Genomic DNA, 112,047 nt, shown 5'->3' with positions numbered 1-112,047 from the left:
ATTCATCCATCAATACATTTTCTATGCTGCTTATCCTCACTGATGTCGCGGGGGTAGGCTGGGGGATGACTTCTGCCGAGAGGCGGGGTACACCCTGGACTGGTGGCCAGCTAATCGCAGGGTACATATAGACAAACACACACTCACTTCATACCTATGGACAATTTGGAGTCGCCAATTAACCTAATATTCATGCTTTGGGAAAGTGGGAGGAAACTGGAAGACCTTCGCACAGGGTGAACATGCAAACATCATACCAATAGTAAAATATGGTGGTGGTAGTGTGATGGTCTGGGGCTGTTTTACTGCTTCAGGACCTGGAAGACTTGCTGCGATAAATGGAACCATGAATTCTGCTGTCTACCAAAAAATCCTGAAGGAGAATGTCCGGTCTGTTGATGACCTCAGCTGAAACCAACTTGGGTTCTGCAGCAGGACAATGATCCAAAACACCTCTGAATGGCTGAAAAAAAAACAAAATAGACGAATATATGAATAAATATTTCTTTGGATTAGAGGTGACAATGCAAATTAATGCAATATTTAATAATATATTTCATTAAGAATTCAATGATATGATTTTTAAATGCACACAGTTGCTTCAAGTGTGCATGATCCAGCAGTCTAACAGGAAGTGACCTTGAAGAGGATCCAAACAATCCACTGGATCATCTTCAGCTGCTTTAGTGACCATAAAAGTGTCAGTATGATGGCGGACGGCATGCAGGTAAACAGACGTGTTTATGTCAAAGGCAAAACATGCCAGGAATGCGGCGTGGTCGTGACTCAGTGCCCTGAACAACAGACACAGAGAAAGTTCCAGAAAAAGCCCAGCAGCAGGTGGCCTCTAATAAAAGAAGCTCCTTGACCCGCACATGTTGTCAGGCCCAGCACACACAAACACAGGAGCCTCACTTCTCTGTAGGTGGCCCGTACGACGAGGGGCGACCGCTGCATTCCGCCGGTGATGGCCGTCTCCACTACGCTCACGGGCATTTTTTATGTGGGTCGCAACCCGAGCCCGGCCTGTTGCACCACGCCATCATTGTCCTACTTCATGATGGAGAGGAGGCGCGCTCACCTGAGAACATCCACAATGGTAGGATTCAGAACCCTGACGCACTGATGCACGGTGCTTCAGTGATGTGCACGATAGAATCCCGATGTTGCGTGTTTCTGTGTTGTTGTGTTCTCCTGGCAAGTGTAAGTGTGTTTTAGTCAAAATTACAAAGTGTACTGTATGTGTACAAAGCGTACACTTGAACTGAGCATAAACCTTTGATAGGAGGCGGAGATGATGGTCCAAACGAGGGAGTTGGGTCCACACATCTCTCATGTTGTGGTTCTTGGCATCAAGTCCCAAAACCCCCACATGCACAGCATCATAGCTGATGTGAACCCAGGTGGTTTCCATAAGTGACTTTGGGTCAGACTCTCCAAGCGGTACTGGAACATATCTCACATCAATGTTTGTGACTTTCCTCAGAGATGGATGCTCCAGCACGGCAGCCATGCATTTAGACCACACACAGTCATCTGGAAGAAGTTGCCTGCCTTCCTTCCTTGGATCTTCTCATGTTGGTTTGCTGCCGAACATTCTCGTGGTTCTGACACCGGTTCTGCCAAGGTGAGATTTGGCAGAACTTGAATGGATTGGATGTTTTCAAAGTGGTTCTACTCCAACTACACATGTAATAAGTCCACCATGAGGCTGGCATCTGATCATCTGATGGCAGGATGTTGCTGTGTGAAAGTGCACGGCAATATGCCACTCTATGGCTTCTGTGTGAAAGGCACAGAAAAATAAAGCCCTAGGTTGTTGGGCCTTGGTGGAGGTCATTCTTGTCCAGAGTGAGACCAGTTCTCACCACCCCTCAAATGGCTTTGTTGGACACCTACCACCCTCACTAGTTGCCATCGTGGCTACGTAGTGGAAGGGGAGGGACAAACTGGAGTGCGAATAAATATTGCGATGCACTAACATCACTACACTGTCAAAATTCCCTCAGAATCGTAGTATGCTGTGTACATAGTATAATTACTGAAGTGTACTCATGGTAGTATTTCATATGAGATACAGCTAAGTCGATAGTGATGAGATCAGGAATGTGATGGACTGAGGAAGCAAATGATCTCGTGATAAACGAGGGGGTCAATGGAGGGTTCAGGTCCCCTGGATGTTATGACCTCTAATTACAGGTTAGCTTTTGAAACCGGTGCTCTGCGTCACAGCCAGCTAGCATGCTAGCAAAGCCACATCGCTGCATTTTGAGAAGAGGTCAGTAGCGGTCTGTGCAGGCCCTCCTGAGATCCCATTTCCTCCACATCCTTCATCGTGTGTTTGTGCAGCTGATATTCCCTCGCTTGCAAATACATCATCCTGCCGAGTGGAAAGCTGCAAAATTCAAATGATGTCACGCCATCGTCGCGCTGGCACGAAGGCCTTAATTATGTCCTTCGGGAGGCTGATGAAGTGTTCAGTGTCACCAAAAGATTTATAACTAAAGAGACCAGTGCTGTGTGTCAAATGGAATGTTTCCGTCAGTACACTTCAATAAGTACACTACAGTATGTACACTGCGTACTTAATTCTTGAGGGTGCAAATTTTGTGTAGTGCTGTCCAAAATCTATTACTTTTGTCGCCGACTGCAATATTTTCCCTCTTCTTCTTCTCTTCTTATAATTGTGAATTGCAACCACTCAAGTTAGTGCCTCCCATTTTGCTACATAACCAAGATGGTGATGATTGAGGATGGTTAGGTTACCATTTTACTGGATGTTCGTCAATTGAGACACAGCCCAGTACTCCAAGTGCGACTGAAGTTACTCCTGCTGCTTCTATTCTCCTTTTAAGTGCACGGACGGAAAACAGAAGCAATCCTTCATCCCGCCGCTCCTGTGCTCCTCCTTACACCTTCAAGACTGTTAGACCCTCCAGCAGGGGGTCACTGTTGTGTCAACAACCCACCGGGGTGGGTGTCAGCCGGTCGGTCAGACTGGGCATGAGGCATCCTACTGGGGGTCGCGACCCGGACACGTGTCGAGGCTCAGAGTTGTCCCACACCACTTAGAGCAACAATGGCTGACTAGTCAAGACGGTTAATCGCAGGGTTCATTTACAATCTAGAGCAGGGATCTCAAACACGCGGCCCGCGGGCCAAATGTGGCCCGCAGGACACTAGTTTGAGGCCCCCGCCTTGATATGAAAGTTTAATGTTAGTGCGGCCTGCGCAAGTTTGATATGGATGCTGTATGGTATCATGTACTCAGAAAAAATTATTACGTTTGATTAATGTTCATTTTAAAGGTTAAATAACTGTTAATAGTTATCCTCCCTATCCGTGTGGAAGTGGTAAGTTTTTGGCTATTTAAGTTTAAAGGAAATAACTTGAAGGCTACCGTTTAGGTCACTAGCACTCTAGTTTGTGAGTTAGCATGTGTCTCAAGACCCTGCAGTTGCGCAATATGTTGTAAATAAAAAGAGTATAAATGTATGTATTATTATTATTATTATTATATTTATTTATTACTCATTGATTGATTTTCTTTATTCTTGATTTGTTTATTTATATTTCATCTTATTTTGTGTAGAAAAATAAAAAGTAAGATATTTGAGAACAGTGGAATGTTTTATCAGAGCTATTCTTGTAGAAAATTGGAACCAAAGCAAAGTTTTTTAATGTTTTTTTGTTTTTATTAAATGCATTTTTTTTTTTTAAAACCTGATGCAGCCCAGTCTCACCCATACCCGCGCTCCAGTGGCCCCCAAGTAAATTGAGTTTGAGACCCCTGATCTAGAGCGTGTTTTTATTGGCGGCACATTCTAAAAATACAATTAGCAAACAAGAAAGAGTAATACTAACGGCCCCTTTACCACGCAACTCAGGGCTTCCTTTTGTCATTGGGTGTCACTGTGACTAATTCAGGATGTGGACAAAACATAGATAGCTTCAACATAGCATGCTACGATGAATATCTGCCCTTGTAAAGTGGAGTTATTAACATTTTGTACATTTGCATAGGCTAAAATGTTTCACATTTTGTCAGCGCCCATCATCCAGCATCCATATTTTTTATTTGAGCTCATTTGATCAAAGCCCAAGAAGGGAAAACCTCCTATTTGATAGCGAACATAGGCCCTTCAGACTGTTTTGCCATCAAATGTGGTGACAATAGTTATATAGTTAATAGTTTTTGTCATACATACGGCATGCTACTAAGTGAGTTTTAGGAGTTTGTGTGCAAGACCCCTGAAATATCAATTTATTCTGACACGATTGAAAACTTTGGTGAGTTTTCATGCACCCCGGACCCTTTGATTTTCTTAGTTTTGGATGAAGTATGCTAATAATCAGATGTACTTGTAGTTTGCTGTGGTCCAAAACTAGAGTCAACAACTTTCCGGACATTTCTACTGTTTCTTGTATCGCATCTGTTTGGATTGGCAGTTCTTTTTTGAGAGAGGCCACCTCGATGCCCCCGTGGCCTCATCATGAGACGGGCCTTTCAAGCGGGGCGGGTGGGGTCACGCTCCAGCAACGCTGCCCATAGAAGGAGCCTCCTGAGGATTTTAGGCTTGTAGCAACAATCAGGAGAGGACTTGAAAAGATTTTGCTGGACTTTGAGTGGAGTCCATCTTGATGAGATGATGAGATGCTTTTTGATGTCAAAAGAAGCTGGGACAGATGTTGTCTCAGTCTGTTTGTCCTGACATGACTAATATTTCATTTCACAGAGGAACATTCCATCCAGCACGTAGACCAACTGTACCCTACATCATAATCATCATGTAGGTTTCAAATGACAACAAAGCTACGTCATGGTGGTGCCTCACTGACCGCCGCATGCAGTGGTCCATCTTGTCTTTGACTCTATGGACGACTATGTTGCACTCCCCTGGACAAACACAACACAGCTTTGTTACCATGGTTACCATACCTAGAAACCCCAGTAAAGAAATCGGTAAAGCAGTTTTATGTTCTGTATTTTTTGTACCAAAATGAACCAAGTTGAAAAAAGTTGGGAGTATTTACACGTCAAATGTTCAAAGAGAAAATGTTCAAAGTAAGACGTACTGGTTAAAAAGACAATGTGGCAAGGATTACTACTACTCCTACTACTATTACTACTACAAATATTGATGGTATAGCTACCAAGGGTAAATAACCAGCCAAATGTCTGTGTTTTTTCTTTTATGTGTCATATATTGTATATATTTTTATATTGTTTACAAAATCAAGGAATACGTTATTGGTCTTTGGAACAAATATGGTTTGATTGAGAGCTTTTATAGTTTCGTGTGTGTTATTCCGCTTATAATCACGATCAACAAATTAAAGGCAATATCATCCATCCTGAAAACTTTGCTGTAAAAAGTTAGTTTCGCCCAACCCCACCGGCGACTAGAACAGGACGCCACGCATGCGCATATCTGTACGTCTGCACACACCTGCGCGGTTCCGCGAGCACGAGCGCCTTGCAGCAGCGCCTGCGCGGCCACGAGGACCGCGCGGCCACAGGATAGAAGTGTGCGCACACTCGAGCCGAGGAGCGTGCGTGCATCAGTGCGTCCATGATCGGCGGGACTGGCAAAGTCAGCACAGGTAAGAACGACTAGAACGTTCTAAGGTTCTTTTTACGTCACAGGGTAAAGTTGTGCGGGTGTACCTAATGAAGTGGCCTGCATGACGTGATAGCGTCAAACAGATTGACTTAAATGTTACACACTTGATTATTTTGAAGGGTTAAATGTTGCATTGTATTTCTCAAGACAACTCCAGCATGCAGCCTTGTATGCTATAGACATACACGTCATTTATTGTTCCCCTCTATCTAAAGTTGGAAAGACTGTCATGGAGAGGAAGTTGGGTGAAAAATGGGACGCTTATAATGTTTTTTTTATAATTTTTAATTTTATTCACATGACTTAAGGAACAACAATTGCCAAAATGACACAATAAGTTGATTATGTTGGCCAAAAGGGAAATTAAATAGCTTAAAAGATGTGTTCTAGCTGGAAGATGTGTGGGTACCGTGCATCAATTATCCGTTAAAAGGCAATGTTGCATGTTGAAAATCCATCAATTGGTCACTACTCAGTAGTGGGTGTGTAACGTTATGTCATAATCACAGTTCGGTATATGATTTTTCCACTATGTTTGACCTATAAATATTGTTAGAATGTTGTATTGTCATGTTAAACGATGGCAAAATTTCAGATAATGAAGTTTGCGCATTTGGAAGTGAGCCCTTAAAGAAGTTGAGCTTTTTAGAACACGAGTTTTGTGACGTCAATGGGATCCAGACTTCCTTATATGGGCTGCAGATTTCCTGCACTCAGTAAATGTCCTTGGGAGCACTTGGGAGTTTGACCGTGTGTGGATGAATTAAATTTAAATAATTAGACGGTTTGGGCCAGAAGCAGGAAATCCATGAAAATGCTGCACAAACAGGTACAGAATGTGGACGATCTAGAAAACTTTCTGTGCATGTTATTGTGTGTAGCTGCTCTATACAAGTCCACAACTCAATAAAAAGGGCTAAAAATGAGCATAACCCTTTACGTTGACAGTTCAGTTCATTTTTGGTATGGTAAGGGAACAACAACATGAGTTGAAAAACTAACCATTGCTGGCATTACTTATTTTTATATTTGGTGATATTATGACAGTTTGTTGACATGGATTTCCTCCATTGGTGCATATTTTTATTTTTCTGTTTTCATTTGATATTTAATGCTCTTTTGGAAGGAATTTACATTTTGCACTGTTGTATCTTAAGGAGGTTCTAAGTAAGCAATGTATTGCAAAGAAGCATTAAAGTGAAATAGGCTCTTCATCAGCTGATCCAAAGTTTAAGACCACAGCCTTTAAAATGTTGGCAAAAATTTGGACTCAATGTCATTTTCTGTCAGGCATTCACACTGTCATGATCTCTTGATGGCAAAGGCAGAAAAAGCTTTCAGTCCTTGAACACGGTCAGATTGTTGTAACTCTCGCAATGCATCATTGCTGCTGAGGTTGGACGCAGTAAAGCAGTCATCTGAAACCTCTTCAAAGATCCTGACGGTCATGGAAAAGAAAGTCAAGTGGTAGACCCAATAAAATGTCACATGCCCTGAGCCGGAGGATCTGATTGGTGTGGAATTTGAACTTTTCTCTGATGAGAAAAAAATGTCACCTTGACGGTCCTGATGGCTCCCATTGGAGATCCCACCTGAGGAGGGGGCTCCATCAAAATCTGGGGGACTTTGTCCTTCAATGGAGCTTCAGGTTGTGCAGGGCTATCAAGCGGGAGATGGCTACATATGTGGAGATGTTGCGGACGTTCATGACTGAAGGCCTTCATCTGTGTGGAGAACTTCTTCCAGAGGAATAACTTCACTCTTTTGGACCATCCCGTGTGTTCGCCTGATCTAAATCCAATTGAGAACATTTGGGAATGGATGCAAAGGAAATTTCCAGTCAGTGGATACCCTCCATGAAGCCATCTTCACCACCTGGAGCACCTCCTGGAAACAGTGGCAGCAAGCATGACCATATGGTGATGAATAATAACGGTGCAGCTACTCATTACCGAGTCCTTTTTCGAAAATTTGATTCCGATTTTAGGGGGTGTTCAGGTCATTTTGGGATGTGAACTTAAACTTTGGATGAGCTGATGAACAGCCTATTTTGATTTAATGGTTTGATTTAATTTGCAATACATTTCTTACTTACTTTACTTTTACTTAAGCTTACTTTGCACTGAACAGGAAGTCAGTTGTAATTCTGTGCAACTAGATAGCAGTTATGTTGCTGTCCTGCTTAGCAATAATGATGATTTGTTACACTCCTACGACTTGGCGACAACTAGCAGAGGGCGCAATACACTTTGGACTAATTTGCTGCCAAAATGGGCATTTGGACAAAAAAAAAAGAACAATGTCATGTCATGAATGAATACTATGAATACTTGCTAATACCGGCGACTTGCTATGCTGAGGAATGCTTGAAAATGTCTGCTGCTGGTGAAAGAAGCACTCTGCCCTTGTCATTTTTTCTTTTAGATGGACAATCGTGTTGGATTCAGAAGGCGTCACACAGTCAGCATCACCTGACGCACTGGAAGGTGAGCAATGTCACAGTGGCAGCAATATGAAGCTAAACTATCCTTCAAATGGATGTTTGCAGTACTATATGAAAGCATCCGTACACACATGCAAACTAAAAAGAGCTTCCTGGGGTCAGTTTCCGCACTGCAGAGGAGCTCATTTCAACAGTCATGCTAAAATATTAACCAATCCCGTACGGCCGCAAAGTGTCAGGTGACAATTAAGTAAAGGCACAGGAGGCCGCCGCAGGAGGCGGCACTTTCCACAATGTATAGTATGTCATGCTAAACATCAGCAAACTCTATATGAAGAGTTACGCTGAACAGCCAGATAAATGCTCATCACGCTTGGTAATATATACCAAACTACAACATTTAAACAACATAAAAGATAACATTGATGAACAAAAAATAAACGTATTGGCCGCTAAGCAAGAGGAGACACCGCACCTTCCGGATGTGGGATACCGGGGCCTAACCCTGGAGTCAGGTCCCGCAGGGGAGGAGGGGGAACCTATACAGGTTTAAAAAACTATTTGAAAGTTTTCCCATAATGCATTGCATCTGAGCAAAGCATTCATTTAAGCTATTTTAAACTCATATTGGTACTTGTTTGTATATTTCTCAGTTATAGCTTTTGAGTGTTAAGTTGTTGTGTGATGAGATTAGTGTTCTTTGTCAGACTGTTACTGCTAAAATCGGCACCAGTACTAGTATGGAACCAAGTTTCATTACCCATCTTTACACATGCAGTCATCTATTGGCCACGTCTGATATTTTTTGTGCGCAGAAAAGCGGTCACATTTATTTAGATCACATTCAATGTAGCATGTTAATAACAGTACTTGAGATGTCAAGATGGGCTGAAAATGGCAAGCGTTTTGCCAGTTTTTATGATGAAATGAGAGTTGGGTATGTTAGTACTAGGGTGTGTTCACACTTGTGATCTGGTTCCAAAGCAGAAAACTTTGATGCTGGACTTATCAGTCATCTGTTGGGTTACACTGGCTTGTTGTATTTAGAAGTCTTTTGTGGGGAAATGATTTAAACGCACCACGGTCTCTTGTGGTCAGGTGATGCTGTGGCTCATGGCAGCGTTGCTGGCGCTGGTGGAGGACGTGTTGTCAGAGGAGGACAGTCCAGAGACCCATCTGGACCTGCAGCGTGTCCTCAGGCATCCCTCCTGGCCTCCTACACAAAACCCTGAAGAGGATGTTGACCCTCTTTGGCCAGAAGTCTTAGGTAGGCTTCCACCTTCTCTCCTTAGTACACGTGTACTTGTGCACACGTGTGTTGTCAACGGTGCCCCGAGGGTCCCTCCATCCTGATGCTAAGCTAACAGCTACAATGTGCTGCATGAAAGTAGTATCTTGTCACTGCTGAGTGACAAATATAGTCTGTGGAAGTCGGCCCGGACACTTTCAAGGCCGAGCGTGGCCTTGGTCACTGGAGCCAGGGTAAAAATAATTAATCCTGTCACGCCATCCATCCAGAGAGCTGATTGACTCGTTTGCTAGGAAATATGGTCAAACCTCGTTTTTGACAATAAAATCAAATAAAATTATTTCACATGTAAAATAAAAAATATTTTCTACTAAATGTACTTTTTGTTAATATTTTTGGACGTCTGAACAGATTCATTGGATTTACATGAAGAACGAATTAATAACGAAAACCAAGTACCACTGTAGAAGCACTAGTCCTCCTCAATGGCCTATGATGAAGCAGTTTAATAAGCATAAAATGTAGGACATTATAAATAAATACTGCTGTTCATTAACATGACGAACTTACCATTAAAGCAGTACATATGTGTGCTATTGATGATGATAATGACATCCAATACAACAGCTACTTTATATATGACTTATATAATCTATCATGTCAATCATGGGTCACATTAGGGCTGCACAAAAAAGTCGCAAAAAATTGGCAGAGCCCTCGATAACATGGCTATGTTAGACAAACGTAAAAAAACAATAAAATAATTTCAATTTCTCGTAATGTTTGTTGTTGTACAGTCACAGTTATTTGAAAGTTCTGCCGTTGAACCGTAACGTGAAATATTTGTGTGTAACTACAGTCACTGCTGTGTTGTGTGCATGTGTGTGTGTGCGTGTGTGTGTGTGTGTGTGTGTGGCGTGTCTCAACGTGGCTGAATTACCCGAGTGAGGAGTTCTTTGCCCGGGGAACATTTCTATGCATTTCTCCCTCATGATTACAAGTGTTCCTGTGGTAAACACGGAGGCATGAACTGACAAGCACCTCGGCCAGCGTTCTGCAATTGTAATTATCGTTCCCGTGGGGAACGCCGCACGACTTGAAGAGAAAGTGCAGGGCAGAGTCAGTTGTAGGTCCGGAAGCTGAAGTCTGTCAACAAGATGATGCAGTCCAATAATAAACAAATTGTTAAATGAATCGCTCTTAACCTTTTCAACCCCGAGTACCCGCCTGCCGGAGGCAAAGGGACTCTTGCTATATGTTATATTAATAAGAATGGATAATCATCATCACTATACCCAAGTTATACACATTATACTCTATTTTCCGGCCTATAAGCTTGTCCTAGAGTGCTACTCCTGTAGCACTGAAAATTACAATGAAAACATCAACAAAGAAGGAATGTCAGTTCTTGGTCTCTGATTTTATAAAATAAATTTCCCCCCCAAAATCCGACTTATAGACCAGTGCGACTTATGTTTGTTTTTCTTCTTCATTGTACATTTTGGGCAGGAGCGACTTATACTCAGGAGCGACTTCTAGTCCGGAAAATATGGTACAAATATACACGTCATACATACAGTCTAGCTATACTTGTCATGTTGTCAGTACACTGAGTGAGTCTAATTGTACTAATCAGATAACATCCTTCCATGTTACCATGCAATTAGCAAGCTAACAAAATGGCAACACAAATCACATTTTTATCGTTTTATGCACATAAAACAATTATAAATGAGATGAACATTTAAGGTTACGTTTATCTTCACAGTGTGAAGATAAAGTGTTCCCAAGACACCATGTGGCAGCCAAATCAACCCCGGCCATTTTCTTGTTTTGCCATGAGTTATTTCTTGAATTCATGAGTGTTTCTCACCTTCTTTAATGCTGGCACTTGCAATGTTATTTGTTCATTTGAGAAACAGTAATGAACTGAAGAATGAACTTGGCAAAAACAGGAAAGCGGTGGTGGTTGATCTCGCTGCCACACAGTCTTTGGGAACAGCCATCAAGAATCAGGTCTTCAATGAAGGTAGAAGTAACCTTAAATGTTCATTTATCCTTTTCATCAATCATTTGTATGTATTTTGAATTTTTTTCTACATGTCAAACTATAATTGTAAAACTATAAATACATGTTTTATGTTCATATTTTTGGCTTTCCGACATGAACTTGCTATACAACTAATTCTGTCTTCATTTTCCTGTATTTGGAAGAAGAATAGCCTCTGGCATTGGCGAAGGAACAGAAATGAAACATAATCCATGCAGTGATGAGGTATTTAGGAAAGAATTACCTGAAATCAATAAGTAGGTCAGGATACAACTTGTCTTTATGGTTTGTGTTGTAGTGGCACCTCAAGTTGAAGTCTTTCATTGTCAGTAATGTCAATAAATAAGTACACAGTTTCCCATCCTGCCTTAAAAAAAATAATTCTATCAACTTATCATGCTCATCTTGTCTTTATAAAGCAACATTTCAGCGTCTCATACCAGGCGCCCCTGCTGGTGAGAGACAGTAATTGCAATCATTTTCAGCTTTTATTTTTGAACATTTTTCTAATTGAATTGAGCCACCAGTTGCCCATGCCTGCCATACTTTGCTGTGTGCATGCCATCCATCAAAGAACGTGTGTTGTATGTTCTAGAAGAATGGACGCTGCTGGAGGAAGAGGATGTCCCGCATCAGAGCAGGTGGCGGCGTTCACATCATGACACAGACGTGAGCAGAGCTTCCAGGAGGAAGCGTAAGAGGACCAAGAGCAGCGGCGACTGCCGCGTGGAGAAGAGGCAAATGCGAGTGCGCGACCTCGGCCTGGGCTACGACTCGGACGAGATCATCCTCTTCAAGTACTGTGTGGGCTCGTGTCACGGCACCCGCAGGAACTACGACCTGGCACTCAGGGCCCTGGTGGCCCAGGGGAGCGTCTCGGGGCGCAAGGTCAGCAGCCAACCGTGCTGCCGACCCACGCGCTACGAGACTGTGTCCTTCATGGATGCCCACACCATGTGGCAGACCATCAAGTGGCTCTCTGCGGCCAACTGCAGCTGTGTGGGCTGACGAGGCAGTAGACGCTTCTACAGTGTTGTGTTTGGTGACGGTGTCCATGGAAGGAATGTTTTAATTAGGAGCGACTTCCTACAGTGAATGAGCTGAGGATGGAACCAGCAACCTTTACCACCCGAGAAAGCAGAGTGCGGGACTCACAAAGGCTGCTTCAAGAGTTGCAAGCTGAGGCACACTTGAGCTCTTCTCGGAAGCTGGCGAGGGTTTCCTTGTTGCTCCTGGAGGGAGGCCAGATACCTCCATAAAGCAGCCATGGCACCATGAGGATTGTCTGCTGCCAGCCTGGATTTAGAACAGCTTGCTTGAACTGTAAGATCCTCAGGCAAGGGGACATCCTAAGCAGGTCTTCAGCCAATATTTCTTTGAAGGATGCCCCCCCCCCCCCCACACACACTTTATTGCTGAGGTTGTGATGCTTTCACATGTTTGGTTGGCATGGCAACCATAGATGCTTCACACCCACCTTATCTGGAACTTTACCGGCCTGCATGTTTGCTCCACAGACATTATGTCCAAGTTAGCCTTCTGACTTCACACAGTATGGACAAAAGTATTGGGACAGCTAGAGGTCACTGATGTTGTACTTGTTCTCCAGTTCTTCCACAGCAAACTCCTCCACACATGCCTTTAGGGACCTCGCTTTTATGCACTGGGAACAGGAAAGCCTGAGCCAGCCAAAAGGACCGTGGCACTCAAGGTTGTTTGACCGCATTCCCGACCAAATGCTTTGGCATGCAAACACATTTCCTTCCGTGTGGATTTAGGATGGTCTTCGTAAGACCAAATGTTGCTCTCATCATGTGACACAAGTCTACCTTGCTTCCGGGGCAGCTCCACAACACCGTGTGGCTTCAATACACACAAACACACACCATGATGACCTCCATGTACGTAAAGTACATGCCACAGTAGCTGCATCGTCCTTGTTTACATCTCTGTCAACAGTGTGTTGTGGGATGCCATTACAAATATAGATGTGAGCCAAGCGTCGTTCACAGTGACGGCTTTTCAACACGTACTTTAATTTTAGATGCACAGAGACATGATACCATTAACAAGCATTTCGTCTTTTCAAACAAAGCACTCTTTGACTGTGTTTAAGTCTTGTTTGATCCAACCATGACTTGGACTTGTGATAATATATCCAGTATATAGATGCATGAATGCAGGAATGGTTATCATGTATGTATTCTTGGTAAGAGTAAAAACGTGTATGTTCAATATCAGGCTATGAATATTCGAGTGTATGTCTTAGTGGTGGTCACATAACGCCACAAGAATAGGTTTTACCTTGTTACTATTTTTGTTACTGAAAAAGCTCACAGAAAAAGTTTGACTTAGTAAAGTTACAAAACCTCAGGAATATTATCTGAATGTCACATTTTAGTTTGTTTCACAATGTTCTCCTTTTTTTATTTTTGCCTCCATTAAAGTGAATTGCATTTCTCTCATAACACTACGATCCTATTAAACACCAAAACAGTTTAGGCTGAAAGAACGTTAAGTAACATTTAAGGAAACATAGCCATCATCCAAAAGGTGAAAATTTGTGCTTAAGGTGGCTGTTAACATTGATTCATCAACACCATTTTCTCCTCCTTTCATAAAAAGTCTTAAAGGGAAGGTGACATGTAAAGTGCTGCTTTGAGATGCTCTGCATCATGTTGCCTTACTGTACATAGATATAAGATATTTATTGTTTAAATTATTCTATTTATTCTTCATTCTCATTAAACATCATCTGAGGATATTTATGAGTAATAAAGATCACTTTTATAAAATGCAGAACAAGGCCAAAGTCAGTTTTTCTTCTCACATTGACAGTCATTTCCTAAAATCCTTATGTGAATTGTTATCTTAATGGACTGTGATGCTCGCTTTAATGATCATGTGTAGACATGCATAAAGTTGTAGTTTATGGACTGTTAAGTTGACACAGGAATGCAATTAGTGGTGAGGCAGTCACTCACATTGGTAAAGGAATAATAAAAGGGAGGGAGTAAGTAAGTAAGTGAGTAATCTGAGTTAGATGATGATTATGAGTTAGATGTTTAATCTGCAAATATTATTGTCATGGACAGAGTTATTTCATCTATGATGCATTCTAACCACTGTTTTTGTACACAGTAAAATATTGTACAATTGTTATGGCCTTCGTGTTTGTATTTCTACAATGTGTCTGAATTGAGACACTGCCATCCTGTTTCTTTTTTGTAGTAATTAAAAACACTATTCAACAGATGTCTCTTCCGTGCGCTCAATTACTGTTTTTTGTCCTTAATATCACACAGTAAATGTAAAGGACAATATCGCCATCTAGGGGACAGTCTAGCTAAAAACCAAGCAGCTTTGCCTGATGTCTCATTTAAAAATGCAAACAGGTTAAGAATGAGACTACAATTCTATTCAACAATTCTAAAAGTCAATGTAATATATATATATATATATATATATATATATATATATATATATATATATATATATATATGTGTGTGTGTGTGTGTGTGTGTGTGTGTATGCATAATTAATCCCGGTCAATACACACGCGATTAGTGTGGCTGATTAACAGTAGAAAGTGCTTAGTTTGTTTCTACTTCCTGGTTCACTGACGTCAAACGTTACGATTGGGCGAACGGTTCCATTTCGATATAAAGGAGGGGAAGGTTCTTGGCTATACCATTCATACCACCACAAATGTAACAAATAAATAGAATATGTATTGAAGGTCGCGATTAAAATGAAGCTGATATATACATAATGAAAACGCGTCATATGTTGTTTCACCGGAATCTGGCGCAAAAATACAGTACGTACACGTTAATCAGCAAATCAAAAAGAGGTGTTTTCCCTTTCCGGTTGCCGTAGTTTAGCACTTTAGCGCGCAGTTTGACGGTGCGATGGTAACAACCGCTACACGTTAATTTATATTTACTTCGGTTACTCATTCAAAGCTTCTAAAGTGACGTCAAAGTTCATAACGGTACCTTTGGTGTGTTAAACACCGCACTGGTGTATTGTGTACGCGATGCTACATGATACTAGCGGGCTAACGTAGAAGCAAACAACAGCTTCGAGGCACCGGCAGACATGGTGAGCTAGCAAAATAAACTTGACCTATTATTTACCTTTATGGTGCTCCGGACGAGGCATTGTTTGTAACCTTTGCATTGTGGAAACACAGAGAAGGAGTTTGGCTCCGAGTCAGGTCGCCAAACGGAAGCAAACGGAGGATGATGATGATGAAGAGTGGACGTGCATAGCGGTGAGTTAGCGTCTATTTATCATTTTTTAAATCGCTATTATTATTTGAGCTCTCTTCAATTGTTTATTAACGGCATTATTTCACGAATAAATAATCAGTGTACTTAATAATGATGCCTCTTTTGCACCATTAATTATTACAATTTCTTGCAAATCGTTTTTGACAGTATATGAAGGAATATGGTTATACATTCTTATGTTGTTTTTATAAAAATTTAACATCACAATCTACTGAAGCCTGTTTAAGTACTATTTGCTGTGTGTGTATTTTATTTCAACATTAGTACCCAAGTATCATTCACAGAGTACCTATTATGTTACCATTGATAGGAGAAAAGAAGCAAAAGTGAGCAAACAATGCGAGAAAGTCACATATCTCCATTCAGGAAGCCGCTGACGCAGCTGAATTCTCGGCCTGAGTGTGCAGACGCCGACAAGCACGTGAGCGCATAAACGGCTATGGTTAACTTGACTGGAGGTTGTGAGTCTAAATGTCACAAATGTCTCCCGCAGGAGGAATTCATTCGCAGGATCCTCTCCAAGCCGTTTAAAGTTCCGATCCACAATTACACTGGTAAGCTTCGTCTCCTCATCTTCTGGTCCGAAACACCTTCAGCTGATTCTCAACGTCTTCTTCCACAGGCTCGCTGGGAATCCGAGCACTCGGACTAAAGCGTGCAGGCGTGAGGCGAGCCCTTCATGATCCGTTTGCAGAGGACGCCTTGGTTCTGTTTGAGCCCCAGTCGCTCAGCGCCCATGAGCAGCTCAAAGCAGACAAGTAGGTTGACGACATAAGTTGGAACTTGGAACATAAACGTTAGTTAGTTAGAATTAGCAACTAAGTCATCCACAATTTCTTTCTTCCCTGTAGTTGTCTTGTATATTGGATGATGCTTTCCAAGGAAGGGAGAGATGGGGCTTATTGGGATTTATTATAACTGTCCATGTCAGGAGTAGATCCTTTCACATGTTCAAAGATACCTCATTCATTGTTCACGATGGCGTTTGAGAAGCTGGATGCAGCCTAAGTTGACTGCCGTTTCACCACTTTTTGAGCATTTCACCATGTCAAAGTCCTCTTTTCAGCCTAACTTTCCTTTTCATTGACGAGTTGACACGAAGACGATTCTGCATCGCGCTCAGAAGACAAAATGGAGGAAAAAAGTTACTCAAAAGAACGAAAGCGATGCTGTGATTCCTCATTATATGAATGGATGATTAGGCATTTAGTTAGTTTCTTTTTTTTTGTTTAATTTTGCCGCGGTCCATTAAAAAGCAATCCATACACCGCAAATGACCCCCAGCCCGCACTTCATCACAATCTTAGGGAATGTCTTGTTTTTTGTCTTATACAGTAGCTTTAGCTTGTTTATGAAGCTTTCCTTTCTTTTGTGCAGGGACAAACTTCCCGTCCACGTTGTTGTGGATCCCATCTTAGGCAAGGTGCTCAGACCCCATCAGAGAGAGGTAAATGCCTGGTGTTCCATTTTACAAGGCCAAGGCAGGAATCCAGGAACTCTATAATAAGTCCTATCACATCCAGGGGGTGAAGTTCCTGTGGGACTGTGTGACGGGCAGACGCATTCCGGGCTCGTACGGCTGCATCATGGCTGACGAGATGGGCCTGGGCAAGACCTTGCAGTGTATTACTCTCGTGTGGACGCTGCTTCGCCAAAGTGCAGACGCCAAGCCAGAGATAGACAAGGCCATCGTGGTGTCGCCGTCTAGTCTGGTTCGCAACTGGTTCAATGAGGTGGCAAAGTGGCTGGGAGGACGCGTGGCGCCGGTGGCAATAGACGGAGGCTCCAAGAACGACATTGACGGGAAACTTGGTAATTGCCTGTATGGATTTGCTGCATTCACAGGATGCAAGGGGTGCTTTAGCAAAGGTGAAGTGCTCACTAATAACAGTTGAGAGATGTAAGCCTTCTGTGTGCTTCTAGGAAAAGTTGCATCCTCTACTTTTTACTGTTGATGGAAAGTTGGCTTGACAAGCTACAGTGGTTGTCCCTTATCCCTGTGTCTACTTTTGTGCCTTCTAGTGAACTTCATCTCCCAGCGTGGTCTCAGAGTACCAACCCCCATACTCATCATCTCATATGAGACGTTTCGGCTGCATGCAGAGGTTCTGCACAAAGGCCAAGTTGGTCTCATCATCTGCGACGAGGTAGTTGTGCAGTTTGACCAAGTGTTCAGCACAACACACAGTCATGCTTGCATGTGTTTTTGACTCACTGCAGGGCCATCGCCTCAAGAATTCTGACAACCAGACGTACCAAGCTCTCAACGCCATGAGAGCCCAAAGGAGAGTGCTGATATCAGGCACACCCATCCAGAACGACCTGCTGGAGTACTTCAGCCTGGTCCACTTTGTTAACGCTGGCATCCTTGGTAAGCAGCCTTTTGTGGCTGTCCAACAGAACAGCATTAGAACCTCCCAGGGGGAACACGATCCTTTGGGATTTGGAAAAATAGAAATAGAAGTAGTCTGTTCCAGAATCAAACTTTCTCCATGGTAAAACTTTTGCAGTCTGCACAAGAAGTGCTTTAAAGGGGACCTATTATGCTCTTCCCACTTTTCTGACTTTGGGTAAGTAACCGATCTAAGCGGAGTGGGCATGCCCGGAGGCGGGCCGTGGGGGGAATAAATTAAAACAGACCGTTTTGGCATGAAGCACAAATCAAAGGATATACTACAGCTGGAATAGATGCAGATTCTAGAAGAAAAGTTTTCTGTGCTGATTATTGTGTGTAGCTTCTCTATAGAGACCACAACTCAATACAAGGGCCGAAAATTTTGCATAATAGGCCCCCTTTAAGTCACATTTTAACATTCCATGATAACAGGCACCGCTCAGGAGTTCAAGAAGCGCTTTGAAATTCCCATCCTGAAGGGTCGGGACGCTGACGCCAGCGATAAAGACAGACAAACAGGAGAGGACAAGCTCAAGGAGCTGATCAGCATCGTCAACAGGTAGCTTCCTTTGTGAAGGGAAAATCTCAACATCATGTCGAATTAACCACCTGCTGCATCTCCTCAGGTGTTTAATCAGGAGAACGTCTGACATCCTGTCCAAGTATCTGCCTGTCAAGATAGAACAGGTGGTCTGTTGCAGGTAGGCTGGACTTGTGTTGAGTCAGTGTATCCAAACGTGTGGCGTGTACTAAAGACATGATGACTTTCCCCGCAGACTGACCCCTCTGCAGACAGAGCTCTACAAGCGCTTCCTGAGGCAGGCCAAGCCTGTCGAAGCCCTACAAGGAGGCAAGATCAGCGTCTCCTCGCTGTCGTCCATCACCTCGCTCAAGAAACTCTGCAATCGTAAGACGTCTGATCTTGAAAATCTAAAATACATATAGAGACACGCCAGCTATCTATTCACATACTTTTCCAGGAATTTCACTTTTTCTGTGACAGAATGCCTATTGAAAATGAATGGACAGGTCCCACATTTTTCACATTTCTCTACCAGTTCAAATCTTAAAAACATTCAGCTCATTTGGGACATTCAGACTAACGGTATTCCACATCCCCAAAATTCTGTATTTTCCATAACATGCAATCCTTCTGATCTTAAGAATTCTGACCACTTACACATTTCTCAAATGCTCCAAACCACACAAACATCAAAACATTTAGGCTATTTTCCATATTCCAAAAAATCCCAGTTTTCCAGGACTTGCACATTTTTTGGACATAACCATCTGATTGAAATGAATGACATTTTTCCACATTTGTTAACACAGTTCCAGCGTCAGTGCATTCATTTTCTCACATTCCAAAATAAAAAAAAATCACATTTACCATAATTCCACAATTTCCACAACAGAATTCCCATTGGAAATTATTGGACAATTTTCTCAATTGTAAGAAACCGTTCCAAGATGATAACGTTCAGCTCATTCAGGTCTTGACAATTGTAAGTATTTCCACATTTCTTAAATGATTTAAACAATTTCAGCATCAAAACATTCAGTTTCCTCATTCCAAAAAACCCCAAGATTCCTGGGAACAATTTCCATAAATATTAAAAACATATTCTCACATTTGTCAACCCATTCTAGCAAAACATCCTAGCCATTCCAGCTATTTTCCACTTTTCACATGATTCCACATTTTTGTACAGTATTTAAGTTCAGCTTGACCTCTTTCCTTCTTCGGTTGTTGTGGGAATTGGCATGCAATGGGCTTGTTTTCTACATGTGATAATGTTGTTTTCTACATTTCTACAAATGCTATTTGTGTGTCAGACCCTGCTCTCATCTATGACAAGTGCCTGGAGGGTGAGGAAGGTTTTGAAGGTGCTCTGGATCTTTTCCCGCCCGGTTACTCCATTAAATGTGTGGAGCCTCAGCTGTCAGGTAAGAAAGCAAAAAGCTATGAAGTCGTTGTTTGAGGGAGATGCAGTGTTCAGCCTGCCTGCTTTGCTCCAGGGAAAATGCTAGTCCTGGACTACATTCTTGCCATGACCAGGACGACCACCAGCGACAAAGTGGTTCTCGTCTCCAACTACACTCAAACACTGGACATCTTTGAGAAGCTGTGCCATTCTAGAAGGTGCCATTTTGGGAGGGACCCATCATGTCTTTGGCCCTGAGGTAGGATTGCTACTTCATCCGCCCTGCTGCTGTCTCGCAGGTACCCGTATGTCCGACTGGACGGCACCATGTCAATCAAGAAACGGGCCAAGATTGTGGAGCGATTCAACAGTCCGTCAGTAAGTTCAAAGCTGCGTGAAGCGCCAACGAGAGACCCCGAGTGCAAGTTGAATCCATCTGTATCTTCTAGAACCCAGAATTCATCTTCATGCTGAGTAGCAAGGCAGGAGGCTGTGGCCTGAATCTAATCGGCGCCAACCGCTTGGTGATGTTCGATCCCGACTGGAATCCGGCCAACGACGAGCAGGCCATGGCACGGGTGTGGCGAGACGGCCAGAAGAAGACGTGCTACATCTACAGGCTGCTGTCTGTGAGTAGCACACGTCTCACATTTGCTACAGTCACCACGCTCATGCCACGCTTATGCTCATGCCTGACCACAGACAGGCACCATCGAAGAGAAGATCTTGCAGAGGCAGGCCCACAAGAAAGCCCTGAGCAGCTGTGTGGTGGACGAGGAGCAGGATGTGGAGCGCCACTTCTCGTTGGGCGAACTGCGTGAACTCTTTGCACTTAATGAGGAGACCGCCAGCGACACACACGACAAGTAAGGATCACATGTTTTGCAGAACTTTACTTTAGAGACCCAAAGCCGTTTTGGAATACATAAAAGGAATTATTATGTATAATTTGATTCTGAAGATCAAACACCTAAACAAAACCGTAGCTTTGCAGTACTCCAATGGTATTTCAACTCACCACGTCTTCCCTCTGTGTATGGCTCCATTAGATTTCGCTGTCGCCGCTGCGTCAACGGCATCCAAGTCCGTGCCCCTCCAGCTGAGTCCGACTGCACCAGCGACCTCTCCCAGTGGAACCACTGTTTTGACAAGAAGGGCCTGAGAGACCAAGTGTTGAAGGCTTCCTGGGATGCAGCTATCTCCTTCGTCTTCCACCAGCGCTCCCACGAGGACCAGAGGGGTGTCCTGTGACTGCCTGTGTACAGACATATTTATTCATTGAAGAGTGTTTTAGTTTTTATCAAAACTGAAGAATAAAGTCCATATTTGTTTGAGGAAGCGGGGTATACTTTGTATTGGAGTGAGATATAGACAGATAAGTACAGTTGTTATAACAGATAAAAGAAATGGGAATTCGGAATCCAGACCTGATGTAGTTTTTGAGATTAGCAAAAGAAATGTATCTAGTATGGGTGCCAGCACATTTAGGAGTGGATGGTAATGAGTTGGGAGATATATATGCAAGGAAAGAACATATACCATTCAAAAAGAGTAAATCACGCAAGAATTAAGGACCAGCAGGAACTGGAGAGAATAAGACATCACAACAGAATGAGAGAATGACACTCTGGGCTTAACAGTACACTTAAAATGGCAGAAAAGTATGAAACAGGATTGTGTAACTATTGCAATGTATCAGAAAGTATCAGTCATGTCTCAATAGATTGCACACCGTACCAACAGAAGAGAAGTGCGTTGGAGGCAGGGGTGTCACTAGATTCTGAGGATAGGGGGGGCTTAACCCCCTGGAGATGCACATGATATGAATGAATGTAGTAGACGTTCAAAAAAAAACAAATAACGAACGAGAACTAGGATATAACACTCCCACTTTTGGACAGATTTAGTAGAGATACTGAACTGTTTTAGGCCACCATTAAATTTACACAAGTACACACAATCTACACTGCGAAATCTACACTACTACTTATAGTAGTAGTGGTACTAGTAGTAGGCTAGTATTAGCTTGCTTATTGGCTTGCTTATTAGCCTGCTTTTGCCCTATTATATAAAATTTGTCAGAGATTTTTTTTGTAAAAATCTTTTTTTTTTAATCTATTAAAAATATCAAATTATTTAGGGGTGGTATCAAGAACGTTTTAGGCAAATAGGCCTAATGACTCCACTGGTTGGAGGATACATTTCAACAGGAAAAGATTCAATGTTGCTAATATTTTACCATTTTTATACGGATAAATATGTATTCTGTTTTAAGAAAAACTGGATTTATGAATACATTATAGAGGGGGTTAGATTATGTTCCACACTCCTGTTCAGAAGGTGGCGGTAATGGAAACTAAAAGCTGCTTGCCAACCGCCAATAAACAACAACAGAAGAAGAAGAAAAAGAAACCTTCACCATCCTTGGTCTGAACTCTGTAGACGTTCATGGGCAGCAGTGATGAGTTTATACACAGAAAATCAGATCGCTACTTTAAGTGACATCTGCTTCCGAGCTGTCAGTGAGCATTTGAAAGTTTTGGGGACGACAGCGGTACTTGGTAAGTAAACCGGAAGTGTCTGTGTTCGGAGCGCCAACTAGCTAACTCGGGCTAACGAGACTGCTATATCAAATAAATATCAATAATTTAGTTTCCCGAGTTTGCCTCTATTCAGTTGGGTCCACGAACTGAACCCTATTTTTACTTCCAGTTTCGTTCTGTCCTAAACACTTAATAAGGACTCAAATTTTGTAAAAATGTAGCCATTATGCAGATTTACTAGTGGCTTTTTATTTGTTATGTTGCAAGAATAACCTTAGGGCAGTGATTTTCAACAACTGTGCCGCGGCACACAAGTGTGCCGTGAGGAATTATTCAATATCACTTTTTTTTATTCACATGTATTAATAATTTTCTGCAAATATTATGTCAATGTCGCGTGTCATTGGTGTAAAGACTGGCAGAGTAATGTAATAATCGTCCGTGTGGCAACACGTAGCTGATTGCCTCGTTCCTCTAATAGACTTAGTGATGCACGTGAGAGGTAGTGGTGACATGTTGTAACATTGTTGGTTAAATTAGTATGAGGATCAAAAGGATCTGCTGTGGCGAGTCCGTAATCAGGAAAAAAATTGAAAGAAGCAAATAATGTTGGTTATTGGTGTGCCGCAAAATTTTTCCAATGTAAAAAACGTGCCATGGCTCAAAAAACGTTGAAAAACACTGTCTTACGGAATCCTGTAAGTTTGTTCCCGTGATTTTTATCTGAGATGATGCAATATATGTGCCATCAGATCTTCCAAGAGAACTTCTAAAGGGTCTTACTCCTTATTTGAATGTGTGTCAGCTGGATGAACTTCAGCCGGGGCTCAACCTGAAAGGTATGCTTATGAGGAAAGAGCGTATGGTTCTCTTACCTTTCGTTTGACAATTGACTTTACTTCCTGTGTTGATTCTCCCCTGTCATTTTCCTCTCAGGAATATCCACACTCCCTGAATGGTATAAAGTCTACCTGCAATTGGGCGGCTGGGCCTCGGTAGGTATCTTCTGTGATGACTAGATATTGTACCTTCTCAGGTCAGCATACGAATGTCACGCTTCTCCCATCTCTGATTGTAGCTGAAGGCATCTGACCCGGAGCAAAATGTGAAACAGGAAGTCATGTGGAGGATCTTTGCAATGGTCATCAATGACCAAGGCCTACCTCAAAGTGTTGGGAAGCATTTAAACACGCCAGACATTTTGTTGACAGCAGCTAAAAGCATCAACCATTTTAAACTGTCTTTCAAGCGCAACTCAAGGGTCGACTTGATAGTTGGACAGACACCCGTCCTCCGTGTTTTAGAAGAGACGGTTACTACACTTTCACTTTGGCTTGAGAAAATTGTGCTTGGAGAGGAGAGGAGATTACAGATGTACATCATCCATCGCCTGATGAAACATGGCGTCACCAAACATGTCGTTCTACGTACGGATTACCATTACATCTTGTCTAAGGTGCTGTTTGAAGGAGGATGTCTGAGTAAACATCACAGGGAAGACACGTGGAATGACGATGAAGAAGAAGAAGGTTCCCCAGCAAAACTCTTAAAGATGTACCCAGACGTTCTAGACCAAAATGTCCATACATGCACTGGGTGTCCAAACAGAGTCATTGAACATCTGGAACTGGCGGACTGTTCACTCAGGAGCTTGAAAAACCTGACTAAAATCCTTCCTTCATGCACGCATCTCACGGCTCTAACGGTGCGCGGCAAGAGTGAGTCATCAATGTTTTTCTCGTCAAATCATATTTTCTACATTTAAATGTCAAACGTGTGTATGTGTGATTCTGGTGCAGACACTTTTCAGTTTTCAGATGTGTTAGACTTCACCAAAGCTCTGAAGCAGCTGTTTCAACACTCTGATGCATCCCTCAGACGTCTGTCTATCTACTCGCTGTCATACCTGTCCTTGCTGAGCCTCCTGTTGCACGCCTATCCCAGGCTGAAGGAGCTCAATGTGGAGTTTGATAACGTTTTTCAGGAGAAGCTGCCGCTTTGGAAGGATACAGGTCTGTGCTTTTACCAATGCGGTAGCTTCAGCAGGCGTTGTTTACTGTGTCCTAACTATCCTGCAGGCGAACTTCCGTTGGCGCGCCTGTCAGTCGAAATGCATCAGGACCTCCTGACAGCTCCCAACTTCCTCTTGTCCGTGTTAAGATGCTGCCCCCACTTGGTCACGCTCCATGTGAAAGGGATGCGCCTGCTGATTCCGTACTCTCAAAAGGAACTCCTCAACACGCTGTCAGGTGAACAATTACACAGGTCACATAAAGAGACTTCCTTTTTAAGTCTTAGCAAACAAAGCAGTTGTTCATCAAGACGGTCATCTGGTTCCCTCAAACTGTGTCCATCCTCATGTAGTGATTGAGAGCTTTAGTCGCCCTTTGACCTCTCCCTCCCCGACTTGCTTTTCGTGGCAGTAAATCCTGTCATTTAGTCTGTTGGCAAAGCGTCCTGGATCCTGGTCTTTTTGAGTGTAATGTGTCCCAGTCGTAAAAACTCCCTCACATAGTCCTGTCCTTTTTATCCACATGGAAACACTGTTCTGCATGCCCTATAAGGTGGGTGTGTTTGTTTTTTTAAACAGCTTTGTGATTGGAAACATCTGGGAAGCCTGCAATGTCATTTCCATGTAAACAAGCAAACTGTACTACTTTCTGAAAACAATGACATCACTACCCCTTCCAGGGCAAGTCGATTTTGGTTTGTGCATCCCTAAAATTTTAAATTAGGGTCCACTGTGCTCCTATTAGAAAAAAAAGTTGCCTGCCTTTGCTACCCCGTCGATGGAGTGAAGCTGCAAAAAGAGTGGTGTGGCCATCGATGATATACTTACTGTATTTGATGAAGCTTTTCTGTGTTTAGAGTATAATGGCAACCTGACAAGTCTCTACTTGACGGACCTGAACTTGTCTGATTGTTTCCACGAGCTCCTCACCCTGTTGCGAGTGTGCAAGCTGGAAGGTAATAAAGTCCACACCATGTTCTTCACTTCAGCATTTTTTTAACGCTGCTCTGTCTTTCAGAGCTCCACCTCCATGACTGCCGTCTCCTGGAGCGTCATAGTGACAAGCAGGCGGTTATGTGGCTGCTAGTCAAGGCCCTGAAGACAGTGCCGTCTCTGCGCAAGCTCACATTGTCTGAGAACCGCCTTGGTAAGCCACACCATCACCGCTTCAAGGGTATGGTCGCTGGTGTGTTCACACATTGCATGTGTCCACAGCCTGCAATGTCCACATACTGGCAGAACTCTTCTCTGGACCTGCGCCCAGCTCAGTGGAATACCTCGATCTGCGGTGAGCACTCACTAAGTCCTGCTGCTGTCCCTGTAGAGAATCAGAGTCTTGGGAAGGACCTTATGGGCTTCCCTATGTGGACTGCTCCTATCGATAACCCAGTTAAGGAACATGGATGAAAAAATATGAATCTTCTTCATCCACACAGCCTAAATTTCATCCAGCCAGCTGATCTGCTGCTCTTCGCCGAGGCCTTAACGACACACCCTCCACCGAACCGTCTCACCCTCAACCTCGCGTACAATATGGGAGTCCGAGACAAACGCAGCTGGAACGCTGCACTGGACAAGCTCCGCCCATTCTGTCAGCTGGTATTCAATGATTGGGATTCCCGCAACTTAATGGCCGACCACATTAGCAACATGTGACAAGGCAATGAGTCGATGTAAGTACTGAAACACATCTTCACCATCATAGCTCTCAGAGCAGAAGCAATGAGTAAAAAGCACAAATATGACAGGAGCAGAGTAGCTGCAAACTACTAAAGATATTCAGGATCTTTGCTCCAGAAAGATCCTGAGAGATCCTGTCACAACGTCCGCATCAAGACCAGAACAAGTGACACAGCCAGGAAGTCTGGGGAAGGCTCGACCAAAGATATTAGAGCGCAATGCATAAGACTGATTACTTAAAGGAAAGCTGCACTTTAACTAAGCTGCAGGTTAGCGTCCAGCCACTGGCACAGGGGAGTTTAGGGAGGTAAATGTTGCTTGGTAGCCCATATTATGGCGAAAAGAACAGGAGTGCCACATCCATGCACCAAGCTAAAGCTGGACTGGCTGTGTGGGAATAGGAGAACAAGAGTTGAATCTGGGTGAGTTTGTCATGACCAGCCTGATCGAATGAATTGATTCATTGATTAAACACGAGCAGGCTTTTCTCTGGACTCTTTCAAACGGGGGTGTCCAAACTTTTTTTCCACTGAGGACTGCATCTTGACAAATCAAGGATGCAGGGCGTACTTTTCCATACAGTATGTTGAGACATTTTCATAGAGAGAGAAAAAAATAGCCTGCATCTCAGTTTTGTTATCTGTGACAAAGTATATCAACTTTTTACTTTTTTTTTGACAAACATTGTAACTTTCTTCTTGTACATTTTCTTATAATATTATGGTTTTATTGTCACAATATTTTGACTTTATTATTGTAATACAACATGGGCTCAAGCAAAAAATGAGTATGCGGATCAACATAATTTTTTTGCAACTGTATTTATTTTGTAATGTTACAACATATTTCAATTGTATACTGCTATTTTCTCTTTTTCTAACTTTATTCTAATATTGTTTTCTATTTTTGTAAAATGACTGCTCTTTTTTTCAATTTTTGCTGTTTTTATTGTCTTGTTTAAATATTTATTTCTTGTTTATTTGTATTTTTAAAACAGCAGTATGTCTCATTTTGGACTGAAATAATGAAATATGGGAATGTATGTGTTGTGTTTCCCTCGTTGTTAAGAAGTGGTGACCAGTGTTGGGCACGTTATTTTTTTAAAAAAGTAATTAGCTATAGCTACTAGTTACTTTTCCAAAAAGTAACTGAGTTACTCCAGTACAAAAGTAACTGGTTAACAGTAAAAGTAACTATTGCATTACTTGCCCCTGCTACACGCCCGTTAGTAACGCCATATATTTAAAACGCCGTTATTCCCATCACTGATGGTGACGATCTCTTGTATGATGCAATAGACAAAGCTGTACATTAATGTAATCCAAATATCGATTCCAATGTTGGGATACATTTTCTTCCCCAAATTCTTTCCTGCGTCTTAAGTGATAATTAAGTGCTAAGTTAATAGTCTAAAAGGCAAATCATATAAGTAAAATTTATTCTGATACAGATTGATGATGCAACCACCTTCATTTTGAAAAGTATATGGCTCCTGTATCATATACCACTGCTGTACTGTACATAGCCATAGTTATTATAATTGGATGTGCGGTCGAGCCCCACTACACCTCAATACATGGCGGTAGTGCACACTGAAAGTTACTACTAATTGTGATGCATATTTCGGCTCTTTTTCGAGAACTGGCTCTTTTAGCTTGCAAATTGATTCTCTCATTATTATTTAAATTGGTTCATTCAAAATTCAATGACCAATTCAATGATCATGTCCGACCTGATCAAATTCATTCAGTGAACATCTACAAAAATAAAAGATGTTATAAAATTTCAGACGAACGAATTTACAGCACACACTCTTTGACCCCGTTCAATGTGGACACCGAGACGCCACCACACATCATGACCAACTACAAATGGCTTTTTTATTGAAAAAAGACGAGGAAGAAAAAAACGAATCGGCTCTCAACGACTCGAGCCAGGTCCGGTCCTTCCTTTCAAAAATCCGGCTCTTAGAGCCGATTCGTTCGAGACCAATACGTCACTACTTGTTAATCGCAGTAAAACGAAAGGAGGATTCACGTCTGTGTGCTGAAACGCCATAACGTTTACATTATACACATCAAAGATGAGTATGGATACAGATAATCGGATTATGACTTTAAATGACATCTGTTGCAGAGCTGTCAGTGAACATTTGGACGTTTTGGGGACAACAGCGGTACTTAGTAAGTAAACCGGAAGTCTTTCTGTGTTGGGACGTGACAGTGGCGACTTTGACAAATAACTAAGAGCATGTCCCGAGTTTGTATTCATTTAAGTTAGGACTATGAACAGGGGCACATTCTGCTCGATTCCAGTTTGTTTCTTCCTTTAGCACTTAATATACTCAAATGTTGGCTGCTGGTACAGTATACGCTGGAGTAAGTAAACATCCTGTTTTCCCAGGACACCTCCTTTGCACTTCCTGTCCATGCCGTCTCTTTTTCAAGTGATGGAAATGGCCTGCTTTTCATTGGGCCCTTAAATTGCCCATGGTTTGGGTGTGGGTTTTTTTTAATTAGTGTTGTCAAAAAGCTAATTCAAATATTGGTTATTTCCAAAAACGTAATAATTTCATGTCAGGGTCTTGCATCGTTTTGTTTTCTTGCTGTTTATTGAATGCTCTTTCTTTGGAATTTGTGTATTTGGTTATAAATAGTATTTTAATTTTCTATCCATACATAGGAGGCATACTCATACAATATATTTTGAATATCTCATTGCCAGGTCAAGTGTCTGGTTTCCAGTCACCAAATATAAACAACACAATTAAGACAATGTCCTCAATAGAGGTACTAGACAGAAACACTGCACTGCAAACCAATCGCCAAAGTGATTGAATATTATGATGTAATTTATGTGTCATCAGATCTTCCGAAAGAACTTCTAAAAGATCTTCTTCCTCATCTGGATGTGTGTCAACTGGATGAACTTCAACCGGGCCTCAATCTCAAAGGTAAGATTGTGAGTGGAGAACACGGCCAACGGCGTCATATGCTTTGCATTCATTTATCACGTTGATGATTCTCCTGTCTGTTTCCTCTCAGGAATATCCACATTCTCTAAATGGTGGAAATTCTATCAGCTATTGACCAGCAGAGTGGGTATCTAACAAGATGATAAGATGTTCTACCTTGACAGGACACAGCAAATGACTGTCACGCTTCTCCCGTCTCCAATTCCAGCTGAATACGCGTGCCACGGAGCAAGATGTGAAAGAAGCCGTCATGGGTCGGATTTTGGAAATGGTCATCAACGAACTCTACATACCGCCCATTTTTGTGAAGCATATGAACAATCCAAACGTCTTGTTGCCGGCAGCTAGAAGCATCAAACATTTTCAACTGCACTGCGAGCCCAAGACGAGGATCGACTTGATAGCTGGACAGACGCCTGTTCTCCATGTTTTAGAGAAGACGGTTACTAGACTTTCACTATGGATTGATAAAAGTGTGCTCAGGCAGAAGGAGAAATCACTGATGTACATCATCCACCGCCTGATGCAACATGGCGTCACCAAACACCTCATTCTACGTACCAATGATCATGACATCCTGTCCAAGGTGCTGTTTGAAGGAGGATGTCTGAGCAAACTTCACAGAGAAAACATATGCAATGAAGAAGAAGCCCTTACAGATGCACGCTTTCAGATGTACCCATACATTCTTTGTACCCAAAACATCCAAACATGCACCGGGTGTCCAAACAGATTCATTGAACATCTAGAACTGGAAGACTGTTCACCGAAGATCTTGAACCAGCTGACTAAAATCCTTCCATCATGTTCCTGCCTGACTGCTTTGACGTTGAGCAGCAGATGTGAGTCATCAACGATTTTTTTATGTCAAATTATTTAAACATCTGCAAGCTGTGGCTGAGCAAAATGAGTGTATAATATGGCGCACTTGATGTCTTTTTGATCACAAAACATTCTTGTTAGCATCATATTAGCTTGCTAACACATGGAAACAGGAACTGTGATTGGCCACTGACCAATCCATTGTGTAACCTTGCCCAAAGGATAGGCTGGCAAACCTAGTGAGGATTAGCACTATAGAAAAAAACAGTATGGCCATCATTCATTAATTTTCTACCGCTTATCCTCACGAGGCGGCACGGTTATCTGGGTACTCCAGTTTCCTCCCACATTCCAAAAACATGCTAGGTTAATTGGCCACTCCAAATTGTCCATAGGTATGAATGTGAGTGTGAATGGTTGTTTGTCTATATGTGCCCTGTGATTGGCTGGCGACCAGTCTAGGATGTACACCGCCTCTCGCCTGAAGAACCCCCGCGACCCTCGTGAGGATAAGCGGTAGCAAATGAATGAATGAATGAATATCCTCACGAGGGTCCCAGGGGTGTTGGAGCCTATCCCAGCTGTCTTCGGGCAAGAGGCGGGGTACACCCTGGACTGGTGGCCATCCAATCACAGGGCACATATAGACAAACAACCATTCACACTCACATTCATAACTATGGACAATTTGGAGTCGCCAATTAACCTAGCATGTTTTTGGAATGTGGAAGGACGCCGGAGCACCCGGAGAAAACCCACACATTCAGGGGGAGAAAATGCAAACTCCACACAGAGATGGCTGAGTGTGGAATCAAACTCGGGTCTCCTAGCTGTGTGGCCTGCGCGCTAACCACTCGACCAGTGGTCATTTGTCATGATATAAAGGTTACGTACTGAGAACTGAAGTAAATATTATTTGACCCTTTAGTAAGCTAATCAAAATCAGCTGGCGAGAAAAGAGACCCCTGTGATAGCATCAGCAGCATAAGGCTGGGCACGCTATGTGTTTGTGTTCATTACACCACACACAAATAGTGTTTTCAGGACAAGACGTAATTAGTGGAATGACAACAAGAGAGCAGAATTGTTCAGCGACACTTGCAAAGTTACTACATGCCCCATGAACATAATATCCACAAGAAGCTGGGACAAAAACAAGCTCCCAACTAATGTGACAAAATGTCACTGTGGTAAAAAGTCACATTTGTAGTACGAAGACAAGAAGCCAGGCGTTTAACTCTACCTAGCAAGTTCGCTAGTTGCCGCCGTTGTCAGGTACAGCCTCGGACAGCTCAGCAAAGTCAAATGGCAATACATTTTGATAAGGAAATGATCAAACACGCTGGCATCCATTGGCGTAGCTTGTGGGAAGCTGACAAACTGAAGCCATTGAGGTTTTATGGACTAGTTTTGACAAAGTGTGTTCCTTGTCTGTGTTGGCAACCCTACATGACACAACATGTGTGTTTGATGTTCTGGTGCAGCACCCATACCTGTTTCGGATATGTTGGACTTCACCAAAGCTCTTGAGCAGCTTTTTCAATGCTCGGACGCGTCCCTCAGCCATCTGTCCATCGACCCAATGTCGTGCCCGGCATTGCCAAGCTTTTTGTTGAACGCCTACCCCAGACTGACGGAGCTCAACGTGCAATTCGGGAACTTCTTCATGGAGGAGCTGCCTTTTGCGAATAATACGAGTGAGTGTTTTACCTGTGTAGCAGCTTCAGTGGGCGTGCCTCACCTGCTCGTTGTTCACCTATAACCATTCTGCAGGTCAACTTTCGCTGGAGCGCCTGTCAATCAAAGTGTATGGGCGGGTGACATCGCCTGACTTCCTCTTGTCCATGTTGAAACGCTGCCCCCGCCTGGTCACGCTGCATTTGGAAGGAGTCCACCTGCCAGCCCACTCCCAAAAGGACATCCTCACTACACTCTCAGGTGAACAATCACACATTTAAGTCAAAATGAGCAGTACTTTTGGTTATGACTTCAACGTCTAAACTCCAACCTAATGACTGCATGGACATTTGAGTCCAGATCCATCCAGACCCCACCCGAGCAGACCTGTGTGTGTTGTGTGTGTTTAGAGTCCAATGGCCGCCTGACAAGTCTCCACTTGAAGAACATGGACTTGTCCAATTGTTTCCACCAGATGCTCACCGTGCTGCGAGTGTGCAAGCTAGAAGGTAACAAATCCCATGGTATTGTTTTCTTCACGCCACCATGTTTGACGCTGCTTTGACTTTCAGAGCTGCGTCTCCATAGCTGCCATCTCCTGGTCCAGCAGAGCAACAAAGAGGAGGCCTTACGACAGTTGGTTGATGCCCTTAAGGCGGTGCCGTGTCTACGCAAGCTCATGTTGCCTGAAAATTACTTTGGTAAGGGACACCGTTGACGCGTATGCTTTGCGACGTGTTCACACGTTGCCTGTGTCAACAGCTCATGACGTCCGCGTGCTGGCAGAACTCTTCACTGGACCGACACCAAGCTCAGTGGAATACCTTGATCTCCGGTGAGTGCTCACCAAGTCCTTGGGAAGGACCTTGTAGCAAGGTTCCTAAACAAGTATGGAAAATGGAAACTCAAGTATGGAAAAATATTAATATTTCCAAACTGTTACCCTTCTGTTTTCTAAAAGACTCACAGATAGCACAGAGTGGGCAATGCATCCCAGAATACGTTTAGAAACTGGGTCATTTCCATGACCCAGTTAAGTAAAACAGATGATGAAAAAATGCTGCTCTTCTTTTTCCACACAGCCATAACTTAATTGTGCCAAGCTACATGCTACGCTTTGCTGAGGTCTTGACGACACACCCTCCACCGCACCGTCTCACCCTTGACCTCACGTACAACCAGGGTGACAACGGAAACGAATGGAATGCTGTAGTGGACAAGCTCCGCCCATTCTGTCAGCGGGTGGCCTATGACTGGGAATTCAGCAACATCATGTCCGACCTGATTCGCTGATGCAGTGAGGCGATAATGAATCAGCACGAGTCTTTGATTCAACACGGTCAGTCTTTTGTCAGACAGGCGAGAGACAGTGACACTGAACCACAAACACACATGCACCTTCTTCACTCCTGGTCTTCAAAGATCATACGAAAAACCCTGACAAAATTGTAAATGTTCATATTTCAATGTTGTAGATGTATAAAACTGGTTGTTGTAAATACTCAGGACAGTGGCCAAGACAATGTATATTGTGTCAGTGATGATGATTTAGATGTAGTCACAACTGCATTAACAATGCCATCACTGAAATGAAAGGTGCATTGTATATTATTTAACGAGAAGTATTGATAAATGCTTCCAGTTAAATATCCAGATAAGTACATTAAAATCAAATTTCTGTTGTTCCTTATGGTCATAAAAAATAACCAGATTGTTTAATAATCTACTTACTGGAATGGTAATGAATGATGCAGGATTTGCTATGTCGGTATTGTTTAATCATATACATACTGAATAATCTAGAATATTTTTGCTTGTAACACTGTAAAGAAAGAAAAATATTTTTATATTTAATTTATGAATTGCGATTATGATTTGTTTTGTATGTTGGTAAGCGATGGCAACACTAAGGAAGGAAAAAGTGAACGGCATCTCCTGGTAGAGACAAACAAGTGAGTAAAAACAACTTAATTCTGTTTAGAACTACAAATAAACTTAATTCTGATTTGTTGTGCTCTGGTTCTACCATATCTTAATTTATTGTGTGGAAATATGGGGTAATAACTATAAAAGCAATCTTCACTCGCTAAATGTACTGCAAAAAAGGCCAGTAAGGACAATTCGTAATGCCGCCTACAGAGAACATACTAGTAACTCCTTATTTCTAAAATCACAAATACTTAAACTTGCTCATATAGTTAATCTTCAAACAGCTAAAATAATGCATAAGGCTAAAAACAACCAATTACCTAAAAATGTCATCCAATACAGGATGACATCTCTACAGGAGAGGAGAAATATGATCTCAGGGAAGAACTAAATTGAAACACTTATATGCTAGGACAAAAAGCCATAGCATTTCAGTATGTGGAATCAAACTATGGAATGGATTGAGTAAGACCCTCAAACAATGCACAACGATGAGCCAATTCAAGAAACAATACAAGCAGTTGATGTTTACTAAATACAAGGATGAAGAGTCTTGAACCAGTCATGATGTGCTTTATATATCACTATATTGACAGTTACTATGGTACCCATTATGTCATTGTATGGTCATATCACCGACAAAAAAATGTAATTATATCAGAGAGGCGGGAAGTGAACAAATGTAATAGTTACTGATTGTACGTAAAAGTACCAGATGGAGGGGTAGGATTCAATAAGCTTTGCTTCTTCCTAACTCATTTTGGACACGTGGAACTGTGCACTGATTATGTGATGTACTCAATTGTAACCTGATGCATGTTCAAATGAAATTAAATCATTACCATTAATTTAAATTTAAACTATTCTTTTATTTCAGCCAGCATCTCTAAATGTTCTCCCATCATACTTTGGCAATGGAGAACTTTTTAACATGAGCAGAATTGAACAGCAGATAACAGATTCTGCTGTGTTTATTCTATGCTGACATTAATATGCCAATTGTGGTTCGTGAGTAGCACACGTCTGGTGAATATCTGTAAGAGCAGTTCATTTGAACTCCACAGCACTGATTGTAACTGTCGTTGGGTGGGGCGGGCCTGTCAGCAACGCCCGCCACTGCAAAGTGGGAACACAAAATGCAGGATGGTGTTTTCGTCATATTAAAAAAAAACCAACGATGTAGGAGAAGGTCGTTAAATTTGTCGCCAGCTGCTTTCGAGAAAATATGTCAAGGGGGGTTGGAATGTCGCCAGGTCGAGCGACAGAATCATACAAGATGGCAACACTGCAGAGGAGTACCTCGATTGATGTGCTCACTGCTGCTATCCCTGTGGAGTATCCGGGTCTTGGGGAGGACCTTGCGGGCTTCCCTACTCGATTCCCATCCATGAGGGTTAAGGGGGATGAAGAAATGCTGTTGTTCTTCTTACACACAGCCTAAACTTAATTAGTCGAATTGATCTGCTGTATATGCCTGAAGCATTGATTAAACGCGAACAGTCCCCGAACCTCACGTGCCACTCCCGAGACCAAGACCCAGACACGTGGAAAGCTGCAGCGCACAAGCACCGCCCATTCTGTCGCACCACGCTGGGCGACCACATCAGCGACACTTAACGAGTCAGCTTGAGTCTTTTATTAAACACTGTCTTTTTTGTCAGACACAGCCAGAGACGGTGACACAAACAACTGAAAACACACATGGCATCCTCACAACCCATCTTCATCATCAACAGCTCTCAAGCTTGGAGCAACAAGTAGAAAAAATGTACCAAATTCATAAATGAACTTCATTTCATTCGACTGTTATCTAGAATGGGAACATCTGTGTCAAGTTTCATCCTTGATGTCAAGCTGAAGTGGTGACGCTGTCTGCATGCTGATTGGTTGCCGCCACAACAAAATGTCATTTTGCACCAAAAACTGATGGAACCAACCTTAGTGATCTTACATTTGTTTTCCGTCTTTTTTTCTAGCGAATTGGTCTCTTTTGTCCCAGCGTGCCGCCCTCTAGTGGCCTGCTTATCAGCACCAGGAGCCCGGCAGGACGTCACCACTAGGGGGAGCCTGTGTAGACTTTGCAGAGAGAAACAACATAAACCTTGTTAGTGTTACGTTCACAGCACATTTGTCTAGAATTTTTTTTACATTGTCTGTACAGTCAATGTACACTGAGCCTATATCATTGCACACACACTAGTGCACGTGTGAGCACCACACACTCGTTCACATGTGAACACATTCATCGACAAGTTATGTGTCAAATAAATACAAAATAAATTACAAAGTAAAAAAAAAGTCATGTTAAATAATCTCAAATTAACATACAACAATTGTAAACAATGACACACACACAAAGACACATTCACAAATCAGTAGTGGGCAGGGTAATGGCATGTGGGCGGGGCCATGGGCGATTGGCGGCAGTGAGCCTTAGCTGCCGGGACGAGTCACATGACCAGAGAGGAAGATGAGATCCCTGCAGGCCTATGGTCCTGGTCTATGCACGTACGTGAAGGCACGTGGGGTACCGCAGTCACGTGACCCGTTAAGTCCACATACTGTTCTTGTCTGGCCAACACCTTCATCTGGGAGGGGGCGGGGCTATAGGATTCCATCCATGAAACTGGTGTCCAGCCGCTGGATGAGGACACGGATGAAGGACATCTCTTTGCGAGTGTTCTCAAAGATCACCCGGGGGTCGTCCGACTGGCAGCGTAGACAGTTGGGGGCCATCACCATGGCCAGGTTGTTGACGTCCATCTTAGTGATGGACACGTTGGCGGGCTGGGCAAACACCTGCACGCACAGGAAGACCATCAGCACTGTTTGCTCCAAAGTTGGAAGACAAAAAGACCGTTTCTATGCTCATGTGAAAGACAAATGAGCGCAAGACCTGCAGGAAGCGGATGAGGTAGCAGAGCACCAGCTTGTTGATGTGCGGCAGACCCAGCACCACATTGACGGCCGCCTCTGCATTGTCATAGTGCTTGACGCACTCATCATAGAACTCGTGAGGGATGAGCGGCTCCTCCAGCTCGCGGTACCAGAACTTCAGCAGGGACGCTGTAGACAGACACCAGGACATATAGATGAAGACACTGCATTGCAAGCTGGACACATTAAGAGGAAACAGATTGGTCCTGGAGGAGATAAATTCACTTTACATTATTTCCCATAGGAACAATTGTTTCGATGTTGGAACAAGTTCCTCTCTCGATGGTGTATGTTACAGGTTCATGTCTGACCTGGTATGTGAGGGTCTTCCAGTCCTGTTGGGATTTTCCACTGGTCCACCTGCAGCTTGAGGGCGTTCACTTCATCAATGTCTCCTGGTACCCTGGATGGGTAAAGAACATAGCTCATACTTTATATGTTTATATATTCACATGCTGAGCATGGGACAAAAAAAACTCCATCATCAACTTGAGGTTTTGAGGTCCTTAACAACCACAGTAGTATACATGGTGGCTGTCTACAGAAAGAGAAACCCACGGAACATTCAAGGCCACACAGCAACTTCCTAGACATTGCTCACCTGAAGATGCCCTCTGTCTGGTCACCGTTGAGACCCAGAACCTCCTCAGACAGGCGAGTCTGGACCCACGGCAGCTGGTTATCCGGGTAGCGTTCCTTCTGGAGAGCCATAACCTCCTCCAGGGATGAGCCGAACATGGAGGGACTGAAGATGGCGTTCCTGGCATGTTGGATTTCCTCCAGGCATGGCTTCTGCAGACCCTGGAGAGCAACATTAAGAATTGGGTCAGTCGGGAGACATGCCCACGATCGTGGGCTCAAAGAGTCTTGGGCGTTACCTTCTTTGCGCCAGTCAGAGCCGCCTTGGTCAGCTTCCTGTAGCAGTGTTTAGCGTAGCTGCTGATGGCCACTCCTGATGTGGAGCACAAGCATTGGATTTCATCAATTTTTTGTGTGAAGAGGGTTCAGGCAAATGTGTCTAATACTTTTGACCCTCTCATGTAACAAAATAACGCGGTCAGACAATAAACCCACTCCTCAATAATGAATATTATTATGTTTGTAAATACAGGCTTTGCTATGTCACCAGTCTGTGTCCCGAGGAAGTGGCCAGTGAATGAGTTATTCATACGTTTGGCCAGCAGGGAGAGCCAGAGCAGCTTCCTTAATGGACCAACAGGAAGTTGATTTGTGAGAATGTCTCAGCTTGCATCACCTGATCATCAAAGCATTTTGTGTTTGGAATTACAGCTGGAAGAGATTATCCTTGTCTATAGAAGGATACGATAATGGGAACCAACATCTAACATTAGTTTGAAAGTTAGCAACCAGCTAAACTAGGAGGGTCAAGATTGCAACATGTTTAGTGTTTTTTTACTAAATGCTAAGACGAGGCCTAAATGTGTACCCTTGGTGTCGTTGAGGGGGTCCATGTGTCGGCAGATGTAGCCCTCCAGGTAGTTGTGGAAGCGCGGTGTGGGGGGGAAGAAGGCCAGGCAGATAGCCATCAACTCCCAGCCGCGCTCCAGGCTGTCATAGCGGAAGTTCTCCGTGGTTTGCCGGCACAGCTGGATGTAGAGCTCATCGCGCAAACCCTGGTTGCTCCACCCGCGGACCACCACCTGATAGATGGACGGATAGATGAGGAGGACAGAAACACTCACGAACATGAAGTAAGACTCCAGACGGTTGTGTGAATGCCTTGTACCTCCAGGGCCACACAAAAGGGGTCGGCTTTGGCACGCCGGTCCCCCATGTAGGTCTGTATGAGCTTGAAGATGTCCACTGCCTCCTTCTTGACACTGCGGTCTGAGGTGACTATCATTGGCTTCTTGATGGGCTCGCTGCTCCACGCCAACATGTTGGCAATGGACACCTTTCTTCTGAACAGACCCTATGTAGGTATTATATTGTGGTTATGGGAGCAGACTTGAGGATGAATGTAGTTATTATATAGAGTTATGGTAGTGTTGCTGACTGGAGTACCTGCGTGTGTTTGTTGAAGTGCTTAGACGCCCAGTTCTCGATGTCGGTCTCAGACGAGGGCTTTCTCAAGGTGAATTCTGGGAAAACGCCACAGCTGGCACTCGGCATCATGTTTCTGGCGTTGCGGCTGGCCTCAAACTGGGCACAGGCGCCAAGGTCCTCCGACTAGCGGTCAGAGACAGGAAGTGAAGAGTGGCTTTCAGCAAACATGTTATTAGTCGTGTATGTTCAGTGTTGGTACTGCTGTGCCTTCTAGCACAAAGTAGACAAATGGCGGCGAGGGAAGCCAGCATCTTTTCTTCTCCTCAGGGCCTCAGAGGACTTCATGTAGACTTGCATCATCCCAAATGCCTCACATGTAAGCACTGACTCGGTTGTGTATACATCACAGCACTGACATGGTAAGTTTCTAGCACTTTCTGACTGATTTCATCAGTGGCAATGATTGCATCTTCTGTTCTCGTGCATCAACTCCTTATTTTTACATCTTCGGGTTTACACACTTTAAACCCTCACCAATGTCAAGCATGAACAACCCCACTATTGAAACAACAGAATGCTGTCCTTCAAATAAGTGTGAAAACTCCCAGCATGCATCTGTACCTGTGAGGGGTGCAGGTAGGGCTCGGGGGATGCCAGGCTGGTCTGGACCGAGAGGCTTTTTTCCAGTAGGGCCTGAGGAAAGCCCAGCCTCTCAAAGGTGCTGCGCTTCCAGTGGTGGCCGTCGCTCTGGGCCAGTGCCTCATCCTCGCTGAAGGCCCTCACCACGGGGCCTGGCAGGGGTGGGGGCACGGCACCGTCACTCTCGTAGCCATCCTTGGAACCCTGAGCGCCCCCTCCCTGGCCCGAGTCCCAGCTGCTCCTCTGTTTCATCACCTGCTGCGCCTCCCATGCCAGACGGGCCTGGGCCAGCATGGCCTCCGACGCCGTGCCTGCCAGGTCCCCGTCGGGGCCACCACAGCGGGCTAGCTCCTGTGGGAGAGACGGCTTGCGGCTCTTCCGTTTGCGGTTTCCACTGGGAGAGAAGGGGCCAGCAGATGACGAGGACAGGGAGTGTGTGTGGCTGGATGACCAAGATACTGAGTCCTCATAAAGCAGCCTCTGCGCCCCCTCGCCGCCCTCACCGCTGTAGTCCAGCAGCAGGCGGGGGTCCCTGATTAGAGACTGACTGTGCTGCAGGGTGTAGGATCCCCCATAAGCACCGCCGTAGCCCCCCGTGGTGCCATAACGCAGCATACGGTCGGCAGTCTTGAAGCGTGGGCTGGAGGATGACTGCTCCACGTACACCAGCTGCTTGACATACTCCTTGCCCACAGGACTGTACTCTAGACTCTGCGTCTTTTCCGGACACTTCTGGCGGGTCAGGACCAGCTGGCCGTAGGGGGACTGCTTGGGGGAGTGGTAGAGCGGTGCTGAAGTCTTACGAGCAGGTGACTTGCCAGTGCCATAGAAGGAGGACTCGGATAGATGAACGTCGGTGGGAGGCTCCTCATAGATGGGCGGGGGCTGATACTCGGAGGGCGGCTCCTCGTACAGTGGCGGCTCATAGGCGTAGCGCGGCGATGATGGCTGTGAGTCAGCGGACGAGCGCCGCTGCGTGCCGCCGAGTTCCGCCCGCTTCAGGAAGGGAGAGTGGCGGCGCTCAGCGTAGAGGACAGGGGAGCTGTCAGTGTCCGAGGGCGGGTTGCCTCCGGAGGAACGGCGGACTCGCGAAGCTGTACCCCCTCCTGACAGAGCTCCTGGTGTGGGGGGGTCACAGGGGGAGTAGCCGTTACCCTGGTGGGCCAAGAAGCTGGGCTCCCTGTCCGTCACCTTGATCAACATACGCTCCTTCGTACCCGTGTTCCACCTGAAGGGGGACGTTCTGACGGGGGGACACAAGGAGAGGAGACAAAGGGAGGAGAAGAGGTGGTTAATAAAGAATCGGAGTGAGCAAGATGTTTGATTGAATGGTCTTTAAGGTTTTAGCAGCTGACCACTGCAGAGGTTGGGGTTGTGGGGTTGGGGGGGGGGACAGTGGTCTCTGGCAACAAGCCAGCTCATCACTTTGCATTCATCGTCTTCATCCAGCGTCCCCTCGCTGTCCAACAGCAGGAGGAAAAGGAGGATGAGGAGCTGGGCGGGTGGAAAAGAAAGTGTGAAATTGATTGCAGTGTTGGCCACCTGCCCCTTTCACACACTTTCCCCCTCTGGACCTGAATGGCATCAGTGTGGCTGCCAGGGGGCACTTGTGGATGTTGGCATGAGAACCAACATGAGGAACAAGAGAAGCGTTCACTGTTTGCTTTGGTCTTCACCTCGCCTGCCCACCACCATCACCATCATAATCTATATCAGGGTTATCCAACCTATTTTCACTACAATTTTTTTACTTTAATATTTAAACTTTACACTACTAAAATGACATTATTTTTTGTTAGTCTTATAAAATGACGACTTTTTCTAAATAAATTAAAACCCTCCAGTTTAAGATTTAAGACTGCCATTGTGGGTTTTGTGCTTTTAAATTTTCTTATTAAATTATATTTTTTAAATGTGCACACTCACATTCATACTTATGGACAATTTGGAGTCGCCAATTAATCTAGCATGTCTTTGGAATGTGGGAGGAAGCCGGAGTACCCGGAGAAAACCCACGCATGCACGGGGAGAACAGGCAAACTCCACACAGAGATGGCCGAGGGTGGAATTTAACTCTGGTCTCCTAGCTGTGAGGCCTGCGCGCTCGGTCGCCGTGCAGCCGCCTCATGAAACATGTCAGACAAAAGTATTGGGACAGCAGCAAAATGTGGACTCTTTGAACCAAGAGAAATGTCTGGGAAGAAGCGTCTGAATGGACTTCATCCATGCACCCTTGATCCCTCTCTGGTAACCTTGGCTGTGCAGGGAGGTGGAGCCATGTGCAGTTGAATTGTCGCTATTAGTCAGACAGAAGACAAACTGCCACTTCAGCAGCTCTGCAGAGGGAGAGAGGGAGAGATGCTGCATATCCAGTAAGATGTGTGACCTCTATGCTGTGTTTTTAATGTAACACTAAAGTGATGTAATGGAAATAATGTGGAGAAGGAGCACACATCCTCATCCAACCCTCAGTCAGTTGACACTTTTAGCCCTGGTTGCTAAGCTAGCTAGTAATAAAGCGTCACAGATGTTGCTGCTGAGTGTAAATGTGTCAGGCAGGCTGCCATGAGATGCTAATTGATGCGTCACGTTATGACTGCAGCAGCAGCTCGTTAAGAAAATGACCTCACAAAACATTTGTCCTCCTGCGGCGTGTGTGAGAGTAACACTTTTGCAGGCCAGCGTGACCCTAGCAAGGCACGCCGACCAATCACAGTACACAACGGTGCACTGGAGGATGAAGGTGAGGCAGAGGTCAAAGGTAGCTTCACTCACCGCTCTGCTTCCTCTTTACTGCCCTGCTTGTCACACACTTCCTGGTCCAGCGAGGAGGAGGTGCTTCCTTCCCGGCTGACCCCGCTGTTGCGACCCGGGCTATTGTCTGCTGATGCCCCGCCTCCGCTTGCGGGACGTGGGTTGGCACCGTCAGTGTGCTGCTTTAGCGTCTGTAGCTTGGCTAGGGGGATAATGTCGCAGCCTTGGGGGCGGTGCCACACTGTGCGCTGCGTGGAGGCGTTGTAATAGTAGAAGCGCGAGGTGTTAGGGTCAAACAGCTCCCACCACTGGTTGTCGCCCGTGCGCTTGATGCGGACACCCTGTGGGGGGTCCCACACGCACTCGCCTGTAAGCAGGTTGGCGTACATGCGCTCCCGCGTGCGCGGCTCGATGATCTCCACCCATTCCAACCTACAGGAAGACAGAACACCATTAGTTTGTTATTCATGCAAACAATGTCCCTGCCATTCTAAGAACAATCAAACCCTTTGGTGGCAGCATGCACACCAATAGACATACTATCTATGTACAGTACTACATGCTTGTCATTGTGTCATTTGCACCAATGCACACCTGCACTGAACCGTACTAAAGAATGCATCAGAAAGGATGTATCATGTAACATTTTGACTTCTCTCCAGTAGCTCACACAGGTCACTTTGTGAACTCGATGGTCGACACTGTGCTTCCATACCAGAGGACGTGTGCATGTTTGTGCATGTACTGGTTGTCACAGTGGAAAGCGTATCAAATGGAGCAGAAGGAGTTGTTACACAGAGAGATCCAGAGGGGAGATGGGAGCATTAATTGGCCATAATTGCTTGATGTGTTTGCGTTCCAAATGACCCAGTTTAACACCACATGGGCTGAAATATTCACGAGAGGAATTTGCCATCAGATTGACTTGAGGTTTTCACTGCTTGGAGTAAAAAATACGTCTGCTTCAATTTCAAGTGGTGACTTTCAGCTACACACCAACCAATGGGACATGTGTGAGACCACACACACACACACAACATACAGCACCTTTGACTAGCCATTTTTTCATAGAGCCCAGGTAAGAGAGTGATCCCTGCTGGATGCTACACTGTCGTTGTCGTCATCATGCTATCCGATGAAGTGTAACAGCAGCGCTACATTCCTCCTGAAGAGAGAAGTGACTCATGCTGCAATGTCGCTAAGTGGTCAGCAGCCCACGCGGCAGTCTTTTTAATGCAAGGGGACAAGGACAATCAGAGAGACGAAAGGTCCTGCCATGTTTGTTATCACACGCCACGTCTGCTACTTTGCTGTCGGCCATCTTGCCCAAGTTCACACACAACTAACATCATCAAACCTCATTTAAAAAAAAAAAAGTCTCTAAGGAGGTTTCTGCTAGTTGGAAGATGAGCAGAGTTGCCAACATTTGGTGTTTGCAATCCTGTAGGCCCCTCATAAATAAGGTCAGAAAGTCATATTTCATGCTTATCAAATATTCTCCATGTGAAAGGAACACTCTGCTTTTTAGGACCTACTGCAAAAATCACTGGCCAAAGGTTCTCCAAAGCAGTGGTTCTCAACGGCTGCTGGCCTCAAACGATAAAGAATTTAACTGAAGAGGAAAGGTGATGGTGACACTGTGGAGACAAATGTTATGTGAAAGAAGAAAAAAATCTACATGGCTCCTCCCAGAGATGAACAACTTCATAAGGAATTTAAGAACCCGCAAGTCCTGGTCGACCGTGGTCTCTTCAAGGAAAATTTAAACCAATGTGTCCAAGAAGGAAGTTCTGGTAATACTGGTAATACTAATGACCATAATACAGCAAAATACTGTAATACATGTTATAATGAATATACCTGTTACTTCATGCTCACAGCATGTAAATAAAACTATTTGGAGATGTCTTAATTGAAGGCTTTATAAGCGGACTAGGTGACTTCTATTACATGCAGTATTAGCTGCCTCGTGCTAGCAGTGTTTCTTTATTTAAAAACGCACAGAAAAGAGAAAGCCATACGTTTTCATGTCACACATAAGGATTGTGGATGATGGGCAAAATTCCACAAAAAGTGTAGTTTTGCTTCATCATTAGCTAAGCAACACAAAACTGTCTAGTTACACAACATGAAAACATGGACAGTATTAACCTAGATTCTACCACATCAGCTAACAAAATGCAAGCAACTACCGCTACTTTTCTTTTATACAAAAGCTTTACTGACATTGTAGACACGGCAGTGACAAACAACAATGACAGTTTCGTGTGTAAATAGAAAGGTAATTTTTTTGGATCGGGTCATGATGGGAGGCAGAGGGTGACAGACGGATGACAGATGTCATTGCTGACTCAGCAGATTGACTCCTATGGTCAAGTTGTCAAGTAAAAAGACAATATGTGAAAGGTTCCAGTTTTTACGCTCGTCCATGACATCTCTGTGAACTCGGCCTTCTAAATGCATCCAAAGAGGACATGCACAGTTTGAGCCAAGAGGCCCAAAATCCGAGCCACTTCCTGCAACCTTCTTTCTCCTGTCTGTCCCATTATTCCTGAATGCAACGTTTGTTTTTCTCGCTTTGCATTCCTTTCTTGCTTCATCTGTGAGGTCTTCCTGCTTCTCTGCATCTCGTCTTTGTCTGCCTTCGCTTTCATCCCGCTCTTCTGCGTCGGTTCTGCTCGGCTAAGCGACATTCACCAGCGAGCGATTCCAATGGAGATTAAAGAGCTTTGCTGGAGGACGGTGCCATGTTCGCACCGTGAAGAAGTTTGTAAAGTACAACTGCACACACAGCAGCTTATTGCATTTCTAATTAACACAAACTTTGTCAAGCAGCTCTGATAAGATCCTTTCGGAACCATCTACATCCTACCTATATGACCATCCATCCATCAATAGCTGAATTGAGTGGAGATGATGATTCTGTGTCTGTGTGTGTTCTGTGCTCTGGGTGTGGCAAAGCCTATGCAGCGACACAGCCGCAATCAATGTTTGAAGCAGACAGATGGCGGTGAGAACATCTGCTGCCCTATCAGGTGTCATCCTCTCACTTGCTCTCTCTCTCTCTCACTTCCTCTACTTTCAGGACGGCCACTGAATATTTAGTACCCTCACTTTGCAACTGACCCTACTGGCTTTGTGAATCTTAGGAGGACGGTGGCCGGGTGAGCACCTTTCATTCATTCATTCTTCCATCCTCTGAACTCCATCCCTCTGTCACACTTTAATGTGCTGGAAAACCCAGACAGGAAAGAAGAGAAGACAAGTAAGGTTGCAAAAGGGAATGAAGTTATTCAGAGGAGACAAGAGAGGGCCCTCCCCCGCCATCTGCTCCATCCCAACATTCCAGTCATTCTGTCACAGCTAAAGATCTCCTCAGTGAGTCCCAGCTGGGACTGAGAGCATCTCTCCTGAGGGTCAGCTGGATTATTGTCAACACTAAAGAAGACTGCAGGAAACCCAGGAGAAGATGAATACAGTCAGATGTGCCTCCCAAAGCCTCAAAGGCTTGGAGGTGTGGCTCCACCCCCTGCTGTTGCACAAAACATAGCCAACAAACCGCCTAAAGCTTTTATGTTTTTTTTTCATTCCCCCAAAATGCCTCCCTCCACAAATACATTTGGATCGCCACAAATACATTTGGCACTACCTGCTCGCCCTCTTTCAAAAGCACATGGGACTCAGGGCTCTACATTAAAAACAAAAATTACTTGCCCATGGGGAATCCTTAAGGTAAGAACTTGCCCCATGTAAAATGAAAAGACTGTCATAATGATATCATCTAATTTTTGTGGCATCACATGAGAATCTCGAATAAAGATTAAATGATTATCATTTCTTGTGGTTGTTTTCCTACATAGATCATGACATTGCATGGAAATCTGGATTGTCAAGAGTCTTCTAGGCACTTTGCCTTGATAAATAAAAGTATATTCATGATTGAATAAACATTGTGCTTATTAAATCATAAATGACAACACAAGTTATTGGGTAAACGTTCTTTACTATTGCAACCTCAGTCAGATCAAACTAACAGCAATATATGCTGATAATTCATCAGATAATAGTACTGACGCATTGTATTTGGAGGAATGTCTGAAAAATTGTAGAGATGTATGTTAAAATGGCATGCCATACTACCTTACACATCGTAGTAAGCAGTGATATTTATAAGTTGTGCACCACAATTAAACATTATTGAATAGACACATTTGTGTACTAGTAAAGTGTCTTTAATCCAGAACAAAATGCTCAATGGTCAAACAATAATTTGTGAAGCAAAGGTGAGAAAAATGTATGCATGTAACTGCACTTTATAACACACCTCATAACCATCCGGTCTGCCAGAGAATACGAAGACGTTGCAGGAGGGATCCCTCCACTAATCATTTTCAAAAAAGTAACTATTGCAAACGCTGACATTAAAGCACGTACCACTCCTTTCAACAAGCTCCTATCCCATCAAAACTTACTCACAGGTGGCTCTGTCTTGTTTGTGACATTAAAAAATGACAAAAAATACACGGCAGAAAACAGCTCATTTGTACTTCTGCGCCTATTAGTTTTGGTTTCTTTTACTGACTTTTAGTCTCTCCCACATTATTCCTCTCTGTTACAGCGACATGCATATGTATCATGGCAAACTATGCAAATTAGACAATGCCACCCCTGCCACCACAAACAAATTGTAGTCCTGTGGGAAACCTGACATCGTTTATTCAAACTCTTTTGCCTCACAGCAGCAATTATATTTTCATTATGTCCTCAAGTACTTCAACATACAATTTTTTTGTCGATTAACATAAAGCTTGTTGTTTCGATGAATACAGTTAGGCCATAGATGGACCAAATCCATATGAACCAATCATAAACAGTTAGTGGTTTGGTCTGCAACAGCCAAATTAACTTGTTTTTTCGTTAGCATTATAAAACACAAATACTTTGTACTGTACTAACAGGTAAGATAACTCAAGTTTTGATGAGCTCCATTTCATGAACAAACGTTCTTGCCTTTACTCCTGAGATTGAACAAATACATTTGGATCAATGCAAATGCCAAACTGTGAAATAAAGGAAATGTCATGTGACACATGCGCACACGCATGCACAGTGACTGATAAACTATGTGGGCCTAATTAAACATTCATAGCTCCTCTGTCCATTTCCAAGCTTGCTCATGTTAAATGCATGAGCTGCTCTTTCTTAGCGCTGAAAACACACGCAGCCTGCTATCAGCAATCACGCTTGATGCCGCCTGTGAGTCAGCACCACCAGAGCTGAGCCAGAACCTCCTAACTGACCTGGGAGCATCTCCACAGCTGGACCAGGACCTTCAACCTGACCTAGCAACATGTTCCCCACCAAGATGTCTTTGCCAGTCTTTCGATGGCAGTGTGCAATGTATGCAATCATCGTCATCACAAGGAGCCTGTGAAGTAGAAGTGTACGTGACGCCAGCAGCTGTCAGCCTCACTGGCAGCTTGCGGACATCTTGAGCGTGTGTGCACGTGTGACACGGTAGCACATGCTAAGTCATCTGTGTGCAATCATCTCCCTGCAAATACATGCTCTAGTAGAGCTAGAATTATCATGTCTTGTCCCAGTAAACATGAGCCCGCTACGTGTTTAGGACTGCCATTTTGTTTATAAAAAAATTTATTAAAAACAGTAAGTAGGCTTCACTACACATTGTAAATGATTATTGTGATGATTATCGTTGTTGTAACCAAGCATGATGTTACTGTAAAAACACAGAGTGTAATGTTAGCACTGTATTTTACAGAGATCTGCAGATACCGTACCCGCAGGACCTCTGAAAAACAGATCCTGCGTAGTCCCCAATACTAGAAGAATCGCTGACTGCCTGCGATGAGTTCATGTGTCAATGAACACACATCCAATCAGTGCAGGAATAACAGTCAGTGCACAATCAATGCCAATGAAGTGATCCAGGAAGTGACCCTCTCTCCTTCGCTACTGTTCAGTATCAGTCCAGCGAAAAGCTCCTCTTCACCATCTGACTGGAGGTCTGTTGTCTCTGTGGAGCTTCATGATCCAAACCTCTCAGCACCCACATGCTCAAAATAGCAGCAGGAGCAGCCGTGCGCTCACAAACTGGAGGCAGACGGCATTCCAGCAGCAGCTTTGCAGACATGCTTGGAGCATGCAGCAAACTCGCTAACACGGCACATATAAGGTGTGTTAAGGTAAGGAAACATACGGATGCTCTTTGTTGTCGCTAAGGGGAATCTGTCTTGGACAACACCTTAAAACTATGAAAGCATGATTCCGCCACTGAAAGAAAAAAAATATCCCAATGGTAGGTCATAATTATGGGATAAAAAGTCCAACTTACCAGATGAAGTCATAATTATGAGATAAAAAGTCCAAAGTATGACATTTAATGTCAAAATTATGATAGTAAAGTCATGAGATAAACCGAAATTACAAGTCATAATAATGACACGGGGAAGTCGCAATTATGACATGCAATTTGCACATGTGCTGTCTTCTTCACTCATGATTTCATAAATCTGACTTCCCTATCTTATAATTATGACTTTTCATCTTTTCATTTAAACTTTTACCTCATAAATTACAACTTACCACTGTGATATTTTTTTTCTTTCAGTGGTGAAAACAGGCTTCCATATACAACACCATTGATCTGTTGGGATTTTGAAATACATATTCCCATGGAATGTAATGGAATTACTGTAGGAATAATCTGTTCCAGGGTTAAACTGTCTCATTTATCAAGCGTTTTTAATAGGGATGCGAGGGATGGGCCATCAATCAGTATAGGACGATTTCTGTGAAAAAGCACATGATGGGCAAATGCCGATAAATGCCTTTTAACGCAGATCATACAGCCGATCACCTCTGGCTCATACTATTACAGCATGCAGCCTGTAGCGATCGTCCCCGCCCACTTTCCTTCACACTGCGTAGCCGTGCACCCTGCAAGTATTGCCAGGAATAATAATTTAATACAACATTTTAAGAACCAACACTCGACAGAACATGTTGAGTTTTCAAGGCTCACGATGTGATTATCAGTCAAGTGGCAGCCAAAACGTTGGACAACAGTCAGCCTTATGTGTGTGACCGTCAGAAAACTAAACCAAATAACTCTGATAATTCTGATTAATAATTTAATTAATCAGAATAGGTGACCAGCCCCTCTAAGAAATGGAAGACACCGTCTTCGCCGACTGCCCTCTCATTTGGAGCCCCGCTGGGTGATACGTGCAAGTCCTGCTCCAGCTCTCACATCAAAAGTCTCTTTAAAGGGGACTCTATTATGCTCATTTTCGTCCCTTTGTATTGAGTTGTGGACTCTAGAGCTACAGCTACGCACGATAACCCGCCCACTGCACTGTGATTGGTCCCACTCAGCTTGTACAGCTAACATCTTGTACAGCTTGTACCCGCGTTCTGAAGCGTCCCAAAGTTCTTTTAGAGCTCACTTTCAAATCCGTAAACGTCATTATCTGAACCTTTGGCGTCGTTTAACACAGGACTACAACATTCGAACATTTATAGGTCAGAAAAGTGGGAAAAGCATAATAGTCCCCTTAAAAAAAAGGTGTCTCATCGTCTGTAATTTCACCAGTGAATGTAAATAAGTCAAATATGTTTTTGTCTAAATGAAGGTGATTTTATGGTTACATTTCCATATTATATAGCCAATAGCAGGGGTGCAGGAATTCTGGGCCCAATGGAATAATTACCTATTTTGTCCTTATTTTTCCCACTTGGCCAATAGCATGCACTCATCATAATTAAAAAGAAAAATGTACACTTAATCTATGTAATCACAGGGTTTCAGCGACCTGTAATTGATCATGGTGCACTGCCATGACAAAAAAAAAACACCCACCTTAAAAAATGTGTTTGTTTTTTTTACTTGAAAGCGATTGTAATATTTTATATACAATCTACATATACTAAATCCTATATAAATATACACTGTATATAGCTTATTATTTACACACAAGCAATTATTTAGCTTTATTTTACAAAACTAGCTATCTTGTTTTTGTGAGCTACACCTTTAAGGGATAAATACATCAATAGTCATCACAACTTACGTTTTGTGAGTGTCTCTTGCTCTGTTGTTACTTATGTCTTGTCTTCAAAAACTAAGGTTGGGTGATATGAACCTTAGCATACATCACAATATTTTGGGGAAATATCACAATATAAAAATAAAATAAAATAAACTTTTATAAAAAATTCAGCGGAGTCTTGTATAAAAAACTACAAACTGTAAGATATGTTCGATGACACAACAGCAACTTTGCCATAAAATTAATGCTTTTGGAATGTTCTTGGTTCATGTTCAAAGTGAAATAAGTTAATAAGTCAAGTTTTTGTATTGTGATAATAAAAAGACCTGCAGCCGCTGCACAACACAATCTGCCCTTTATACTGTTTTAAAGCTTGAATGCAAAAGCTCACCAAACCATACCCCGTATACATTCCTTCATCGTCATTATTATTATTACTTTATTATCTCTTTTGTACTAAGCAGGCAGGGCAGACATGTTTGCCACATCTCAGCATTTCCTGCCCTATGGTTATCATCCCATATCATTGCATATTTCCTTCTTCCATTATTGGTAGCCTTCTCTGGTGACGTTGCATGTTTTGTTTGACTCAATAAAGCTCATCACTGCTTCACAGTTAATAAACACTTCAAAACTGCTTTTAAAGTGCGGACACACACACCTGTCTGTATGCGTGTGTGTGTGTGTGTCAAACTGGAGGCTCTCCAACACTAGAGCGTGGGGGAGACGGTCTCCTAGCAACCGTGGCCTTCGCAATTGCGTGACCCTCTGCTGCTGCACATGTGGAGAGTCTGGAAGCACAACAGCAAGGGTAGCATTACACACACATGCGCACACACAGACGCACACCCTCCTCCAGTGCTGCCTACAATCACATTATTCCAGTCACAGCACGAAGATTCCGGCAGCATCCGATGCTTCCATCCACGGATGGAATGATACCCACAGTCTGCAAAGCTCAACTTCCTTTTATGATCCTCTTCTATAATGACGCAATTTCTATATTCAAAGAAGAGATATGTTTCTGACTTCCAAAAGAGTGTCTTTTACAGCTCGATTACACACACGCACTATCGATTGTGGGGGTTGAGTGGCAGTGAATAGCAAGTGGAACACTCTTGTTGGCTTGTTTGACCCCATAACCCCTCAGCCTACACCCTGTGGACCAATCACAACCATTAGCCTCAGCCTCAGAGAGTGTGTACCACCATATCACACACACACACACAAAACCAGCAGCTCTGATCTTTCCATCTAGCACTCTCATGTGAATTGCAGCTTCCTCCCTGATCCAGTAGGCTGCATTTCTAATGCACCACTTAATGCCCAATTTACTGTGTATATGTATTGTTTTGACTGTCTATTTACGTCTCCTTCGAAGTGATCCATATCTCGTGTCATATGTACAAAACAACTCCACCACCAGTGAACATCATGCTGACAAAAGTGATTACAGCCCCCACATTTCAGCAAGCATATTAATGTCTTGCTTTAGTCTGTGTTACTATTTTTTTTTAATTCAAGTACGATCAAGGCCTGATTCAGATGTTATCCATTCATGAGATTCAGATCCAAAGTGGAGCACAGGGAGGGAAAATGGGTACTGTAATTATGTGAAGCATTTGGTGTCAATGTAGCCTAACAGTACAGCATGCTGTCTTGCTTGTGGGATAAAGAAAAGGAAAACTTTATTCCATTTTATAAATAGTTTTATCAAACTTTCATCTTTCCAGCAGAGCATCAATTATCAATGACTTGCTTCAGGTGAGAAATTAGCATTTTAAAATTCCAGATGTCTGTTTATTCAAAGAATACTTTGAATGCCACAAATGCAGTTTGACCTGTCCAGCCCTCTTTTAAAGCATATGCCGCTCCCGCCAACACCCACTCACTGTATAGTGCGTGGTGTTTGTGCAGGGTGTGTGTGTGTGTGTACAAATCAAAGTGTCCCTCTGAAGCTTTGATCTAGTGCCACTACCACACAAATCCTCACAGCAACAACAACGCCTGCAGGGCCATATTTCACTTCCACAAGCCGTCTGCGTGTGCCTCTGTGTGTGTGTGTGTGTGTGTGTGTGTGTGTGTGTAATGCTCATTGGCCCTTCAACAGAAGCATAGCTAATTAATATTTCCTCCTACTTGTTAGCAGGCCCCCCTCCCGTCATAGCCACCCACGCCACAGCGACGCTCAGAGGCTCAGGCTTCCCCAAAAAACAGTGGCAGACGGCAGCTTTTGCGTTAATGCTTTGATTCACACTCAAAAATTCTCAAAGGCACCAGAAAAACTGACAGACACTCACATTTCAACAATGTGTTGAAGATAAAAGATGGTGGTGCTCAGCAGTCATGTGACCAGAATGGTGTTGGATTCATTAGAACCTAAAGTATGTGACTTTATGAAGCAGTTGAGGTTCATTTGTCTTCATATACACACACACACCATATATATATATATATATATATATATATATATATATTTTTTTTTTTTTTTTTTTTTTTTACTTCATGGACGGTGAAGTTGGTGGACGTTGTATCATGGCAATGGCGTTCGCCCACTTTATGATGACTATGACATTCTTCTGCTTGTACAACTCAAAATTATGTAGACAAAAAGGCCATGCTTTGTATCTAGATTGACTGGCAGAACTGTCATTCCAACAGTACTTCATATGAACTGCACTTGAGAGAACAAGTTCTAGCTAGCATTACCTTATGATGTCTACAGGTGTCCCGTTATATTGACACATGATGCCGCTGCAATCAACAAAAGACACAAATTGAAAAATGACCAATTCTAATCCACTGCATGAAACAAACACACAGATGTGTTGGCCTCTTGGGAGAGCCATTCAAACACCTACATTTACACATAATCCTATTAAGAGTGGGAAAGCGTTTTCTCCCCCACTCGTGGAACCCACCAGTAAATGGCTCCTGCCCTCCCCCACCAGCCACTAATCACCAAAAATTACCATACTACACTCATTCGTCATCTTCAAAACATACAATACAGCATTACTGAAGCAGAAAAGTAAGCTGAAAGGATCTGACGTCACCATAGACAGGAAGCAAAAAAAAACTTAGGAAAGCAGGGACAAGTTCAAGGCACTTGGAGCGAGCAGCAACTGCAAAATCTACAAGTTAATGTGAGAACCTGAAGATGTATTAAAGGCCATCGAGGAACTGAACAAGACAACACCACCTATAATTATCAATTTAAATGTGATATTAGATATTCATGTGATATTATCATAAAAGGGATGCTCCCATCAACCACAGACAAGTATTGCATCATTTCCGCGGAAAAGCACGTGATGAGCAAATGCCAACAATGCTTTTCACTGTCAATCACAAAAAACGATCACTCGTGGCTCGTACTGTCGTAGCCTCACATGTATAGTCTCCTCAAAGAAGGCATCTCAATTTCAAGACTAACATGTGCTGAAAAAAATTATTTTTTCTACTACATTACACTCTTCTGCACTCTCTGCGTATGCTACTAGCCCCGTCTCCATCCACCAAGACTAACAGACCGTATGACTGATGAAAGGGCTCACTCTCTTCATGCTGTTGTTCTCAGGAACAAATGCGCTAATGTGCTGAAGCCAATGCACAGAGTAAACTTTCTTCCTGCTGGTTTAGAGGCAAGAGATGAGGAAAACAGACGCACGCACATGGCAATATATTGAGGCCGGCAAATTTATCAAGTTCACTTACTGTGCGATTAATTCATTTCTTTATTATCATTCCAGGCCTAGTGCCCATTTGTTTTCTGAATGAGAAATCCTGCCCCATTTTAATTTTGCGACAAGATCTTGCGACGGCCCTAATGATTACCTATTTTGTCAGGAGCTGTTGGAATTTATAACTTCCCCCCATACAACATACCTGACCAACAGCACTCATCATAAATATATTAAAAAATGTACAGTTAAGCCATATGATCTGTAACAGTATCGGCCATGTTCCACTGCAAACCACAAGTACACAATTTCTACCCCAGCAGGTGGTGCTACCAGTGTTTTAAGTCATTCTTTGGAGAAAACTATAGTAGTTGAGTGTGTTAATGAGCAATACTCGTGTGCAGAGAGGCGTCTGTAATGCCGATCAATCATCTGCCCAAAGTTGACCTTCACGCCTCACAAACGCTGCATTGAGTTAGAGCACATGTCTGACACACATGAGGTGACACCAAGCGGTCCAATCCAGAAGAATGTAAGGAAGTGCAAATCCTGATGTGTCTTGTGTATGGAGGCGGGATTAGGTAGGTCACCAAGGACAACAATCTTTGTTTGTGCTTTAGTCTTTTTTTCCCTTTCTGTACATGCCCATTCTCTGTCCACCACTTTCAGCACACACAAGACACGCCGATACAAGACCATTCATAGCAGGCTTTGGCACACCTGTAGTCTGGTTGATTTCACCAATCACAGTACAGTTCCACCGCGCCAGTACAATGCCTGCACACCCAACCTGTCTGTGTTGTATAACCAATGCTCCTCTCCCAGCTATTCATGTAAACTATCCACAACACTGATGGAGGTTTTTGTATGGTGAGCATTTGATGGTCCCACAGCGGGAGGGTTTAAAAAGCAGCTTGACATGTAGCAAACGTACTGTATGAATATTTCAGCCAAAACACAGGCGCTCACCGCCCCACCCAGCGGCCGGCCAGGATCAAGTGTCTGACTGTTGACAAGAAGACTCTCGTGCCATGGTCACAACACAGAGATACAGACTGCGTCATACTGAACACATTATTAGCTTCGTAAAATCGTCAAACATCCAGTGGTGTAATTACACTACAACACATACATTAACACAGTAATCAAAACTTACATTTGGTTCAATCCAAACTCTCAAAGCAGCAGGGGTTAGTGTTGCATGTGTGAGTGTGTTTTGCACTGTGGTGATTTCCATGAGGTTGTGTGACTCCTGTGACACACAAATGCATCAGGCATCAATTATTAAGGGAGGCTAATGAGCTAGCATGGGAGGCTGTCTATGTAGGGTACAAGATGAAGCCAACATCCTCGGCTTGAAGACAGAAAATAAATGACTTTTGAACTCTGGTGCTTTGTAAATTTGTGCATCACAATCACACAAACTCGCGGAATTGCAATGATATTATGTCTTTTTTGACAGTAACATTCGGCTAAATGATGAGTCAGGAACACACCTCTGTTCAGAATTACTAACACATACCCTCAAATGTGGCACAGAGAGTTAAAAGGTTATCTCATAAGGATGTCATGATTATGGCAGCTAATATGTATAGTGTTTCCCACAAATAGCTCATATAGGTTAATTTTGTCTTCTTGAATATGTATTATAGTCTGACAACTTTTAGGTATACAAGATGGAATTTATTCCCTTACTTAGAGACTCTATCAAAAAACTTGGGCACCCAAGATGGCCCACCACAATTCATTTTGGACTGCCAGAGAAGGATTTGATGCTATCTGTTATCATTTTGATTTTGTACTATCTGCTCACCCACGCTATAATAGGACTATCTGAATAGCTTGTCGTTACAACTCCATTCAGTAGATGGCACTGTAACTCTGCACGGTCAGAAGTAATCCGGTCCATTAAGGAGGCCTTCTTCAATTTGGAAGCAATAGACAACAACTAGCTTGACTAAACATTGCAAATGACAAAACGTGAGATAATGCTGCACATTTCTTATGGCATAAACAAAAAGGCTCAGTTTTACCTCTCCACACACAAGACTTTTTGACAATTGTGTAAATTTGGTGATGGCGTCACTTAGCTCCACCCCAGCCCCGCCAGCCATCCGCTACAGGTAAATTGCAGACCTGTCGGAAACCCTGATGTGGTATTTTACTCAAACCAATTTTGGTCATAGTAAGAGTGTAGCAACACGCATGTTTTCCTCCAACGCACATAAGGCGTTGGAGTGGAAGCAGGAGGACGCCGCACTTCCTCTTGTCATGGGAGACGCCTCCATCCATCATGAGGATGAAGATGCTGAGAAGAGGAAGCGCTGGTGCTGGTCCATTTGCTAGCATCATGCTACATGAGCAGGTTAGCCGCATTCCTCTGAAGTCAGACAGGTGCATGAAGGCTGCACCGCTAGCAACCTCACAGCAGCCTCACAGCCACAGACACACGCCGCTGAACAATGCCCGTTCATAGTTGTCCATTGACAACACACTAACACAACAAAACAACCACAACACAACAACACAGCAACGCTCTTTGATGAATCAAATTAATGAATGTTGGCTCTAAGCTAACACTGTCGCCCATGACCAACACCGCAAGCTTCATTTCAACATGCTGTCCTCCGCTGACCGACAATAAAGAAATCCAGGAACAAAAATAAGCATTGTTTGACTCACCTCTCGGCCATTTTCCCAGTGGTTCTTAAAATCCTTTTGTAATAAATCCCTCACCGATTCCCATGTTGGCCAGAACGCAGCAGCCACTGCAATCAACGAGTCCCAGTCCAGACGAACGTAGACCTCACAGTAACCATACATGTCACATCCGGTTGTTGCCTTCACAATAAAACCAATTTCTGTTTGATTTACACACATCACGCCAGAGAGGTATGTCTCTCGGTCGTTAGCTCTTTGCTCGCGTCGAGAAACATTGCTTTCATGTAACAATAAAGGCTTGATCAGGTGCGCGAAATCCCCGATAAAAGGTTTATTTATCGAGGAAATTAACCAACTTCCTTCCAAAGCTTGGCTCTTGTAGCTAGCTTGGGAAATTGGGGAACTACGCACCGATGAAGCGTTATTTCTCTTTAAAATGCACAACTGGAGCAGCTGGAAGAGATTGCAACAGAACGTACAAATGTTTAATGACGGCAGGCGATCCCAGCATGCTGCATCATGGAATTGTCTCGATTAACAACTCGGCTCAGCCTCACTGGTTCTTAGCCCACCTTTAGGACTCAGTGAAGCCATGTTAGTTCACTTCTGTAATAATTCACGTCTGCCGGTTTGTCCTCAAACCTCAATATACTAATTGAGAACTCCGGTCCAGTAAACCGTCAGCGTGCATTTAAAAGCATTCCTGAAGGTAAGCTGCACCTTGCTGCGTCTATTAAGGACGTTCTTGTTGCCGTATAAAATCTGTACAAAACAGTGAAAACGAGTCATCATTCAGGTGTAAGTTATCTGTGATGCAATAATACACTGACCAGCCTACACTGCAATATTTACTTTCATCTTAAACATATCATTTTGTCATTGTGGAGGCATTGAAAAAGAACGATTTTGGTTGGTATTAGTGTTGCGTTGACCGGCTGCGCCCCCATGTGGTCATTTTCCAGACCTCCCTGTGTCGATGTCATAAACATAAATACAAAGGATAATGGAATTGACATCGATGTGCTCAAACTGCTTGTTTTAACCGGAGTGTCTTTGTTCTTTATGGAAGACGTGTGTTTGAGAAATCAAAAAATGCCGTGACCCGGATTCGAACCGGGGTTGCTGCGGCCACAACGCAGAGTACTAACCACTATACGATCACGGCGAGCTATCCTGTCGGACAACCCAATGCTACGAAAATGTGTTTAAGTAGTATAACATGGTGTATGTTTATATTACTGGTATATTATCCCTCACACCGAGTTTGTCTAATAGCTGCATACAATCATGTATTTGCATGCTAAAACGAATCAAAGTCATTATCAAAGCAAAGAAACAACAAAGGCAGACACCTCGTGATACTAAATTGAAAAGGCTGAAATGCGTTTTCATGTTTACCCTTTAAAGCGCTGACCTTCAAGGAAGTTGGAAAGTTGTTTGGAGCTGGGCGGATTCAAATATCGATACAGATAGTATCAACATCGGTTCTTTACTAAAGCGATAAGATCGATATGTTTGTTCTATTCGATCGATATCGTTCAGTTTTTTTATATTTTTTGTTCAACTGAAAGACTCCCCACGCCATGTAGCTTTCGTTGGGGGGGGGGGCACTGGAATGGACTCATTAACTTATTATATCTTGTTATTTATTATGTATTATTGCACTAAGAATTTGACATTATCCTTTCTGTATTTTTTATTCTCTTGCAGATTAATAAAGCATCTGTTTGTGTAATTGTATTAATTTATTGTAACATTGTCTTATATTGTTGTATTTATATGTTGTTAAATTGTCCACAAATCCATTTGTTGATAAAAAATTTGTATATATTTGTTTGCCTAAAAATGCCTGAAATCTTTGTATCGGCAAAAAAAATATTGGTATCAGGATCAGCAATAATTTAAAAAAATGTGCAGTACCGCCCATCCCAAACTGTTGCCAACAACCTATCAACCTGCCAAGCGTTTCCGAAAAGTAAACTCGTGGTCTCATTTCATTGGCCAAGTGCTTGTCCAATGAGCATTGGCCATCTGTGTCGGGCTGACTTTTTAAGGTTTCATCAAGTCAAACCCACCAAGGTGTTCATCTTCAGATCGGGCTCACCTGCACCAAACACAAGCCGACACCATGAAGTTCCCTGCAGCCTTCTTTGCACTTTTCAACTGGCTGGCGTTTAGTGCTGACGCGACTATCTTTTTCAAGGAGCAGTTTCTGGATAGAGGTATAGTATGGAACATTGCATGACACTTTGTGCCATGTAAAACAATCTGTGCCATGTCTACCTATTGGTTTAAATGTGAGTGTGCTGTTTTGCTCATTTCGTGTGCTGCTGGCCTTTGGGTTTTCGAAGTCAGCTCAAAGTTACCATCAAGCTTAGTGTTGCCACCCCCAAAGGCGTGAGATAAATGCCACTTGACTTGCTTTACTTGTATTGTTTCTGCTTTGACACCACAAGCCTGTTCATCAACTTTGTCCAAACCAACAAATCTAAACTTCGCACAAATGAATGAACACGAAGGAAGTCTGTAGTCCTCATTCATACAGGGCACCTGTCAAATATAAAGAAGTTTTCTCATGTATTTTCTTGGAAAGTAGTTGTGTGATTTGCATGTTAGTTCATTTTATTTCCAGATGGCTGGCTGAGCAGGTGGGTCCAGTCTAAGCACAAGCCAGACTACGGCCAGTGGAAGCTGAGTGCTGGAAAGTTTTTTGGTGATATTAGGTTGGATAAAGGTGAGTGATAGGAAGCTGATTCAGTGGTCTGATGAAATGTTTAATGTTGTAATGATTGGCCTTGAGTAGATGATCTAAGTGGCTTCTCGCTTCTTGATGTTCTGTGGTCTGCAGGTATCCAGACCACCCAGGACGCTCACTTCTACTCCCTCTCGGCCCGCTTCCAGCCCTTCAGCAACGAGGGCAGGACCCTGGTGATCCAGTTCACTGTTAAGCATGAGCAAGTGATCGACTGCGGTGGTGGCTATGTCAAGATGTTCCCCGCCGATGTTGACCAGAGCGACTTGAACTCAGAGTCACCTTTTTACATCATGTTTGGTGAGTGGTCCTTTCATGGCCTTTTCAAGAAGACAGCTCATGAAGCAGAATACGTTTTGGTGTTTACTATTGTCTGGCCTTCTAGTGAGGACCTAACAAACTGATGTCTTGTCTTCAGGTCCTGACATTTGCGGGAGCAGCACACAGAGGGTTCACGTTATGTTCAATTACAAGGGGAAGGGCTACCTCAACAAAAAAAACATCAAATGCAGGGTTGGTACTGCCATTCCATGTTAGACCATCTTTGAGCATTTCAACATCTCCCACTTCCTCCTGACCAGGCAGACGAGCTGACCCACTTGTACACGCTGATCGTCAATCCAGACCAGACGTACGAGGTAAAGATTGACAACAAGCAGGTGGCTTCGGGCTCGTTGGAGGACGACTTTGACATGCTGCCCCCCAAGAAGATCAAGGACCCCCTCGCCAAGAAACCCAGTGACTGGGTGGACCAGGCCACCATCGACGACCCCACTGACACCAAGCCTGAGGTGCCTGATCAGAGGTCCATTCGTGAGGTTCTCCTCAAATAAGTCCAGTACGGCTACTATTTGCAGGCCACACCTGGGTTTTTGATTTGGCCAGCATCATATTGTAAACATGACCTGAAGGAGGTGCACGTAGGAATATAATCAATGTATGTGCCTTTGGCTGGTAAAAAGAATGCAGTCTGGTTGACCAGATTTGGGCAAATTAGTCACCCACAACCTTGTGGAAGTCACAGAACAAGAAGGTGTCAAGCTCAAACCAGTCTTACCACTTACATGTACTGCTTGCTAACGTCACATGACTGGAGTACACTGACGGTTTGTTAGTCCTGTGGACCCCTTTCTCACTGCATCCAACAGTCTCACATCATCCATGCAATTTGTCGTCAGGACTGGGATCAGCCTGAGACCATCTTTGACCCCACATCCAAGAAGCCCAGCGACTGGGACGAGGGCATGGATGGCGAGTGGGAACCTCGCAAGATGCTCAACCCTGAATATAAGGTGGGTCTTGTGGGGCTGAGGATGTGAGACAGATTATCACCCTCAGGTTGTAAGCTTGCACTCTTTGTCATGTGCAGGGAGACTGGAAGCCCCAGCAGATAGACAATCCCGACTACAAAGGTGAATGGATCCACCCTGAGATCGACAACCCGGAGTATATCCACGACGCCACCCTGTACAAGTTTGACAACTTAGGGGTGATAGCCCTGGACCTGTGGCAGGTGAGTCCGCCATCAATTTAAAGACCCCATCATCATGCTGATCATATGGTGAAACACCTCCAATGTGTCTCCCGGCAGGTGAAATCAGGAACCATCTTTGACAACTTTCTCATCACTGATGATGCCAAAATGGCTGAAAGGTTTGGGGAGCTGACCTGGGGAGTCACTATGGTAACAATATGACTATTATTATTTAGACACATTTCAAATGTCACTACACAGAGGAAATAAGTATAAATAATCAGTTCCAGGCCAAACTGTGGCTATCATAAAACCTTTATTAATTGCACAGGTGACTTTTGAGATGTATTTTTGTTTTACCAGAAAACTGTAGTTGGACTATGAATAGTATGACCTCAGAGGCCTTTTCTGGAGCTTTGATATGCTGGCGAGGAGACTGAAGTGACGGACAAGTTGATTAATGTAACTTTGTTCACCAGGAACCAGAGAAGATAATGAGGAAGGAGCAGGACATGCTGGAGATCGAACTGATGGAGGACAAGGTAATGAAGAAACAGAAGAACTTGAAAGGGAAACACAATCATCGTGATGATGAGAAGAAGAAGAAGAAGGAAGAGGAGGAGGAGGAGGAGGAGGAGGAGGAGGAAGAGGAAGAGGAAGAGGAGGAAGGAGAAGAAGAAGAGAAGGAGGCAAGAGGCTACCATCGGGATATAGATGATGAATTATAGAGAGGAGGTGTCTTGTGGACTTAGTTCAGGTTGGGTTCGGTGTGCAAGAGTGAGGGCCGGTAAAATTGAGATTTTTAATGGGTTCCTCTGAAGGGGTGGGGAAAAGGTTTACATGTTTGCTTCTGAGAAGACCCTATTTTAGTGTGCTTAAATCTTTTAGTGTGAACTGTCAGCCAAGTTTACTTTCATTTTCGCTTTTTATTTTGGACCTGCTCTGAAACCAGTAAGGGAGTGACAAACACTTTGTGATGATGTTGAATTAACTCTTATTCCGTCAGTACAGCCACTAATTTTGCATGTATGTACCTACTCTTGCTGTGTATGCATGTGTGGTTAGCTGCAATATTACAGTACCCCTGTGTTGTGAAAAAAGGAAATATGGTACTGAACTTGTGTGAATAAATGAACCCTTCTCAATAGTACCTATTGACCTATTTCTTGGTGCGAGAACATAAAAAGTGGAACATGATGAGACACATGTGCTAAGGCCTCACAATGGGTTATGGCATGTCAATACCGATGGTTCTGTTTGTCTCTTCTGCGAGCTGGTTCTTTGTCCCCATTTGGCTGTTAGTGTCATATTAGAGTCAAAACACAAATATGAATGGTTTGTGTGTTGGAAATCAGTTTTACATTGAGTGTTTTATGAGAGGTCTTATAATTTTGTGCAATTGTTCTCTTTTTACTGGTGCTTGACATTTGCATCATACTTCTAATTGCACAAAGTATGACCAAAAGCGTCGTTGTTTTTGTTGGGTTAAAAAAACAACAAAGAGCCGATTCCTCTTTTCTTAGCGTGCCGGATACAGCGAAAAAAAATCCCGTGAAAAATCACTTCGATGGAAAACGGATCTTCTGATTCTGTACAGAGCTTCGACTTTTAGAGCCTGCTCTATCGCTCATTACACATCAATAGTTTCTTCCGGTAGGTGTCGCCAGTGGCCCAGCCGGCTCCATTGAAGGAGCAGACAGCTGAGTCACTGAGTCACACACACACACATACACACACATACAGAAAATCCAAACATAGCTCATGATAAACAGGAAGAGTGTTGTTGTGCTGTTGTGTTGTTCTGACCTCCAGTAGACCGAGGGCGGTTGGCAGGATGCTGACGGTAACGCTGAGGACTCTCCAGCAGCAGACGTTTAAAATTGACATTAACCCGGAATTGACGGTGAGCGAAAGTTAGCACGGCTAAAAGGTAAACACGGCCATTGGCAGGCTAGCTTGCAGCATAACTAGCTGTAGTCACATGGCCTTCGGTCACGTTATGAGTTTTTTTGTTTTATTTACATTATTTCAATAAGTAATTTAACGTCAGTATAGAAATATGAGAGGACAGAAATTACGTGTTTGGATGTCACTTGAATTAATGTTAGAAGAAAGTACGCTACACTAAGTTAAGGTAGCCAAACAAACAGCGGAAAATCAGCTGTTGCGTTTCAAAGTAAAAGTATGCAGCATTACAGTATATACCACATTCTGTATTTATCAGGGGGTTAAAACTAGTTGTTTGCGTTAATCCGTGAAATTAATTTTACAATTTAGCTTTTGTCACACAATTTAATCTGTCAAAACCATGTAATCAATCGCGTTGAAAGGCACTTTGAAAAGGCATAACGAAGTGTTTGTTTGACTTGAGGATTGACTCGTCTCGGTGTCAGAGAATGACTGTGCAATATTCTACACCATGTACTTATAATTGCAGTATTGGTTATTTTTTAGAGACGCTCCAATCAAGGTTTTATGCTGCAATACTGATCATCCATGAGTGAAATAGGCCGATGCTAATTACATGGATTAATTGTGATTTTTTTTCCATGTATTTATGATTGAGTGCTGTTGGCCAGGGGTGCCGTATAAAGTGTAAAAGGCAGGACAATTCCAAGGTCCCCTGACTGCCAGGGAGCCCCAAAAGTAGGTAATTACTAATACAATTAGTAATTAATTAATACTCCCGCACCCCTGCTATTGGCTACATGATATGAAAATCACCTCAAGTTAGATAATACTGATCAATGGCCGATGGATTGGAGCGTCCCTATTGTTACTACTGTATTACCACAATGTTAACTTTGTCCGCATTTAACTGGAACTCTCAATGTGTAGTTCCAGTCATCATTTCAGTGTCACACATGAAACACACTGCACCAAGTCAGACTGAAATACAAATAGAGTAAAGTTTGTTTATGTTTTGTTGATCAGGTCAAAGCACTGAAGGAGAGAATCGAGGAGGATAGAGGCAAAGATGTGTTGCCAGCTGAGGGACAAAAGCTCATTTATGCAGGTAATGAATACTCACGTCAAACCCGCATTATATGTGAACATGTGGACTTAACTGTTCTCCTTTCCAGGTAAAATATTGAACGATGACACACCATTGAAAGAGTACAATATTAGTGAAAAGAACTTTGTGGTGGTCATGGTCACAAAGGTGAGTGCGCATTGTGTATTACCGTGTACAGCAGTCCCTGCATATTCCCTGCTCTTGTCTCTGCTTTAAATTGATTATTTTTTTTGTGAGAAAAAAATCATCTATACGGGCCGTTTGGCAGTTATTTTGAAAATGTATGCAGAATGCAAGTTGTATTAACTGATTTACTTATTGTACACATTTAATTATATTTCTGTTATTGTGTCCTTGTAGCCTAAAGCAGCTGCTCCCCCTCAAACATCCCCAAAGTTGACACCCCAGTCAGCTCCGCCCCCCTCTTCCCTTTCCTCATCATCAGCAGCAACTAGCGTCCCAACACAAGATACCTCTTTGGCAACACACACGCTGCCGGCACCCACGCCAGCCCCGCAGTCGTCAGAAGCTCTGCCCCCTGCCCCAAAAAACACCCCCACAACTTCTCCCGAAGACACCTCTCCGACGCCGACTGCCGCCACCGCGCCCCCAGCCCCTTCCTCCTCCACCTCCCCGACGACTCCAGCAGAGCAGCTAGAGGAGAAGCCGAAGGAGGAGGCTGAGAGTGGAACATCCGTCCTCTCATCTGCTTCCAGGTTGGACTACTTTGAGGATTTGGAAGCAGGCATGAAAAGCAGAGATTGGTGCATCAAAGCCGTAACAGAAGATCCAGCATGTATGAGCCTTTCACACAGAACCAAGCAAAGTTGGAGATTGCCGTAGCTGTGTGCAATTTCACATAAAGTTAGATAACACAATGAAATGATGATTGAGAAATGCTCCATGAAGCAGGAAGTAGACTGCCCACACGCGCTCTGCTGAGTGTTATGATGTTGTAGTTGTTCACATTGTATTTGTTTGTGTCAGCCTCGTGGATGAGCTGAGCCTGTTAGAGGAAGCGGCATCCATACTTGGTGAGGTCAAATGTGACTGATCCACAAACTGTTAAGCGTCTTTATCCAGCATGCTTCTGCACTCTCTCACCTCCCCACAGTGACTGGCCAGGCCTACGAGAACCTGGTGTCGGAGATCATGTCAATGGGCTACGAGCGGGAGGCGGTGGTGTCAGCTCTTCGGGCCAGTTACAACAACCCGGACCGGGCGGTGGAGTATTTATTGATGGTGAGGAGCCCACGCGGCCGCCATTTTGATCTCAGCCCACCACCTGAGTTTGTAAAGCACGTTTGTGTGACGCAGGGTCTTCCCACTGAAGCAAGCGAGGCACCATCACAAGACACTCCACCTCGTGACGCTCCACCAGACACTGCCGACCCCACCCTGCAACCACCACAACCAGCAACAGCACCCGCAAACCGTAAGAGATGCAACACTATTTCTTTCCTTGTGTTCATCAATTAGTCTTATTTGTGTCTTAAATTGCTTATTTTCTCTTATTAGGTCTTATTAGGTGTATTGGGTAATATGGGTGTAAAAGTAACTGTAAGGGTGTTATGTCTCTAACAATGTTAAAACCCATATGTAGAAGCTTGTAAAAAGTTTTCTGTGCTCTAAATATTCCACTTTCAGGGTCACAGTCGGGTCTGGAACCAATTAATCGTGATAAATGCGGGATTACTGTATCTCTAACCTGGAACAAGTCATAAAATTCAACAAAACGTTTACAAGAAAATATATTTCCAAAGTCGCACAAACAAATGAAGTCAGTTTGAGTGGCAAAAGATTAACTCAGTGTTTTGCTTTTTATTTGTTTTTTGTTACTGCCCCCTGTTCCAAAACAAGCAGCCTTAAGTGGGAGTTACATCCCGATGTACTGTATGTTTTACCACATGCATGGTCTCTGCCATTTTTGAAAATTTGTTGGCCGTGGCCAGCACGCAAAGGACGTAGGGTAGTCAGATGGGTGTGTCGTACTTTTGTCCACATGCGTGTTGCTCGTCGTCCGTCGAAAATTGGTTTGTGAGTGTGGTGTCAGACTCGTGATAATTCCTCTGTATTTTAGAATGTCTTGCAGTTGTTATTGCACTTAGTTTTTTTTACATCATTTTACCATCAGGTCCAGTATCTGGCAGCCAGGCGACCCCTGCCAGGGGAGGTTCTCCATCCACAAGGAACCCTCTGGAGTTCTTGAGGAACCAACCTCAGTTCCAGCAGATGAGGCAGATCATCCAGCAGAACCCGGCCCTCCTGCCTGCCCTGCTGCAGCAGCTGGGTCGAGACAACCCACAGCTACTGCAGGTTAGCCCACAAGCAATGTCAACTCACAACGCCTCCTCTCAAACATTGCCGTCTCGCCTCACATATGCTTGTTTTCACGCAGCAAATCACGCAGCACCAGGAGCGTTTTGTCCAGATGCTGAACGAGCCTCAGGTTGGGGGTGAGGGCATCGAGCCACGGGGATCACCCCACGGCAACTACATCCAGGTCACACCACAGGAGAAGGAGGCCATAGAGAGGGTCAGTAAAGAAGAGTGAAAGCAGAGCTAGCTGTCTCTGTTTTTGTTCACATGTAGTAAGCAGGTGTATTGTCTTGGTTTTTCAGTTAAAAGCGTTGGGTTTCCCAGAAGGCTTGGTCATTCAGGCATACTTCGCCTGTGAGAAGAATGAAAACCTGGCCGCCAACTTCCTGCTGCAACAAGCGTGGGATGACGAGTAGTTGACTCGATGCCTCTTGGGGCAGCCAGAGTAAATTTTCTTTCCCAGCACGCGCTCAAATTCACACTGATGGACGTTAGCTGCAAAGTGGCTCTGTGACGATGGCAGGCATCGTCGCCACTCTCCATCAAGCTTTGGTTAATTTTGTGTGCAGATGATCTCAATAAATGCTGCCTTTGATTGTTACTCCTGGAAGTATTCATAGATGCTCACTGAGCTGAAGCCTTTTATGATGTCATACACGAGGGCCATTACACCTCTGAAGTTTCAAAATGTATTATTCTGGAAGATATTGTTTGAACTCCACTCATTTACTATAATGCTCAGAGTCTGTATAAGAAAGTAGACATTTGTATGCTAGTAGTACTGCAACATCTAGTCATAAAACTCCTGCTTTACGCTATTAAAGGGGACCTATTATGCTTTTTCCACTTTTCTGCACGGTTTCAGAGGGCGTTGTGATGTCACAGAGGAGCAGGCTACCTTATGGGTGTGGCTGTAGGCGCTGTACACTCTGTCCTCCCTTAAGCGCTGCTTCTCTGACGCCAGCTCAGGCAGAAGTTACTGGGCACAAGAGAAAAATATTTTCATATGTCAATGGCATTTCACACAGTGAAATATCAGCCAAACTGTTGCTGAATCCACCGGGAAAGGTGCATTAATGTTGGACATGCTGTGCGTCCACGGTGGAGAGAACCACAGTGCTCACGCTCCGGAACACGGTAGTCCCACAAAAACGTAAAATGACCACATTTCCACTACTGATGTGCTAAGACTGTCAGTCGTTCGAAAACACGGCGCCCTCATGTCTGTCTTCTGACTTCCACGGAACACACTGTGCCTCTGACAAAGTGTGTCCGACAATGAGTGCTCCTCCTCGGGCAGGCGAGGTTGGAGGCAGCGGCCACACATCCCAGTTCTCCCAAGTTCCACGGCACCAGCAGTGCTTCTGACAAAGTGTGTGCAACAATAAGTGCTCCTCCTCGGGCAGGCGAAGTTGGAGGAGCACCAGCGGTGCCTACCCCTTGCGTTCATACACGGTAAGTCAGGGAGCTACCAGTCGCTCCTAAACAATTTTCAATTAGCTATCCACAGTTATTCATTTATGATCAACTCCTACATCAACTACATTAGAAAGTGGGATTTGTTTGTAGTTAGGAAGCACTTTGGGTGTGCGACCAATCACAGCGTAGTGGGCGTGCCCGGACGCGGGCTGTGGGTGGAATAAAAACAGACAGGTACTTGCTGGTGGAATTGGGAGAGGTGGCTGGAGACCAGGGTTAGTCTACTGAGACTGCTGCCATCCATCACCCAGACCCGCATAAGTGGAAGAAAATAGAATGGACTGGAACATGTTATTTTTTATTACATACAATTGTTTGAGCAAAATTAAGTCAATAGTGCAAAATGAGTAAAACCAAAACAAATATTGGCTCTAGTTTATACGATCACTATTAGTCCCCTGAGTTAGTGAACAGCATAACAATATAAAAATTAACAAAAAACAACAAAGTAACACTATGAACAACATACAAAACACATATGTGCAGATAATTGTAACACAGACCGGAAAAATATCGATTTTTATCAAAGTAGTATCGATCCCATACGGATATTGCCCTTGTGCTCGCGCTAAGCGAAGTACAATGCATTTACTGCCATCTAGTGACCTTACCCTACTTGATCCCGGTAAGTCAATTCCGCATTGTAATGTGTTGTTGTGTTGTTATGAAAAAGATTCCAACTGAAAGTATTATCCGGAATATGTTATAAAAGCGACAATCTGTAGGACAACAATTCTCGGCATGGCCGCCAGGGGTAGTGGTTTCCCGACACCCGCAGCCGCAGCAAGCGGAGGGTGCGTTCCCGCAGCAACAGGGAAGATGGCAGCGCTCACATCTCTCAGCCAGGTAAAGAGGCAATCTTTCTCTCCGACACCTTTCAAACAAAGGCTACAATGAGCCGACAATGTAGTGTTCCACGACCTCTTCGTGTTGTTGGTGGCTGTCGGTCCGTCATAATATTACGATTTGGAGGGGAAAGGCTTGCCCCAAAGAGACGCTCAGCTGGTCGAACCAGGCCCAGTGCGGTACCGTTACGCAGTGGGTTTGCTAGCCTTCTCTGCCACTGGCTAGCTGCAGCTCTTTTACCAAGACATGACACCTACATAATTCGCCTGTGACGCCTTTTAAAACCGGAATTTCAAACATAATGCCAGAGAAGCCTCCGTGGGTAGTGTTATGCGTCCCGACCGGCCGTAAAGGAAGCGAATGTTGAGTGCTGGGGAGAGGGGGGTTAGCATGCCGCAGCTAGCCTAGCATTGAGCCTAGCGGTCGGATTGAGCCAAGCAGGCTAACGTCAGATAATCTCTGCTGTGATAAATTGATGCTGATGTGAGTTGCTGCTTGAACGACAACAAACTGTGGCGGGTGTAAGTATATTAGTGGTCTTTTAATCTCACAATGCTTTAGCTTCAGTGGTGTTTAGTTGTTTTCTCACGGAAAGCATGCCAACTGCGATTCTGTTACGATGTAATTGACTTGTAATTACTCTTATATATTGTATTTAAGGTGCCTATTGCAGTAGCATATTTTAATTGTCTGCACGCTGTGCAGTCAAAAGCCTATGCTAGACCTCAGCATGAATGTCAGAGAAGCACAGTCTAATGGTGCGTTGACACTTGTCATGTTTGATCCGGTTAATATGGTTGTGCAAGTGTGAGTACAGTCCAGGAGCAACAAGACCAGACCAATGTAGACCGCCTAAGGGTGTGTTGTAGTCCGGCACTCTTTGCCAAACCAAGAATGTTAAAAATAGATATTTGAGTTCACACCTGTACTTTAGTCAGTGGATCAAATGCGCCCAATTAATCACGTGCATAAAGGTGCACCTTGATTGGACGGGGTATGAGACAAGCACATTTTCCGATGACTTCACGCTCACAAAATTGCGGATGTTGCACACTTTCCTTTCTATAGCACATCCAACCCAGATAGGGGGATTGAAAAAATATGTAAAGACACACAAAGGTTTCCAGCTGGTTACATCAGGTTACATCCCAGCTGGCAAAATAATCGGTCATAGAAAGGTAAGTGTACGACAATGTCGCATTATTTCATGAGCATGAGGTTGTCGGAAAATGTACACGTCACTTACACTGTCCTATCAACTTTAAGCACACTATTTTTAAAAGGGCGCATTGTTTGTATCAAAAATACAAGTGTTGTTCACATTTTTTGTCTGGACCAGTATGACTGCACCAATACTGTGATGCACTATGTAGTACTGCAATTTCGTAGTGCTGTATATTTTTCCCTAATGCCCTTGATGTCCAACCCCTGCCACTGTCTAATACAGATGTCAAGTGGGAGCCCTGTCTTTGAAAACTTTTACAGACAGGTAATATGACGAATAGACATAACTTTGAATTATTATTATTATTATGGTTAAGGTTAAGTTAAGGTTTCATGTGTTCAAGGTGGATCCAGGAAACACTGGGAGAGTGGGACCAACAGAAGCTGCGCTGTTCTTGAAAAAGTCGGGACTTCCAGACCTCACACTGGGAAAGGTAGGTGCATTGGCACGTAGGTGTGTTGAAAAAACAGGAGTCAAGGCGTGGATCCTTGTGGCACTCCCAAGTCTTGTGTGGCAATGAAACAATGATACAATCCTACACACAAAGGTGGATATTTGTAATATTTTGATTCCTTTGTTCTGCATGAGCTGCATGAGAGGGTCAAAATAATACAAACAGCGCTCATGGTACAAGCTCAATGATAAGTGAGTTACATATCGATCAAAACATGTATTGGAGGGCAGACATGATAATTGAGCAATAAAATGCTTATGACCTAGAGGAAATGACAGCTAGGCCCATTAGCCAGCACAAGAACACCGTACTAAACCACACACACACACACACACTAAGACATCCTCCCAGAGGAAATTATTAAAAGCCTTGAGCAGGAAATGGTGACATCATGTGTTCGTATAATTGAGTTAATTTCCAAGAAGGTTATGTCATTGATTGTGTTGCGTCTCACTTAGGGATGGCATGACTAAAGGTTATATTTTCACCACTTCATTAGTGATCAAGAATTCAAGATGATAATGGTCAGTTTTGTTGTCAGAGAGATATTCGTTTGACGATGTTTGTTATTGTGCTTTATCATACGGCGAGCTGCTTCTATTAGTTTTGTAAGCTCATTTACATAACATGAAAGAATGAGCCAAATAAGTGGAGGAACCACAGAGGTGCACTGCTATTGCTATTCACAGACATGATTGTTGTGTTTCAGATTTGGGATTTGGCTGACCCGGATGGAAAAGGTTACCTAGACAAACAGGTAGGAAACAGTGTGTTGAAGAAGAGGGAAAAAGACGTATTCAACCCCCCTCAGCCACATTGTCAGCTTGTACACTGAGTAACACTGATGTCTTTCCCTCCAAGGGCTTTTACGTAGCTCTGAGGCTGGTAGCGTGCGCGCAGAGCGGCCATGACATCAGTCTGTCCAGCCTCAACCTCACTGTCCCGCCCCCTAAGTTTGTGAGTCCAACTTTGTGGTTCATTTTTTACTTTTTGGTTTTTTTTTGCTCTGCCTGGCAACATAACCGTGTTGTTTTGTTGTTGTTACAGAAGGACAGCAGCAGTCCTTCTTTCAGCACTTCAGCTGAACCGCACTGGGCCGTCAGGGTACATGCACCCACGCATGCACACAGCTGAGTGTGTTTTTGTTGCTTAGTCTATGAGAAAACAAATGTTTTTTTCAGCCAGAGGAGAAGAACAAATTTGATGGGATTTTTGAAAGTTTGTCGCCGGTCAGCGGCCTGCTGTCAGGAGAGAAAGTGCGACCCGTCCTGATCAACTCAAAGCTGCCTCTGGACATCCTTGGGAAGGTTTGGATGGCACTTGCACTTGTTTTTGATATCCTCATCAGAGCTCAAATCCTCCTAATTCCCCTCTGCTGCCGACAGGTTTGGGACCTGAGTGACATCGACAAAGACGGCCACCTGGACAAAGATGAGTTTGCTGTGGTGAGTGGTGTCTTCTCTAGTTTATTGCTGCATTAGGTTGACAAATAAACACTCTCACCAGCCACAACATTGGGTACACCTGCAAAAACTTTGTGTTGTGTGAGAAATGTTGTTCATTAGAGAACTGTCTCTCTTTAGAATGTGTACCTAATTAAGTGGCCGGTTGAGCCAGATGATGTTGTCAGCTAATTTGCTTAATTCGCCATTGGTACAAGCTGCTCATAGAGAAGAACGATGCATGCTTTCATGATAGTCTCCAAAAGTGTCCAATAGCAGCAGAAAAAACACTAGATTTGTGTTTTTTTTAAGTTGTTAATACTGATCCCTCCTGCCACATCTTCTTAGACCAAGTGTGTATGAGGTGTGTTCAGGAGCAAAGTTACGATGCCACCTACTGTACAGCATTGGAACGTCAAGCAACATTAACAGACTGTCCTATTTTAGTGTGTTTTTACAAGGAGAGCCAGATTTATTTTCATTCATTCATTTTCTACCGCTTATCCTCACAAGGGTCGCGGGGGTGCTGGTGCCTATCCCAGCTGTCTTTATTTGTGGTGGTAAATTAATGTATGGGAAACACTGAAGCACAAACAGTTACTCCACAGTTACAGCATTAGCTAGTCCAGTTGGCGTCAATAAAACCATCTCACGTGGCCAACTTCCTGGATGTTGACAAGCTGTTATGCATCTGGGTCTTGCAGGCCATGCACCTGGTGTACCGGGCACTGGAGAAAGAGCCTGTTCCGGCCCACCTACCCTCCACCCTCATCCCCCTGTCCAAGAGGAAGAAAAGTTTGGGCTCTGTGGGCGGTGCCGTGCCCGCGCTGCCCGCAAGCCCTCCGCCACCCAAAGATTCCCTGCGCTCCACGCCGTCCCACGGCAGCATGAACTCCCTGAATAGTACGGGCAGCCTGTCCCCCAAACACACTCTGAAGTCTGGACAGGTAATAGTCTCAGGTCAGCGTGCTGGAAACTTCAAATCATCCCATGTCCAATTTCTATTCTCTATTTCTACTCTCTTGTAGACTCAGCATTCCGTCAACTGGGTGGTCCCCATGTCAGACCGTGGTCGCTATGACGACATCTTCCTGAAGACAGACGCCGACCTGGATGGTTTTGTGAGTGGGCTGGAAGTGAAGGAGATCTTCATGCAGTCTGGTCTCTCCCAGGGTGTACTTGCACATATTTGGTAGGTTATCCTAGCTCACGAGTAGCTCTTAGCTTGGTTCTCCAATGAAGTGAACCACCTGGCATTGCCTTGCAGCCTTAAAAATGCCTAATTACTGGGGGTGTTACGAAATCTCACTGATTAGATCGTGACGATATTTCTCATTTAGAGGAAAGATATCTCCCTAGAACAGGACGGCCAAAATCAGAGTGTGAACTTTGACATCACTACTGTGAATGATACATGTAATATGGAAGTGGCAGCATGACAGGCAGGATTGGAACCACACATTAAGGACTTTACGCACACTGTTAAACTTGCAATCCAACCTACCTCTGTGTTCCCAATGTCACTCGCTCGTGACGTGTGGCTGTTATTTCCCATTGGAGTTGAACCACTGTTGCCGTTTTAATGTCTAAGCAGAAGCTGGAGTAATTCTACATTTGATCAAAGCTTGTCAGATCGAAACATGGTTGCTGCATTTTATCAGAACTATCAAAACAAGTGATAGTAGTCATAGTAGCATCCATTTCATTCATTTTCTACCGCTTATCCTCACGAGGCTCGCGCGGGGTGCTGGAGCCTATCCCAGCTGTCTTCGGCGGGGTACACCCTGGAATGGTCGCCAGCCATTCACAAGGCACATATAGACAAACAACCATTCACACTCACATTCATACCTATGGACAATTTGGAGTCACCAATTAACCTAGCATGTTTTTGGAATGTGGGAGGAAACCGGAGTACCCGGAGAAAACCCACGCATGCACGGGGAGAACATGCTCCACACAGAGATGGCCGAGGGTGGGATTAAACTCAGGTCTAGCTGTGAGGTCTGCACGCTAACCACTATACCTCCGCATCCATTTCACTACTTGCACATTGTGTTTTGGCACTCTAGGCATCATGGGAACTGTAGTTCTATTTTGTCACTTAAACATTTTTGTTTCCCAGTTTGTTTTCATTATGTTTTGTCGCTGAGTAGATTTAAATATTGTCCATCTCGTCCACTTGTCCTTGAATCGGGCCTCTTGTTGCCATAGGCGATGTGTCAGCCTTTTTATTACGTTGATTTGCCATCTACATATCTTAATTCATTGATCCTGTGTAGAGGAGTCATCCTTTCCTCATTTCCACGCTACAGCTTTTTTGCCTGCTGCCAACGAATTTTAACCAGATATCTGTCCTTCACAGGTACATTATCATCACATAGGTTTTTTATATTTTCATTAGCACACCATTCAACAGTTTTGTGAGTGATCTGCATCCACTGCAGTTTGGAACAAGCAATGTAACAGAAGACTTTCGGTGTCAATCCCACCTGCAGGGCCCTGGCCGACACCAGACAAATAGGCAAGCTGACCAGGGAGCAGTTCTCCCTTGCCATGCATCTCATCCAGCAGAAGGTCAGCAAGGGTGTGGACCCACCTCAGGCTCTGACGGCTGACATGATTCCACCTTCTGAGAGAGGAACTCCAGTCCCAGTAGGTCACGTTGTTAATACACACACGTGTGGACCATATGGACAATTGTAATGGGACACATCTTGGTGAATGAAATCGGTAATCAGTAAGTCCTGACCCTGAATTAATAATATTTTGTTTGTGCAACAGAGTATGTCGGGGTACATGACGCCAGTGGGATCAGAGATTGCTGCACTGTCTGAGATGAGAAGGGTAAGTGTCCCTTTTTCAGCATGTTTGGACATGGGAGGTGTAGATACAGTATATGATGCACTTCAGCAGTGAGCGAGACCGACATCTGAGCTGCTGTTTTCTTAACTCTTCTGCTACTAATTCTTCTGCTCTTCCCCTCCTCTTCCACTCAGGCCATAATGTTCAAGTTGTGGGTAGGTAACACTGGACCGCTCAGGGCCTCCACTTCTAAATGCTTTCAGTCCAAATCACCAGAAAGCATTTGCAGAACATGTCTTTTCCCGTTGCAAGGCATTGGAGTGACATTAGCCACTTTTACGCAACCGTTTCAGGTCGGCAGTGTGATGCTTCTGTCGCTTCGCTGCCCTTTCTAGCCAGCAGAAGACAAAGATGCAGCTGGATGTCGCGGTAGTAATAATTGTCAAGTTTTGTGCGCTAGTGTGCATGAATTGAAAAGGATGATAATGTAGAGGCGACCAGTTCAGGGTGTACCTCGCCTCCCGCCCGAAGACAGCTGGGATAGGCTCCACCATACCTGTGACCCTAGTGAGGATAAGCAGCGTAGAAAATGTATATAAGTATATTTTCTTGAATTTATTTCACATCTCAATTATTTACAGGTGCTTGACAGGTTAGTTAGTTCCAACTACCTTCTTCACATTGTGCTTGTGACATAATTATCAAATATGTCATTTTAGTATCAGAGTTATGAGACCAGTTACATCATCGTCATCATAGTAGTATCAAGGTTTTTTAACACCTGTATTAATAACATAATTATTGTCATAAGAATTCTCCTAAGCTTTGATGACTAGTATTACAGTCATCTAGTGTAATAAAATAAGTCAATTTTGACCCAAGAGAAACAATGCATGCTTGAGTGACTCACTCAAAACTGCAGACAGCGCTGATAAGGAAGACAGCAGGGCAGTGAGATGGTGTGTGCTTAAACGGTGACGCTGCATGGTCGGTGTGTAAAAGAGGCTAGTGTCTTATCCCGACCAAGAGTTTCAACATCTGTGGAGGAAAGAAATCCAGCAGGTCTCCTCCACGACAGCTGTGTCCCAGCTGAGGGTCTGCACCCTCCAGACGAGGTGCCTACTCAGGCTGCATCCCACGTTCCCACTCTTATCTTGAAGTAATGCTAAAAAGACATATTTGAACTCAAATGTTAAGGTTTTACGGTCCCACCACAGTTAAACACAGTGTTAGAGCAGTTGCGCATAAAGAATCTTGGAATACATGTTGCCACATAGGGAAAAGTCAGGAAAAGGTCGCACTTGAATTTGCCTTGGCATTTCGACTGTGACGTCATGAACCTTTAACGAACCTAGACTTGGAAGGGTGAAGCTCCTCCATTGGGACACAGCTCAATGTGTCAAATCAGTTGTAACCACACAAGCAGCTGATATTTAATTAGGTTATCTTCATTAAACACAAGGCACTTGGAAGCTTTTGAATATTCTCCAAAGCCATCTGTTTGGTTCTTCCTCCCCCCTCAGAGTGTCTTGGCAGTTTGGCATTGGTGGTGATGCCCCCCCAACCCTCATCTCCAATCCTCTGTGCTCTTCCTTTTATGGCCCCGGGGGCTTTCCCTGTACTTGCCCTCCATCGGCCTGATCAACCTGCTTCTCCCCTCCAAGCCCTAACTGATCAGTTTGTGTCGTTTGTCCCCCCTGTACAGGACAGTTCCAGCTCGGTGGGTTCAGGCGAGTTTACAGGCATCAAGGAGCTGGACGACATCAGCCAGGAGATAGCCCAGCTGCAGAGGTAACCACGTTGTCATCACTGACGCTGATTAAATATTCCATTTCAGGCTGTAATGTTGATTCACAGTGTGATGAATGTGACGTCCGCCCTGACCGCCCTGAATTGATATCCCTGTATAATAATCCCATTTCTCCGCACACATCATCGCTCCCCGCAAACCGTCCCAACCCCAGCAGGATTTGATCACAAAAGTTGTTGAGTACAGTAAAAGTAGTGACTTTCAAAGAAGAAATTATTGTAAAAAAAAATCAACAAATTAGCAGTGTGAGCATGACACAGTAACAGCCAAGTTAGTAAACAAACCAGAATGCTTTCCCTCATTTTGCTGCCTTCTATCTCACATGCGTTCATCACCCACCAACCACACACACACGCCTACATTAATGTGTGTGTATTTTGTTTGCTCATCACTTATTCTCTCCATATGCTGCGTCAGCACTCTTGCCTTTACCCAGTGGAATACTATCAGGTAATCGCACAATCCCACTGAGCCTGGACTGGCATTCACACATACCACACACACACACACACACACACACACATTGTTTTGAGTAAAATACCTGCAGTCATGACTTGGAGTGATGGGGAGTGGGCTTGCATAGAGTTAAATAGAATTGGCACTAAAAAAAGATATAGCACACATATAGACACTGCATTTTTGCACATGATTTTAGAAAGCCACACATGCCTATATTAGGCCCCATAGTTGGCAGTGCATGTCTGAAAGCAAACCAAGCATGAAGTCAAAGGAATTGTCTGAATTCATCTTGGACAGGCACATAACTGGGGGAGGGTTCAGAAAAAAAGGTCCCAGTGAGCACAGTGGCCTCCATCTTCCCCAAATGGAAGACGTTTGGCATTTGCAAACATTTTTTTGCTGTCATTATGTGGTGGTTTGTGTGATTTTATTCCATTTTGTATAACAAAATGTGGAAAAAGTGACCCAATGTCATTATTTTCTGGAAAATTATTATGTCAAGCAAATTCCATTTGAATTGACTTGCTGACCTGCTCTTACCTCATGCTAATTATTAAGAATAAGAATAAGAATAAGAATAATTGTTAGTTTTCCAATAGGTCAGTTCAATTTTGACAAATGCTGCAGAGAAAAGCATCTGGAAATACACTGGCATGTACAAGTTGACAATTTGAAGTTGATGTCGAGAGAAGGGCAACAAAAGGGGCAACAAAAAAATGAATTTATTCCATTTTGCATAACAAAATATTTGAGAGTTTTAGTGGAGGGCCTGAAAAGCTATGAGTACTTCTCATTTATTAACCTTTATTGCTCATTGATGTTTGTGTAGTTTTCTTTTATTTGAATGTTCCTTGTCTCTGTGTTTATCAGGGAGAAGTACACTCTGGAGCAGGACATCAGGGAGACAGAAGAGGCCATCAGGCATAAGAGTGCTGAGGTGCAGGTCAGTGTCATGTTTTATTTTTGCAACTTCACACACGATAATAGTCTTCACTTTCCTCAGTGTGACTTAGTTGTTTTCATGTGTCCTTAGGAGATGCAGAACGAGCTTGACCGAGAGACATCTTGCCTGCAGGAGCTAGAGGCACAGAAACAGGATGCCCAGGAGCGCCTGGAGGAGATGGACCAACAGAAACATAAACTGGAGGACATGCTGAATGAGGTCCAGATAAAATGTCAGGAGGAGTCTCAGATGGTGAGGAATGAGGGCCACCAGAAATCTAGACATTGTGGAACAGTCTCCGTACTTTAGGTGGAGGCTGTGATTTTAGAATTTAGAGCCCAACTCTGCTTTAGTTTCATATGGTATGCCCTGACACAACTGCTGCCAGATGATGCCAACTGGAATTCCATGCTGCTTTTCCGTTTGCTTACTTGGAACCGGCAGATCTCAACACTCCAGAATCAGATCCATTCTCAGGAGTCAGACCTGCAGAACCAGGAGGAGGAGCTAAGTCGGGCCAAGGCAGACCTGGGCAGGCTGCAACAGGAGGAGGACCAACTGGAGCAGAGTCTGGCGGCGGGCAAGATCCAACTAGAGACCATCATCAAGTCCCTGAAGGCCACGCAGGATGAGATCAACCAGGTTGGAAGCCAGGGGGCGCAATTTCCGCATCTTTGTAGGCATTGTGACGGGACAACAACCAAACTACCTGTTTGTGTGTGTGTGCATACATTTGTGTCTGTATCTGTTTGTATATGTGTGTTCTACAGGCACGCAGTAAGTTGTCCCAAATCCAGGACAGCCAACAGGAAGTCTCAAAAAGCATTGAACAATACAACAGCACTTTGAATGGAACCCACGGGGGAAGCATGACCAACCTCGCGGACATGAGTGAAGGCTTCAGCGATAGAGAAAACGGAACCTTCCCATCCATGGGGTCAGCTTCCCAGGTCAGGGATGAATCCACGTGTTTATAGTGTGTGCACAGTCGAATGTAAACATAATAAGAAAGTCTTCATCATTTCCTCACGCAGGAGGATCCATTCAAAGTGAAGCCCTCAGTGTTTAACAGCCAGCCTCAAGAACTTCACACTGACCCCTTCCACTCAGAAGACCCTTTCAGGACCGACCCTTTCAAAGGTTCTCCAGCTTCCACACATTCTCGACTGACTGTTTAGCACTCTATTCTTAGCATTGTTAGCGTCATTTCTGGTGTACAGCTCGCAAGGTTTTTATTGCTGTCTTTCTCCTTGCTCCTCTGCTTGACTCCTTCTATAGGTGACCCTTTCCAAAATGACCCCTTTGCAAAGCCACCAGCACCACCTGCAGGTACTTACTCAAGAAGACCGAGAAACAGTGTTGTATAACTTATCTTGAGGATCCCGTGTTCTGAGAGCTTCTTTCTAGTACAACGTTTGACCGTCTGGGAATTGTGGGTAGAGTGTTTTTGGTTAGAGTTGTGCTTGTGGTGCCACTATTGCCCTTCATGGCATAAACCTCTGGCCCTTTTCCTCCTGCTGCTGCAGCCAGCCATGGTGTGGAGTTTCATTTCCGCACCTACTGTGCTGTTGTCCTTATTGATTTTCTGGGTCAGTTCATATGTAGCCTCTATGTAGTTTTTTTCTTTACCATCACTGACATCACAAGGAAGCTGGAGTCGATCAGGACTGAGCACCTGTCAGCCACAGGATTTACGCATTGACACATTCACACCTACCAACAGTTTACAGTCGGGGTATCCAAACTAGGGCCACTATGATATTTTACAGAGTATAATTCATTAAACATGCTAAAGTATGGCATAGGTGGCAAGTAGACACTCTTGCTTTCCTTCTTTGCACTTCCTACTTGCTTGCTTTTCTACTTTACACCATGCTGGCCACACAGAAGAGATCTTAAAGGTCTGGGTTTGAATCTAATTGGCAACTAAGTTGTCCACAGGTATAAATGTGAGTTTGAAAGTTTGTTTGTATATATGTGCCTGATTGAGGTTACTTTTACCTACATTGAAGAATTGACTTGACTAAAAACAGGAAAGTGGTGGTTGATCTCGCTGCCACATTGTGTCTTTGAGAACAGTCACGTCTTCTATGATGGCAAAAGTAATCTAAAATGATAATCTATCCCTCACATTCCGCATTTATATGCATTTAGAATAGTTTCATGCATGTACAACTATAAATTGTATAATCTACAAATCTCCACTTGGGCCTCTTGTGAGGATAAGCAGATAATCAGATTGCTTGTTCATGTCAATCATGTATTTTTTTACATTTTTTACTCTGGTTAGTCAGTCCGCACAGTGCCGAGTGGTTAGCATATAGGCCACATAGTCAGGAGATCGGGAAGATCTGGGTTCAAATCTTTGCTTGGGCATCTCTGTGTGGAGTTTACATGTTCTCCCCATGTATGTGTGGGTTTTCTCAGAGTACTCCAGTTTCCTCCCACATTCCAAAAACATGAATGAAGGTTAACTTCGACTCCAAATTGTCCATAGGTATGAATGTGAGTGTGAATGGTTGTTTGTCTATATGTGCCCTGCGATTGGTTGGCAACCAGTCCTGGGTGTACTCCACGTCTTGCCCAAAGTCCCCTTGGATAGGCTCCAGCATACCCCTGCAACCCTAATAAGGCTGGATGGATAGTTTAGAGGCGACGTGCATGTTTTTGCAAAAAATATTAAAGCAATTTAGAGTCTCCAAACATCTACCTAAGATAGAAGCTGCAAAAAAGATGCATTTGGAATAAAGTATGAACAACTGTGCTGTTACAGATCCATTTGGGGGCGACCCCTTCAAAGAGACAGACCCGTTCAAGGCTTCGTCTGAAGATTTCTTCAAGAAAACAACAAAGATGGATCCCTTTGGAGCATCTGACCCCTTCAGCAAGAGTGCCACGTTACCCTCCAAGGTGAGGACGCCAACGTCTGGATATTGGAGAATGTTATGTGAAATTTTTCAGCAATCTCTTCAGACTTGTATTTGTATGTGGAAGCAATTGCAGACTTTTGAGTAACAAGTAGTGTTCTCATGTTTGCTTGTATTCTTTAAAAATGCAAAAGTTGTATTTACATGGGTATTTATTCTTCTGCCGTCTCCAGCAGCAAATCAGTCACTTCACAAGCAGTGACCCGTTCTCCGCAAGTAATCCCAAATCCAAAGGAGCAGGTAGGAGGAATTCTCCCCTTCCTCCAAGTAGGAACGTGCAGGCACATTTAGAGCTTTTACGTCTGCTGTGGCTTTCAGACTTGTTTGGCGCTTTGGATCCGTTTGGCAGCGGCGCGTTCAACAGCAGTAACAGCTCAGCTGGCTTTGCAGACTTCAGCCACATGGCCAAGCCCCGAGACCCTTTCGAGGGCCGTGCCAGCTGGCAGCCAGACTACCAGAAGGTACAGCTGCGCCAGGTGCTCACAGCAGTGTTGTTATAGCGAATAAACACAACGTCCTCCCTTTTTTCTGCCCAGGCTGCATTTGTGGATGATCCATTTGTCAGAAAGAACGACACACCCGCCCTGCCACCCAAGAAAGGGGTTCCCCCAAGACCAAAACCCCCCAGTGGTGAGTGTAAGTAGCCAGCCTATTACACAAGCCTCTTCCATGCAGGTCCTGCAAAATCAAAGGCAATGTCCTGGCATGTATCCACCGGTGCCTTTTTGTACAGTACTCCAGCCTCAACAGTGCACATCCCGCAATCAGATGAGTGATTCCGGACAAGTGTGCTGCGAGAAACCATTCAATTTCACTTCTTTGGTCCATAAATGATTTACTGTATATACTACCAGTCTGTCTTCGTTTGTCTATTTAGAACAATGATATACTCTTCCACTAGATGGCAGAAGGTACATAATGTGTATGCACCTGTTGCCATTCATGCAATTTTGCTTGGTTGTCCCATGAGATTTTACAGATATAAAATATGTGCCTCGTCTCAATGAATGGTTGGGAACTGAATTAGACAACTCGTACCGCCTCAATTAGAGTGACGAGGCTACATCTGAAAGTGGAAAAAGGCCAACACAAATTGTGATATAACACTTGATGGATGGTTTGCTCGCAGACACACCCAACAAGTTCCTCTTGCCTGTGTGTGTGTTCTCTCGATATATGTGCGTGGTTCAGAGAAGCAGCATGTGTATATTGTGTTTTTTAATATATCTTCGACCTTGTACATTTAATGTAGTGGTTGTCTATTCAAACAACAGTGTGCCATGGCAGACTTGTGCAATAGCAACAGGCATATCAAGTGGAAGTTTGGGGCACATTGATGTTATGTCAGTAGGTTGAACCGCTTTCTGCAATTTGTGGTAAAGATTCAAATGAATTGTCTCTGATGTAGCAGCGCATTTGCAGAACAGGGTGGAGTGCATGACTGTGGTTTCTCATGGGTGCCTGTGTGTGTATGTGTGTGTGTGTGTGTGTGTGTGTGTGTGTGTGGTTTTTGAAAGAGGAAAAAACTGATTGTCAGCCGTGCAGTTTGGCTCTCCAAGTGTCAAGTGCTCACTGGGGCTGACTGCACTGAGCTCATTTATTGTGTGACTGGTTGTGTAGTTTAACACCTTCACAAGTAAAATACTGATGGTTCCCACGATGAGAAAGTGGAGGAAGACACGCATGCACATGTCAATTTATCAAGGCCAGCAAAATGAAACAAACTCCCATAGATTGATGATGGCATGGAGTTTAAAGTAAGGGGTGACTCGTAGACTCACAACAATTTCCATGCTTTGTCAATAATAATGACATACCTGAGGGGTGGCCGCACAATCTCAGTTGGGCATCTGTGTGTGGCGTTGTTGCGTTGTTTTTTTCTCCAGGTACTCTGGTTTCCTCTCACATTCCATACACATGAATGTTGGGTTAATTTGTGACTCTAAATTTCCCATAGGTATGAATGGGAGTGTAAACGGTTGTCTATATTTGCCTTGCCACCAGCCCAGGGTGTACCCCGTTTCTCATCTGAAGTCAGCTGGGATAGGCTCCAGCGTACCCCTATGACGCTTGTGAGGATAAGCGTCATAGAGGATGAATGGATGGATGGATGGATGGACATGAGGGTGTCCGAAGTGCGGTGCGGGGGCCATTTTTGGTCCACATGCTCATTGTTTCATTTTTTAATGGCCTTAGTCATGTTGTGAAACTACAGTTGACCAAGGAAGTTCATTAATACGCTAATAAAATGAATACGGAAGGAAGAGCAAAAGGGTGTTATGTAAAATTTGTTCCAGAAGGTCTGACTGTAACTGAAACAGATGTTCACTGAATCATTGTTTCCCATAAGAAATTATACCCAAAAATAATTTGAAATGCACAGAAATACATATAAAGGATGAATGAAAGGAATACATGAACATTTTAGCTTAATTCAAGACATCATTCTTGATGCTGACTGAAAATGGGAAGGTGATTGATAAGGTGGTTGATCTCTCTGCCACATTATGTCTTTGAGAACAGTCACGTCTTCAACGAAGGTAAAAGTTACCTTAAATGGTTATTTATCTCTTTCATTCCTCATGTATGTGCATTCAGAATTGTTTAATGCATGTAAAACATGTTTTGCATTAACATTTTTGAGAGTCAACCACTGATGACATGATAGACGGGCGACGTAATGTAGCTGACTTGATTTTGTTTAGCTAGCTAATGAAATGCTAACCAGAAAAGACCCCATTGGATTCATGCGGTGTATTAACGTGATAAGACATGCACCATATTGTATGCAAACCACGGCAAAATGGTGTTGATTTTTGACAGAAAAACGCTACGGGGCTAACCGAGGTTCCACTGTACTGAGAAACAGTTGGCATGTTAATACTGATATTATTATGCTTTATCACCTCCATCCATCCATTTTCTATACCGCTTATCCTCATGAGGGTTGCGGGCATGCTGGGGCCTATCTCAGCTGTCTTCGAGCAAGAGGCGGGGTACACCCTGGACCGGTCGTCAGCCAATCACAGGCCACATATTGACAACCATTCACACTCGCATTCATACCGATGGACAATTTGGAGTCGCCACATGCACCTGTAACACGAATTTGACATATTTTCTTCCACTTCTTAGTATTTCATTTAAAATGTAAAAAATGTATGTAAACTTTGGTGGAAGAAAAGTTTGGACACAACCACCATATAGTGATTATGCATTAAGAGAATAGAGAGGGAAAATGTGTACTTTGGTTTCTGTGTAATTGAGACCCAAATAACTGAAATTAATGATAATAAATATTGTACACAAGAACCAGCTAAATTTGTACATTTATTTCTGAGTTTGTCCTACATGCTTCAATTAGTGATATTAGATTATATTAGATTACATCAGGACACTAATTCTCTGAGGTTGTCATTACTTTGGTTATTAAAACAGATATTGCATCACATCAGTGTGATCAATGTGAGGCTAACCTTCTGTCATCAGCATCAACATCGGAGTGCTGATGTGGCCGCAAACCAAACCAGCTCTTCAACCAGGAAACCGTTGAGACCGGTTGCGCTGGTTTTGGGGTTTTCATTGTTTGTCTTCCGCTGTTTTCAAGCTGCCAGATGTTTTTCTACGCACCTTCTTTGGGGAGGGCGGTTGAATAAACTTGAAAAGCTCTTTAAAGAGTTGTTTTGGCTGCACTTGGAGTGAAAGCAGTGAGGCTGGCTTGGTGGAATGGAAAGAGAGAAATTCATACATTCACTTGAAGATGTCACAACCATCTGTCAGATGCAAACAGTAAATATCTTAATTCTGACTTTGTTCTGTCTGTAGGTAAGAGTACACCAGTGAGCATGTCAGCGGACCCTTCCAAACCATGTGACCCCTTCCAACCATTCGGCAGGGACGCCGTGGACCCATTCCAGAGTAAAAAGGGCCTTGGAGATCCTTTCAGCGGCAAAGACCCTTTTGCTCCATCCTCAGCATCAAGTAAAAGCTTCTTAGGTGTACACATTCTAGGCACATTCTCAGACCACTTCACACCTAAACTCCGACACGTTTGGCTTGTGTAACTTTAATGCAATGGCTCCTCTCAGGGTATCAATGATAGCCGTCGAAATTCATAACAGAAATGAAATACAAAGACTAAGAAGATCCAAAAGTCAGACCTTCCACAGAAGAAACAATCACAGTGACTCAAAATAAGACGACAAATAATCCTCAGTTAATTGACAGGATCACTCCTGTTGCAAGTAATTAATGCGAGCCACTTGCACAGTAGAAATAATCAGCATGGCTCGAAATAATCCACCACGTTAGCGAAATTGCAGTATAACTGTAGAGTAGTATGTGTCATTCAGTTAATGCAATCACTCCTATTGCATGTAAGTGGCAAGCAGCACTTTTCACAGTGAAACAAACAATGACTCGAAATGATCCACAAAGTCAGGGAAAGTGCAGTTAGATGGGAGAATAAATGAATCATTCAATCAATGGGCTCGCTACTCTCACATATAATTACTGATAGTTGACACCATTCACTGAAATAATCAGAATGGCTCAAAATAAAATTGAAAATAATCCACAAAGTCAGGGAAATTGCATTAAAAGGCCAGAATAGATGTGTCATTCCACTGATGGGATCAAAAGTATGACAGTCCACACCTTTCACAGTGGAATGACTCACAATAAGACTGGAAGTAATTCACAAAGTCAGGGAAACTGCAGTAAAACGGCAAATTATATATGTCTATTCATTAATGAGATCACTCCTCACAGGAAATAACCAGAACATCTCAAAATAAGCTAATTGAATGGTCAATGTGAGTGCAGGCCAAATACTGTATTGCTAACATGTCTGCTCTGTTATCCACTTCCATGACAGGACCTGACAAAGTAAAGGTGAGTTTAAATTAGATCGGATCTCTCTGAAGTGTTTTACGCACACACACATGGCTAACACGTCTCTGTGTGTCCTAGTTTGGCAACGAGGCTCAGCAGCTGGAGTGGGCCAAGCGAGAGAGCGAACGGGCCGAGCGTGAGCGTCTGAAGCGTCTGAGGCAGCAGGAGCAGGAGGACCTTGAGCTTGCCATCGCTCTCAGCAAGGCAGAGATGTCCAACGCGTGACCGCAACCGTTCCGTGACTGGATATTGACACCAGAAGACAAACTTTTGAGTTTATGGGCGTTCAAACACACACACACACACAGAAAGAAAACCACTCCGAGGCACACGAAAACACCAATCAAGACAGATCATCAGTGTAAACTCTCTGGGACGAAGAGAAGAAGCCAGTGATGTGTTCACTGGACCAAGCCAATCTTGAAGGCGTGCTAGCTCGCAGCCACTCAGTAACTTTAAGGAGGGTTAAGGAAGTTCTTTCAAGGGATTTCAGTACACTGATAACATGTTGGACTGAGTGGTTCTGGTGCTAATAAACGCTCCAGACTGACTTCATGTAGACAGGACTAGACACTCCTCACCATTTAGAACCTCAACCTCATGTTGTCTTGCTTGTCATGGAAAGCTCATCAATAATTCACTGTGATAAGAAAAGCTCCACTGGACCCTGCTAAGCTAGGCTACATTCACATGGCTAACTTGGCCAATGCTGTGGTTATTGTCCTTCTCATGATCACTCCTCTTAGAAGTCCAGTCCCCCTCGTGTCGCATTTTATTCTGGACTAAGTTTAAGCCTTCCTGAAGTGACGCAATGTTTGCGCTTGCTGGATTTTTACAAATTTTACTGCTTTTTTTTTTTTAGCTTTTATTTCTAACCAAGGACAGAAAATTGGCAACGTTAGCATGCTCTTTATGTAGTTGCACATGGGCTTTTTAACAGGATGGTTTCCCAATAGGATAAAAGACACTTGGTGTGGCGAGCTAAACAGTATTAATGTGTGTGTGCACGTGTGTGAGACTAGGCCTAGACATGTTATTCCTGCAAACATGTTCTCTGCAGCCACACAACAGATTGCACACCTTTTTATTTTGAATTTTTGAGTGTGAAATTGTACATGGACGTGATGAGGGAATTTGAGCTGTTTTTTTTTAACAAATGTTTTTGCGCTTTTTATTTTAGCGAGTGGCTTGTGACTTCAACATGTTTTAATGTTAAAACTGCGCGCTGTAGTTGACTTTGACAGGGGGAGCGTACCAACAGGCAACTGGAAAGATGTGAAACATGTCTCACACGTCATCATTTGTTGACCACTCAACTTGCTTGAAGCTGCGAATGGAAGACGCTCTGTGTAGAGATGACGTCAACGTATCACCTCAGAAATGCACAGTGGTGTGGAAGTGTTTGCCCCATCAGAATGTAAATATTAGTCTTTGACAACACAACAGAACACAAAATTCAACTTTTAAAGGAAACTTTAAACTGCTCCAAAACTGCTCAGGCCACTCTTAACAACAACAACTGCAATCAAGTGTTTGCGTTAATTTGCAATGCGTCTTTTACAGTGCTGTGGTTGTAATTCTGCCACACTGGAGTGTTTTCCAGCATGAACCGCCTTTTTCAGGGCATGCCACAGCATCTCAATAAGATTCAGGACAGGACTTTGCCTGATCAAACGGCCGGACATTCTTCAGAATTTTTTGGTAGACAGCAGAATTCATGGTTCCATTTATCACAGCAAGGCTTCCAGGTCCTGAAGCAGCAAAACAGACCAAGACCATCACACTACCACCACTATATTTTACTGTTGGTATCTTTTTCTGAAATGCGGCACTATTACGCCAGACGTAATGGGACTCCTAAAAAGTTCAACTTTTGTTGTGTCAGATAACGTATTTTCCTAAAGGTCTTGGGGATCATCCAGAAAATGGAGATGAGCCTTAATGTTCTTTTTGTTCAGCAGTGGTTTTCCTCTTGGAACTCTTTCATGCTGGAGGTTCTTTCCTGGCGTCTTTTGTATGGTGGGATCATGACCTTAACTGAGGAATGAGAGGCTTCTTGCTCTTTGGATGTTGTGGGGCCTTTTGTGACTTATTGGATGTTGTGGGGTCTTTTGTGACTTCTTGGATAAGTGCTTACTGCACTCTTGGGGTAATTTTGGTTGGCTGGCCACTCCTGCGAAGGTCCATGTTTTCAACATTTGAGGGTAATGGCTCTCACTGTGGTGCACTGGAGTCCTAAAGCTTTAGATATGTCTTTTTAACCTTTTCCACACTGTTTAGATGTCAATTCTCTGCAGTTGTGTTGTCATTGACTAATATTTAAATTTGATCTGATGATCTTAAACATTTAAGCATGACAAACATGCAAAAAAGACACCAGGAAAGGGGCAAACCCTTTTACACCACTGTATTGTATTTATCATGTCACAAGCTAGTTTTTGCTTCCCTGGGTTACTGATGCTGATTTTGGTTGTCAATCAAAGCCACTGTTGGGTGCTACTGTAATGATACAGTACTGGATGAATGCTATAATACATACAATGTTTGTATCATGCAGAAACATAATTTCAAGACCAACGATCACATTTAATGACTACATTGAGTCCTCTTGTAGTATTCTTCCTGGCCACCAGAAGCAGCAGTTGTTGAACAAACCACAAAAAGCTTTTAAAAAAGCTACAAATGTTCTATTGGATGACCTGTGGATAGTTAGTCATACAGTACCTGAAGTGTTTGGAGGCAGTTGCTCATTTAATAGAGGAAATGTCTCCAAACCAGTGCTGTCTACTGAATCTATGTGATGAAATATCCATCCAGGGACGTACAAAAAGGTGACTTTGTACTGTACAACGAACAAATGACTTCTTATTCCACTAACTTGAACATTGTTTGACCCAAATGCTTGCATGGAACTCCTTTTAATGTGAAAATTGGTCAAGTTTAAGTTGGGAGGCTGCCACATTTAGAAATTTCTTATAAACGAGTGGCTTGATGTTTCCAGGATTATTTGCCAACAATCCCAAAATGGGACCGTGTATCCCTTCGGTTAGGAATGTGGCAGGATATGTTGCTCATTGGCAGGTAGCTGCTACATCGCCACTATTGCTCCTTGTCCACTTGTGGTGGAAAAGTGCTAGCATAATCAGAAAAGACCCCACAAATCGTATTGCTGTCAGCTGCAGTGGAGCACTTGAGTACATTTTAGATGTTTGTTTCTAACCTCATCTGTTCCATCAAGCCCTACTGTGAACCTTTGACCTCAGCTGTGCAGCGTGTACTGCTCTTACGGTACCGTCGTTCATACTGTACTTGTCTCCATTGTGCAATAGATGTTATATTTTTTTGGGGTGTTTTTCACCAGTTGGATGTTTTATGCACTTGCAGCCTCTCCATAATGCTTCTGATTCATTTGGGGGAAATGACTGACAAATGCTTTTGGAAGTCTAAATGAGCGTTAGAAGTTAAGTTTTAACAATGTTTCTAAGAATGCTGACAAGCCGTTAACCTTTCATGTTCCTCCTCCTCCTCCCCTCCTTAATCCCAGCTGTTTTTCTATGGAAATGCATAACAGTGTGTATAGTTCCATGTCTCTTCTGTAAAATGTTACAAAGCGGAGGGCTGCGTCTCCTGTTTACTTATGTTGAAAAAAAAACTGACTTCTACCTAACGTGTCTCCTTTTCTTCATTGGCAGCGCCAGGACTTTCTTTTCATCATTAAAACTGTGAAATAGATCCCCTTCAGGCTAGCATTAATACAGTAGACTCCACTTTTTACTGGGGTTGTCTTCACGGACCACCAGTGAATAGCAAAAATCCACGAGTAATTGAGACGCTCCCCCTCAGAACCTCTTTTCTGGTCCCCAACCCTCCACTTATCCTTTGACTGTGCCTCACACACTTATTAAATGTATTTTAAAGTATAAAATATATAGGTACTTGCCTCTAATGAATGGTAATGTCAGATGATCAATGAACAGATGGAATGAGATTCTCGGTGTAGGTAAGAAGTTATGTGTAAATTTCACTTGCAAAGTGGGAAATGTCAATACTTGACAAAAACATCAGTGAAGCAAGGAGAACACAAGGACAAACTGAAATGGGCTTTTTAAACTGTGGTACATGTACACTTCATTTTACCTGCACAATATCACGACATATGGTTGAAAATTGCTATTTTTGGAGACAATATTATGTCAATATTTTTGTCCCAAATTATTTTTTATTGTCTCAATACTTATGATGTCTTCCGGTATTTCCTTTCAGCATTCTGTCAGGCCAGCAGGTGGCGTTCTCCTCCTACAGTATGAACAATATTCCTTTTGGGGGGGGCTGAGGGACGCTAAATGAGGTTAGATTTCAAAAAGTCAAGTAAAAATATTACAAGTTTACTTGTGGGGACATCAAGTTTGCTTTGTGTCTCTCAGCATCCCTGGACAATAACATGTCAAAGGTCAGCGCGATTGACAGGAACGTTGCTGACGTGAAGCTGCGCCTCCAGCGTTTACTTCCATGTGTGGATTTTCTGCGTGGATTCCAAGTTCTCACACAGTGATGACACACAGGGGAATACCTTGGCTGTCAGTGACAAGGCTGAGTGCAGGTTGCCTTGGTGATGCGTATAGGCATGTAGCAATAGGATATGTTTACGACCTTTAAGAGCGTCCCCAAACACATCACAGTGACGTAATCGCCAGCTGTTAGCCACCAGCTACCTTGTTTACATATTTTGTGTAGTAAAAGGTAGTGACGCCATAACCATGCTAGCTGTTAGCCAGCAGCTACCTTGTTTACATATTTTATGTAGTAAAAAGTATAGTGTGCTGTAAGGTCATCACCATGCTAGCAGTTAGACATCTGCTAGCTTGTTTATATATATTGTGTAGTATTGCCTATTTGGGGTCAGATGGGGTCATTGGTGAGGAATCGTAATGACACACAAGCAAGAGACATCATGACATTGTCTTAGTTTATTATGTACAATAAAATAGTCTATTTACATTCTCTCTAAGGTTTGCATTTACAAACTGTCGTGGTTGTTGGGCGGAGGACGACCAATGGGAAGCGGTTTTGCAAGAAAACGTTGTCTCAAAATGTCTTTGACATGTCTTCAAGGCAGCCTCAGAGGTGAGTGCGGGCAGTGTCATGTTCCTGACATGGCAGCGGAGTAGAACCAGCTACTTGAAATAACGTTCTTGCTGACTTGGCATCTTTTGCATTCATTCATTCATGGCAACACGCCGGAAGGCCCACTTGGTGTCCAAAAGGATGTCCTCCCCTCTCACATGTGTCTCTTCATGTGTAGGGCCAGGTGGTCCGACCTGGAGAAGGCGCGCTCGCACAGGTGACACTGGAAAGGTCGATGTCCGGTGTGCTTCCGGAAGTGACGCGTCAGCTCGTCAGAGCGCGCAAACTTCCATCCGCATCCTTCCCACGTGCAATGATAGGGCTTCTCACCTGCGAGAGTGGGGATACAGCGTTAAGTGACGTCACACACAGGTGATTGTGATGGGAAGGGGGTGTGGCTTCTTACCTGTGTGCGTCCTCAGGTGCGCCTTGAGGTGCGAGCTCTTGGTGTATGTCTTTCCGCAGCCCGTGAACGTGCACGTGTGCGTGGCCGTGCGTTTCCGGGGCCAGGAGCGCCGTCCTCTCCTGGGCTTGCTGTCCATCATGTCGAGCGGGGACGACGGCGGCGTGAGCAGCACGCGCTGACTGGAAGTCTGTTGCTGCGCGTGCACGTCCTCTGAGAACATGGCGGGAAAGTGATGGTGGGGTTGGGTGTGCGCGCCCACCGGAGGGAACTGAAGCTGGAAGCCTCCTGGATGCTGCTGAGGATGATGATGATGATGCTGGTTGAAGCCCTGCGGGAAGGTAAGCGTGCACGCGCGCGGATGCTGTCCCTCGGAGGTGATGAGGTCGTCGGGGCTAAGGGGGGGCGTCATGCTGCCCTGGGGGGAGCTGGCCAAGCGAGGCTGGTGGTCGTATGCTCGCATGCACGTCACGCTGCCCTCCTGCTTCATCTTGATGCAGTTCTGCGGGACCAGACCCAGTACAGGTCCGTAAGAGTCCGCTGAGGGCTCCAACTTGATGCAAGGGGGCTCTGCAGAGAATACCTCCTGCTGGGAGGAGCTGATCAGAAATCTGCCCTGGATGCTGGATCCGAAACTGCTGCCGTCCTCGTCCGAGCGGAGCAGCTCGGCCATCAGGCTGCTGTACGGCGGAGGAGGGGGGGCACCCAGGTCCGGGATGGACGTGTAGTCCTGCTGCTGCTGCTGATACCCGGACGCCCCGCAGTCCTGAGTCCGGAATGAATCTGTTGTAGCTCCGTCTGCACTCATGGCGCTGTACGCCAGGATAAAGTCCAAGTCTAGGAACTTGTCCAGCTCTTCGTCGTCTTTTCTGGACCCGCAGCTCATGTGGTCCCTCCAGACCTGGACCACAGCGGCGAGTTAGGTGACGTGAACCAGACAACGTCAATCATCGTGTCATGAGGTGAGGTTATACTTACATCCTCCCAGCTTTTCTCCTTCTGGATGGAGAAGGTGGAGAAAGACGGCAGAATGGTCCCGCTGGCGGCCATCTCCGAACCAGAAACTTCTACACCTCGGAGGAAGAGTGTGCGCGTGGAAAGAAACCGGCCAGTCGTGCCGATGTGTGCCGGTATAAGGTGCCTCTTCCCCGGGGAAGAGGAAGCTGAAGAGTCGGTGTCAGACGAAGAAGATGGAGAAGAGGCGCAGGTGTGGAATGTGTTGAATGTACAACAGTCAGCTACTTTAAAGTCCTCCTGGTGCTCAGACACGCCCCTTGCCTTACAGACACGCCCCCACGCAGCACTATCCCTCCTCCTGGACCTCCTACAAGTAGAACACCTTCTGGGTCTTACCCCATTCATAGTTGTGCAAAGGAAAGTGCAGGCAGCGTCTCGTCTTGATAAAAAGTCATTCTTACCACTTCTTACTTATTATTAAATACATCTAAAACATGTATCTGAATATCAACCGTATTGACTAGAAGATGTAAGAAAACAATAACAAATTATAATAACATAGAATCCTTATGTAGAATGTGAATAATAGTGTGCAATAAGCAATTCAACTAGTGACTGTGTATGTGGGCTAAATATGCACAGTTATTATTTTCAAATAATATAACTTTGTCTAAAATAATATATTTCAATGTATGCAGTAAAATTGTGTCTAAATGTCATTTAGCACAGCTGCTAGGTGTGACACCAATAATAAGACTAAAATAAACTTTTAATACGCGTGTAAAGTGGACAATGGAAAAGGTGTCGTCATCCCATATGGTGTCATCTTGGTCCAGCCCGTTTCATTCTAATCTTTAGGAAAGTATACAGTACTTCACGTTGTCACTCACTCTAAGTACCTAAGTGCGCAAATGAAGACAGTTATTACGTTCTTCAAACTTTACAAGATGTGTCACATGTGCACGCTACATTTGCATACAGTGCATCCTGTAAATCTTTTTGAATGACTCACACACACATAGACGAGGTGTGCCATGTCACATAGTGTACTCCAATTAAAGTAGCCTTTGATTGTCAGTAATGTTCTGCTGTTGCCACCTGTGAGTAGAACGGAAATTGACAATGAGCGACGCTAGTACTGTTACTGGTACTGGTGCATAAACTGGAAATCATTTGCTTACTTTGGTTCACTTCAATAAGTATAGCATACTGTGTACGCCGTGTACTTAGATGCTGTGTGCATATTTTGACAATGTAGCGCTGACCCATATCTTTACTATCTACTGGATATGATGATATGACAATGACAATATTTACCCGCTTCTTCTTCTTCTCTCTCCTTGAATTGCAACCACTTGACAGAGCAATATCGCCAACCTTGGTATCATCCCATACAATGCTAGTTTCCCCAACTTCTCCATTGTACAATGATTCAAAAGGAATATGTAAATAATTTTTTGTCATTTTTCAGCCAAGATGGTGACGATTGAGTGTGGTAAGTGTCCATCACTTCGCAGTCACAATTTTAATTGTGCAACATCCAGGTACTGACATTGCACTCCATTTTGGCTGAGTGTATACGCCTCAGTATGAACACACTTATGCATGCAAAAAAAACCTCTGAAATTGGAAGTTCAATTAATTGTGATTTACGTAGATTTTTTTTCCCAAATCACCCAGCCCTACCTACCAAGCACCTAAGCATGTCCTGTGCGTAGGTCAAAGGAGTGGCTTCAGGCTAAATGCTGCAATTAACCGCTTTAACAACAGTGGCGATAATCATGGCATCCACGACGATGACTTCCTCCTTAGTTATGTTACTGTTGAAGTCGTTGTGAGGTTTCCACAACAAGCTACTATGTATCACCAAAGCAACAGCGAGTGCACCACCAATGGCAGCTGTTGTATCAGAGCAGATCCAGAACACTCTAAACAAATGTCGAGAGGGCAATCAAATATTGTCATTAAAGCTAAGTGGCTATGTCTCAATTCACACACTTCCGTACTCACACTTAGGTATTTTGAGTGCATTCTCACAGTAAAGTATGTAGCAGAAGAGGAGGAGGTTGAAATTCAAAAACTTGACAAGAAGAGGAAGTTGATAAATATTGCAATCATCATTTTCAGTAAGGGTGCAAGTACAGTAATGGATTTGGGACAATCAAAATCCGCACCCTTGGGAACTAAGTACACTATACATATCCTTATTGAAGTTTACTGATAGAAGTGACGCAGCCAGTGAGTGGAGGAGGTGTGGTGGAAAGATGGAGCAGAGAGCTCTGGTGGCCAATGGTGATACTTGTTTGTATCTTTGTTTCCATTGGTTGACACAAACAATCACATGATTTTAAAAAGTCATCACAAAGTGGACTTACGTACATGATGTTGGTCAGCTCTCACTGTGTGCAAGTTGTGTTTCTGTAAGTGTGTGACAAATCAATAATCTATCAGAGTGGATGTGTCTTTGGTTCTGTCAGTTGTGGACAAAGTTTGTCTTTGTTCAACTTTTTGGCAACACACCTGCTTGCTCCTCCAATGTGTGTCTATGTGGGCCGTGTGCTGTGGACGAAGCGTGTGAGACAGAGTGGGCTCGGGCCTCAGCTTATATAGGCGGGTTATTTTTAAACCCACACCCCCTTCCTCGTTCCTTATTACTGCGCTTCCTCTTGCGCTTGCTCAGGAAGTCCACTTGGACCAGGATCCTGCCGGCACGCCGTGCAGACTCAGAGGGAGCCGGGGGAGCGATAGCGCCGAGCGGGCCCGGCATGAAAAAAAAGCTTGGACCTCTTCCAGCGCTCGCCGTCCCTCTGGAGAACCTCTGAGGCCCAGAAAGAAAGAAGGAAAAAAATGCCAGAAACACAAACAGAGCTGATGAATCTGTGACCCCTCACTCTGATTTATATCCTGTGCACTAACATCTTGAAACAAAAGAATGCTAACATGACGCTTGTCAAATCTCACAAGTTTGAAGAATGAAGAGATTGTTTGGAACTTTTCAAATAGGAGCACACTACTTTGCTTTAACCAGCAGAGGCGCTGCTGTGTCACTGTCATCTATTTTGCTGTCTAAAGAAGGTGGCAGCTGTGAGAACCTAAGCTATCTTTTTTACTTCCACTCAACAGACAAGTTGATGTTAGTGCATGGAGGAGAAAACAACAATCCTAAAAAGTGTGGTAAGAAGAAGAGGAGGAGGAGGAAGATTCCCTGCATATTTGTGGGCCGAGTCGGACAGAGTGTCTCTGAGGCGGCATGGAGCTTTTCAGAGCATTTACACTCTGCAAGAAGGTAAACACACAAGAAGAGGATTCACTTTTATGAGTATTGATGTTGGCAAACACAATAGAGCTAACATGGCCACTTTGCAAACTTCTTCATGTTGTCTGTCACATTCCGAATGTACTTCTTGTCTTCTTGTGTGCAGCCATGATGGTCTGCACCACAGTCCACACCATGGTCCACACCATGGTCCAAACCATGGTCCAAACTACAGTTCACACCATGGTCTACGCCATGATCAAAACCATAGTGAAAAATTGTGGTCTACTCTAAACCATGGTCAACACAATGGTCCAAACAACTGTTCACGCCCTGGCCCAAACTACAGTTGACACCATGGTCCACGCCGTGATCAAAACCATAGTCGGAAACCATGGTCCATACCATGGGCCAAACAACGGTTCATGCCCTGGTCCAAACTATAGTTCACACCATGGTCTACACCATGTTCCAAACCATAGTGAAAAATCGTGGTCGACTCTAAACCATGGTCCACACAATGGTCCAAACAACTGTTCACGCCCTGGTCCAAACTACGGTTCACACCATGGTCCACGCCATGTTCCAAACCATAGTCAAAAACCTTGGGCTACTCTAAACCATGGTCCACACCATGGTCCAAACTACGGTTCACACCATGGTCCAAACAACGGTCATGCCCTGGTCCAAACTATAGTTCACACCATGGTCTACACCATGTTCCAAACCATCGTGAAGAATCGTGGTCTACTCTAAACCATGGTCCACACCATGGTCCAAACAACGGTTCATGCCCTGGTCCAAACTACGGTTCACACCATGGTCCACGCCATGTTCCAGACCATAGTCAAAAACCTTGGGCTACTCTAAACCACGGTCCACACCATGGTCCAAACTACGGTTCACACCATGGTCCAAACCACAGTCCACTCCATAGTCCAAACCAGGGTCCACACTATGATCTAAACCATGGTCCACACCACGTTCTACACCACGGTCCATATTATGGTCCACACCACTGTCCACACCTTGATCCAAACCAGGGTCCACACCATGCTCCACACCTTATCACAACTCCAAATTTGTGGTTTAATCTTTTAAAAATGTGATTGGTTAACACTAGCCTGATAGGAAGTTAGATGCTAACTCATCTATTTTAGACTTTGTCTTGGTCCATCACCTTTTCATCTGTCACAGCTCAGATGTTGTTGTTGTGTAGATTAGCGATAGTTGTTGTTTTGTTCATTTGCATTAGCTGACAAAATGCCCTTTTTTCCATGCTTGCTGCCAGACCGGCTTTCTTTCCTGATCCTGAGGAGTTTAATGGAGCCGCCTGCAGGCCTCTGCCTTGTAACTTCGCCTTTTACGACTTGTTTTACACGTTAGCGGGGTGAAGCTGTACACTACCAGGCAGCAGAAACGCACTGCAGACTTTGTTGTGGAAAAAAGGTGTAAAATGAAAAGCAATTTGTGGAATTTCATCGCTGTAAGTGTTTTGGCTTGCTTGTGCCCGCCAGTGAGATCTTCTTTTCATGAGAATACTCTTTCTTGTCCTCTGAGGGTCTTTGAGTGCCCTGATGATCCAACGTGAACTGTTCTCCTGAGGTCTGATATCAAACCAACACCTGGTGGGGAGGAACTTTCACTTTTACAACGTAACGCCTTTTTAAACGTGTTTTATGGAGGCCATCAAGCTGGGAAGTCATGTTAGCATGTTAGCCACGTCGCTGGATTCTGATCAATGTTCTTGTTCACTGGGATATTTAAAAGGCAACTACTACATTTTTAACTGTTAGCATCACATGACACTCACCCTTTGCTTTCCTCTCCTAATAGAGAAGAAAGAAAGGGACGTTTTTTTTGTGATGCCAGCAACGGCAAAAAGTGAAAGTGCGAGGATGACCATAGACCGAGCACATGCAGTTTCATCACAGCATCATCAAAAGTGTACAAATGTTATAAAGTGGTTCACTTCCTTTTGCACTTCGAAGACATTTAATGAATGTAAAAAAGTGTCAAATTTGACTCAGGAACAGGCTATTTTATTTGCATGCTTTGGAATAACATTATGAGGTTCTTTGATGACACATCAGTGACGCAAGAACACGATGACTTCGACATTGCTTTCATGCCCAAACACAGCAAGTCGTCCTTGTGAGCTCTGAACTGCTTCCAGAAACATGTCACACACACACACACTCACACACACATTGTGAGGAAATGTGAAGGTTGATCTGAAGCTAACTTGGAAACGTGAACATAAACTCTTCGTGTCCTTCTGGTCAGAGGCGGCCCAAGCCGCAGAATTGCTTCGCCAACCCGCCAGAACCCCAGTCTCCCCTTTTATTGAAGGACAGGACAGCTTGAAGGAAGTTCTCATGTGAGTGAGCGGAACAGGACGGAGGCGGCGTGAGGACGAGACAGACGGGGGACTGTCGGCCCGCAGGATTTTCATGCACAGCTCAGAACCACAAACTGACTCGTCTCCTTAAACTGTGGCAGCTGTGCAAATAGTCCGACGTACGCTCTTGGCCATGGAACAGGTTCTCCACTCCCACTTTGAACTCTCCGTCGTACCAGTTTTGCCCTCATTGCTCCCGGGGTTCATCAGAACAACAAAGGTCCCCCCGAACGCTGAAGCATTCCTGGACGGATGAATCAATCATTAATTCATTGCCATGTTATAAACATGCAGATGTAATATGTAACATTCTGCTTCCCCTGTGACTTCCATTCACTTGAACACAGTTGACAGCACTAGCCATTGAGCTAAAAGGCCAAACTCAATGTCCAGCATGACTCTTAAGGTGTCACAGAGTGAGGTTTACCAAAGTACATCAGCACAGATGCACCAGTTATTACACTAGGATTACGATTTTTGGGAAAAATACGCCTTGTAAAGTTGCGAAAAACGTTAGGTCAAGCCAGTGTCATGGGAGAGACATCAGTTGTTTGTACACTTGGCCACAGGTTGACCTTGGAACGGACAATCTCTAGTTACATTATTCTTTATACGGGACACATTTAACAGCACTTTTTGCGAGGGTACTGTAGGCTGCCATTCCAAAACCCCCCACTACCCTCCCCCCCAACTACCACAACTCACAAGTCCTACAGGAAGATATGGAACCCCTAATTGGTCTGACTCAGCGGGTGGGCACCATGCGTGACCTCAGAGCTTAGAATAACGTGATGTAAAGATGTGTATGTAAAGTGTGTGTGTGTGTGTGTGTTTGGGCTGCAGAGGAGAAGACCTCCCTGGAAAAAGGAGGTCGTCTGTTTGGGATGGCGGAGACCTTGAAGCTTTAGTGAACCTTCAGCTTCACTCCTCAGGCCACCAAACACTCAATTAGACTTTAAATATCTCCTAGCGGGACGTCTGTGTTATGTTCAAGCACACGCAGGGTCAGTGTGGTTTGGCCCAGTGAAATGGACCGCCACCTGCCCCCACCTCATCCAGTGCCCCCCTCCACTACCACCCACAACTACTGGACCACAGCACTGAGCTGAACCAACACATGTGAATTCAACGCGACAGTATCTCAGCCCCCCCCCCCGCTGAGGATTTATCACCAATTCCACAAAACCTAGAGCATGTCACATGGTCCAAAAGAAAACATAAAGGTTAATCTGAACTGCAAAACTATTTTGTGGCCCTTGCGCAAAATGGGACCTCCAATGGATCGTGTGTATTGCATGCAGGGAGGGGCGGCCCTGGGTGCAGACTAAGGAATTCATTTTCACTTTTTGTTGTTACAGTCCACTTGCATTGAGGACAAGTGGGGCAGTGACCCACCAGATCCAGCTCATTGATATTGGTTTTATTACTGAGTCATGCTAAGCTCCTCACTGGACCCCCACATGATGACACGGTAGCATTGTTCTCATGGTAATGTGGCACTTGTGCTTGGCAGAACGCACATCCGCCACGCATGTACGTGGCCTTCCTCCTCCATCCATGCTGGTAGACTTTTATTTTGTAAAGAAAATGTGTTCACCCAGTGAGCAGGCATGTGTCCTGCAGCCGTTTGCAAGTTTTACAAGCCCATGAGTGTGTGTGTGTGTGTGTGGCCTCAGAGTGCTTTCATAAAGGAAAACTCCAGCGATGAAGGGAATGATGAAGGTTAGAAAAGTCGTGCCTAACTTTCCTCTGAGGAAACTATGACCTACAATATGATGACACGACAACTTTCATGAGCTGGACTCACTCTAATGGCATCATCTCTTCTGATGAGTCAGCTTATCTAATGATCATATGGACAAAATTGTTGGGTCACTTTTCTTAATCAATGAATGAATCAAAAAGAGGTTGGGCTAGAGTCCCTAGCTGTCCCTGAATCTATGAGGAGACATTTTGGACAATTATACGTGTCCAAGAGAATGTTGTGGGAGAACCAGAACCGTAAGGGAGAACTCAAACAACATCAGTGACCACCAACCTCCAAACTCTTGCAGACAGTTTCCCCAGAGGAGTGTAAGCTGCAATAACGCCACATTTTCTTCACTTTTCACTTCCTGGAGCTGTCCCAATATTGATGGTACAAAAGATGAGGAACGATAACGGCCTTTTTTTGTGTTGTGAAGATCATCAGTCCTTCCTAATGGGTTCATTGTGATGTTTACAAGATGGACCCTGAAGTAAGCCATGAAGAACTTCCACAACAACTACAACATCTAATAGTGTGTAGACTAAACTAACACACACACAAATTGACAGCGGTGATTAAAGTGGTGGGTGTTCCTCACAGCTCTGTTCTAAAGACCTTCTACTTTGATGATGACCTGTTTAATTACGCTCATAGACCATCTGTGTCTGTGTGCGTCTTGTGTGTGTGTGTGCACGTCTGCCATGTAAGCGCTTGTAATTAGACATGTGTGTGTGTGGATTCGGATCAGCCTCTCAACTACAGAAGCACTAACCTCAGTCTGACATGAAACCACACACACACGCGCATGCACACATGCACACACACACATCAAACAATGTTCTGGAAGCTCTTTTATTTGACCGCCTCTACATTCAGCGTCATTATTGTCATCATTGTGTTGTTAGATGTCATCCTTTGAGAGGAACTACACGAGAGAAAGATGTGACGAGACAGGAGTACATAGACAATGATGGAAGGGGAGCGACTAACTTGAAATTAACCCTTAGCGGACTAATCCATAGCGGAAGAATATAGAGGGGAAATATTGCGATTGTGATTTCCGGTTGAATGATAGTAATGGATATGAACTACAGTATCAATATTTGCTGTAGTATTCTGGCCACTAGGCATCCTTACTGTTACAACACATTAGTTTAGATTACCTTCACACTGCATGCAGTCAGCCATGTCATGTCCGGCATGACATAGTTCTCCTCACATTCTGTGTGGAAGTGGTAAGGTTTTGTCTTCTTTGTCTTCTTCTTGTTCTGAATCCTTCTTATTATCTGCCACCCTGGTAAGATATTTTTGAGACACGTTTTGCAGAGTGCTGTCACAAAGACAGGAAGTCCCATACACGGCAGACATGCTTGTTCTGGATGCTGCAGTGGGGGAGGAGCTGATCGGTGGAGGGGATTGGCGTTTTAAAGCAAGTATCGGCTGATATTGATCGCTGGCAGATTGATCGGAGCACCTCTAATTAGAATATATTTTTCCTCATAATATTTGTAAAATTACAGCTGTTTTTATGTTTCTGCTGTTTATTTTTAATTTCCCAAATATTTCAACTTTCTCTGTAATTATGACTTTATTCCCATAACTTTTTCCGCAACCTTTCATTCATTCATTCATTCATTCGTTTTCTACCGCTTATCCTCACGAGGGTCACGGGCATGCTGGAGCCTATCCCAGCTGACTTCAGGCAAGAGGCGAGGGCACATATAGACAAACAACCATTCACACTCACATTCATACCTATGGACAATTTGGAGTCGCCAATTAACCTAGCATGTTTTTGGAATGTGGGAGGAAACCGGAGTACCCGGAGAAAACCCACGCATGCATGGGTGCAAACGTGCAAACTCCATACAGAGATGGCCATGGGGGGAATCGAATTCCGGTCTCCAAGATATGTGGCCTGCGTGCTAACCACTTTTACATGATGCAGCTTTAAAACATTTTAAAGCTTTAAAAATGTTATATTTGTTAATATTGTTAATATTAATAATATAATATAATATAATATATGTTAATATTTAAACTTTGTAACTAAAATCAAATTATTTTTTGTCATAATATTGCGTTATTCTTATAAAATGTTCTCGTGAGATTGAAACTTTGATTTTGAAAATTACTGATGATTTTTTTTTTTTTTTGGTTAAATGTTAAATTTTATTTCAAGAACTAGTCCCCAGGCCACACTTTGGACACCCCAATCTAGAGCGTACAGAGCCGTCAAGGTACCCATGGATGTTTTATCTGCTCTTAGAATTGAATGGAACCAATCATTCAAATTCTTACTTGTTTTGTGGAAGGTTTAAATGCACTTGCAGCATGTTAGCATATTAGCTAGTATGAGGACTAGGACATCTGCTTGGTGTTAAGGAGCGTAGGGCCTCTCTCATGATGAAAGCCAGCCTGGCGCTCGGCTGCACAGCCAGATACTGAGGACTGTTACACCCCCCCATGGCACCCCAAGACCCAGAGGAGGACGCTTTAGAGCAGCACTGTCGTTTGTCCTGCGTCTTTCACGCCGCCACTCTCACGCTTGTTGGCACGTCTTCGTTGATGGCATCACCGTGTGTGTTTAAACAATTTAAGAACCCCCTTTCTCCTTTCCTGAAGAGCGTCTGCTGTGTTCTAACAGGCCTTGAAGGCATCACGAGCAAGATAGCAGCTGTGTGGGTTTCCCCCTCTGTTGCCGTGACGACCAGAATCCCTCACAATAACAACGTGCTTCACACTTCTTTCCTCCTGCGTTCCTTCTTAGCTCACTTTCCCTGCTTCTCACGTTCCCTCTCTTCCCAAAGTCATGCAGGATTCCTTGCTTTTGCCAAAATACTCCTGGAACATTCCCATTCTCTTTTCCCCATAAAGCTGTCTTGGATTCTTGCAGAGTTCCAATAAAATCACCTTTTATTTTTCTGTAATCCTACAATGATTTTGTAGAAAAAATGTTTAGTTTTTGTCAATATTCCCATCAGGAATATCATTTTTTAATGACGTTTGTACAGTGACCGACAGAGGCACATACGGAGTAACATCCTAGCACTCCAAACACAGAAATAATCCAATATTCTGCATGTTAAAAATGCTGCAGTCACATAAACAAACACTGCAAGATGCAAAACAAAAATGCTAAAAAATGCCAAAAACATCAACCGCAGTTCGCCAGGCTACCAGGAAGTAGACATGTTCATAGAAAAAAAAAGAAAACAACTATCAAAACACAAGACACCGGTTGGACTTAAAGGTAAAAATAATTGCACATGTTCTTGTCTAGCAGCTTGGTTAATTGAAGTAAATGATTAATGAAGAACATGTGTTTGATGCTATTGTTCAAGTGGGTGAGTCAGAGAGTAAACACAGTTATCACATACCTTAAAGGTAATGGAAAAATAATTAAATTTGTAAATATGTGATCAAACTGCTATAATGTTCAGCATACAGTACATGTACCACTGTTATCATTTTTACATCTCTTTATACTTCACTGATAATATTGTTTGGTACTTTGTTCTGCCATCTATTATTAGGGTCACGGGTATGCTGGAGCCTATCCCAGCTGTCTTCGGGCAAGAGGCGGGGTACACTGTGCACTGGTGGCCAGCCAATCACAGGGCACATATAGATAACAACCATTCACACTCACATTCATACCTATGGACAATTTGGAGTCACCAATTAACCTAGCATGTTTTTGGAATGTGGGAGGGAAGCGGAGTACCAGGAGAAAACCCATTGATGCACAGGGAAAACATGCAAACTCCACACAGAGATGCCCAACGGGTATTCAAACCCAGATCTTCCGGATTATTGCTTATTTGATAAAAAACTGAAAGTCTACGCTCTGTTTCAGATAGAGTACAATGGGTTTAGCCTGTTTGGACTGTATTTAGAGGAGAAAACAACATAAAAACCAGAGTGCTGACACTCAAATTAGTGTAATATGTTTTAATAATATAAAGCTCATTAATAACAAATTCATTTTAATTGTACAATATGCTAAAAAATAGAAACCAAAACGAACGCCAGTACAATAAGGTCAGCATGAAAGAAGCTGTGTTTGTTTGAAATTCTGTAGATATGTGTTAAACATTGTGTCGTCTCTTTTCATGACCGCTGAAGACTTTTTCCATCTTTCCCACACTTGGCTTGCTCACTGTGTGCGCCGTGTTACATCATTGTGAGTGAGACATACACACACACACACACACAAACAGCTGCTCTTTAAAGTGACAGCATGGCCTCCCTCCCTAATCGGGTCTGTTAGTGTGCGCTCCTCCCGCTGTGGTCACTGCCGTGTGATTTAGAGCAGGAATGTGTGGACTTCCCCTAAAAAAATGTTCTGAGCAAGCTGAGTGGGCCCAGAGGTCCAAACTCTGAGACACCTCTATGAGAACCTACCTTTAGACTGTCCCAAGTCCAATAAACTAATGTGATGCCTCCATGTGTTTCTGATCCAGACGATCATCAGACTCGTCAAAGTGTCAAAGAACTCCCAGGCAGGTGTGTGAAGTCGGGAGAACGGAAAGTCCAGGTGAGCGACGTTCCATGTGGAGAATCTTTTCCACCGGTTGACCTTCACTGACACTCATCTCAGTGAACTTTGACCCCCTCCAGCAGGTGCCAGCACCATCCTGGAAACACCGTCACCATCCAGCCAATCAGAGCCGGGAGGGGGCAGGGCTTTTTGACCTCCTGCTACTGCGGTAAACACGCACTAGGAAAATAATAAAAATGTGATGGAAGCTCCACGTCAACATGGAGGATGGGATTACCCACAATGCATCAGAGGCTGCTTACCACCACTCAGCCTGGTTATAATTCCTGGATGCCAGGTGTCCAATAAAGTCACACTGACACCTGCTAACACACACACCTCCCTGTGTGCCTATAAGGAACGTTTATGTTTAAGTTTGGCTAGTCAGGCCAAAAACTTTATTGAAACACCAGGAAATGGCCCACATGAGGAATTGTGTCGTGTGTTTGTGTGTGCGTGGTGCCCGCTGCTATAACAGACACTATATTAAAACATCATCAGGCTGCAAAAATAAAAATAATAAGGCCGTTTATTCCGAGGAGTCTCGCCCACTCAAATGGACCAAATGGTCCTGGACCGTCATGGAAAAGGACAGAGTTTCCAAGAGTCGTCTTCCCCTTATGGACGCTTCATGGCAGGCAAGTGCAGCAGGAGCAGGAAGTGACTCTGTTTCCTGCTTAATGATCCGGTCAGGACCACTTCACTTTTTATTTGTCCGTATGCTTTGTCTGGAACATTTTGGGCCACCATATGCAGGCAGGTAGGGGGAGGGTGGTGGCAAAACCCACTCAAACCATTCTTGGAAAACAATACAACTGTAAGGCAATGTTTTGTACTTAAAAGTGAGATTTTTAGAGTTCCTTTCTAGACACCTAAAGTCACACACTGGTAGTGGTAAACTACATCTGTAATCACAGCTGCCCTGGGTTAGTTCAATGGAAACGTGGCTGCCAATTCACACCAACAGCAAGCCTTTAGGGGCGTCCCGGTCACATAGAGAAGAATAAAAGGACACGAGGGCCACTTCGATACATTTTGTACATGATAGATGCTAAAATCAATGCAAAATTTAAAAAAATAATAATTTTAGTCTGTAAAGGGGAACTGGGCTTTTGGGCGGAAACACTTCTCATTCACTTCTAAGTAGGTGCTAATTTGTAAATATGTGACAAAACTGCTATAACGTACAGCATACACTGATAATGTTATTTTGCACTTTACTCAGCGGTCCTTGAACACACCATAGTTGCTGTAAGATGCACAAGTGAAACTTCTATGACTCCCATTTCAACTATTATTCTATCATCTTACATTATCATGGGGGGATTCTGGAGCTGAATGATGACAACATTCACTGTTGTTGTAAATGTTGATGTTTGGTTGAGGAGGGGTGTCACAAATAGACATTTTTATGGGCGTATTAATTACTTGCTGATTTTTGCCAGTTTTGATAGGCTTGAAACATAATTCCAATGAAAAGCGGGGATCTACCGTATATGCTAAGCCATCTAAACAGTACGTGGAAAGAGAGATGGAAAGATGGACAGAGTCCATCTTTTTCAACACACACAGCCCTTACTGTAATTGCGTTTGGAGCCTCCATGGATTTGGAGTGTCGTAATCCTGTGGAGAAAAATGGCTGGTGTAGTCGCACAGCAACATAAATGGCTATATATTGCTTAAAAAATGCAATCTGATTCACACAATTCAAGTTGTTTTAACACCTTTACATTTGTACATCTGCGTAACTAGAAAGAATTATTACCCAAATCTATCTTAGGAAGACAGAAGAGATTTCAAACCACAAGCACTTAGCCAGCCATTGTTATCATTCCTGTACCACTTAAACTCACTGGAAAAACAGCCTTATTTACTTTTATCCAGTAGAAAATATTATTTAATTATGCATTAATGTAGCACATTGCTCTTATTGTAAGTTTATCTATGTTAAGTGAGAAAGAATAATATTATACTAATTCATAGAGTTGGGCTTCACGGCGGTCGAGTGGTTAGTGCGCAGCTAACCTAGCCTCACAGCTAGGACACCAGGGTTCAATTCCGCCCTCGGCCATCTCTGTGTGGAGTTTGCATGTTCTCCCCGTGCATGCGTGGGTTTTCTCCGGGTACACATTCCAAAAATTAAGGGTTAATTGGTGACTCCAAATTGTCCATAGGTATGAATGTGAGTGTGAATTGTTGTTTGTCTATATGTGCCCTTTGATTGGCTGGCGACCAGTCCAGGGTGTACCCCGCCTCTCGCCCGAAGACAGCTGGGATAGGCTCCAGCACCCCCCCGTGACCCTCGTGAGGAAAAAGCAGTAGAAAATGAATGAATAAAATAATTCATAGAGTTGATACAGGAAATTCCCAAGTTGAAGTGGACCTTGAATGTCTCAGCGTTTTTTTTATTCGTTTAAGCAGGTGTCAACGTGACTTACAGCCAATCAGAAACAAGTTACAACGAGATTGTACCTTTGTACCTTTGATTGTAACTTACAATATGACAAAATTTAAATAAGCAATGTGCTCCATTAAAAACATGTGCATAACCAACAAAGTCTCCCCTTTACTTTGATACCAATCATGTACCTTGTAGATGCTAATTACTTTCGGGTTGAAGCGTAAATTATGATGTGAATACAAATACTTAATGCTACAAATACTACATTTACGTCGTTTCTTTGCAACAGTTCCAAAATATGATCAGTAACAAACCTCATTGATGCCTCATTTGTGGTTTTCCCTTACAAACAAAGTCAAGTGATGCATGAGCAATTGAGGATTTCTCGTCACACGCGCGCTCGTGTGAAGGCAGTCCAGGGACATTTTCAATCAGTTGGCTGCTACGCGTGCACCAAGCACGGACGTGACGGATTAGAGCGCAGCAGGAATGACAAAGACATCTGCTGTTGATCAAACATTCATATAGATATATGAGTGTGTGTGTGTTTGCGCCACCATCTTTGTGGAAACTGACGTGTTTGACACTCAGGAGAAAGCAGACCTCCGCCAAGGCCAAACAACCCTAATTTGGATCAGTACCATGTAAACATATGAATCATTCATTCTGAGAAAACAGTACAAGATGCCATGACAGAGTGTTATTGTTAGTGTTATTAAACAACATAAGAGCGTAATACATCCATAATAGCTTCAACGACTCATAGTACTAACTTGGTGCCTGACAAGAATCAAGGGAACTTGCGTCAATTAGCGGTGAACAAACACACTGGTTCTCACGTCAGTGGCGCTCTGAAGCATCCGCTAGGCCGACTGGCCTCCTTTTATACTTGCCCCTAAAATAAGAGAGCCCTGATTGGCCCAGACGCCGAATCATGCCTGGCCAATCACAGAAGGCCACTTCCTGTTCTGCAAAAAGATGTTTCCTGGTGATAGTGCTATTGTGTATGTGTGTGTGACCTCTGTGTGGCTCCAGGAAAGTGCTGATGATGATAGCTGTGTGTGTGTGTGTGTGTGTGTCAGACACGACTGGAGTGTTTTTATTGTCATCACACATCTTCTGAGTCACATGACCATGAAAGGTCACATATTGACTTCATTTTACGTCATTAAGTACCACCAGGAGGCTATCCTAGGGCTTGGGTTCGGCTAGGCTAAAGTGATAGCTGTACTGTAACATACATATATGTATGTACACACTTGTACTACACTGAGGGTATTTCACCAGCTTGCTATAAGAAGTAACTGCTATATTATGATTATGTGTCTAAGCCTAGAGGCCTTACGCCTCTAAAATAAATATCTCCAGTGGTATTCCACTCCGTTGCACCTGCGTTTTTGTCCTGATAAAGCTTGTGTAACTATTTCTCGCTCGGGACACTTGTATCCAAATGCTTTGTGATCCTTGTCAACTGTCTCCTTCTGCAGAATACATTTGGCCATAGGTAAGTTGGTGTTTAAACAGTCGTTTCCATAATAATTTAGTGTCAGCAGTAGGATTGTTCATGGGTCTTTGGGGGGGCAGGACACTGTGGAACCAGTTTCCAACTTTACAAGAGACAAGAGGCAGGGAGGACGGGGATGTGACTGCAGCAATTTATGAACAGAAACTATTTCCAATGCCTGGTGAGAGTTTAAATTTCTGTTTCCACAATCTTAGTGTTTAGGATTGTTGTTGTTGTTGTTGTTGAGGTTGTGGACATCCAACACATGCAGTTTATGATAGCTGCCTGCTCAGTTGTGCAACCCATACACAGCACAGTCTTCCGTAAGACCGGAGATACCCTTTATTAGTGGGGGTTATGCAATACTGTATGTAAAAACTGCAATTAATGAAAACACACAATTTATGGCAAAGGTCTCAACATCAAATTACCTGGAGGCCTCAAAAAAATGCAGTCGTCCCTCCTTGTATTACGATTTGAATATCGCTCCCTCACTATGTGGTGGTTTTCAAAAAATAATAAATGATCACTGTTTCGTTTTTAACTATGGCCTATTATTAGTCAGAAAATGTTGAAGGATAGGTTATATGTCGTGTTCTGGTCACTCGGCATCAGTAATGTTATGAGATATGACAGTAGATTACATTACCTTTCACACTACATGGAGACTGGCTACTGAACAAACAGAGCCGAGCCAACATGCCATGTGGAAGTGGTACATCTTTGTCCTTCCACTCCGTTTGAAACACTTTTATTAAAGGGAAATTATGTTTCTTCCACTTTTCTGACATTTTCTTGTGTTTAATGATGCCAAAGTTTCAGATATTGAGGTTTTTGTATTTGAGTAAGGAGCATTAGGTTCTTCCATTGGGTTTACGTTTGAGGGCAAGCTAAATTACCGAAAGAGTCAGGTATCAGGCAGAAGTGGTTGGAGTTGGTGATTCCTGGCCAGCAAGAGAAAAATATGGGATTGTTTTGTGAACACTGGTAGTTCCACAAAAAAATGTGTAATGACCACATGTTGTGCCAAGATTGTCTGCACTTAGTAAACCCCTATTTTACCAGTTTTTGAGTTGATAAACATTAAGTCAGGTGTCTCCAACCAGTAGCTTATGAGCTATTAGTAACTCCTAACCACTTTTCAAGTAGCTCTCCAAAGTGTTTATTAATTTATTATCAACTCCTATAGCGACAAAATTAGAAAGTGTTTTTCGGCAGTAGTCCGGAAGTCCTCGGGAATGCTTGGGAGTGTGACCAATCACAGCAAAGTGGGCATGCCTCCAGGCGGGCCGCGGGAGGAATAAATTATAAACAGACTGTTTTGGTAATCCAAAGAAATACAGCTGAAATAGGTGCAAATTCTGGTAGATCTAGAAAGCTTTCAGTGCGGGTTATCGTGTGTAGCTGCTCTATAGGAGTTCACAAGTCAATCCAAAGGGCAAAAAAATGACCATAATGGGTCCTCTTAGAATAAGTAAATTGTCGAGGCTAACTTGTTAGCTCAGTAGATTGCTATGCTAGCAATTTCCCTGCAGTGATGTAATCAAAATCGATGTAATGGAATCAAACTTGTGACCTTTATTCACTCACATCTTGTCATCGTGGTTTCATTATATTTGTCTTTTAGATTTTTTTATCTGACACTATCATGCTGTTTCTTTAGAGGTTAAGGCGTCAATCTACTTGTTTGGTTTAGTCAGTCTAAAGTATTTTTAGTGAGTCTTCTGATCAGACATTCCAATCACACATATGTTTTTCCTCCTTGAGTCATTTTGCAGTTGAATATTAACTTGTGTTTAGAGCACAGAAGCACTTCTGATGAAACGTTATTCTCTTTTATCTTATATGCTGCACAGCCATATTAACTAGACCACTGTAATATTTTATTTCATGTACAGTCGGAGGTCTCGGTATGATACAACAGAAATGCTCACACAAATACACGCACACGTAAATTCAGACAAGTGGCTGTAGAAACATGACTAGTATTTCAATTGTGACATTTGAGTCAAAAAGTAAAAATAAAGCAGTAAAAACAGTTGTAAAATCAACTCCACCTTTCATGGAAATGTCTTTTTCCAAACAGTTTATTCCCTCGCGTGTGATGATATGATGTGTCATAGATAGTGTTTTTCAGAAACATCCTTTTTTGTATTAAAGTGAATTACGGTAATGCTCATATGCAGTGGTATGATAAAGTGTTTGATCCCTTCCTGATTTCTTGTTTATGATCACCAAACAAGTTTAAACATTAGTCAATGACAACACAAAATTGAGTTTTTAAATGGAGCTTTTTATTATCAAGGGAGAATAAACTCCAAACCTATATGTCCCTGTGTGAAAAAGTGATAGCCCCTCCCCCATTAAAACATAACGGAGATTAATTGAGATCTATGAGTCTGGAAAAGGTTATAAAGCCATTTCTAAATCTTTGGGACTCCAGCAAAACACAATGAGAGCAATTATCCACAAATGGCAAAAACATGGAATAGTGGTGAACCTTTCCAGGAGTGGTTGACCAACCAGAATCACCCTAAGATCATAGCGACGAGCCAAGAGGTCACAAAAGACCCCACAATAATATCCAAAGAACTGAAGGCCTCACTCGCCTCAGTGGTAAGTGTTCAGGTCAGTGTTCATGGGTCCACCATAAGAAAGACACTGGGGGAAAAACAGTTCCAAGACCAAAACCACTGCTGAACAAAAAGAACATTAAGGTTTGTTTCAATTTTGCCAGAAAACATCTTGATGATCCCCAAGACCTTTGGAAAAACACTCTGTGGTCTGATGAGACAAAAGTTGAACTTTTAGGAAGATGTGTGTCCCGTCTGGCATAAAAGTAACATCACATTTCAGAAAAAGAACATCCATTATACCAACAATAAAATATGGTGGTGGTAGTGTGATGGTCTGCCGTTGCTTTTTACCGTTGTTGCTGCTAAGGGTGGCCCAACCAGTTGTTAGGTTTAAGGCCATGTAGGTTTGGATTCTTTTTGCCCTTTAATAATGAAAATTTAATTAAAAAACGTTTTCAAAATGTTGTGTTCAGTTGTGTTGTCATTGACTAATATTGACATTAACATTTAAGTGTAACAAACGGAAAACAGGAACCCTTCTTCACACCACTGTATATTGATATATACTGTATGTATGTGTGTGTGTGTTTATGTGCGTGAGTGTAGCCAGGAATTCTGGGCATCATGAAAAAATAAATCACTTTCATTTTTCTGAATAATTGCTTATTTTTGGGGGCCCCTTTCTCCCCATACAGTGCCCCTGTGTGTGTGTATGTGAGCCTGTGTGTGTATGTACATGCTTGTGTGTATAAGGATGTGTGTGTGCAAATGTGTATGTCGATGATGCAAGGAAGCGCCACTTTCCCCAAAACTTTGGTACTTTCTCCAGCATGTAGTTAAAACACGGCTGCCAGCGAGGAATGATACTCTTCCTGTCTGCCAGGTGCGGGTGGTCATGCCTGAAAATGCATTTGGAAGGCTGAGCCAGTTTTCCGGGAGGCTGTGGACATCAAGAATCTGTTGTCAGATTTCCATCATTCATACTCTCCCACTCATCTGCTCTCCTCCATCGCTCTCTCCACACTCAGCACATCATTCATCTGACCAATCAGCACCAGTTTGATCCTACATGTCTGGGATGGATTAGCAGGTCTACAACCTCCAAGACCAATTTTGTAACCATGGTAACTGTGATATGACCAAGTCCACTATGTCCTACAAGTATGTCTCATCTTTAAACATGGTTCTTAGACAGCTCGGTCCACATCAGTGGACATCTTACTGACGCCATGCTGGAGAAAAACAAGAAGACCAAAGAATATTTTGGAATGTCTGTTGAGTAGTCTGTAGTCTGCTTGGCTTTCATTTCATGGTGGCTCCAACTCTCTTCCGCTGGGACTCGAACCAACATTGAGGTTGGTCCAGTTCTGCTGCCGCCTTCAAGGCCTCTCAGACAAATATTTTCTTTTCACAGCTTTCCACTGATGGGAAGCAGGCCATAGCAACCTTCCTACATATATGTGTGTGTGTGTGTGCACTGCTAATCATGCTATATACATATATATCCTACCTCAAGTATACAGAGGTCTCACTCTGACACCAAAACAAACATTCTTTCAAAAATAAAAATATATACAATTATTACAAATACATGTTAACAGCAGCATTTTGCTAGGTTTGCCTATTTAAGAAAGACAAAACGATTGAGGTCCATAGCCTCAATGATGTATAGCGAAGCCTGTTTTTTGTTGTTGTTGTTATTTACAAACTAGTGAGTGTATACGTATCTCAGGTGTGCTCATCTAGCTTGGGGCTGGACTGAAGTCATGTCCACAAGAAAGGTTGTTCCTTAATGACATCGTAAAGATGTAAAGATGAGTGGTTAGCACGCAGGCCACACAGCTAGTAGACCTGAGTTCGATTCCACTCTCTGGCATCTCTGTGTGGAGTTTGCATGTTCTCCCCGTGCGTTGGTGTTCAC

The 112,047-nt window shown here is 43.6% G+C and overlaps 9 protein-coding genes and 1 non-coding gene across 20 annotated transcripts; 7 read left to right on the top strand and 3 right to left on the bottom strand.

The window, feature by feature from the left end:
* Positions 1 to 5,548: 5,548 nt before the first annotated feature.
* On the top strand, positions 5,549 to 14,609 carry artn (artemin). The gene is made up of 4 exons (XM_058073068.2): positions 5,549 to 5,604; positions 8,049 to 8,110; positions 9,166 to 9,334; positions 11,962 to 14,609. Exons 1-4 carry the CDS (start codon positions 5,574 to 5,576, stop codon positions 12,372 to 12,374), a joined length of 675 nt encoding a protein of 224 aa, XP_057929051.2. The 5' UTR covers positions 5,549 to 5,573; the 3' UTR covers positions 12,375 to 14,609.
* Positions 14,610 to 15,026: 417 nt separating this feature from the next.
* rad54l (RAD54 like) lies at positions 15,027 to 21,312 on the top strand. Its single transcript, XM_058072474.2, has 18 exons — positions 15,027 to 15,470; positions 15,562 to 15,642; positions 15,972 to 16,082; positions 16,155 to 16,215; positions 16,284 to 16,419; positions 17,039 to 17,108; positions 17,185 to 17,473; positions 17,684 to 17,808; positions 17,882 to 18,032; positions 18,489 to 18,615; positions 18,683 to 18,757; positions 18,833 to 18,963; positions 19,893 to 20,003; positions 20,076 to 20,199; positions 20,281 to 20,359; positions 20,431 to 20,610; positions 20,684 to 20,847; positions 21,031 to 21,312. Exons 1-18 carry the CDS (start codon positions 15,468 to 15,470, stop codon positions 21,230 to 21,232), a joined length of 2,220 nt encoding a protein of 739 aa, XP_057928457.2. The 5' UTR covers positions 15,027 to 15,467; the 3' UTR covers positions 21,233 to 21,312.
* A 1,038-nt stretch (positions 21,313 to 22,350) lies between these two features.
* LOC131129205 (leucine-rich repeat-containing protein 41-like) lies at positions 22,351 to 27,689 on the top strand. Of its 3 annotated transcripts, XM_078790170.1 has the most exons (11): positions 22,351 to 22,542; positions 23,277 to 23,363; positions 23,461 to 23,519; positions 23,603 to 24,242; positions 24,324 to 24,536; positions 24,603 to 24,773; positions 25,393 to 25,491; positions 25,554 to 25,682; positions 25,751 to 25,823; positions 25,972 to 26,195; positions 26,248 to 27,686. In XM_078790170.1, exons 1-10 carry the CDS (start codon positions 22,443 to 22,445, stop codon positions 26,189 to 26,191), a joined length of 1,791 nt encoding a protein of 596 aa, XP_078646296.1. In that variant the 5' UTR covers positions 22,351 to 22,442; the 3' UTR covers positions 26,192 to 26,195; positions 26,248 to 27,686. The 3 variants fall into 3 exon arrangements, with proteins under 3 accessions (XP_078646296.1, XP_078646295.1, XP_078646294.1); XM_078790169.1 differs by having other exon boundaries at positions 24,324 to 24,773; positions 25,972 to 26,194; positions 26,335 to 27,689; XM_078790168.1 differs by having other exon boundaries at positions 24,324 to 24,773; positions 26,248 to 27,689.
* Positions 27,690 to 28,116: 427 nt separating this feature from the next.
* Positions 28,117 to 33,619, top strand: LOC131129206 (leucine-rich repeat-containing protein 41-like). Of its 3 annotated transcripts, none has more exons than XM_058072483.2 (10): positions 28,117 to 28,398; positions 29,082 to 29,168; positions 29,260 to 29,312; positions 29,398 to 30,031; positions 31,496 to 31,708; positions 31,785 to 31,949; positions 32,099 to 32,197; positions 32,277 to 32,389; positions 32,451 to 32,523; positions 32,771 to 32,922. In XM_058072483.2, exons 1-10 carry the CDS (start codon positions 28,299 to 28,301, stop codon positions 32,779 to 32,781), a joined length of 1,548 nt encoding a protein of 515 aa, XP_057928466.2. In that variant the 5' UTR covers positions 28,117 to 28,298; the 3' UTR covers positions 32,782 to 32,922. The 3 variants fall into 3 exon arrangements, with proteins under 3 accessions (XP_057928466.2, XP_057928463.2, XP_078646297.1); XM_058072480.2 differs by having other exon boundaries at positions 28,125 to 28,398; positions 32,261 to 32,389; positions 32,771 to 33,619; XM_078790171.1 differs by lacking the exon at positions 28,117 to 28,398 and adding an exon at positions 28,802 to 29,004 and having other exon boundaries at positions 32,261 to 32,389; positions 32,771 to 33,619.
* Positions 33,620 to 35,221: 1,602 nt separating this feature from the next.
* Positions 35,222 to 56,771, bottom strand: arhgap39 (Rho GTPase activating protein 39). 2 transcript variants are annotated; one of them, XM_058072472.2, is made up of 11 exons: positions 56,392 to 56,771; positions 41,976 to 42,386; positions 39,183 to 40,443; positions 38,580 to 38,744; positions 38,302 to 38,487; positions 38,002 to 38,215; positions 37,433 to 37,506; positions 37,156 to 37,355; positions 36,866 to 36,957; positions 36,514 to 36,683; positions 35,222 to 36,416 (listed from the first exon to the last, which is right to left on the bottom strand). In XM_058072472.2, exons 1-11 carry the CDS (start codon positions 56,400 to 56,402, stop codon positions 36,222 to 36,224), a joined length of 2,979 nt encoding a protein of 992 aa, XP_057928455.2. In that variant the 5' UTR covers positions 56,403 to 56,771; the 3' UTR covers positions 35,222 to 36,221. The 2 variants fall into 2 exon arrangements, with proteins under 2 accessions (XP_057928455.2, XP_078646293.1); XM_078790167.1 differs by lacking the exons at positions 41,976 to 42,386; positions 56,392 to 56,771 and adding an exon at positions 40,556 to 41,051.
* Positions 56,772 to 57,463: 692 nt separating this feature from the next.
* Positions 57,464 to 57,535, bottom strand: trnah-gug (transfer RNA histidin (anticodon GUG)). The gene has a single exon. It is a non-coding gene; the product is annotated as a tRNA-His (tRNA).
* Positions 57,536 to 58,398: 863 nt separating this feature from the next.
* Positions 58,399 to 61,746, top strand: LOC131129207 (calreticulin-like). The gene is made up of 9 exons (XM_058072485.2): positions 58,399 to 58,592; positions 59,003 to 59,104; positions 59,219 to 59,422; positions 59,541 to 59,635; positions 59,704 to 59,913; positions 60,301 to 60,414; positions 60,492 to 60,635; positions 60,714 to 60,806; positions 61,076 to 61,746. Exons 1-9 carry the CDS (start codon positions 58,499 to 58,501, stop codon positions 61,322 to 61,324), a joined length of 1,305 nt encoding a protein of 434 aa, XP_057928468.2. The 5' UTR covers positions 58,399 to 58,498; the 3' UTR covers positions 61,325 to 61,746.
* A 539-nt stretch (positions 61,747 to 62,285) lies between these two features.
* rad23ab (RAD23 homolog A, nucleotide excision repair protein b) lies at positions 62,286 to 66,532 on the top strand. Of its 2 annotated transcripts, none has more exons than XM_058073060.2 (10): positions 62,286 to 62,499; positions 63,531 to 63,612; positions 63,680 to 63,759; positions 63,973 to 64,328; positions 64,600 to 64,646; positions 64,727 to 64,854; positions 64,930 to 65,047; positions 65,747 to 65,928; positions 66,011 to 66,148; positions 66,234 to 66,532. In XM_058073060.2, exons 1-10 carry the CDS (start codon positions 62,431 to 62,433, stop codon positions 66,345 to 66,347), a joined length of 1,314 nt encoding a protein of 437 aa, XP_057929043.2. In that variant the 5' UTR covers positions 62,286 to 62,430; the 3' UTR covers positions 66,348 to 66,532. The 2 variants fall into 2 exon arrangements, with proteins under 2 accessions (XP_057929043.2, XP_078646298.1); XM_078790172.1 differs by having other exon boundaries at positions 62,299 to 62,526.
* Positions 66,533 to 68,109: 1,577 nt separating this feature from the next.
* On the top strand, positions 68,110 to 89,098 carry eps15l1a (epidermal growth factor receptor pathway substrate 15-like 1a). Of its 5 annotated transcripts, none has more exons than XM_058073635.2 (28): positions 68,110 to 68,256; positions 69,704 to 69,745; positions 69,825 to 69,914; positions 70,645 to 70,692; positions 70,797 to 70,892; positions 70,983 to 71,039; positions 71,117 to 71,242; positions 71,321 to 71,380; positions 72,082 to 72,324; positions 72,406 to 72,569; positions 73,876 to 74,032; positions 74,162 to 74,224; positions 74,377 to 74,397; positions 75,888 to 75,973; positions 76,410 to 76,442; positions 77,322 to 77,394; positions 77,485 to 77,646; positions 77,839 to 78,036; positions 78,165 to 78,344; positions 78,429 to 78,534; positions 78,673 to 78,723; positions 80,168 to 80,304; positions 80,495 to 80,561; positions 80,640 to 80,782; positions 80,858 to 80,957; positions 84,147 to 84,302; positions 85,198 to 85,214; positions 85,293 to 89,098. In XM_058073635.2, the coding sequence occupies exons 1-28, from the start codon at positions 68,152 to 68,154 to the stop codon at positions 85,437 to 85,439; spliced, it is 2,928 nt and encodes a 975-aa protein (XP_057929618.2). In that variant the 5' UTR covers positions 68,110 to 68,151; the 3' UTR covers positions 85,440 to 89,098. The 5 variants fall into 5 exon arrangements, with proteins under 5 accessions (XP_057929618.2, XP_057929621.2, XP_057929623.2 ...); XM_058073636.2 differs by having other exon boundaries at positions 68,115 to 68,256; positions 80,858 to 80,951; XM_058073638.2 differs by lacking the exon at positions 76,410 to 76,442.
* A 1,068-nt stretch (positions 89,099 to 90,166) lies between these two features.
* Positions 90,167 to 91,963, bottom strand: LOC131129567 (Krueppel-like factor 2). The gene is made up of 3 exons (XM_058073259.2): positions 91,720 to 91,963; positions 90,745 to 91,642; positions 90,167 to 90,668 (listed from the first exon to the last, which is right to left on the bottom strand). The coding sequence occupies exons 1-3, from the start codon at positions 91,789 to 91,791 to the stop codon at positions 90,493 to 90,495; spliced, it is 1,146 nt and encodes a 381-aa protein (XP_057929242.2). The 5' UTR covers positions 91,792 to 91,963; the 3' UTR covers positions 90,167 to 90,492.
* Positions 91,964 to 112,047: the final 20,084 nt, after the last annotated feature.

This window comes from Doryrhamphus excisus, linkage group LG4 (genome assembly GCF_037039965.1).
Source record: "Doryrhamphus excisus strain RoL-2023G ecotype Guam linkage group LG4, RoL_Dexc_Guam_v1.1, whole genome shotgun sequence".
NCBI classification, from domain to species: Eukaryota; Metazoa; Chordata; class Actinopteri; order Syngnathiformes; family Syngnathidae; genus Doryrhamphus; species Doryrhamphus excisus.
The sequence above is the reverse complement of the archived record's forward strand: the minus strand, read 5'-3'. Positions and strand labels throughout refer to the sequence as shown.

Bases quoted from the DNA above. Each gene is read 5' to 3' on its own strand.
- artn (XM_058073068.2), top strand. From the start codon at position 5,574: ATGATCGGCGGGACTGGCAAAGTCAGCACAG. The intron at 8,111-9,165 runs GTGAGCAATGTC...TCTTGTGGTCAG, and splicing joins ATCACCTGACGCACTGGAAG to GTGATGCTGTGGCTCATGGC. The intron at 9,335-11,961 runs GTAGGCTTCCAC...TGTATGTTCTAG, and splicing joins TCTTTGGCCAGAAGTCTTAG to AAGAATGGACGCTGCTGGAG.
- rad54l (XM_058072474.2), top strand. The intron at 16,216-16,283 runs GTAAGCTTCGTC...CTTCTTCCACAG, and splicing joins TCCGATCCACAATTACACTG to GCTCGCTGGGAATCCGAGCA. The intron at 20,200-20,280 runs GTGCCATTTTGG...GCTGTCTCGCAG, and splicing joins AAGCTGTGCCATTCTAGAAG to GTACCCGTATGTCCGACTGG.
- LOC131129205 (XM_078790169.1), top strand. From the start codon at position 22,443: ATGAGTTTATACACAGAAAATCAGATCGCTACTTTAAGTGACATCTGC. The intron at 23,364-23,460 runs GTATGCTTATGA...TTTTCCTCTCAG, and splicing joins GCCGGGGCTCAACCTGAAAG to GAATATCCACACTCCCTGAA. The intron at 23,520-23,602 runs GTAGGTATCTTC...CTCTGATTGTAG, and splicing joins AATTGGGCGGCTGGGCCTCG to CTGAAGGCATCTGACCCGGA.
- LOC131129206 (XM_058072480.2), top strand. From the start codon at position 28,299: ATGAGTATGGATACAGATAATCGGATTATGACTTTAAATGACATCTGT. The intron at 29,313-29,397 runs GTGGGTATCTAA...CTCCAATTCCAG, and splicing joins ATCAGCTATTGACCAGCAGA to CTGAATACGCGTGCCACGGA. The intron at 32,390-32,450 runs GTAAGGGACACC...CTGTGTCAACAG, and splicing joins GTTGCCTGAAAATTACTTTG to CTCATGACGTCCGCGTGCTG.
- arhgap39 (XM_058072472.2), bottom strand. The intron at 37,507-38,001 runs GTACACATTTAG...GCTCCACATCAG, and splicing joins CCCCCTCAACGACACCAAGG to GAGTGGCCATCAGCAGCTAC. The intron at 36,958-37,155 runs GTGAGCAATGTC...TTACCCATCCAG, and splicing joins CAGACAGAGGGCATCTTCAG to GGTACCAGGAGACATTGATG.
- LOC131129207 (XM_058072485.2), top strand. From the start codon at position 58,499: ATGAAGTTCCCTGCAGCCTTCTTTGCACTTTTCAACTGGCTGGCGTTT. The intron at 58,593-59,002 runs GTATAGTATGGA...TTTTATTTCCAG, and splicing joins GGAGCAGTTTCTGGATAGAG to ATGGCTGGCTGAGCAGGTGG. The intron at 59,914-60,300 runs GTGCCTGATCAG...ATTTGTCGTCAG, and splicing joins CCACTGACACCAAGCCTGAG to GACTGGGATCAGCCTGAGAC.
- rad23ab (XM_058073060.2), top strand. From the start codon at position 62,431: ATGCTGACGGTAACGCTGAGGACTCTCCAGCAGCAGACGTTTAAAATT. The intron at 62,500-63,530 runs GTGAGCGAAAGT...TTTGTTGATCAG, and splicing joins ACATTAACCCGGAATTGACG to GTCAAAGCACTGAAGGAGAG. The intron at 64,855-64,929 runs GTGAGGAGCCCA...TGTGTGACGCAG, and splicing joins CGGTGGAGTATTTATTGATG to GGTCTTCCCACTGAAGCAAG.
- eps15l1a (XM_058073635.2), top strand. From the start codon at position 68,152: ATGGCCGCCAGGGGTAGTGGTTTCCCGACACCCGCAGCCGCAGCAAGC. The intron at 72,570-73,875 runs GTAGGTTATCCT...TCCCACCTGCAG, and splicing joins GGTGTACTTGCACATATTTG to GGCCCTGGCCGACACCAGAC. The intron at 80,562-80,639 runs GTAGGAGGAATT...TGTGGCTTTCAG, and splicing joins TCCCAAATCCAAAGGAGCAG to ACTTGTTTGGCGCTTTGGAT.
- LOC131129567 (XM_058073259.2), bottom strand. From the start codon at position 91,791: ATGGCCGCCAGCGGGACCATTCTGCCGTCTTTCTCCACCTTCTCCATC. The intron at 91,643-91,719 runs GTAAGTATAACC...GCTGTGGTCCAG, and splicing joins AGGAGAAAAGCTGGGAGGAT to GTCTGGAGGGACCACATGAG. The intron at 90,669-90,744 runs GTAAGAAGCCAC...CCACTCTCGCAG, and splicing joins GCACCTGAGGACGCACACAG to GTGAGAAGCCCTATCATTGC.